The following is a 144,179-nucleotide window of genomic DNA, read 5'->3' as shown; positions in this document are numbered from 1 at the left end:
TGCTGATTCCAGTATCTATATCTGCAGCTGGCTGTGGCCTGTGTGCTTTATGGGGGAGGCTTGAAGGCCTGGTTCAGCAAGACCAAATAAAAGGCACTCAGGCAGAGAAGGTGGGCTCAGTGGCATCTTAAGTACCTAAGATTGCATCCCAGGGGTCCCAAATCAACACTATCTCAATCAACAGTGTTGCCAACCCTTAAGATAAAAGACTCAGAATAACTTGTTCTTTCCTTAAGACTCCTGGATCCATTGATTACAAAAGAATCTCAGATTTCAGGTCTCAAATATATTTCTAGCCCTCATTGTTTTGGAGAAAAGCTTGAAAACATGAAATCTAACAGCTACAAAGATTAAACAACAAATTAAGGACCTCCAAATTGGTTACTGTTTTTAAATATGATTATTTAAGCCCATTTCATGATTTTGACACACAAATCATGAGCTTTCAACACCTGGGTTTGATAACAACTGAACTCACAAGCTATGGCTCCTAAAACTCTCAAAGACTCTTCCCACAAGGCATGAAAGACCAGATTTCGCATTCCCAATTACTGATTTCCACAGCAACGAATAAGTAGAAAAGATGTTTCTGATGATTTTCTCCTTCCCACAAACCATAATCAAGAAGCAAAAAGGAGCACAAACCTGACCTAATCACATCCTTTTCATGACAGCTTTTTAAAAAGTCTTGGATTCCCCACTGATGCTGGGGATACTCAAAAGTGTAGCAGGCTCCTGACTTCTCTCCTAAGCCAATAGCCCAACGTGCTAAAGACAAAATCTAGGAGCACTCACTTCTTTGTCATCTATTAAAAATTTGCCTGAACAAGGACTGAAGAACTGGGAATAATGTCATTAGCCCATGATACCAGTGGATTGACATACTAAATTCCTATTGAATTCAATGATGCCAACACTTCAAATGTTTTTGAAGTGTAGGGTTAAGTTAAGAAAAATGTTTTTGAAGTGTAGGGTTAAGTCTTGAACTTTGTTCATTTATTCATGTGAGTTCATTCCTACCCATGTGAACGCAATTGGATCCAGTATTTTTGGGAAATGTATCTTTTTCCCCTACATGATTTTATTAATTCTAATAGTTAAATTAGTAAATAAAATGGGTCTAAAGGTGTATATTCATTCTGTTTACATATCTAACCTATAGTTAGAAAGTCAATAGCCTTTTGGAATTTGGTTGAATAAAACACAGCTGTAAAATTACACTATGACAACCTGTTTATCAGGAGTAATCAGCCACCATATTGTTGAATGCAGCACTTTAAAGACTAACAAAATGATTTATTCCATGCTGATCTTTCATGGGACAAACCCACTTTATCAGATCAATCTCATTTCCAATACCGACTGATATTTATGAGAACAGAGGACCAATAAAGTTGCAATAAACACTGACAAACCAAACAGGACTGAAGGAGGGGGATACGGGGAGAGAGGAAGTTTTAATCTGAATGCAAGAGCATTAAAATGCCATTATCAATATACATGCGAGTAAAATGAATTCTAAACCATATTAAAGACCTGGTCTTAGGAATGAGTCTTTTCTGACAAGAAAATTTTAAGACAGTGACTGGTATGATGGCTACAGAAATTACTCTGCAGTTGACAAATACTACATCTCATTTGGCTACTCAGACTGAGAGCAATCAGTTTCATCCAACTGCTCTAGAAAGTTATGGTGGTCTAGAAATGCAAACTTGGAAAGCACAAAAAGTTTAGGTAGGCCCACAGTTGCACAAAACTCTTAATGGATTAGCAATTAGTCATCCCCACTAGCTCTGTGAAGTAGATGGGCAAATAGTATTAGTACTTTTCAGAGGGGGAAAATGAGGCAGAAAACCAAAGTGATTTTCACAAGCCCATTTAGTAAGTTATTAGCAGGGCCAGGATTCAAAAATCTCCTAATTTTGCACTTAGTCTTCCAGACCATTGTCTGCCACACTGATGTCATGAAAATAAAATGACCAGTGGTTCAGAAAAAAATTCTTTTCTGGAGAATTTGCTCTTGTTGCATCTCCTTTCCTGAAGTTAAAGCATGCCTTGGGACATGAAGGATTTTCTGTCACTGGAAAGTAATTATACAACTAATTATACAGGTAATTACTAACACAGAGGCTCTCCACATGTCCATCCTACAAACCACATGTAGACAAAAATCATCTCACTGTGGATTTCCTGTCCTTCATGAAGATTTTCCTGGTGCTCATCACAATCAAGTATTTTGAGACCTGGAAACAGCAGGTTGGGGGTGGTTTAGAGAGAGGCAATCTGTTGTTCATAGTTGGGAATCACTATCATAATATGATAGCCTGTTTACTAGTATCTGATCATGAAAGATAGTGGTTACTTGCATGAATGCCCTAAATTTTCAGCAAGCCTCCTTAACTATGCACATGTGTAAAAGAGGTAATTCTGTCCAAAGACAGCCCATTTACACATGCAGCTAAGGCAAATGACCATAAAGTTATTTGAGCTACATCTGCAAATGCAAATTTCTGCACATAGTTAATAATGTCCGCTGAAAAATTAGTTATATAAACACCATTTCACAATAGCTATGATGACTTGTTTCAGTTTCTGCTTATATGTCCGAACAAAAGGAGGCACTTTATGCCCTTAATCCTTATGCATTTCCCCTGTCTGTTCATATATTCATTTTGGAACCTGAAGCACAAAGTTTACTTACCAGTAATCTGGTGTCTCATGTTCTTCCCTTCCCCCCTACACTCCAACAGCCTTGAGTATCAGTGTTATGGTACCAATCAGGAACCAGCAGTCAACATTTACCACTCAACAGCAGTGTTTAGACACTCATCTCTCTTTCTTTCCTCCAGAGAAAAAGACTAGACTGAGAATAAGCAACAAACTCCAAACAAAAGTCCCTATGGGGTTTAAGTTGGAAGCAGAGCAAGCTGAGGAAAACAGAATTTCTGTGATTAATCATCCACAGTATATAGCTCTCCTCTACCTGGCAACAGCTTGGACTGTCAGTACAAACAGCAGATACTCCATAAGGAGGATTGACTTCAGCTGGGTCTATACTTGATGCAGAAGATTGAATGCTTACATTCGATCTTCCAGGGTTTCGCTACACACATGCCCAAAATGGCACATTCCGGGGTCAATGTCAACCCTGGAACTCCTTGCAGGCTGCAAGGATTAAGGAATGCCGACAGGAGGAGTGCTCCCATTGGCATTCTTCATTGAGGGCAAGGACGAATATCAATGGTTGCAGAATTGATTTTTGGTATGCAATTGGTACACTACTTGGAGGAAATTGTGCTCCCCCACACCCAGCCATGTCAGGAGGCACCTAAAACATGTCTTGAGACAGCCAAAGCCACAATTGACCTGGTTCCATGCCTGGTTGAGGTGTGTATTAAACAGGTCCAGGTGGCCAGTGTGTGGCCTCATAAGTGAGGGCATGAGTGGGTAGGCCATGTCCCCCACCATGCACAATGGCATGTCCATGTCTCTGACCACCAGCTCCCAGCAGGGAACATAGGTGCCCACCTCCATCCTCCAGCACAGGCCAGAGATGCAGAACACCCACGCATCATGTGCCCAGCACAACCACCCAACATATATGTCCAGGAACCAGGACATGCAGCACAAGACAGTAGTATCCCTTGCAGCTGATGTAGCATGCCACGTTGTGTTCCGGGGCACAGATGGGGATGTGGGTTCCGTCAATCATCCCAAAGCAGTTTGGGAACCCCAGGACAATAAAGCCAGCCATGACCACATCCAGGTCTGCAATGCAGACAACCTTCTGGAGCAGGAGTGTGTTGATACTATCGCTACCTGCAAGTGGAGGAGACCAAACAAGCATGTGAGGAACTGAGCAAGGGTGTCTCTGGGCCCCAGCAGAATCCCCTGCCCTCTCCCATCCCCCCAGGCCCACCAGGTGCCCCCCCTTGCAAGACTGTCCCCCCCGGAAGTGGGTCTGAGATTAGGACTGCACGGTCCCCCACGGATGAGGCTTCTCCCCCTCCCCAACCCCACCCCTCGCACCCCCCAACCCTGCTCCCTGAGGGTCCCCCTTGGGCAGGACTCCCCCTCCCCCCTGCAGTGTCTGCAGCCCAAGAGTCCCTTACTTGCATGAGGATGGCCCCAAAAGTAGACTTGCCCACACCAAACTGGTTCCCAACAGAGCAGTAGCTGTCCAGAGTGGCAAGCTTCCAGAGGTCAATGGCGACTTGCTTCTCCAGGGGTTGACAGGCCACATCTGGGTGTCCTGTCTGCAAAGGGCAGGGGCAAGCCAGGCACAGAGCTCAAGAAAGGTGTCTTTCCTCATTCAGAAGTTCTGGAGCAACTGCTGGTCATCCTATTGCCCCATGACCAGTCAGTCCCACGAGGAGGCATTGGTGGTGTACCTCCAGACCCTCCTGATCAGCCAAGGGCATGAGTGCAGGTGGGTCTCTGGGGCACCGAGGGCATGCTCCTTGGTCCTGGTATCAAGTGGGTCTCCCCAGCAGAGGTGGTGGATGGCTGTGATCAGAATGAACTGCAACTCAAGCAGCTGTGAGTGGGTCCAGTGCAAGCCCGGGGGCTGCTCTGGCACTATGGCTATCTGAAGAGCACAAACTCTGTCACAGAAAGTGTGTGAGCCCTGCAGTAGCTATGCTGTCATTTGTGGAGGTAGGCAAGTCTCAGCATGGGCAGGAAACATGGGGGGAGACCCTTTAAGGGCAGGCCCAGCTGGGGCTCCCAGAAGGGATTGCTGGCCATGAGACCCTATGTGATGAGGTTCTGGGATCCATTTGTCGACAGAGTGGCTGGGCTGTCTCCTGTTCTCTGTTGACACAATGGATTGCTTTTTTGATCTTCTTTTCTGTGTGGATGCCTTCGGTAGACAGAAGTTTTGTCGGAAGATCTCTTCCAACAGTACCTGCTGCCTACACATCACTCTAGCATAAACATAGCCATCAAGTCCAGCTGCAAATAGCAGATGAATGTGGGGAGAGAACCAGGTGACCTCCTTATAAACACAGGCAAATAATGCAAGCATTTGAGTCTGACATAATGTAGAGAAGCAAGATTTAACACATTTTGAGCATGGCCAGTAGCAATAATGTGTTCTTGAGATAGCTTTTTTCTTAAAATCTTAGCTACAGGTGTCATGTTATCACACACAAGGATCTCAGCTTTAATATTCTTAGCTCACATTAATTAGCATTTGTTTTATGCTCAAAGCACCTTCCAAAATATTTTTTTTAATTCTTATTACTGGGTCTCTGACTGTTCTTGTTATCCCTATACAGGGCATTTCGAAGGAGATATCTTGGCTCCTCCATGAGGAACCTATGTCTACTCTGAGATATCTGACAACTTTAATTTTCATATTCCTTATCACTCAACTTACAAGGAACTAATGTTTTAAGCCAGCTCAGGATCAACATTATTATCATTTATTGAAAGGGTTTGCTGTATATTAGTCTCCTTATTGCATATTAACTGAATATTACTATGGTGTTGTGTTATTTCTACTTAGTGTGTAATAGAAATCATAATAATGTGCATAGGTAATTACATCACACTCATGATAAATGACCTCTTGCTATTAGTATTATTCTGCTATGAATTATAAACTGTTTTTGAATAATATTCCATTGAATACACATTTCAGGTGCTAAGTTATCCTCTTAAAACTTGTCTTCTTTTCATTTGTTTAAAGATGTGAAATTATTTCAGACCTTATAGCATTTGCCTGGTTGCTGTGGAACTCACTTTCTTACAGTTTCCCTCATTTATGTATATATCAGTTGATGTGTCTGCACTAGTTATTTGTGGCAGTATGTGTGAAAGGAATGATCAGAAATTACTGTTTTGAGGTGACAGTGGAGATGCTGCTAATTCACTCTCACATGATTAATTGTGAAACCGGAAGTAATTGCTGTGCACTGGGCGAGAATATTAAACACTAGTGATTGGATATACCCTCTGTCATTCAAACTAACAGCATATTCAACTAGAAGAAAAACACAGACTCTGTGACACAGCAAATTTCAGCTGAAACATCAAATTTTTAGCCATCATTTCTTTTGTGGTTTTTGTTCCTTTCTAGAATAAGCATTTGTGATTTTATTTAGGCTGCATCTTTAAGTATCCTGTGCTCTTTTCTTTCCTTTTTTGTTTGTGTTTTTTTAACTTTTTGAAAAATCACAAAATATCTTTTTACATTTTATTGTATGTCTGTAAATCATTGTTTTTTGAGTTGTATATCACATAATTACCCACTATGGAAGTGGTTGAAAACAGAATGTTATTTTTAAAAGTCTGTATTATCCAAAGAGACTAGGAGCAACAGTATGTGAATTAAGCATGTGAGTAAAAGAGCTCACTTTACTACCACACAATCTGCAGTATGTCTTCTCATTGATTATAACTTCCTGTTGAAGCATTCAGTTTAAAAAGTGTAGATGGACCCAACATATACAGGACCTTGTGCTCATTGACATTAAGACTTTCTTTTACAATGCTCCAGCAGTCACATTCACTTGAAAGACCCTTTAAACTGTCAGAGTGGTGGATAGGGGCCTGAATGTAAATGAGAATCAGGCCCATGACATTACTTGTGCCTTATATCTAGCAGATTTAGTCAATTTTAAAATTCAGTGAAACTACTGTTAAAATTACTTTGTAGAGTCTATAAGTATTAAAAGACAATATCTATCCTTAATATTTTTCCACTGAATTGAAGTCTACATGATAAGTTAGTTTGCCAAAGGACCCAATACCACCCTTTTATGCACAACTAGCAGAATTTTATCCTGCAAGTTCTCCCACTCCATTCACTAAAATACTGCTCAGGTAAATAGGAGTAACAGAATTTGTCCTGTTACACTATAATTGGCAGAAATTTCTGGGACCATCTACTGAAAAAAATGTAGAGCTTAAAATGGTTTGCAGATATGTGGGTGTTCCTTTATAAAGGGAGTGATAGAGTATATGTATGCATACGTATGTGTTGGACAGACTTCAAACACTCTTTGACAAACAATGAATGGACACAAAACAGACATCAAAAAACTCCTAACTCACAAACCTGTCAGCCAGCACTTTAATGGAGTGGGCCATTCTGTTAATAATCTGAAAGTCTGTGTTTTACTGAAAGGAACTTTAATGATCATTTACAGAGAGACTGCTCAGAACTCTCATTTATATTCAAATTTGACACTAACACATGGTTCGAACCAGGACAGCAATTACCTGGCCCATTATAAGGACTCTTTTACATATTTTGTTTTATCTAACTCTTGACTTCCCCACCTCAAACCTCCCCTCCTGCCACCCCTCTGCTCTTCTGATTTGCCAACCTTGATAACAATTTTTCTGATTTGTCAATCTTGATAATTTTTGGACCTCTGTATTCATGTATTGAGTCTGTTCTGGTAAGGCTATGATCTGAAGAAGTGGGTCTGTCCCATGAAAACTCATCACCTAATAAATAATTTTGTTAGTCTTTAAAGTGCTACTTGACTGCTTTTTTGTCTTGATAAAGGGACAGAGAGAAAAAAATAATTAAGCTATTATTCCCCTGTTTTAGTTATTCCTATTTCAGATGTATCAGTAGGTGTTCCATGCTGTTTTGGACAAACAGTAACTGGACAACATTAACTGTCAAAGAACAAAATGAGGGTAGCATTCAAATTCACTAAAATAAACTTAGAAAGGTGTATATGTCCAAGTAGCCCATATACAGGTATCAGGGAGTTCTTATGATCAATATGTTCCTATATGAGTACACAGCTGCAGGCACAAACTGGCTTTTAGAGTATATTTCCTCTATATGTTTATACAGGATGTAGCACAATGGGGCCCAATTATATATCAGTAAATCTGTAATGTACATATTTTTCTTTTTACTTAAGTACAGTTAGTTTAGTGAAAACTGGAAGAAAGATGAAGCTCTGGGGTAGCACAATATGTTGTTTTTGTGGGTTTAACTAGGACTCTGGTAGTTTTTCTCCTTAAAACCTTTAATTCTAAAAGTGACAAGTAACTAGAGTGGATGCCCAGGCCACGGCAGTTATAGGTCCTTGGCCCAAATTAATATTTCCTGTTTTTAATATTTTATCATTCAATCTCTTAACCTTCCTCTCTGTCAGTATCCCTTATAACCTCACAACACAGTTAATATGACAACAAAATTTAATGTGGTTTTCTCACTATCACGTATGTCTCATTTACTCCTTAGTGTGGGAAGTGAGGTTCACAGAGTAATGGACTCATTGAATTTTGTCCCAATAATTGTGAAAGGGAGAAAACAGATAACACCAGCTTTAAGAGTGAGGGATCCAGCTAGAGTTACATCATCTGGCGGCTAAGGCCTCCAGTTACTTTTTGGTGTCCTACCCAATAGAGGGTTGTACAACCACATTGAACATCTGCCAGCAAGAGAGCTGTCCTTGGTGCTAATGGCTCCCCCAAATATTCCTTCAGCAGTTCCCACCTAGGAATGCGTGCTTGATTGCTAATCCATGTATGGGTTAAACAGGGTTAAACTATAAATCTCTTTCTCCTTCAACACTATCACTGCTGCTTCCACTGACTCCTCTCTTTTTCATCTTTCAGTATTTTGGGCAGCAATACACAAATAAAATTATTTGCTTTCATGGCCTTGCTTTCAACATACCAGACCCAGTTGTATATTTTAAAATATACACAGAAACATTCGCAGCTGCCATGTGCCAACCCACAATTGTTGAATTTTTAAAAATAAAACTTTTGAAGAAAATTTCTTCCTGAAACAATTACTCTGGGATTCCAGAAAGGGGTCACAAGCCTTGTTCAACTTTTTCAGGACAACTCCCATCTACCTCATTATATTTCATTCTGATTACATTATTTAAGTTTATCTTTATCACCCTCAATTGATAAGCATGAAGCTTTTGCCAAGGTACTATATGTTTTATTGGTTGAGGTAAAGCCAAGAACTGCGTAAACATCTTGTCACATGAAAGCGAATCCTCCATATTCTCCAGCACCCATACCCGGAAGGTACAAAGTCTGGCTTTTAAAAATGGATGATTTGAAAGGGGAGGTGGAGACATTATTTCTATTACAGTTCTACCTAGAGCAGTGGTTTTCAACCAGTGTGGCCATACACTCATATGCCATGAAATGTCATTAATTTCCCCTTGCTCTGGCTCTTTGCTCACCGTCTAAGACATAGTATTATGGGGTGGATTTGAAACATGACTGCATTTGATCCTTGTTTAGCCTGTTGTGTGCACTACGATGTTGCAAACCTCTCAAGACCATAACCATAGGCAATGTAAGCAAATGTGCCATTTACCAGCAATAATTTCAGCTGGAAAAGGGGGGCGGTATGCTGTGGAACTGTTCGTCTCACTGGAGTGTGCCCTGTGACTGAAAAGGTTGGGAACCACTGGCCTGCAGGTTCCCCACCAACACTAGAGCCACTTTGCCATGGGACACAATACCAAGGCATACTTCGGAGACAGAGCATGAGGACTAACCAGACAAGTGGGAGGGAGTGAAGCGAAGGACAGATGCTGGTCATTTGGCCTATGAGTGAAATGCACTCAGCACCTTGCCCTGACAGGGAGGCTGCCATCAGCAAATCACACAGCGCTGGGCAGGGGAGAGCGGCCTGAGCATCCGCCCTCCCCCAGCGGGGACTGGGAGGCGGTAGAAGGGGGACCCCACAGCCCCAGCGTACGGGCCCTAAGCACGGGGCCGCCCCACTTGCCGCAGCGCGGGCGGCGCGGCACCCTTCTTCCGCGGCTCCCAGAGCGCTCCACGACCAACCGCCCGCCAGTCCCCGGCGCGCGGGCGGGCTGCGGGCCGCCGGCCCCGCTTTAGGGGTGAGGCAGCCGGGGCACAGGCCGCTGAAGGGACTGGCCGGCCTCCCTGCGCCCCTCTCTGCGGCGAGGAGGCCCGAGCGGAGCGGAGACGCCCGGGGGGCGGGCTCTCCAGGAGCTGCTTCCCGCCCCCCCGCACGGAGCTGCCGGGATCTAGGCCGGCCTGGAGAACGGCGGGAGACCGCCGCCCCCCGCCCACTCTGGAAGCAAACGCGGGAGAGGCGGGAGGTTCCTCCCTCGGAATCTCCGGCGGCCAACGGCCTTCAGAGCGACAAGCGCGCATGCGCCCGGGGACCGGCTCTCGCTCCCCAGCTGTTCCTCGCCGGGCGGTTGCTTGCCCGGCTGCGTGACGTCAGCGGCTGGGCAAGTCAGAACACGCTCCGCGAGGAGGCGGGGGCTGTGCACCAGCTGGGGCAAGAAAACAAGCCCTGGGCGGGCCGCGCTCCCAGCCCGGCGGCGGCGCTCCCCTCTGCTGCGGCGGGGGCAGGAAAGCCCGGGGAGCTGCCCAGAGCCGGCGTCGCAGCTGTCCCGGGGAGCGCCGCTGCCCTTGGAGGCGCAGAAGGAGGCGCGGCGCTCTGATGGATTAGGAGACCGGGACCTGCCCGGGGAGAAGCGCGAGACGGGGGCCCCGGGCGCTGGCGCTGATTGATGCGAGATCCAGCAGCGAGGCCGAGGCATGGGCCAGCCCTTGGCCGACGCGCTGGCCAGCGCCGCTGCCCGCGGCGATTTGGAGAGGGTGAGGGAGCTGCTGGACCAGAGGGCGGACCCCAATGCGGTCAATAGCTGCGGCAGGACACCGATCCAGGTATAGGGGCCAGCGAGCGGGTTCCTCGGGAGCCAGGCAAGGAGCCGCGCAACCCACAGGGAGGTGGTGGTGGTGGTGCGAGGAGGGAAACCCGAAAGACTTCAGCGCTGAGCGCTCCACACGCTCCGCTTGTTCTGAGAGCAGCGCCTCGGACCCAGCCCTGGAAACGCCTGGCCGCCCTTCCTCCGCTCTCAGCGCGCAACAGCTCTCACCTGCGCGCAGCCTCGGCCACTCACAGCGCGGGCTGGCTGCGGGGAGGTGGCCGAGTGCGGATCCCAAAGCGTCACCTCACTGCAGCTCTGCAGAAAGTCGGCCGAGCCCCTCGCACTGTGGCTTGCGCTGGGTACTGCTCTGGCCCTCGCTGGTCCTGCAGGCCGTTCATCCCCCCGACAGCGTGTGCCATAAGCACCCCTTCCACGGACAGCCTGACGCTGGCGCTCTGCGTAACAGTGACAGCCGATCAAAATCCAAAGGGAAGCCCTGCCCCGGCCTGCCGTGCATACAAACTATTATCAAAATGCTGAAATGGCGGCTCCCCACTCGGCGTCCGCAGAAATATGCGTAAGGAACAAAGTACTGAGTCACACAATTTCACTTTCCAGATATGTTTTGGACATAGTAAGATGCTCAAAGGACCTAGGCTTCCAGATGGCTAGTTACAGCTCGAGAGATAGAAATACATGCCCGATTTAACATTGATGCTGTAGTAGTTCCTGATCCTTTCTGGGATTATTTTCTCCTGCACGCAAAGCCCCCACTGTATTCCATGTGGGAGTTTTACATGAGGGAGGGCAATGCAAAGGTTTGTCCGAAGAAGTATAAATAAGCACCTAAACAATAAAGACGAAATGATCGAAGAAAGCGAGTTAATTTCACTTACGCTGAAACCCGAGAGTGGTATTAAAAACACGACGATCCCCTTTGAAAACAGTTTTAGTTTTAATAACGTATTGTTTTTGTCTAACTGTAATTGTGACATGATGACTCAAACCCACCGAGTACTTTATGGTCTCTAACTTCAGTAATTGGTATATCTGTGCCTAAATTTCACTTTTGGAAAGGGGGTGCTCTTTCATTTTAAATCTGCTCCTGGAAGTCGTGATCATATTTTCGCCCGAGATCAAATAACTTAACGATATAAACAGAAACACTAGATTAATCAGAAAAAATGGATATGCATTAGATTGGGTTATTTATAACATATATAGTGAAGTACAGACATTAAAATCTTCCATGTCCTGAAGGATTACTAAAAACTATTAAAGTACATTCTAAATCTTTACTTAGGGTCAGTTGTTTATTTAACCAACTTCTGAGTATATTTTCCCGTAAAACTGGAATGACCACAATTTTATTACATCTACAGTTTACTAAAAAAAAAGGGAGTAATTTGTGCGTTTGGTGAGGCTCCTTCAATAGAAAATGTGCTGCATCTTTTAATGTGCTGCATTTAAAAGTGAAACCCAATTTTACAAACAGAAATTTCTAGTGTGGTTATAAATTTCTCTCAAACAGAAATGTTGGTGTCTTCGTGGCCACTGGACTAAATTAAATCTGTATTTTAGATCCCTTCAAATGAAGTGTGTGTCATACACACACACACACACACACAGAGGACTTGTGTTCTAGTCCACAGCTGCGTAAATGCTAGTGAATTATGCACTACTTTGAAGTGCCGTTTGAGGGAGGATTGCCAGCAATGTGAGCAGTTAATTATATTTAAAGTAAAATTCAATATTTTCATATAGAGGGAAAGATTTTAATCTACATTATACAGAATCTACCCGGAAAAAAGCAGCTTGGGGTATACTTAGCGTGTTACCGTTGCTAATTCGGGTGTTTTATGAATTAATTTTCACTTTGAATGTTGTTTTTTTTCAGCATGAGCAGCATCTTTGCCTTTAGGGGAATTGTACCGGAATTACTGAGGGATCCCACTATTTGGGTCCACTCAAGGCCCTCAGTTTTAGGAAAGTTTCAGAGTTCAGTGCAGGTTAAATGGGCAGTAAAATGTCCCTGTGTAAGCACTCCCACACTAAATGCATTTTTGGTCTAGTGAGTTCCCCAAGTACATCGTGCGAGCAGGTCATTAAGAGGGGACTATTACAGTATGGCGTCTAATATATGCCTGATATAAAGCAGATATTTACACTGCGGGTGGGGGGGTGGCAGGGAAGGAAACCCTCAAGATTTGACTTTCTGGCCGTTTCAAGCAAGGTGCCGCGTCTTTCTCCGGCAGCCCCTGTGCCTTCAGAGCCTAGCAAGCCATGGACTCGGATCAACGCTCTGTTACCCCCTTTTCCAAATGCCCTGCTGTAGGTTCGGGTTTGACCCGCTTCCCATGTACTTGAGTGGAAGCTGGATCGGGCTCGGGCTCGGGCTGACGCCCACAGTTGTTCAGTGCCCGGCCTTAGTTCCAGAGACTCCAATCCCGCAGATCTCTCCCCCCGCCCGGGGTTGCTCACCCCGCCATGGTGGTCTTGCCCGGCTAAAGACTCGGCGACTGACGGCTTCTCTCCTCTGCCCCCTCCCCTCCCCTCCCCGCCCCAGGTCATGATGCTGGGAAGCACCCAGGTGGCGGAGCTGCTGCTGCAGAGAGGCGCGGAGCCGAACCGCCCGGACCCGAGCACCGGCTCCCTCCCCGTGCACGACGCGGCGCGAGAAGGTTTCCTGGACACCCTCGTGGCGCTGCACAGGGGCGGGGCTCGCGTGGACCTGCGGGACAAACGGGGCCGCCTGCCCCTGGAGCTCGCTGAAGCCGGCGGACACCAGCGCGTGGTGCGCTACCTGCGAGCCCAGCCTGGAAGCAATAGGGCTCCGCCCTAGGGCGGGGGCGGGGAGTCCACGCAATGCACTGAAGTTCAGGCACCAGGTTTGTCCACAGCAGCCAGGTACCATCCTCCGGGATAGCTGGGAGCCGCCTTGTTGGGGGTCCCACATCGGGCTGGACGGGAGAGGGAGGCACCAGTGGCTGAGTGTGACCGTCACTCAGTAGGTTCATGCCATGTTGTTCATCTTTAATCCAAGGGTTCACGTGAAGTGGTGTGTTTTCCTCCCAAACCATAACTTAAGGTCCCTTTCTCTTCAGGGTATGAAGTATTCTAAATATGCCACTTGGAAATGTTCTCTGAAATGCACTAAAGGCGAATATGCCTTTTTCTTTGGACACTTGTGTATATTAGCTTTTACTTGGAAAAATAAAAGCAAGCGTTCAAGCACTACTAGAAAAGAAACCAGGAAGATAAATTTTCCACTTAAATGAATAAAGCATTAATAGTATGACAGGGAAAAAATCTTTGTGTTTCTCAGAGTGCAGTTTTCTTTCCCAGATCTGGAATACAAACTGATGCTTCCTAGTGCCTGGCTTTTCCAGGAGATACAGCCAGGATACAAGTCAGACATTTTTGGAAATCGGAAACCAAAGAGAATCTTAGAATTTCAGATCCCTAGCGCCAGATTCAGCTCCGATTTTTGTCAGTGGTTGACTTTGATTCTAGGAGAGGCTGTAACAGGCCCACGGTGGTAGCGTGATTGGAAGGGGGTTATTCAATTTAACTATGTTTTAGAGAATTATGGGTACTTCTATTTGCATTTTAGATACATATTTTAACAATTTAAAGTAAACCATACCCTCGGGTAAAATCATGCAAGATGCTAAATCTCCAAATATAGAAATCAAATATTTACAACGTGTCCCACAAAGATTAAGAAAATCTAGCTCAGTATCCGCTCTTCTGACCATGGCGGGTACCAGATGCTTGAGGGAATGAACAGAGCAACTAAGAGGTGATCCATCCCTTTCAGTGCCCACTTCAGAAAGTCAGAGAGCTAAAGACACCCGAAAATGGAGCTGCATCCTTGAATAGGTTAACTTCCTAGCCATTGATGAACCTATCCTCCATGAAGGTATCTTAACTATTGTTGGAACCCAGTTACTTTTGATCTTAACATCCCCAATTAATGAGTTCCATAGGGAGCCTTGTATGCAGAATCACTTAGTTATATTTCTTTAACCCTTCTGCAATTTTTTTTCATTGCAAAAATCCAGGGGCCACCCATTATGTGAAAGGGTAAATGACATTTTCCTAACAATTGTCTCCACCCATCCATGCTTGTATAGTCTTCGGAGATGCTCTTTAAGACAACTGTCCCAGTCTCTCTAATCTCTTCTCAGACGGAAGCTGTTCCATAGCCCTTATAATTTTTGTTGCCCTGCTCTGGTTATTTTTCCAATTCTATTTTTATGAAAATGGGATGGCCTCAACTGCATGCACTATGCTGCCCTGACACTGAAAATCCAAAATAGTTCTATATCTTTCCCAGTACTCCTTGCATCTTCATTTCTCTTACCATTTGCTTTTTAAAATAGCTATCAATATTCAAAGACATATATTCAGAACTAACTGTTTCTGTGTATTCATTCACAATCAGTTGAGGGGAATCTACCATTAAAATTGAAAGAACCCTCAAATACATCTTAGGGAGATGTGACACTTTAAAAACCACTTTAAAATGAAGGCATTATGAAAGGACTATTCATCAAAGCAACTTCGAGCTTTTCATGATGTGTTCAAAGGAATAATTTCTCTGCAGGAAAAAAGCTGTAGAGCAGAATTCAAAAATTAGAAAAGAAACTAATGAAGGTGTGGGGGAGCCATATGATATTTACTATTTTCTTATCTATCCCTTCCCTAATAATTTCTCACATCCCACTAGCTTTTTTGAGTTCTGCTTTACAGGCAGCAGATGTTTTCACAGAACTATCCACAATGACTCCAAGATCTCGAAGTGGTAACACCTGATTTAACTGGGATTACATTTTTTAATGTACACTAGTCTGCACTTATCAATACTGAATTTTATCTGTCATTTTGTTGTTCAATCACCCCATTTTGAGAGATCACATTGTAACTCTTTAGGCTCAGCTTTGAAGTATCTTACATAAATTTGTAATCCTTTGTAACTTTGCCACCCTTTTTCCACACGGCTCTACAACGTGCAGTGCCACAACAAGTAGCAGAGAGAGAGTTTACATACTATCAAAACAAAAAAAAGCATTCAAGTAGCAATTTAAAGACTAACAAAATAATTCAGTAGGTGAGCTTTCGTGGGACAGACCCACTTCTTCAGACCTGCACAGTGCATGCAGTTGAGACCACCCCTTTTTCATGAAAATAGAATTGGGGAAAAAAACCAGACCTGGTCTGGTTTTGCCACAACGAGGAAATTCTTAACGATACTAGTTTCTAAGACTCCTATGCTGCCCTGACACTGAAACTCCAAAATAGTTCTATATCTTTCCCAAAATTCTTTGCATCTTCATTTCTCTTATAATTTCCTTTAAAAATAGCTATCACTATTCAAAAACAAATATTCACAAATAACTGTTTCTATGTATTCATTCACAATCAGTTGAAGAAAGTTTACCACTAAAATGGAAAGAACCCTCAAATACATTTTAGGGACACGTGACATTTAAAAAAAAACAACCCACTTTAAAATGAACGCCTTATGAAAGGACTATTCATGAAAGCAACTTCGAGCTTTTCGTGATCTGTTGAAAGGAATAATTTCTCTGCAGGAAAAAAAGTTGTAGCGCAGGCTTCAAAAATTAGAAAAGGCGCCCGTAAATTAACACAAACTCCAGATGTTTTATAGTTTTTATTTTGGCTCTGTATAGTCAAAAGCCCTTACGATTACGAGAGGAGGTTTTTATTACAGATTTTAAATGTTGTGGAAATCGAACAGAGCTGGTAGTACACGAAGCGACAAAAGCTCAAGATAAATAATTTCCTTCTGTACTTCGAGACTGAATGCCCTTGGTCCTATCAGACATCCTGTGTCAACGGCTCATTACAGAATGAAATTCACCCAGGAAAGTCAGGTAGCAGGAATCGTATATCCAACGAGATCAGAGGACGGTTTCAGTGGCATGAAAGGACCTGCGGCAGCCCCTCTGACAGGGCTGAATGTCAAACTGTTCTCCGTACAGACTTGCCCTCCCCATGTTATTTATAGTCTAACAAATAACGGAGTAATTCCTGTCCCTTTCTTACGCACCGAACCCCATTGATATCCAAGGCGTTAGGCAGGCAAATTAGAGGGCAGGAACAGGTCCCCTCTTTGGCTTGCTGCTGTCACAACCCCGCCACTTCAAATTAATCTCCTGACCGGCAAAGACGCGAGAGCGCAGGCGGCCGCGCACTTCCGAGGGAGTTAGTGGGGCACCGCAGCTTTCCAGGGAGCCTCAGCCCCGACATTCCCTCACTTTGCAAGGGACTGAGTGAGCTCCGCGCTGCGCGCCCAGGGGTCCCCCCCGGAGAGCCCTTCCGCGCTGGTTGCGGCGTGGGGGCCACGCTATGCTCGCCGATGCGAGTGGGAGCTGCCCCGTGAGCTCCTGGGTGGACGAGTAGACAGGGCTGCGGATGGGGGCTCAAATTTGGTAACCCCCCTTCTTCTCCAGCGTCCCCTCCCCCGCAGCGCTCAGGCACAGCCGCCGCTCGCTTTAGTCCGGGGACTGCAACCGCCGCCGCCGATTTCCCCCGTCGCTCCCTTCGAGCCTCTGCCCAAGTCCGCCGCTGAGCGGGAGGAACCCGGGGCCCCGGGAGCTGGTCCTGCAGCGCGAACTCACCCGAGTCATCTTCCGTTCTACGGGCCTGCACAGCGCTCGCCGCCCGGGATGGCGCGTCAGTGATGCCCGGGGCCTGTGCTGGCTCGCGGCAGCGGGTGCCAGTGACCCGACCCTGTCACTAGCTGTTGAACCCTCTGGATTGACTCCAGGGCAGCAGCCCTGGCTGAAGAGGGGCGGGAGTAGCTCGCCCAGGCTCTTCCCTCGAACGCAATTGCAGGTTGTGGACGCTGCCGAGTCAGCCGAGAGGTGCCGTTTGGGGGAAGAACACCATTTGAAGTGATTTCCGATAACTTACCGAGAACAATGGCCTTGTGTACGTCCCCAGAGCAAAGGACACCCCCCCCCCAGCACTCCTGGCAACTCTTGTTAACGATCCAAGGGGCTTTTTTCGCTCCTGCCCGTAGCGCATTTTCCACGCAGCGGGCATCAGGCAGCAGGTCTGGGGCTATGATGTTGAATTACTTAATCTGCATTTTAATGCTGTGAGAAGTTGTTAGCAACCCCCCTCTCCACTGTTATTAAATGCCTGTTTGCGCTTACTGTTCTCCTCCAGGCCTTGGGTGCAATTTTAGGAGCTTTTCGCAGACTACTGGTGACTTTTGCCCGTAAAAACAGGGCCGGCAGGTTTGTAAAAATGCTGGTGGTGCCCTGAAGGGGTCCAAGTCTTTCCCCCGCAACCTGCCCAAGACTCTGGGAGGGAGTTGGGGGTGGGGGGAGAGGCAGGCTCTGGGAAGGAGAGAGGGTGCTGGGTGCAGGCAGTGAGTAGGGGCAAGGGGTTGGGGTGCAGGGTGGGAAGACGTTGGGGTGCAGGGGGGTCAGGGTGCAGGTTCTGGGACAGTTTGGATGCTGGTGCAGGCTCTGGGCTGAGGTAGCGTGTTAGAGCGCAGGAGGGGGTGCAGCGTTCAGGTCCCAGGAGGGAGCTTGGTTGCAGAAGGTGGTGGGTCTAGGGTGTGGGATGGGGGTTGGGTACCGGTGAAGGCTCTGGATTGGGGCAGAGGATTGGCTTGCAGGCTCTGGGAGGGAGTTTGCAGGCAGGAGGGGGGTCAGGGAGAGGGGATGGGGGTGTATTGCTTACCTGGCTCTCTTCCTCCAGTGGTAGCTCAGAGGAGGATCTCCACACGCTGCTCTCGGCAGACACCACCGCCACAGAGGCACTGAGGGCGGAGAGGGGGAGGGCAGTGCACAGAGACAACTCTCCCCCCAAACAGGGGGTGCAGGGCCAGGCCGGCAGCCCAAGGGAGCAAGCAGGCAGGAAACCGCACTGGCCCCACTGTGCTGCCGGTGGGGGCCCTGGGGCCTTTTAAATCACCCCGGGGGTGGAACATGGAGCTGGGGATGCACCGGGGCAGTGGGGGACAGACCCAACCCCAAATTTTGCAGGAGCTGGGCCCACGGGAGCCCGGGCACCATGGCCCGTGCAACTCGCTGCCCTGAGCCCAGACGTCTCTGCAAATGCGTAATCCTGTGTTCACTCTGTGGACACGTGAGTCATCCCCGCTTCACCGGGCCTGTTCGCAGCCCTAGAAACAAAAACACCCTCCCAGCAGGGCCGCGGGGGCTCCGAATCTAAGTCCTCCCCGCCCCCGCCCTTCTCCCCCCGGGACCTGCTGCCCTTGCGGGGTCTCTGTGACCTTTGCCCACCCGACCGCTCACGCTGCTTCCCTGGGGGCCAGGGAGGTGCAGAGGGTGCACCACAAACCGAGCCGTGTGCTCCAGGGACACTGTCCCGGAGCAGCTCCTTCGCCCTCCCGCTGCCGGCCCACGCCAGGATCCCACAGCTGCGGCTGCCCCGGAGCGCCCGAGGCCAGCACCTGAGCCAGGCGTGAGCCCATTTTGTACCTCTGCTCAAATGGCGCTCAGAAGGGAGCGGGTTCTCCTTCCGATCAGCTGGGCGGCGTAGGAAGGACAGGAAGACAAGCACCTTCCCCCTACAGCGCACAACCCGCCAGGAGTCAGTCTGCCCAGAGACCAGGCGTTAGGGAAACATACACCCACGCACACACACACACAGACCAGGCTTTAGGAAACCAAGCCATAAAGGGACGGACACACACACACACACACACACACACACACACACACACACACACACACACCCCGGCTTTAGGAAACCGAGGCATAAAAGGACGGACACGGACACACACACACCAGGCTTTAAGAAACCAAGCCATAAAGGGACACACCCACACACCCACCCCGGCTTTAGGAAACCGAGGCATAAAAGGACACACTCACTCACTCACACACACACACACACACACACAGACCATGGTTTAGGTAACCAAGCCATAAAGAGACACACACACACACACACACACACACACACACACACACCGGCTTTAGGAAACCGAGGCATAAAAGGACGGACACACACACGCACACACCCACACCGGCTTTAGGAAACCGAGGCATAAAAGGACACACACACACACACACACACACACACACACACAGACCAGGGTTTAGGTAACCAAGCCATAAAGGGACACACACACACACCGGCTTTAGGAAATCGAGGCATAAAAGGACACACACACAGACCAGGGTTTAGGTAACCAAGGTACAAAATGACACACACACACACACACACACACACACTTCGCCAGGCCCTGCGAACGAGAGAGAAACGAGCCCAGATCAGCCCCCTGTTGTCTAAGGTATCCGCTTAATTTGTTTTCTCCGGAGAGGGGAATTAACGCGTCGGTTCAAGCCCTGCCCCCGCCCCGGGAAATGGAGCGCCCAGCGCCGTTCCCCTGGCGCGCCCCGCCCCTCGCGCCCAGCGTCCCGCGAGGCTGTCGCCTTCTGACACTTCACGAATAATCCGCCCTCTACGCCCTGGCCCCTGGGGAGCGAAGCGAAAACAAAACGCGCCCAGGCCCCCGCCGCTCCCGGGGGAGAGGGCGGCACGAAGCCGCCCGCGGCAGCCAAACGGCCTTGGCTTTGCCAAGCGCGGCCGCTAAATTAGTCGCCCCCCTCCCCCAGCCACGCTGCGGGAGCAGGCGGTGTGGGGGCCGTTGCGCGGCGAGCGCCCCTCTGCTGCACGGACCCGGGGCCGCTCTGCTGGCCCGGCGCACCCGGCAACGGCTCCGCGTCTCCGCCAGGGGCCTATGTGACAAGCCCGGACAATAGCTGTCCTCTTAAAGCCACACGGGCCGCTATTCGGGCTTGCCTCCGCCCCGTCCCCTACCTGCTCCAGGGAGCCCGTTCTGCGCGGCGGCGCAACCTCCGCGCCGGCCCCGGGGGACCCTCCCCGCTGGGGGGGGAGGGTGGGGAGGAGGAGAAGCAGCGCCTCCCCCAAAAGATCCGATTAAAACCACTCACGCCCGGGAGGAAAAGCGAATAATGTCGTAAGAGGCTTTATTTAAAAACTTGCCCGCGATTGGCTGGCCGGCCTGCGGCGTGGGTTTGCGCTCGGCAGAGGAGCCGCCGCCGCCGGCTGCAGCCCGGAGAGCAGCCGTGCCCGGGCTGGTAGCAAGAGGGCGCCCCCCCCCCGCCCCGCCCCGTGCTGCCCCCGGCGGAACTGCCCTCCTGCTCGGATCCGCACGGGGGAGGGGGAGAGGAAGCCGCGCCGAAATGAATGGAGAGCGATGGGGCCGGTGCAATGCCCCGGAATGGCCTGTAGGGGCGGCTCGAGCGAAGGCGCTTCGGGGAGGGAGGGTGGATTTCCCGCTCCTTGTGCCCTGCGTGGAGGATGTCGCAGAAGCCCCAGTGCTTTCTGGTCAGTTACTAACCTGAGCCCCGCGGGGGGCTAGCTCCAAAGCTGCGCGCGGGCAGGGCGCTCCAGCCAGCATGGGCATTAAAATCAAATGCACCATCCGCTGTAAGCGCCCGAGAAACCTCCCACGCGTCAGGGCTGTTTTGCTCAAGATAATCCAGGGTTTATTGAAGGCTTATCCAAGATCCAGGCCCCTTCGCCTTTCCCTCGTGCTGATTTTGAGGAAGCGCCGCGGCGGGCGAGCTGAGCCTGGCCTGCCCCCTGAGAGCAGGTAGGAACCAACCTCCGAGAGGGGTGGGAATGGCTGTTGCCACTCTTAGATTGAGGGTGAATTCTGGCCCCAGTAGGGTCAATGACGAGATTGCCCTCCAGCTCAGTGGAGACGGGCAAAACAAGACACAGGCACCCCCAGAGTAACCTGGAACTGCAGACAGGAATTTACATGTTGACACTCCTGCTAATAAACAATTGTGGATGACGAATAATAAAACTCCTGGGTCATTTCTCAGTATCCTCGCTGATTTCAGCAATTGTTGCTGACAGGCTGCTGCTACGGGGTTACTCTTGTGTTTCAGGGCGCACTATTTTGGCAACCTTTTATTGTATTTAATCTGCAGTAGCAGATTTTTAAACTTGATACCAAGTCACACTCCAAAACTGTCCACAATTTATTGCTGCGATATTATGGTAGCTTGTATCTAATGTTTAGAAACGCCAGGTTTTTAGTGTAATAAAACTGCACCTACAGTCTCTGTTAAGACTTGCAAGGGGTGGCACACGTTCTCATGGGGTGGCACCAAAAAAGATTATTTCGGAGAGAGAAAATGGCCGATTATATACAGTGCACTGTGTTATGAATAGCCAGACAAGAAAATCAGCACGTTTGTCTTTTCACTTTGCTTTGTTAATGGTGAAATCTGTTTGCCTGGGTTTATAGTGATTAATTACTGCACAGGCATCCAAAACGAAGGTCATTTTGATTAGCAGTTCATAAAGTATTAACATGCACACCGAAAGGATCCTGAGGGGCTCGCTCAGGCAAAATTAAAGCCCTTCAGGGGCAGTTTTGCCTGGATTGGGTTCAAAACTGCCTCTTACACCGTTTGTTGGGCCTTGTACAGTGCAATTTAGGCCTTATTATAATTTTGGAATGCACAGTCAGCATAAAGTAGCCGATCTTTCTGGGGATTATCTCGTGATTGCAGACTGTGCAGCCATGTTAGCCGAGGAAAGTACACGAATTCTGTAGCATAACAGGCAGTGCCAACACCAGTATTACCGGCCATAAAAGACAGAAAATCACACGGTTAAAAATCCAACCGAGAGGAGCCCCGGATTGTGTACACTGTCTGTATAAAATAACCTGGTTTTTGCAGTAAATAATTCTGTGCTTCTGGTGGAATTCTGAACGCTGGTTAGGCCAGTGTACAGGGAAGGTTTTGATCAAAAGTAATTATGCATTGTGCGGGTAATTATCTTTAAGTATCCGTGTTTAACCTGTATGTGGGGCCTAGTAACTTCGCTCACAGCTATCCTAAACGTTAACAAACATAGCCTCGTCAATATCGGGTCTGTCACTCACCTAAAAGCCTAAATACCAAAACACGGGACAGACCCTGAACATATTTCCTGCCTTTAAGTAAATTCACTGAAGCGAGGGGCTGCCTAGCCATGTTTTACACTCTTTTTCTGCCCTCCAAAGACCGATTGTACAAAATTTAATTCAAACCTGTTAAAAAGCAAATCCGTGCTAAAAAGGGCACTAAATATTCAAAACCTGATTTTTTTTTTTCCTCTTGGAAGGGCCAAGTTATTTTGTGATTGAGGCTATAACATTGGGAATAGCAGAGCTGTTCTACACAATAGTATGCTATTAAAATGAATAACGATAAGCGTGGAAAATATGAAAGCTACTCTGGAAAAAGAAACTCAGTTAAGGGTTCGGATTGGAAGCAGATACACTCCCAGCTCTTGCTGAGGGGACCGGGGAAGAGAAGAAGTGCCCGCAGTGGGTGTGTGCGGTCTGGAGGGCAGAAAGGGACCCATGCATTTGAAAATCTTGCAGCTGCGCTGATATCTACCCTTTCCCTCTTTGAATGAGAAAGAAACTAGAAAGCGACAATACTAATGCATAAGCTAATGTAACTGTTTTCCCACAAAGTGGGAAAATCAGGGAGAAAAAAAAGAAAGCGTACACCTATTGAAAAGAAACATCACACGGCCCAACTCTTCCCGACCCAAGCTGACCCGAAATTTACAAAGCTGCGGGTTACATTTTGCACCAATCTTGCCTGTATGGATGTAAGTGGAAATTAGGCAGGAAGTGACTTTTTTCTGTATGCACTCGTGTAAGGATTTGTGTTCAAATTTAGGACTTTTCCCCCCCCCCCCCATTTGGCACATAGGTAGTTTGTTGATGCAAAGCACAACTATATTATAAAATGCTGATAGGAAACCTCTCATTCTGATCAATCGCCAGCCAGCCTGCGTTTCTAAAATAGCTTCGTCTTTCAAGTAAACCCCATCTTTCAAGAAAAACTACTGTATTTTTAAAATAAATAATAATAATAAATAATAATAAAGAAAATTAGCATCCAATGCTGTAAATTAAATTATTAGTAAAATATAGAGACCATTATCTGGCGTTGATTAAACCACAGAATCAGATTACAAGTTTTTTTGCCCCCTTGGTTATGTCACCTACCGTTTATGCGGCCCAGGACAAGTCACCAACAAATAAAACAAACACTCCCGCCCTCATTTTGCCTCAGTTTCCCTATTTCTACCTCTACATTCGAGGTTTCCCGAACGTGGTAAGACTTAATTTAATTATATATTTATACATCACTCTGAAACAGATATCCAGCACGCCTCATCCAACAATTGCCACTCATCTGCTTACATTGTATTCTTATTAGAGAACTGGCAACGTCCTCCATTTTATGGTTCTTTGTATTACAATTAGTCAATCTAATTCCATGCAGTTAATTCATCCTGACCCTTGCTTATTACTTTCTTCACTACAGTTATAAAATCATTACCGATCCACTTTAACAGCTGAAAAGAGTAAAGAGAAAAATACTAGTTATGCATTGTTAACGGGGGCCCACGTTTCCCCGACTTAGTGTCATCTCTTGCTACCAAAGAAAATAAATTTGCATCACTTTGCTGGTAAGTAAAGACACTTTAAATATTAAAATAGATTGTTTTCTGCTACAACAAACCCTGAGGTTAAAAGTTTAGGGTGTAACCAAAATAGTTTAACTTTGTATAATGGCAGCTTTCAGCATTAATCAAAATGAGTGTTCCACTGCAGCTGGAGAGAGGCAGACATACTAAATCCTTAGGCCAGTTAATTAGGGTTGCTAAATTGTGTATTGTGGAATAAACAGTTTTCTACAGAAAGTAAGCTGTCGTTCCCAGGTGGTATTCTCTTTTCATCCTTTCCGCTTCAAAAATCATTTTCCGGTTGTAAATAGCTGCAGTAGCTAAGTCAGTCAAATGCAATTCTGTGGTCCTCATTTGTTCAGCGATATTGCGGCACTCTCAGTTATTATTTTGTGAGACTTGCTGCTAAATGTGTGCTGCTTGACTGAAACCGCCCAAGGGGTTCTAGGATCTGGATTTCTGGAGGAAAGCTTGGATGGAGGGAGGGGATGCAGAAGGGAAGGGGGGATAGTTTTGAGGTGGTGGGTAGGAAAGGTTGAAAACTGATGATACGGAAAAAAAAATCTTATTGGTAGGGTTCTTGGAGCCTTTGGTCAGAGGTCTTGTTTGATGCTGACCCTGAGATTTTGTGCCTTGTCTCCATAAAATAACGCTTCTCCCCTTCTGACTGGGCCATATCTATTCAGGCCCCCGAGTGCTGTAGCCATGTATTTTTGTATAAAGGCTCTCGCGCTGATTTCCTTTATATTAAAGTGCTAGCTCGATGCATTTTCCAGGCCTTTCAAATAAACCAGCATTTGTGCCCCCCGCTCCCCCTCCAGTATGGATGACAAATTTGGACCTATAACAAAGACGCCAGAAGGATCAAATTAAACTTGCATTGCATGTGAACATGGTGAGACTTGGAGCTCTTCCCTCCCCGCCTGAGATGCTGGGCGCAGACAAGGAAATAGAAACCCATTTCCAACATATACTTTTTTTTTGCCTACCACCTCCTGGGACCCTTTTTTTGCCGTGTACGTACCTACCAGGGCTGCCACCACGGTTCCTGTGCTAATTCCCTTTGTTTGTCCCGCAAATGCACCCTGCTCCGTACACAGCATCTTCTAACTCACCCGCTCGGAAACCTGTGTATCGCTGAATTGGGTAACCGGGCAGCTCACGTGTTTTAAGGGATTTGCTGCCGCGAAGCAAAAGGGTTCTTCGGAAATCTGCACAGCTGCTTTTCCCTCAGCATTTCTCCAGCAAGCTCGCCATTTTCTACTGCAAACAGACACGATTCAGGAACTAAACTTCAGACGTTTACTTCTGTAATTTTATCTAGAACGCATCCAGAGCTTCTCACCGCCGGGGCCGGGCACTGAGTCCGAGCAGCTGCAGTTTCATTTTGATTAGCCTCATTTTTCCCTTAGAAAAACGAATTGCATCGTTGTCCTCTATGCTCAGGAAGCTGGACAATGAAACGCGAGCATCAGACTGCGCACAGGTGGGGGAGTTATGGCCTGACACGCTGGACACAATCCAAGGCTTTTCTTCGGCGCGTCTTTCCTATTGGGAAAAAAAACCCACAGTAGTGCCACTGGGTTTCAAAGCAGGGATGCGGCCAAATTTCTCCCCTTTACTTCCCCCCCCCCCAAACCACCTCCCCCCCCACTTACTAGGACTATAAACTAAGACCACGCCCCTGCAAATGCTTTTTCACTTGAATAATCTGATGCTGGTATACAGCACCAATAGTTCAATATGGCGTTTTTACGGGCTCCAAGTCTTATTCAGCCCCCTCGCCCGCCCCCATTAAACCCAGCAGTTATTTGACTCGGTATATGACTCAGGCAGCAGACGCTTTGTATTAAGGTAAATCTGTTTCACACACGCTGGTGACCATTGCAACCTTTTAGGTGGGGAGTTCAAAAAGGTTAAATTCGAAATCTCTGCTGGAACTTCACAATCTTGTCACCTGTTCTCATTATTCTCGGGGCAAAATAATAATGTGAAAGCTCCGTGGTTTTGTGTTGAGTGTTACTAATTTAGAACTTGGTAAGATGGGGGGCTGCAATTTTGTAACGTTGGAGTGCTGTTCCTGGGGATAGAGGACATCACAGGGAGGTCATTCTGTGAACTAGTTTTCCAATGGTGAACTTCGGCCCCCGGACAGGTACTGCACATAGCCTGTGACCCACAAGGAACAAGGGCTTGGGAGGCGCCTAGGCCTCTTGATGGGGGGCAGGGTAGGTGTCTTACACTTTCCAGATGCAGTGAAATAAGGTAGGCCTCGCACAACCAGACAGCAGCATTTCTACATCTTCTGGGACCCTTTTTTGCCAAAAAGGAGAACTCCCTCTTCATTTCCATATTTGCTCTCTGCCCTCCTGCTGGTTTTTCTCTCTGCTGTAACTGGACAAGAGCTAAGTTTTGCAGTTATTATCAATACTGTCCTCAGTATATCCCGGACGGCTTGACTCACTCACTATCACTTCCCTCCTTGATGAACAGCCACCAGCCCCGAAGTTAACTTTGAACAGCACAGGAGTCTTCTTCTAGCACCTGCAATTCCTCATGATAAGGGAAATGCATTGAGCACACAAAATACACCAACCTTCGCAACCCTTCATAGCAGCTGTCATCAGGCCTCAGGCTGCCTACAGAGTTTACAGCTGGGGGTTACAGAGGAACTAGTTCTAGGGATGTGATGTGAGCTTAATCCGTAGTCCCTTGGAGGCAGTGGGAAAAGTCCAATTGACTTCATCTTACGTTAGCTCCCTCCTAAATTATAAAGTTGTGGACAAATATTTCTGGTTGGGAAAGACCAGAAGTTGTATACAGTAAACCCTTTCATATCCGGCAGCCCGGGCTGGGAGGTTGCCGGATATTCCAGTCTTCTGGATAATAGAGAGGTGTACCTAACCATTCATAACACTAAAGAAAAACAAGATTAGATATTAAGACACAAACAAAAAATGTATGCAGAGTACTTTATTTAACAACCACAGCAGGATTGTACACTGTCAGCTTCTACTGTATGTACTGTATTTATTTGTATTTACTTTCACTGTACTGTACTTATGGGAAAAGGAGCTAAAATTTCCTTCTGGTTAAAATGCCTTCTGATGGAATGCCAGATATGAAAGTTTACCGTGTATAAAGAACAGGGTTGTTTCAGAGGAAACACACATCCTCTTGTACACTTAATGGGCAAGCTCCAGCTTAGTTTTGTAGTCAGTGCTTCACTCCTTTACACATTAGTGCATGTAAGCAAGGAGGAAGGGTGTGTGTGTGTGTGTGTGTATTATAGATATAAAATCTCCAGCTCACTCTTGTTTCGATTGTTGGCTTTTCTAAGCAGGGAACATAGATTTGTGTTTTATACTGCCTAACACAACAGGGACTTGATTCATGAAAGGGCCCCTCTGCACTACTGCAGTCTGGTTGTCATGTACAAAAAAACAAAACAATGTTGACAAAATGGTATTTGGATTGCAAAACCAAGTCTGAAAAAGCTTAACAATTAATCTAACAAAAATCACCATAGTATGGACTATGAGTACTGTACACTGTCAATTTTTACTGTATTTGCTGTAGTTATTTGTATTTACTTTCCCTGTACTGTAAGTAACTAACGTTTGCTTATGGGTACGATGCGGGTTATTTGTGTGTTCCGGATGACAGAATGCCGGATAAGGAAGAGTTTCCCTATAACTGTGATTTCCTCTTTGTGTGAGTGTGAGAGAGTGCGAGCCTATGGAGAAGGACATCCCAAGGTGTGGTTGGAGGCTGAAGGTGAGGGGAGGCGGCATGGCAATGAATAATAGCTAATGAAAATACATGGATTTGATGTGACCCAGCCACCGCTCCCAGCTCCCTCCTGGTGCGATGTTAAATGCGAAGCTGGGATTTGTGCCTGGTGGAAATAAAACCCGCAGCAGGGCAATGTGATGGGCAGGGGCAACCTATAGCTCCCTCTCTGCAGCGTTTGCAAAGGCTACATGCAACGCGGGCTCCGCGGGACAGTCAAATGGAAACAGGGCGCGGCGGGACCGGCGGGTCGGAGGCGGGGGTGCCTCACCAGCGGGCTGTTCGTCAAAACGGGAAAGGGCGCTCCGCAGGGCAGTGCCGAAGCGCGCCCTTGGCCCGACGGAGGACCCATTTTCCACCCCCACCCCAAAACAAAGCCCAGGCCCCGATCCTGCCGTGCCCTGTGCAGGGGCCGACCCCTGCGCCCTCGGGAACCTCTGGGAGTCAACGAAAGACACCCTGAGCTCAGCGGAACTCCGAGGCCAGACACCAAGCGACCGGCTCCGGGCGGTCACCCCCTGGGGCATGGCGCGCCGTCCGGGCGCAGTGATGCGTCCCGGCCCCTCCAGGGCACGATGGGCAGCCGCAAGCGGACAAGAGCCCGTCGGAGCGCTCCTGGGAGCGGGGCTCCTCCCGGGGGGAAGCTCGAGACCCGCTCCTGAGCCCCGGCCCAGCCCCGGGAGCGCCGCGCGCCGGCTCCTGCTCCGCCCCACGCCTAGCGGCGGCCCAAAGGGGCGCTCAGCCCGGTTGGCACTTGGCCTCTGACAGCCCGCGGGTGCGCTCCGGGGGAACGCCAGGGCGGCCCCCGCCGGGCTCCGCAGCCCAGCCGAGCGGCCTCTGCGGGGTCAGGAGAGGGGAACGTAACCCGCTGTTTCGTCCCCTCCTGTCCTAGGCCCGCGTGGAGCACCGCAGTCTGGCGGCGCGGCCGTGGAAGCAGGGAGCCCCGCACCCACGCTGTCCCCGGATGGGCCGCTGGGGAGGACAACCGTGCGCTGGAGAAGGTCAGAGCAGGGCTGCGGGGGTGCGCATCCTAGCGGGGCTCCCTGGAGCTCGGTGGGATCGCTGGGGTCTGCTGAATGACCCGGGGCGGGGGAGCTGCCCACGCAGCGCTATAGCCGGGGCTGCGGCTCAAACCAAGGTCGTAGGTAACGGCGCGGCGCGGCAATGCTTCCCCCCCCTCCGGCGCTTGTTGCACCGGATCCCCGCGTATAGCGCTCGCCTCGTGCCCGCAGCCCCGACTCCGCTTTTACTCCGGGGGGGGCATCCCCACCCCCTCACGTCTGGCCACTAAACCCGCCAGCTCCGACCGGCGCACGGCGGGGCTTGTCTGCGGGGCAGAGCCGTCGCGTCAGCCGCCCCGCGTGTCGCAGCCGTGCTGGGGGACGCGGCGCGGGTGAGGACGGGCCCGTCTGCCCGGGTGCAGCAGTGCCTGGCTCGTTGCTCGCTGGCCTTGCGCTCTGGGGGGCTGCTGGGGGGCTGCTGGGGGGCTCGCCCGGGGCCCGCAGGAAGCTGCGAGGGACTCTAGCGGCTCCGATCTTGGTGGTTATGGACCCGGTGGGGGGGGGTCCCCTAAGCGGCTCGTGGTCCCGGCCACGCCTGTGCGAGGGGTGTTCAGTCCCCTCCCGCCCCGGGCCGCAGCTCCTGCCGCCCGTCCTGCAGGCAGCCCCCGAGAACGGCCCCGCTGGGCGGCGGCTGAGGCAGCCGAGGCTTCCCCGGGCCCCGGAGTGCCCGGCCGAGGCCCAGGCCCCTGGGTGCACCAGCCCCGGCTTAGCGGGCAGCCGCAACCGCGTGGGCAGGCGCCGGGCAGCCCAGGGGTGAGCACGGTCCCCGCCCGCGCGGCTGGCCCAGGCTCGCTGCAGGTGGCGGGCGAGGGGACGCGGGGGCTTCCTAGCCCCTCCGCAAGCCGGGCGGGGGGTGGCGCTCGGCTTGGCCGGGGGGAGCGCGCCCGGGGAAGGGAGGCGCGGCGGGGCGGGATCGGGTTTCAGGCGTGCGGCGCCTCCGGCCGGGGCGGGGCCTGTGACAATGCGCAGGGAAGCGGTGTCTGGGGACGGGGACGGGGGCGGGGGGAGGTGGGGCAACGCGGCGAGAGGCCCAGCGGAGCTCGGGCGAGCGACCATGCAGGCTGCCGCTGGCGAGATGGACCTGCTGGCCAACGCCGCGGCACGGGGCGACGCGCAGACTGTGCGGCTGCTGCTGGAGGCGGGGCTGGACCCCAACGGGGTGAATTCCTTCGGCAGGACCCCCCTGCAGGTACAGGGCAGAGGGCGCCGGGCTCAGCTCCCCTCCCAGCCTGCAGCCTGCAGCCGCCCCGGGGGCTTCTCTTCCACCGGGTTAAGCCGGGGGGGGGGGGTCGCTCCCGCTCCTGCGCCGGCCCTGGGGGACACCCGAGCGGGGCGAGCCCCCCATTTATTCCCCCTCCCTCCGCTTCTCCCCAGTTCCCAATTATCAGCCCAGCTCCTGCCACTTCCAAAGCTCCGTTCCCACCCCACCGAGCCAAACGGGCCGGGTGTGGACAGCGAAGCGAAAAGCTGCTTCGTGGGCAGGGATACCGCCAGCAAGGGCCTTAAATTGCTATTTCTGGAACAGTCCGCCTGGATTTATCCGTCCTAGCCCCCCTCTCTCTGTGCTTAACAAGGCTAGAGGGAGGAAAATGAAGAGCGTTTCGATCAAGTTTACATAACTGGGTGCTAAGCCACTTAAAATGTCATTTTAATTCTTTTTCTTCCCATTACACACTCTTTCCAAGTGGAGTTAGGCACTGATGAAATAAAATCTAAATGCTAGTTAACATTGCACTTAATCCAGCATAAATGGACTCTGGATTCCTGCCATTTTCTGAATGATCGATGGGGAAGGAATTATATTTCTATAGAGTACAGTACAGCTGGGGAGGAAACTAAAAGCGTTGGGAGAAATTGATTTTGTTTTAAAAATCAAGTTTCAAAGCTCAGAGTAAAGGGCAGGGTAATTTTGCACAGTTTTTCTGAAACAGATATGGCAGAGAGGGGAGCTTTTACTGTGGGTGTAGACGGAATGCCATTTGCTAGCTGGGCCCCTTCCAAAATGGCTGGCTTTCAGTTACAAAACTTCTGGCTGTACTCAGTTCAAATATCTATGAGGGGTTTACAGTCCGTTTTCTCCTTTCACAAATTATACTCAGTTTCTCTTGCGCACAGCGATTAATAAAGTGTCCGATTTTCATGCTTTGGAAGTGAATTTCACTGCGAATTTGAAGGATGGGTTTGTTAATAGCTACAGACTATCTTGTTTGATGAGCATATAAAGCCCAATACCAATAAACATATTTTAAATACTTACCTGTGACCTACACTGCAGCATTAAAAACGATATTCCAATGGCCATCGTAAAAGCAAATCCAAAACCAGATGGCGTCGCCTGTGCGCGCCTTCCCGTTGCTCATGGAAGTAGCCCATTTATCCGATTATTATTGTAAAGTTCTTTTTATTATGAATTAGTTTTTAGCGCCTCTCCCGATCGTTCCTCTTTCAGTCTCATGCAAACAAAGGTCACGCCTGCATCAACGAACTCGAAACAGGCGAGAGGGGCTTTTCTTTTTAAACGGTATAAAACCGAAGGCAGGCAAGAAAGCGTCCCTCCTCCTTAAGCACAGGTGTTTAGTACAGAGCTCCTGGGGGCGTTTGGTGAACCCTTTCAGTTCTAACCTTTTCATCGGCTCCGGGCAAATACTCGCATCATGCACAGTGATGTGAATCAAAGCAGGCAGCCCTGGAGCGCCTTAAAGACGGCCGGTTTTATTTAGTGCGCGGTGAGCTTTCGTGGGAGGACCCAGTGAAATGTGAACAGGAAGGAGGGGTCCCTCCGTTCTGCTCCAGATCTAACGGAGTAGGTCTTTCCCCCCCAGAGCTCCTCCATCACCCAACGTGTCAGTCTACAAGGCGCTCCAGGACTGCCTGCTCTGGTTGGCCAAGACCCAGACTAGCACCGCCACCCCGCTGAGACTATTTCCTGTGTGACGGGTATCAGAGAGGCAGCCGAGTTAGTCGATACCGTCAAAAACAACAAGAAGTCCTGGGGCACCTTCCCCACTAACAGATATTTTGGAGCATAAGCTTTCGTGGGCACTTTGCCCAGGAACGCTTAGGCTCCACAATCTTAGCCCAGGACAGTGGTTCTTAGCCTTTTGGGCAGCCTGCACCCCTTTGGTTCTCAAAATATGTTCTCGCATCCCTAATCAAGACTCAAATATGTTCTCGCACCCCTTGTCCAAAAATCAAAAGGGGACATGGGGGTGGGATTTACACTTTAAAATGCATATTAAATATATGTAAAATAGTACACGGTACACTGTAGTTTGTAGCGAGATAATTTCCCCGCAATTAAGTGAAAAACGTGAAAATAAATGTGTTTGTATATTGCGGAAATCGTTACAAATATATAATGTTAATAAATACACAGCTCTGATGAAACAAAGTAGCTGTACTTACGTGCCTGTGCTTAATCTGTGTTGTCCATGATTTACCTTCCAAAAAAAAGCCTGGCATGTCTGGCACCCCCAGAAAGGGCGCCCCCCCCGGGGGATGCGTGCACCCCAGGTTAAGAACCACTGCTCCAGCAGGTACCACAGGACTCGTTGTCTTTCCATGTAGGTCAGGGCTATGCACCGTTTGCACGAAGCTCATTATACCAAACCTTAGCAACCCTCCCATTGAAGCCAAGGCAGTTCCCTCATGGAGCTACACGGGACCAGGCTGCCCCATGAACATTCACCTGGGTGTAATCCCAAAGTCAAACGACCGGCACGGGGTCTCCCTCACCCCCGTGTAAATTCGGAGTAACTCCGAGAGCGCGGCGTGGGATAAAAGTCCCATTAGAGCCAACGAGAGTCTTGCAAAAAAAGAGCAAAACGGAGCCCTGAAGCGAGCGAGACTAACTGACGGCTTCTCTCCTCTGCCCCCTCCCCTCCCCGCCCCAGGTCATGATGCTGGGAAGCACCCAGGTGGCGGAGCTGCTGCTGCAGAGAGGCGCGGACCCGAACCGCCCGGACCCGAGCACCGGCTCCCTCCCCGTGCACGACGCGGCGCGAGAAGGTTTCCTGGACACCCTCGTGGCGCTGCACAGCGGCGGGGCTGCCCTGGACCTGCGAGACAAATGGGGCCGCCTCCCCCTGGAGCTCGCTGAAGCCGGCGGGCACCAGCGCGTGGTCCGCTACCTGCGAGCCCAGCCTGGGAGCGATGGGGCTTCGCCCTAGGGCGGGGGCTCAACTCCCCGCGGGGCCACAGCGCTGCCTAGCTCAGCCCACCGCACCGGCTGATCTGCTTCCCGCTGAAGTCAATGGGACTTCGACCGGGCCTGGGTTTCTCCGGCAGCCGGTGACCCCTCCCCCAGGGCCGGGCAGCTGCTCCCTCCTCGCACCGCAAGCGGGCTGGGATTGGGGGGGAGGGTCAGGGGCTGTAGCAGAAAAACAACCCTGTTCTGGTGGGTTTCGCTCCGGCGTGCAGCGCTTTTTTTTAAAATTTCTTTAAAAAATAAATAAATAAATAAACCCCACCAAACAAAAAGCCTGAATAGTCCAAGGCCACAATGAGTGTGACTCGGAGCGGGCCCTTAATGAAACGGGCCAACCCATCCCTTGTGTAAGCCCTGTTTTGAGACCAGCGCACACGTCTCACAAGGCACCGCACATATTAAAGGGGGAGTCAACTACCCAAGGTCTGGAGATCACATCCGGTTTGCAAGTTAGACAGGAGGTGTTCGGTGTTGGCTTTTCCAGGTTCACCAACAACATGGAAAATAATCGGGAGGGTTATTTTTGTTTTACACAGTTTGCAATCAGAGCATCCGGCGCCACACTGAAGTCCTTAAAGAGAGGCATTTGGCATGGCAGGCGCAGGTTGCAGATACCAGTAGAGGTGTAACCCACTTCTGAAGGCACAGACCCAGCTAGAGAGCGGATAGTGGCAGGCAAGAGCCAGAAAGATCTCAGCAAACTGAGTGACTGGGCAGCAAAATGGCAAAGGAAATTTAATGTGGGTAAGTGTAAGGCAATGCACATTGGGAAAAATAACCCCAATTATACATACCATATGTGGGGGCAAATTTAGCTACAACAGATCAGGAAAGGGATCTTGGAATTACATTGGATAGTTCTCTGAAAACACCCACGCAGTGTGTGGGGGGGTAGTCAGTAAAGCAAATAGGATGTTAGGAATAATTAAAAAAGGGATAGAAAATAAGACAAAGAATATCTTACTTCCCCTATATAAAACTATGGTACGCCCACATCTTGAGTACTGCGTGCAGATGTGGTCTCCTCACCTCAAACAAGATATACTGGCATTAGAAAAGGTTCAGAAAAGGGCAAGTAAAATGATCAAGGGTTTGGAAAGGGTCCTATATGAGGAGAGGCTAGAGAGACTGGGACTTTTCAGTCTAGAAAAGAGGAGACTGAGGGGCGATATGATAGAGGTATATAAAATCATGAATGGTGTGGAGAAAGTGAATGCAGAAAAGTTATTTACTTGTTCCCATAATATAAGAACTAGAGGACACCAAATGAAATTAATGGGTAGCAGGTTCAAAACTAATAAAAGAAAGTTTTTCTTCACACAGCACACAGTCAACCTGTGGAACTCCTTGCCGGAGGACGCTGTGAAGGCCAGGACTCTAACAGAGTTTAAAAAAGAGCTCGATAAGTATTTGGAGGTCAGGTCTGTACATGGCTATTAGCAAGGGGTAAGGTATGGTGTCTAGCCTTTTGTCAAAGGCGGGAGATGGATAGCAGGAGACAAATCACTTGATCATTCTCTTGGGTTCACCTCCTCTGGGGCACCTGGCACTGGCCACTGTTGGCACACAGGATACTGGGCTAGATGGACCTTTGGTCTGACCCAGTATGGCCGTTCTTATGTTATGTAGGTTTTCCTATAACAAGTTAAACCCCGGGGAAATCAGTTATTCTGCCAGCTACAGTGAACTTGCTGTGAGATTTCACCATGCAGGGGTTGGTAAGATGGCAGGCTACGTAAGAGGCAGGCACACAGAATGCCCCCAGGTTGGACTTGCAGGCAGCCTGCTTTTTCCTCCAGAGAGTGTGTCATCGGGGAATTACACAGCCCCTTACGTAGCCCAGCAGGGTAGAGTACCTTCCCAGGAGGTAGTCAGGACCGTGAGCCCAATCTAACCCCCACAGTATCAATGGAAAGGAGCCCATAAGCCCAGAGGCCAGTGGTTCTCAACCTTTTTATAAAGTATCCCTTTTAAAAAAATCGTAAGTACTCCCAGACTTCTCTGGCATACACCTAAGTGGACACCTACCACCGACTGAGAAACACGTAAATACTCCGAGTGCTATTCAGCCTTTCCAGATTACCGTACCCTTTGCAGGAGTCAGATTTGTTTTCCCCACCACCAAGTTACACCTCACTTAAACACTACTCGCTTACAAGACAGAGAAAAATATCACAGAAGAAGACTACTGAAAAAACTCGCTGCCTTTCTGCCATCTTATTACAAATAAATGAATTGGAATAAAAACATCGTATTTACATTTCAGCGTCAGGCACATGATGCAATAGAAACAAGTTGTCAAGTATCAGAGGGGTAGCCGTGTTAGTCTGGATCTGTAGAGCAACGAAGGGTCCTGTGGCACCTTATAGACTAACAGAAAAGTTTAGAGCATGAGCTTTCGTGAGTTAACTCCAGCATCTGAAGAAGTGAGTCTGTGCTCACGAAAGCTCATGCTCTAAACTTTTCTGTTAGTCTATAAGGTGCCACAGGACCCTTCGTTGCTCTATAGAAACAAGTTGTTGTCTGAAAGAGCTTACCCATGGAGAGCCGCTGTCTCCAATCAGACCAAAGAGAGACGCTCCTACTTACACACACGACCTTCAGAGAGCGGTTGGTTTACAGCTGTTCTAAAGAGGGGACTGAACTTGGAGGACCTTGTGTCTGTTTTGTAGATTTAAAAACTCAGATGATAAAACACCAGAGAATGTGCTAAAGCACCTGCCCAGTCCTCCTTCTCTACCCCCTCCAGACTCAACACAGCGGGGAAAACGCGGTAGGTAACTTCGGTTCTTGTGATTTCTGGGAATGGTGCTAGAGCCTCCTCATAACACGATTCTAAATACTTCCGCCGACTTGCTGGTTTCTCTCCTGAGCTTAGCCGGAGAACGATGCTAGAACAAACAGCAACGACTTCTTCCTAACAGCGCTGCAATGGGCAGCTTTGCATTCCGCTAGTAGGGCTAGATTCGAATTAGCTCCCTTGAGGCACGCGCGGGAGGGCTTTTCCCGTCTGATTTTTTATTTTCGAGGTACACGCCGGAAAATAACGAGCCCCCCCCAGCAGGGAGACTCGGAAAGTACCCGCAGATTCACAGAACACTTACAAATCGCGAACGTTACGACGTGAGCGCGTCCGCCTCGAAACGCATCCCGGTTACGAGCGCAAGAGGCGCTTTGCCAGTAGTTGCAACAGAGCCAGGATCGGGACCGCAAGGAGGGCGCTTTGGTTTTTAAAAGTCGCCAGTGGACAATGGATGCAAACAACAAGGGCGTTCAATAGAGCGGCAGGAGAGCGCCTAAACCTTTGTGATCGTTGATAGCTGCGAAAGGCAATGAATGGATGACCAGGGCATAAACACGGCTGGCTGTGTATTGCCTCCGCTTGTCCACCACTTGTGCGTTCCTGGGAAAACGCTGGCATCCTTCACGGAGGAAAGATTCAAGCGATCTGAATCGAAAGTCACACTTATTTCACACTTGCAGTAGCGTCCCAGCCGGGCTGCCCGCAAAATGTCAGGAATACAAAGGAATGATTTTTTTTTGAGCTCGCTGATGATTCAGAACAAATTTTGGAGTTTAAACAGAAATCGGCCCAATCCAATGACACTCTGTCGCGCGCCATGTGTCTTGCTGTAACCTAAGAAAGGGGACATTGCATGTGTTTGGAACAGGTCGGCAGAAAACGGATAAAATGTCAAACTGAACAAAACTCATTTGGGCACGTTTATTTTAAAAACCCGCTCGAGAGTAGGAAGGGCGTTATCCTGGGGATTTACTAGATGTCTAATGCTTGCATCGTTAAGTTAGGGATCTATATAAGATGCATGCAACAGTTTATAACTACGTCTCTTTTATTCTGGGAGGAATGAAGTGGGGCCAAACTCAGCAGTTGTCTTGCTTCTGTTTGAACTAACGGAGCGAATTATGCCAGCCAGGCAAGAGTGCAAAGTGAAAGTGAGCTCCTCACCCCGGAAAAGGAGGCTCCACTTGCAATTCTAGGTGGTGAGTAGGTGGCGTTAGGCGGTTTGGGATCCATTTCTGAGAAACTTAATTTCAGTTTTCGACAACAAATAAAAAAAAAAAAAGCAAAGGTAGGCGACTCCCCACTGGTAACTGGAGAGCTCAGGCTGCGGTGGAGGCTTTACGAACTCCACCGGACAAAACACAGCAGCAGAAATGGAGCATTTTAAAGACTAACAAAAGGATCGATTCGGTGATGAGCTTTCGCTCCTGATGAAGGATCTGATCAAGTGGGTCTGTCCCACGAAAGATCGTCGCCCAATAAAGCATTTTGTTGGTCTTTAAAGCGCTCCATTTCCGCTGCTGTGTTTGGCTGGAGTGCAGACTAACACGGCCACCTCTCTGTGACCGGCCACCCGCCAAGGCAAGGCGCCTTCAGCTTCCGCAGTGCGAGCTCGGGCAAGACCTTTATGGGCATCCTTAAATTCCCACATCAAGAAAATCCCAGAAACATGTTGGATACTGGAGCCCTATTTAACTCCTGCAGGTCCTTCCCTCCCCACCGTCCAGCGGCGGCTTCAACCCGGGATCCTATGGAGAAGAGCCTAAGAGGGGAGGTTGTTACTTTAAGAGAGTCTCGGCTGGAAGGGACTGCTCCCACAACCTGCTGGCGCCCTACCATTCCCCTTACCCCCGCCCGCGCCTATTAAAGTTAACGGCGTTGGGGGCGTTCCGCAGGGCTAGACTCTGCCCTCCTTTCCCCACGTGCTCCATTAAGCGTATCGGTGCACGGGAACAGCCAATGCAATTCTGGTCCCTCGCTGCGCCGAGCTAAGCCAACCTCCGCCCCCAGCCTTCCCTCGCGGGACACACCCAGCGCACGCCTCCGAACGTGCTGTCATGCGCCCGTTCCCTGCAGCGCACTGGTCGCCAAACGCAGTAGACCCCTATGGGCGGGAGACAGGGACGCCGATGGCTGAGGGCGGGGGTGGCGCTGCCTCGGAAGCTGCCCTGGGGCTGGCCGGGCGCGCGCCCTGCGCTCGCTGCAAGCGTGGGGCCCACCCGGAGCGGTAGGTTCTGCGACCGGTGCGGCAAACGCGCGGGGAGCGCAAACCTCGGCCGCAGCGGAGTCTGTGGCAAAGCGCCCGTTGACTTCTACAGCCAGGCCCTCCTATGCGAGCCCGGTGAGAACCACAGGCGGGCTCCTCCGCGGGGTGGAGAAATTCCCCGCGTTGAGGTGCAAGCTCCGTACACGTCTCCTCACAGCAGCCCTAGAGGTCGGGGTGGGGAGAGGTCTCCCGCTGCTTGCCATAGGTAATGGGCTAGTCTGTGCTTGCCGGGAACGGCCCTTAGAGGGGCTGAGTCGAACCGGAGGCGAGGAAGAGCAGGCGAAGGACGCGGGAAGGAGTTCCGCCTTGGCTCTGCTTGGCACCAGGCACAACGTGGCCAGAGATGGCGGGGTGCTCCACCACGTGCGCAGGCCCTCGCGACGCAGAGCGGAGAGGACGCCTCGCCCCAGCAGGGCTCAATACCAGGGCAGAAGTTACACAAGCGGTGGAGGAGGCGGTGGCGGAGGGCTCTTCAGCTGCCGCCGTTGCACTCTCCGCGGGCTAGGCCTGCAGCGCGCCTGGCGCTTGGGCCCTGCACAGTTGTAGCTGCAGCCTGGCCAGGGATTCAAAGCGCGCCGAGGTGGTGGTTGATCGGCGCTGGCCCCTCCCTGGGGAAGGCGGCGGTCGAGTGAATGCCGCTCGCCCGGATGGGGACGGGGACTTCAATGCCACACAATTGTCCTAGTGCCTCCTGGCTGCTTGGAGGGTGTCGTGCAGGCTCACTCCGTAGTTTTGCCCAGAAGGGCCCTAGTTTGGTCTTCCTGATATTGGTCAAAACATTCATTCCCAGAAAATGGGCTGGTTTACTTTCTCGCTCTCACCCTCCCGGCAAAGGGGAAGCATAGGAGCTTTTGTTCTGGTCTCTGCATCTGAGCTAGAAGTTCCCTACCAAGGTAGACTGGTGAGCAAGCAGTCCCTAGCAGCCAAAGGCCTGGAGCCTGTGTAATGGCTCCAAGGCAGATTCAAACCTAGAACCCCTGGAGCTTAGTGCAGGTATCTTTAGAGCCTAAGCTAAAGGCCAGCTCTAGCTCAACTGATGCTGTAGAGAACATATTCTCTCTCTCTGAAATGGTCTAGCTACCCCTACCTAGGACAGTTAACCACACATAGGTGGCTGGGTTACACCAGCAGCAGGAAGAGGAGGAGGAGAAGGGTGTCCCCTCTGCAGTTACTCTGCACTGTCGGGAATATAATCAAATACAAGGTGCCGGTAGTTGCTGCTAACCTAAACTGGATTCTGGCACCCACATGCATTTATTTCAGTGTGCAAAAGTAATCCACTGGTTCCTTTCTTCCTTCCTCCAGTGATCTTACCTCTTGAAAAGAAGGTGCCCAGGGGTACATTCAGTGAGCTAAGCTACTTGAACATTTAAATGAATAGAAGCCAGGACAGCCCACTGCATCAGACTCTATTAATGCTTCTGGGTGGGATTTGGCTTCTCCATGCCAAGCAGGTGAAATGCTGCGTTCATTTTGCTGTGAACCAGCTGAAGCGCATGGTTTGCTCTACCTAGAATAGCTAACTGGGTAAGCAGTTTACGCTAGGAGGTGAGTGACAGCATCTAAGCAGAATCAGACTGGTTTTAAAGACACTCTGTTTACTATGGGGAGCTCCAGGATCAGCCATCCAATGGAGAACAAGTACCTGAACCCACCCTGATCTACAACAGCTCTCTGATGGTCACACTGGAGGTAGGAGGCTACAGGTTAGGGGAATAATTTTGACCTCTGTCCCCTTATTTTGTCTGATCATAGCTCTCCTGGTTAGTCCTTGCTTTTGGGGCTGTGCAGATCATGCCCAAGACAGAACACTTCCATTTAAAGAGGCCAGGTATTGGATTTAACTAGAGCTGAACAGTATTGTCAAAGAAATTGTTCATGGTTTTTTGTACTACTTGACTTGAGAAAGACATTGGCAACTAGAACTCGAGAGGTCATCGAGTCAGTCCTCTGCCCTCATGGCAGGACCAAGCACCATCTAGATTAGTGGTGTGCAACCTTTTTCCCCACCTATACGACCCCCATGTTTTATCTGTGTTGTGACCCCCACTTTCCTGTGTGGCCCTTCTTGCCCCTAAACCACCCCTAGGCTTAACCCCCCTCAGCACAGCCCTTCCCACCCCCCAGCTGCCCTAGGCTTGACTCTGCCCCCAGCCAGCTCCCCCCCACCCAGTCAGGCACCCCCCCACTGGGGGAATTACAACTGAGTGCCTCCCAGGCTGAAACCATCACTGTGCCAGCGGCCCTGGGCCCGAGCCACCCTGGTGGCCCCCAGCAAGACAATCACAACCCCTAAGGGTGTTGCAACCCTTGGGTTGTGCACCACTGGCCTAGACCACCCCGACAGATGTCTAACACCTCCCTAGGCAGTTTATTCCAGTGTTTAACCACCTTGATTGGACTTTAACCAAAACTGAGCAATGCTGCTTCCTAGGATGCCTAAGATTTTGAAATTGGGGCCATGCCCAGCTCACTAGGCAAGGGCAGCAGTTCCAGACCTCCCCAAAGAGCTTGTGTAAATATATACCGATATTGGTGGGGAGAGAGGGAAGGGACCGTGGTAGGGGGTGTCAATCTCTCTCTTTTGGCTAACCATTAAAGACTGAGTCAGCTTTTCAGAACATGCAGGCTTCTCAGCAGAGGTGGACATTTGATGCTTATGTCTCGCTATGAAAATCAGTTTCTCCCCTCCCCCACAGTAGCAATGAAGATTGACAGGGCTGGAAATAACCACCATATCACATGAGAATCCAGTTCTCTCTCCCCGACTCCGCATCTGTTCCAGCTTTCAGTGAAGTACAGGAGATTCTGTTGATCACAGTGAGAGCTGGACTGGAGTCCATGGGCTGCATCCAGACCCCAGCTTGTCTGGATCTGGACCCCGAGGCTCAGGGATCCCCTCCATGGCATCTGTCCTGCAGCCAGGTGGAAGGTGTGGAGCCCTAAGCCTCAGAGGCCAGATCAGGACAACTGTGGTCCAGATGCAGATCACGGTATCTGCTGGGGCCAGGAAGTGGCTCCAGGCTCTGCTGCCACTCCCTGCTGTTTCCCCAGTGGGGGAAGGGAACAGGGAGCAGCAGAGGCCTTGGCAGCCTGCTTGGAGGCTTCCTACTGCTGCTCTGATTGGCTGGAATTCTGGCCAGCGCTGTGGAGGGCACAGCTTGGAAACTGGGTGCAGAACCATGTGCGTCTGGGCATGCTGCAAAGTGCACCCCGTTGCCCAGACCCCACACCCCCAGGCAGCTCCTGTGACCCCTCCCATTCAGGCCCTGCACCCTCCTGCAACATTCCTCTTTCCTAGATCCACACCCCCAGCTTGTTCCTGCACCCCCTCCGACCCAGAGCCCCACCCCTTTCCTACATCCTCCTCTGGCCCAGATCCCTCACTCCCTAGCCCGCTCCTGTGCCCCAATCCAGCCCAGATCATCCATCCCCAGTCTGCTCCTGCACCATCCCTTCTGCCTAGGCCACACAGCCCTGGCCCTCATACAGTTGAGGACATCAGTGAGGTTTGTTGCTCACTTCTGTGACCGCCTGACTTGTCTATGGGTCAGTGGCCCCCAAACCTCAAAAAGGCTCCCCACCCTTGTCTAGAGGCATGGGCACTGTTTCAGCAGAGCACAGAGACATGTAATTAGCTGTGTCAGAGGCATGGTGATGTACTGCACATACATCATTCTAGGTTTGTCTGTTTGAAGTAGAGCATTGTGTACAGAGTGATCCCTGGCAACTGAGCAAGATCAAGCTGGCACTCGCCTGATGTGGCAGCCTGTTTGTAGCTGTAGGTACACCTGTTTTGTAGAATAAGAGCTCAGACTTGTAGCATCCTTCAGGGGAGGGCTTTTTGTATTTCTTTCTCTTGAAATTTAGTATTTGGGTAGACTAACAACTTTGTTCCTGGTCCATGATTTGTTCATACGTGCTGTTTATTGCAAGCTGTGTTCACAATTTTCAAAGCAGGCATTCAAATCCATAGTGATGGAAGTTGAGTGGAAGGTGGTGCACCTCAACACTGAAGTAGCCTAGATTAGCATTTGACAATTTTTAGTGATTTTTTTTTTTGTTTGCTTTTGTTAAAAGCTCTCAGGCAGGGGCAGTTGGATTCTTGATATAATAGTGAGTGAGCTACTCAGATGCATACAGGAGAGAGTAGCTGGACCCTCGGACAGGAAGTGCCCGTATGGTAAAGCTGAAGAACAAAACTGTACCTCAGGAACACAGAAGAGGAGAGGAACAAACAAAGAAACAGAACAGAAGGGCAGGCAGCACGGGGAGAAGAGGGAAAAGGAACAGATACAGGATGATGAGAATTCAATAGACACACAAGACAAGACTGGTTCTGTTAGGGGTGACAATACATCCAATTAATTCCTTGTCCCCAACTGACAAACACGCACTCCCCTCCTGAACTTCACTCTTTTTCCTAAGGAGACCAGCTAATTTTATTCTAAAGCAGCCAGCAAAATAAGTACGGTCACAAAATTTTGTAAAAAATTAGCTAGAACCAAAAGTTAAAAAAACAAACATAAGGAACGGGCATTATTGAAAGAGCTCACTGATCAGCTGGTTTCACAGAACCTGCCTCTCCTTCTCCCACCTCCCATCTTTCCGTCTGTTTTCTGTAGGGCTCTAACAGAATGCAGCTTTAGACCTGGGAAGGTTCCTCAGGTTCCAAAGTTGCAGTGGGCTTCATTTTGCCAGGGAAATTGTAGCAGGGGGAAGAGACCAAAATCATAGGGATCTTTTTATCCCAAAAGGGTCTGTCTGTGCCATCCTCAATTATTGCATAGGTAGGTCAAAGCTTCCTGTCTCTCTCTGATAGCAAGTTACACCCAGTAACTTAAAGGCTTTAATTATTTCCTCCTGTCCAGTGTTCTTTACATGAAACATTACAACATTTTTCCATTACAAGTTTAATAAGTAGTTGGTCCGGCTCTGAAGAGAATTTAAAAACTGAACTGTCATTTTTCTCATTGAAACTGATCACTTGTATTCACTCCTTTTGTATTTTCTATAAATATTTTAGCAATTACATATGCTGGCAGGAACACATAATAATGTAACAAACAATACATGTGAAATCTGGTTTGTGCATCCAGTCAAAACAGCTTGATTTAAAATATTAAACAATTATTTTCTGATTGGATGCAAGTAAAGAATATTTGAAAGAAAATGATTATCAAACAATGTGCAAATCAGAGAACGGTTGGGTGGGGGAAAAGGGAGAAATGCCACTTTTTATGTCACCCAATCTTGCTTTACTAATTAAAAAGTGAATAGTTCCACCAGTCAAAATTTGGGGACTTTCACTAGAGACTACCTAAAGAATAATTTGCAAGACTTCTGGGTTAATACAGATTTTTTTATTTTCCTAATGTGGGTTGACTGCTTTACATTTTAAGGGGTTTATTTTTCAGGCTCATCTCTTGTGTCTCTGTCATTTACCTGTGGAAAGTGAATGGCGATACTACTAAATAAAAGGAGTGAATGGCTTATGTTAATCCTGTGCAAGACGAAAGACACATACAACTTCAAGGCAATGCAGAATAAGGACCCCAGGAATTGCTTTTAAAAAAAAATAAGTTCTTGGATTTTCTCAACTTTATTTCCATGTTGGTTTCTCTCTCCCATGTTGTCCCGGCCTTAAGGTGTCCCAAAAGGCATCTGGATTTCTAAGTTCAACTGAAATAAATAGGCATTAAGAGCAGTATTATGTCTATTTCCGTTTGTGGTTGGAAGAAATTTATGTGCACCAAGGCACACACAGATGTGCGCCACCAACAGAAACACATTGCTGGCTATGGGCACTTTGGTAATCAACTGGATGGCACCTGAATCTCTCCTGGGCAGCTGTCCAAGTTCTGAGCTTACAGGGAAAGCACCTTAGGCAACTAAATACCTTTGAGAGTATCTAGATATTTTAGAAAAACAAATTGTAAGTAATTAAGCTAGTACCCACTGACCCTGCTGTACGTTATTCACAAACAAGGTTTAGCAGAGATCATCTAAGATGTGTATTGGTATTGGTTTTGGTTCTGAGGTGCATTGCAAGCCAGAAAAGCAACTCCACTACCATGTAAGTATGTTTCAGTTCACATGTGCGATCACTTGGGTGCCCACCCATCTCTAAATGCCCTCCAGAATCACCTCATACACATCCTGGTGGCCCAGAGCAGAGGAATAAAAGCACCCCTGCCTTAGTTTCCCCAGTGGCCTTTCAGATAATTTAGGGATACTGTCTTGTAGTGAACAGTGCCCCTCAGGGGCCTAATGTACTTAAACAAACGTGCCAGAAAGTTTTTGCTCCCAGTACTTTGCTGGATTATTAGTCTGTCCTACCTGAGTCCATCCATTTCCAGCTAGGCCCATTGCCACTGAAGCCTTCTCAGACCAGGACACTCTCCTCCCATCACCTGGGTTCCATCTTATGGCTTCTGCAGAAGTCCAACTGCTGCAGCTCTTTGGAGTGGTACATAGTATTGAAAAACCTTGATTTCTTGCTGCTGCTGTGTGTTAAGCTCCTAGACTATCACCACTCACAGCCCACACAGAACTTGGTCTCATCCTCCTCCAGAGCACCTCTTCTAGTAAGCTTTCAAACCAGCTTCCTGCAGAACACTCTTTTCAGGTGTTCAGGGCTAGCCACTGAAGCCCCTATAATACTTTATGAGGCCCAGCTGTTCCATGAGTACTTAACTGTTGCCCAGGCATCCAGGTATTAATTACTTAAAAGCAAATCTGAGTTGGCTCATTCTTCTTTAGTGGCACTTCTCACAGGTATATTGGCCCCTGACAGGCCAGACTGTGATGAATGACTCTTGAGGTTATTACTATTTGTTCCTTAGTTATGGGAAAAGAGGGTGTGTTAGTTCACATTTTAACAGGCAAGTGCATACTGTAGAATGTCAGAGTTCAGGAAGCATCAGGAATGGAGATTGTTTGTAACTCTATTACTGACTAACGTATTACAGGTCTTTTAAGAATTTACAGCTGAACATTGGCTTAATACAGGTTTGAAACTTTACCATGGGAAAGAAAAATACTGCTTTTTATTTAGTTATTTTCAGTACCTTAACTGCTATTGTGTTTGCTGCAGGGGGAGGGGGGGGAGAGAGTTCCCCCCCCCCCCCCCCCATCTCTGCTGCTGCCTGATTGTCTACTTCTGGTTCCACATGAGGAATGTGGTTGACTAGTCAGTTTGTAATTTTGGTGCTCGTAACTCTAAGGAGCCATTGTGTTATACATGACCTTCTTCGCTAGTAGCTTCTGGATGGAAAGGGTATAGCAACTCCAAAGAGGTGGTTTTTCCTAAAGAGAGCTGAAGGCTATTGATGCGATAAGGCCACTGTCAGCTTTTCTACCCTGTCATGACTATTAACAGCTGTACTGTTTTGTGAGTCCAAATTTATATTAAAAATCCTCTGAGAACTACCCTGCTTAGTTTGCAGTTTGTTTTTGAGAACAGATGGTGAATTTCATGTTTGAATGAGTCAGGCAAGGCTGCAACTATAGAGGAAGTGCTGTCCAAAAAGTGTGCACAGAAATTAAAGTCACATTTTCAAACTTGCCTAAATATATATGGTGTTGACAACATACAACCAGTTTCCTGTTGCAAGCAGTAAGCAAAGTTTTATAATAGTTTTTATAGTCTCATTAGTTTTATAATAGATGAGGCCGCCACAAACATGCCCTATGCTGCGAAATGTTAGGTTCCAGTCTCTCGCATTGTCCCATTTCAGTCATCACCATAATGATGGTGGGTGGGAGGAAGCAACAGTTAGCCACAGTTTCTGTCTTAAGGGCCTCCTGAATGATGTAGATTGGTGGATTGGTGCTTATTATTATTTTATTTTTAACATTGGAGAGACTGCCCCAGGGTTACATTCACATGATTTTATTAAATGCCACTACTGGATTAAAGGAAAACTGGGGAGCTGGCTTTCAAGCACACACCCACAAACACTCTTACACTCCCACACTCATACCCTTACACAGATGAACACATGCAGGTGAAGACCACAGAGGAAGCCCAGGCATGGTGGGTCCAGTGTGCCTGCCTGCAGTCATGAATCCAGGGCCATGAGTTGATTGTATGACCTCTGTGTCAGCTTGCTCTCTTTGTTCGCGTAGCACTCGAGCAGTCAGTGCCATCCATCCCGGGGAGAGGGGAAGGTATCCAGTTTGCCTCCTACCTCTCCCCGCCCCCCACAGCGGACACTCACTCCTGCAGAGGGGTGATGGCAAACAGAAAGCAGGGGAAAAAGAGAGAGCCTGTAGATCTCTTTCAGTCCAACAGCAAGTGTCCTGTCCGATTGTCCCAGGATGCTGTATGGCCATGAGTCATCACCACTATCCCAGGACTGTGCATGACCGAGGCCATGTCTACACTTAGAGAAAACTTTGAAATAGACATGCTAATGGCCATTTTGAAGAATACTAATGAGGCGCTGAAATGCATATTCAGCACCTCCTTAGCATGCCGCCCGCTGCTGCACTTCGAAATTGTCGCTTTTAGCTCCCGTGTGGTTCGTCCAGACAGGAATGAGGGGATTTCGAAGTTGGCAGGGGCCTTTCGAAAAGGACCCCTCTCTGGACGAGCCACGCGGGAGCAAAAAGTGGCAATTTTGAAGTGCCACGGCCAGCGGCATGTTAGTGAGGTGCTGAATATGCATTTCAGCACCTCATTAGTATTCTTCAAAATGGCCATTAGCATGGCCATTTTGAAGTTTTTGCTAAGTGTAGACATGGCCCATGAGTCATCAGCTAACAGCAGGTGGGACACTGATCTTCTCTTGATGGGGCTTCTTTCTCTGTCTGGGGTGGATTCTTTTTCTGGGCTCAGCTCCTATTATTCTCTGGCCATCCAGGTGCTGGTGGAAGTTCATTGTCCAGACAGGCTAGCTTCAGGGACTGATTCCATTACACATACACCCACACTCACACTTTCCTCACTCACATAAAAAAGCTTACCTCTGAAGGAAAGAAATTTCTTTTACAGAAGGACTAGCCAAGATTTCTAACAAGACTTACGGTATTTATAAACAATTTCTTATTAACTTAATCTTCTTCCATCTCTTGGTGGTCACTCGATAATGAGTAGGATGTCTTCAAGTCACCCTCCCAATTGTGAGTCCATTGATGGCTGATCAGTCCAATTCTGCAGCAGCAGATCTTATCACAAAAGAGGCAGGCGTTAGTAGCTGTTGAGGGGTGTGGGGCAGTTTTTGATGCTCTTTTCTTCTCTGCCTGTCCTCATCTGCATTGTGGCGGGACCTCTCAAATTGTACCACCGCCTCACGGATTACTGTTTTCCACTGGGGACAGTCTTGGGTAGGATTCTCCCAAGTGTTGACACCGATGCTGTACTTCATGTGTGCCTTCAGCCTGTCCTTATATGGCTTTCTGCTGCCCCCAATGCTCCCCATCTTTTCCACTGACTTCAATAGAAGGTGCATGAGATTGTCCCATCGGTGCAGATTGGTGGAGCACCTTGGTCTTTTTGAGGCTGAGATTCTCGTATGTTTCAGTGAAGGCACTTAAGGTGGTCTGAAGGGCTGTGGGGGAAAGCGCAACAACCATATTGTCATCCGTGTACTGGAGCTCCATGATCAAGGTTGTGGAGGTCTTGCTTTTAGCTTTAAGTCTCCTGAGATTGTCTATAGAATGAACAGGAAGCTGTCCAATTTTCACAGCATCTGGATGCTTGCCGTCAATTAGGTGAAGGGTCATGGTGATGAAGATACAGAACAGTAACGGGGCAATGACATAGCCTTGCTTGACTCCTGGTTCAACCTCAAAGGGGTCGCTTTGGGATCCGCTATTGCTCAAGACTGTGGCAGTCATGTTGTGAAACAGCCTTAAAATGCTAATGATTTTTTTGGACAGCTGATCTTTGAGAGGATGGTCCACAGGATGCTATGATTGACTGAGTTGAATGCTTTGGTCAGGTTGATGAAACTCACATATAAGGCTTGGTTGTGTTCACAACATTTTTCTTGCAGTTGCCGGGCAGTGAAGATCATGTCCACTGCTCTTTGGAATTGTTGGAAGCCACGCTGGGATCCTGGGATAATTTCTTCTGAGAGTGGCAGGAGTCGGTTTGCAAGGATTCGAGCTAAGATTTTGCCTGCTGTTGCCAGGAGGGAGATGCCACAATAGTTTTCATGGTCTGACTTGTCTCCCTTCTTGCAAAGACTGATGATCAGTGTGCCTCTGAACTCCCATGGTATCTGCTTCCTATCCCGGATCTTGAGAATCAGGAGGTAGACCTGTTTGTGGAGCTCTGGCCCACCTTTTTGAAGACATTGGTCGGGATTCCATCTAGTCCGGTTGCCTTGTTTCACTTCACTGCTTTGATGGCAGCTTGGACCTCACTCAAGGTAGGAAGTGTTGCAAGATGGTCTCTAGGAAGTTGATGGGGGATACTTAATACAGACTTAGCAGCTGGTACAAAACAGCACTTACGAAACAAAATATAACTATATAGATCAAAGCTACATGTGCAAAACACAGCTACTGTTACAAAGCTAACAAAAGGTTACAGGCCCTAAAACCAGCAATGACTGAAATTTACAGAACTTACATGTGAATTGTACTGGACTAAGCAGAGACTTTCTACCACATTTATGACCACTGGGAGCAATCTGGTTTGCGTAGAAAAACTGTTTTCCAAACTAGCACCACCACCAGAACATCACAGTGTTATCAAAGCTGTATTATTTTTAGTATTTATGTCAATGCATGAGTTTGAATGTCTTCACTAGGCATGTGAAATTTATGGCAAGTCCATGCCACCTGGACCTATGCTAAGGAGGACCTAAATTCTTTCATTGACCTAGCTGCGTGTACATTGGAGCTAGGTTTCCAAACTGTGTTGCAGAGGGCCTAACATTTTTTTTCACAGGCATAAGCAACATAACTAGGTCTCTCTAATTTTTAATTGTAGACCAGGCCTAAAAGCACACTGACAGTGAAACAAGTTGGGGCGGAAGCAGGAAGCAAAGGAATTTCACATTCAGTCTCATCCTTCTCACCTCCACCACCAACAGGCCTGCCAATGATGGTCAATCAAGCCCAGTATACGCTACCATTGCTACTGTGGTAGTGCTATACTACTGCTGTAGTGTAAATGTTTCCTGCAATGATGGCAGAGAATTTTCCATTGACATGCTCAATCGACCCTTCAGAGGTGGTTACTAAGTAGATGGCAGAATTCTCGTATCAATGTAGCAGCATTTATGCCAAGGACTATGTCAGCCCATGGTGCTCAGGGTACAATTTTTTTCATAGTTGAGAGCAACATGATCAAACTTATTTTTAAGTGTAATCACGGGTTAAATCTGACATACTGAATTATTCATGGGAAATTCCACTTCCACACCTCCGGCCATCCAGACTCACAAGTTGGGCTTGAATAATTCACATGTGGTAAGATGTCAGCCTGATTTATTTGGGTTAACACTCATAAATAAAACCACCATGTTATTTGGCTTTCCAGTGCCAAAATAGGTGCTCATGAAACAGCAGGTATACTCGGAAGGCTCCAATTTGTGTAATGTATGTTTGTCTTTACTTCTCTTCCTTCAGCTTACAGTTCATGCCCTAAGAAGATAAGGCTTAATTTGGTGGCTGTACAGTGCAATATCCTTTAGCTTATGAAGGACGTATTATTATGTTCTGTAAAGTTGTACTGTGTACGAACAGTAGGTTAATTAAGACTCCTACATTCAAACTCCGCTGGAAATCTACGTTAGCTGACTAAATAGGGGAGAGGGAGTATCGTAACTAGCAAATTTAATCTGCCTGTGATGTTATGGAGAGGGGATACAATTCAGAAGATAAAATTAGGTAGATGCTGAATTGGAACAAATCAGTCAGGCCTGTTACAGTGGAACCTAAGCTCAGGTTCTCCACACACACCCATATTTAATTCTTGGCCTTTTTCATTTGTTAAGTAAAACATGACGTGTTCAAGGTGCAACAGGTGAGTTTATTAACAGGAACACAGGTGTACAACAAGGACCCCCAACTTAACTAACAGGCTCAAGTGTCAACTGATGGAATATAGCTTAAAGCCAGAGCTAGAGCCCTCAAAAGCTCTTAGATACACTACAGACCACAACAGGAATAATGAAAGTAACCACACTACTGTGTGTCATTTGCAGAACGTAAGCAGCCCCCTGAAGGCAAGCTGGAGTCAGGACAACAGGACCCTGGTTGTGGCAAGAAGGATCTTTTGAAATGAAGGGGTCATTTTGAAAGGTTCCTGGCCACACAGGCGGCTTGTGTTTCAAAACTGCCACTTTTGAAGCATGTGTGGCCACCATTATGCTAACAAGGTGCTGCATATTCATAGCAGTGCATCATTAGCATCTGCTGAAGTGGCTGTTTACCATGCCCCTCTGAAAGGAGGGAGTAAAGTGGTCATATCCCTGAAGAAGTAACAGTTGAGCTTCTTCATTTGAGGCAAGCCACTTTGTGCTGTTGGAGGAATGTAACCTATAAACTTGGTATGATATTGTTAAATAAGGTCTTTGCAAATCACCATGGAAGGGTAATAGACAACATAAAAAGTACAGATGGGCTAAGAATGGAATCCAAGAATCAGGCTCCCCCTCCCCCGAACTTTGAGAAAGCTTGGATAGGAATGTCATGACCTGGAGCGTCTGTTACATCACCACAGTGAGTGTGTTCTCAGTGGGAAGAGTGAGGGGGATTTTGGAATTGAAGCAGTTACCTGCTGAGAGGGTCTTTCTTTTGTGTGGCCAGTGGGGGGAGAGAGATGTTCTAAGCCTTAACCAGGCTTGGAAGATTTTGGTAAATATCCAGGCCTCAAAGAAATCTGGGCATACAGATGCAATCAGGTTATTGTTTATTTTGGGTTTGGTGCGGGACTTCTCAAACTGGCTGAGGTACCGCCCTGTACACTGTAATAACTTTTAAACTGAATCCGAGAGAAGTAACTCTGTGCTTTAATTTACCCTTTTTTAGTTGTTCTGTAATACCTGGCAACCAAGTATGCTTTATCACCTATAGCTTTTTGGTTTTGTTGATCACCTTTTTCAAAGTAATGACGTGATTCCTTTGGTCCCCTGTACTTATCAGTGTCAGTCTGTATCATTGATTCCTTTATCGTAGAGAAGGGCCTGTGTGTGCATGCCTAAGACTGAAGGGTCAGCTATCAGAGATTGGATTTTAGTTTTTGTTTTCAAGCTCTCTCTCCTAACGGAGAGTGAAGAGCATGGGGTTATCCGAGAGGGAGACATCCCAAGTGTGTGGGTTCTAAAAAGGGGTTTTCTCACGTGTGTGGAAGCAGCTACGTACTAAGGTGAGGGACTCTCTGACCTTGGGAAGCTTTTAAGCAGAAGCGTATAGAAACAAGGTATTTTTTAAGGTCTCTTGTGGGCCCCCACCTTCTGTACTTGGTGTATCAGAATGGGGATCAGCCTCGACAACAATGTATTTAAAACTAGTCTGCAAAGCACATTAAGATCCCTCCAAAGGAAAACTCCAATAAAAATGTGAAAGTGTTATGCCCTTTGACTGTGGCACTATGCAGGTCCGTAGGCGTACGTCTGCTGTGTGTCCACTGCTTCCATTCTGAGCGTATGGAACTAGATGAATAGTTGCTTTTCTGGATCAGGGTAGTGTGAGCTGGATAAGAAGTGATTCTGAGTGGTATCATTAAGTAAGTTGTGGGGCTACATGAAATCTGCTACTTTCAGTTTGCAAAGCTTTCCAAACCCAGGCCAGCTGGCTTGACTTGGGTTCATACCGCAGATTTGTGAGGCACTCTGGCCCAAGGAGTATACAATCTAAGTAAGCAAGACAGACCAGGCCAGACAACTAAACAGGAGAAATGGAGTAGTAGCATTCCCTTTTACAGATGGGGAAAAAGAGAGAAAGGTATTAAATTACTTGCCCAAGGATCACGCCAGGAATACATGAGTGAGGAATTGAACCCAAAGTCTACCACATGCTAGTCCACAGCCTTAATGATACAATCAGCCTTCCTTTCTAATTCCATAAATTAATTTTGAGACAAGCATGTTTCATGCGCTCCTGCCTAAGGTGGCAGTATGAGGTATTCCTCAATATTAAGTGTTTTGAAGTGCATGAAATTACTATTACCAGTCAGAAAAAGAATTCAGGTCTCCTAGTTTACAGTTTAGTGCACCTTCATTTGGCTAAAGAGGCTTTGTTGGAGTAGCAGAAGCAGCACATCTTGTCTTACACTGAAGGGTGGTTGGTAGGACCCGTGCTAGCTGTTTCCCATTTAAGCCAGTTCTGGGTGGCTGCTTCAACACCGTGAGGTAGGATCACTGAACCTAGGACGTATGGGCACTGCCCAGGGCCAGTGAGAAGGTTCAGAGACTGTAGGCACAAACCTCTAATTTTTGCACATGTGCAAATACAAACCAGAGAAAATATCTTAATCAGATGTAGCCAGACTTCTGTAAGGACAACAAAACCCTTTCTGATTATCCCTCTATCAAGTTTCAAGTTCTATCTCCAAACTTCTGAGATGGTAGAGCTTTACAAAACTGGTCAGACAATATGTAGAATTGGCAGAGCCACCTGTTTTTCACTAGCTTTTTCTCAAAATGTCAGGATCCTGTTTTGAATCAGTGTGTATGTGTGAGGCCCTCTTCTAAGGCAGACACCAAACATGGAAAATTTCAGTCCAAACTCTTTGACTTGCCAAGTGGTACACTGAGAAGAATGTGAGTTTAAAACAGAAGTTTTAGGCAACCTTTAGATAGTGCTGAGGGGCACTGATAAGGCACTCTTTTATTTTTTGGTGACTGACTTAAAAAAAATCTTCCCAAAGAGGAAGATTATTTTTAATGATAATTTAACAAAAAAACATTTTAAGGTGTCATATTCTACATTCATATTCAGTTCTACGTATTTTCCCTTCCTTTGATGCTCATAATTATCTCAGGCAGGACAATTAACATCTCCCTCCCATCCCCCACCCATGTATTTGTCAGTTCTTTACTGCAATTTGTTTTGGTCCTCTGTACTTATCAATGTCAGTCTGTATCGGATGCAATTGATCTGATGAAGTAGGTCTGTCCCACGAAAGCTCATCACCCAATAAATCATTTTGTTAGTCTTTAAAGTGCTACATTTCTGCTGTTATTGTTTTGTACAGACTAACACAGCAACCTTTCAGTTGTTGTTAATGTGTGTTTTCTCTGTAGAACTGGAGTATTAACTTCACAACTCCAACAGCTGTACTAGACCAGATCACTGAAACATGTAACCCATGTTTCTGTCAGCTGGTATATACAGAATGCAACAGAAGAGGTTTTAGAAATGAAGTTAAGGAATGGATTTAAATGGTGCAGGGGGGCCTGTGAGGGCTCCTTTTTTTGGTGCATTGCAGCATCTATGAAGAGCCTTTACTAACACAAAACACTTTTGTGTTACTGGCAAATTTCATCATTAGACATTCACTTTCTTTCCAAAGGCCCAAGTGTGGTTCCACCTGCAGAGTCATCAAACTGGGTTCAATGTCTGCATGAAAATGAGCACACTTCTGAGGATCTACCCTTTAGAATTATTTTTACTTCACTCATTTTACATTCATGCCAGGCCTTCAGCACAACCACCAGGACTGTCTGTCTTAATTTTTATGGAAGATGTTGTGCTTAAAACATCTCTGTGGACATAATCACCCCCGTGAGTCAGGGACAGCATGCTTTTGGCGGGACAGATCTCTGAGGAAAAATCTCCTCAGACACATGAAGCCTCAAATTGTCATAGCCTGCCAGTTAGCAGCACTTCAACGGTCACTTTTTGATCATTAGCTCCCCCGGCAACCTGAAAATATCCATATTCATGAATCATGATTTGCATGCAGTGCTCTGATTGGGTGGGTCTGGAGAGTTTCCAGAACCTTCCACCCAAGTGAGGACCTGTTAGAAGACTGTGCCTGCATGCTAATTCCTTCATAAATATTCATGAGGACGTTCTATAAAAGCAGGGCTCACAGCCCATTCTGCAGCCCTTGACGGGAAGGTGTGGTTCCCCGGAACTTCCGCCAGTCGCCAGGCTAGCCTGAAAAGGTGAAGAAAGAGCTGAATGCCTCACAGAAGTGCAAGATTGCCCAGCACCTGCGCTCCTGGCAAGCAGCAAGCAGGGTCTCTGAGGGGAAGCCGCTGCCAGCTGTCGAACTGGCCTGCACTTGTGCAGGTACTGCGCGGCTGGTACGGTGAAACCCAGGGCCCGCCAACATACATACTGGACCTGACCAACTTATCATATGTGACCTTTGCACCGGATGGGACATACCGAACAGGACAAGAATCTCCATTCACAGGCCTGTGCTTGGCCCAGAGCCACAGCTATCACACTTCACGCCAGTCAGTGGCATCGGGACCCTCAGTGGGGGAGCGAGGCTGATCACCTCGCTGTGTCCCTGCCTGGCAGGGTAGCGGTAGTACCCGGGGGCCTGACCCCAAGGCCGGGCCTTGCTGGCGTCTGGCTGGACTAAATCTAGAAAAAGAGGCATTTAATAAGCCTGTCCATTTTACAACTGTTATTAGTGTATTTAATTGTTAGTTATAGAGATAAGATTTTTTTTAAAACGGTATTTTAATGACATTTAATTAGTTTATTTATCAGAACTGTTAGTATTATTATAATTGTTAAAAGAAGATAGGATACAACTGTTAAATTATCTTAAATGTTAGTTGTTAACAATATTCAACCACAAAGGAATTAGTAGTCACTTACCAGCCACACATAAATGCACTAAGGTGAAGGCATGGCCTCCCTTTTTCCTTGATATATTTTTGGGTCCAATAGAGAGGAAAATCCTCCTTCAGGACCATAATTGATATACGGATCGGGCTAGCAACCTGATCCCAGTAGGGTGAGAGGGGTAGTGTCCTCTCCCCCTCCTTTGGATAAGAAAAGGGTACACATATATTTAATATTTATCTATTTATCATACTTTAACTTTCTTTAACTATCACGCCACTTTAGTGTCGTCATGAACACCGTGGCTCTCATCCAAGTAAGTGGATACTGTTAAGCAAACTAGTGCAATACCATTCTATTTGCTTTTCAATTAATAAATCTATTGTAAGTGTTTTCGAAGAAAAAAGCCTGCTCGTCTGTCTCGTTGTCCCTCCTGGCTCCTGCTTGTTGGGGGGGGCGGGGTTCAGTGGGGACCACGTCAACCGAGTGTGCACCCCGTCATAAGTCCGCGGGGGTGGGTCCTGGGACCTTAGGTGAGGAGGGCCTAGCACTACTGTAGTATTTGCAGTCCTGCTAGAGAGCCTCCCTCTGTATTCCATCAGAAGACTTTACTAAAAATGATGTCCATGTGGTTGCCTTAATCTAGCTCACTCTTTCAAAGAATTCTGGTTTATAGTAATGACTGATGCAAAAAGTAGAACTAAAATCTTTTGACATCTATATTTTTCTCCTAACCATAGTGATCTTGAGAGCTTACACATGTAGCTTACTTGCTTTTATACTGTAAGCCTCTTTGGGTAGGGATTTTTTTTTGTTCTGTTTATAAAAGCACCCAACGCAATGGAATCCTGGCCCATCTTCAGATTCTTTGTTGCTACTACAATAGCAATTAAAATCTTTTATTCTCTTCTTACAGAGCTTCATTTTTTTCTAAACAACTGGTGATAATTTGCCCTTTTCAGTTCCAATCTTCTCACCTGGTATGGTTTATGTTTTCATCTGTTTGGACTTTCTGAAGTGTCTTCAAGATCTAAACTCATGTACTCCATTGCTTAACTATTCAAGATTTTGCTTAGTAGAGTATATTCTCTTCAGATCTTCAACCCTCACTTACAGTGCTTGTGAATTATTGCATTAGTTTAATGCTTATCCAGTATTTTTGCCATTCAAACCGCTACACTCAATTATCTGAATAATGTCCCATACAATAAAACAAAGCCGTTCCTACACAATTCATAGAAGCAGGAAGTTACATTTGGTTTATTTGATGAGCAGCAGCAGATTATATTCTTGAAGGCAAATTGTATTCATTCTGCATCAGCAGTGGAAGATGTAGAGTGCACAAATATACGTTAGATACAGCCAACAGGGAGTACATTCATCACTTAGTTGTAAATCAGAATTAAAACTAAAGAAACAGAACTGTGTAGACAAATAAATATCCCTGGTGTGCAGAACAGATAGACAGTGGTATAAGCCAAGATGTGCTAAACTGATCACTTCTGTTTTAGTTTAATTTAAGGTACAAGCCAACCCTCATGAAGAACACGGAAGTTCAGTGACTTCAGTGGGTACTGGGATCAGACCTTTGCATATCCTTCCTCCTTAAACTCAAGCAGCTCAGCTAAAATTGAGAAACATAATTTTATAAAATGTCATTCGTCTAATTTAAAAAAAAAATGAAATCCAGACTTCAATTTTGCAGGAACATTTATATACCTGTATATATCTGTGCCTGAAATCAATTGCAGGCACAAATACAAATGTTTGTCTTCTGGATTGCTCATGCAAACATTTAAAATGGTGACATTTGTACTCAGAGTTTTGCCACTGCAAAACATCCAGCACAATTATTTATGGTAAAACAATACAACAACAAAAGTGGATATGGTTTTAAAATACAGGCTTAAGATGTCAAAGTCACAAATCATATAAAAGATATTTTTTCATAAGAGAACAGTGAAAATTCACACAGGCAAATATATATAAAAAATTACAAAAAATACTGCAGTGTATTTTGTTAAGTAACAAATAGTCCTTCAATTATACTTCTGTGATTAGCTAGTTTGCGCTCAGGAAAAGGAGGTACCAAAACAATTAATAGTTCTGTCTCTTTAACTTTTTAAATGATTTATTTTTTTAAACTGATCAATAACAGGATACAAGCTAATTCCTTTCCTTCTCTTGCCTTCTTCCAGGTCATGAATGAACAGCTATTTCTTAGTAAAGGATGAAAGAAGCACTTCTCTTTCTCATCTGAAGTTTGTAAACAAGCACAGAAGTACTAGGATCCTAATTATGATAATTTGTTATGGAATGTTTATCCCATTTCCTACCAGTTCATACCATCTGTACATTCCAAGACTATTGGCAAGTTCTTCAGCAGTCTTTAGCATGATATTTTACTGGCAGGCAACAAATAGACCAGCACAAAATTTATTGTATTCGTTCTTGCTAACCTCAAATTCCCCAAAACACTGCAACTGCTAGATGTTTGAGAGTGATCCTCTTTTCTTCTGAGCATCCAAACTTCAGAGCCCATCCGTTCTTTCAGTGTTTTGGTAACATGACTGAGCACTGCACAGTACACTGAAATACAAAATCACAACAGCTGAATACATCTTTTCCCAATATATACACTTTTAAATTGTCAAGCACTCTCAACAAAGACCCATCTTGAGTAATTTTTCTTTTTAAAAAGTAGCATGTTACTCAGAACAACTGGCATTATAAAAATCTATAATAAGTAAACTTAACTCTGAAAATTACAAAAATGCTTTAAAGGGAAAAAAGTGAATTTTTGCACGTTCCTTCCACTTTTATAACCCCCCACCCAATCAGAAACCTGAAAGTAACAAGGAACTATTGTTTTCCTTAAGGCAGTGTGCAGGGAATGCAATGCTCATGACACCAAGGGACTGGTTTGGGCTACGATGTGCATCGCAGTCTGACATGCTGAGCGCACACAACTGCCACTGAGCTTAATGGAAGAAGATTAGCTCTTCTGGATGAACCTGATACTGCACCGAGCCCTGCATGGAATCCCACTTCTCAGGTGTAATTTTAACCATGCAGACCTACTTCAGACAACTCCCATGAGTATAGTTACTCATGTACACATGAACTTTTGTTGGATCAGCACTTCAGTGTACAGTGAATACATGTGTCAGGGTACAACTAAACTCATGTACAGTGAATACATGTGTCACGGTACAACTAAACGCATGTGTACATGTTAACTGTGATCTTGAAATTCTGATCTCTCCCCCTCGTTAGCCAACATGTTAAAATACATTTGCTGTGTTTACATTAAGCCTTTGAAATAATTAAAATATCTAGACAACTACATTTTAAAAAATGTATCCAAAAGTCAATATATGTATGTGTGCGTGCAACTCACTGCTGAATCAAAGCCACTGTCTATATGTCCTCTAAGACACAGATCAGCCTTAACATGAAATTCCTTTTCTAGCCCAGCACTGAACCGCTCTCAAGCCAAGTATGTTGGTTGTGCTGTATTACACTTTGGTATCGGTTCCAAATGACAACACTGTTGTCTAGTTGAAACTCTAGTAATCATAAGAAACTGAGTTTTTTTCCTCTTTCCATTATTTTCACTATTCAAAAGATAGTGGAAATACACTCAAGATAGAACAGCATAGTAACAAATTCAGATTATCTCATACATATGCTAAATAAGGAGCAAGTCTACAAGTATATCAGTAAAAGGGTTATTCATGAGGATCAGCTGAGCTTTCATTTGCTACCTAGGACTTTATCTAGTTTACTTAGCTTAGTTTTTAAAAGTAGTACTACACAAGATATGGTTTCAAATTCAATGAATCTCCTTTATGCCAGTGGGGGCGAACCTGTAACAGTCCAAAAGCTGAAAAGCACCCATGAGGCAGGTGTATTAATAATATTTAGTGTACAACACTGTGTATTTTATAATATTAAATTATACAACTTTAATGTCTATTAATTCTTCAAAACTTTACAGTAATTATTGGAAAAAAATTTTTTTATCTCAGTGGGACTTCTGGCAACCCTTGTTGTCAACAAACCTGTTTAGAAGTAATTCCTTCATGTATGTCAGTTACAACAGATCGATACCTTGAGTTTACCCATTTCAGTGTTGAAAAAACTGGCTCTTTTGTTTAAACCGGTTTTCCTGGCCTCCAGAGGAGTCCCACATGTATCCCACAATGCTCCGCAGTTGTCTGGGAACTGTGGGATAGGTTCCCACAATGCACTGCTGCAACAGTTGATCCTTGGCGATTTAGTGTGACAGCACGAACTCAAATTTGTGAGGACGTGAAGATACTCAAATTCAAATTTATAAAACCCAGCATTACAAATGTGAATATCATAAATTCAAATTTATCTCAGCATGTAGACATAGCCTGAGATTGCTTGTTAAGTGTACTGAACACTTAAGTCTGTGTTTCTATTTGGCTTTTCAACATTTTGAGTCTGTATGTTTGGAGTTCAGTACCTGGCCAATGTTAGCATGGTGTGTGGTGAAGTTGCGCTGTAGACTGGAAGACAGCGTCCCAGTGAAGTGTGACATATCAAACAGTGGTTTACTATTGTGCTCAGAAAAAGAAAAATTGAATTTTCCAATCCACTGTGAAAGTTTTGTTTTCTTCCTCATATGTTCTCTTGCACTTACATTTTCCTTCCATGCTTAAGGAAGACTGCATGAACTTTAAAAAAGAAAGTCAGCCATTGCTACGAGTCTTGGCACCAGGACAGAAACGGGCATTGGACAACGCTGTTTCTATAGAGTGAGCATATATAGTGCATGTACATGGCAGGCACACTTCCTTCTACATACACACTGCAGGAACACCCCACCCCTCCAAATGCAGGTGTACAGTCATTGGGGGCACAATCCCACCCTGCACACACACTCCTGCAACCCTCACTCTCTAACCCTACACCTGTCACCACCTCCAAACACACAGTAGATATACCCCCAGCCCAATATGGAGAACCTCCTGGCCCCCCCACACCCACACCATGGAAACACACTCAGCTCTCACACAATCCCATTACCAGTTCTCTGACAAACGTACGTACTCCACAAGCGCACTCAGTTCTTACACACATCTCTAGGCTCAGACAAACCAGCAGTTCCCACCCATACACACACCCCCAGCTCCCACACACACATACACTATCTGGGCATATAAGGAAACATCCTCAGCTCCCCATACCACACACCCTCCATGAGAGAAGTGCCCCCCAGCACACTGCAGGCCTGTGAGGAAGGGGGGTCAGCAGGCACAGCACAGCAAGTCTAAGGGGGGGCTGCAAAGGTTAGGGTAGTCATCCCTCTAACATCCACTTCTGCGTGGACTGAATTTTCTTTTGGGTGGGTTGAAATTTCTTCTGTGCACCACCAGTACAAACCAACCATCAAACCCCTGCCTCCCCCACATCACCAACCTTTTCTTTAAATAGAGCTCTGAGGTCAAAGGAGGCGGGGGGCACGACCCTGGGGCAGGGAGGAGGTAATGGGGGCAGAGGCAAGGCTAGGCAGGGGCAAGAAATGGTTACAGTGGGGGCTGATGTGCTCCAGGAGCCCAGCTTCCCCAGAGAGGGGGCAGGGGCTGATGCGTGCTGGGAGCCGAGCCTATATCTGAATATATCACTTCCTGTTTCCATTCCTCCTTCCAAATTACCCTTCCTCCTGTGTGTGTGGGGTGGGGGGGGGAGGAGCGGGGGTGTGTTACCAGCTTTGAGAGCTGCATTAAGCAGATGTGCTGTGGCTTTCAGAGAGCCGCATTTGGTTTGAGAGATGCCTGTTGGCCTGCTGCTAGTTTATGCAACTGCTTCTGTTTGGGCTTACATGTTAGTTAACATCTTTGGTATTTCCTAGCTGGTGATACAAACCCAATGACATCAGAATGTCCTGTTCTGGAAGCATATGGGGCATTCTATCCTATCCATTCTTTAAAGAAGCAGCTTTCGTACAACTGCTATGCCTTCAGAGAGGAAATGAGAGGTGGTGGTGTTACTAGAGTGACCAGCCATCCCGGACTTGGTGGGATGGTCCTGTATTTGGGACGCCAAAAAGGCATCCCAACTTATTTTTTAAAAGGGACTCACTGTCCCGTATTTGGGCCATCAACCCTGTTGACCTTTTCTGCCAGGAGCTGCACAGGTGCAGCTGCTGGTGGGAGTTACTTCCCCAACCCTTGGGGAAGCAGGGGGAGTGCTGGCAGCTGCGGCTTCCCCGAGGGTCTGGGGCAGGGCAGGGTGTAGCCAACTTGGTGCCCCCCCATATCTCCTTGGCCCATATTTGGGACAGGGAAATATGGTCGCCCTACATGTTACTAATAGGGGTTGAACCCAATCTCATGCTTTCCAGAATTGCTGTTTATGGAAGCAGACTTTTAACAGCCATCCATCAGCATTCAGCTGCTGAAGTATGGAAGTGGTGATGGTTCTTTTACCTATGGGGCAGAGACCCAGAATACCAGCTGGGATCCTGCTTGTGCTACCCCATTGAGTTCAAGCAACAAGAGAGGACAGGGTCAGACAACATAATATTTAATCACAAAATAATTACTGATGTTTAAAGCAGGGCAAACATGAATTTATAAAGGTGAAAGCTTTGCCCATTTCCAAAGTAGGAGAGGGGATTTTTAAAATGTATATTTCAACTACAAAATAGAGTTTTTCTGTCCCTAGTCCATCCCATAATTGCTTCTCTCTCTACCTACAAACAATCAAGCCCAATCCCAAATCATATTTACCATCACTCAGTGCCTCAAAAATCCTAATCCTCCTCAGCAAAACCTAACAAACCATCCAACCCTCATACTTTCCTACAGCGTGCCCCAGCCTGCCATAATTTTTAATTCTCCTAGATTTTTTCCAGGACCCCCAACCCATCAGCTCTTCCATTATTCACGTCAGCCCTCGGGAATGGGACTCCCTGCTCTGGACCTTTATAGTACAATTAAATGGATAGTCTACATCAGCTGACGTAAGCCAGCCATGGGCATTGAATTGCCATGGAGACATACCCAAGGTGGCCCCATCACACAGCAAGACATGACGTTTTCAAGTTCACAGTTACTCGTGGGTTGAAAGGTCAGTGGATCATTTTTAATTACAAATCCAAAATACATTCAGCTTTTTTTTTTTTTTTTTTTTAAGATGGAGTCTGTTTCCTGGATGATTATTTCTGTGGATTAGGATAGGGGAAGAAGGTTAATTTTCCCCTCCTGTACTTGCATCAAGCCCTCCCAAAGACTGTAGGATGGTGAAGAGAACCAGCTGGCCTCCCACAAGCTTGTTGGGAGGCAGCGGCAGCATAGGAAGGAACTGTTCTCTCAGAAGACAGAAAAAGATAGGGAGATAATGAGGCTTATCAAGGCTGGAGCAAGAAGCTGCGTCTACACGTGCACGCTACTTCGAAGTAGCGGCACCAACTTCGAAATAGCGCCCGTCGCGTCTACACGCGTCGGGCGCTATTTCGAAGTTAACTTCGACGTTAGGCGGCGAGACGTCGAAGTCGCTAACCTCATGAGGAGATAGGAATAGCGCCCTACTTCGACGTTCAACGTCGAAGTAGGGTCCGTGTAGACGATCCGCGTCCCGCAACGTCGAAATTGCTGGGTCCTCCATGGCGGCCATCAGCTGGGGGGTTGAGAGATGCTCTCTCTCCAGCCCCTGCGGGGCTCTATGGTCACCGTGGGCAGCAGCCCTTAGCCCAGGGCTTCTGGCTGCTTCTGCGGCAGCTGGGGATCTATGCTGCAGGCACAGGGTCTGCAACCAGTTGTCAGCTCTGTGTATCTTGTGTTGTTTAGTGCAACTGTGTCTGAGAGGGGCCCTTTAAGGGAGCGGCTGGCTGTTGAGTCCACCCTGTGACCTTGTCTGCAGCTGTGCCTGGCATCCCTATTTCGATGTGTGCTACTTTGACGTGTAGACGTTCCCTTGCTGCGCCTATTTCGATGTTGGGCTGAGCAACGTCGAAGTTGAACATCGACGTTGCCGGCCCTGGAGGACGTGTAGACGTTATTCATCGAAATAGACTATTTTGATGTCGCAACATCGAAATAAGCTATTTCGATGTTGGCTGCACGTGTAGACGTAGCCAGAGAGAGGTAAACCCCCAGGGATCTCTCTTGGTCTCGGACTGCCACCAGGAGAACCTACGCTATCAGTAAGCTTAAGCTGTAAATTGACTAAACATGCATGCTTGAGTTTTGCCTGAGACAGCATGACTTTGAAAACACCCAAAACATGCGAAAAGATGAGCTGTGAATCTTCACTAACTGGACCATATGAAAAACACAAGATTTTAAAATATTTTTGTTGGAATGTCAAATTTCTAGTACTGAGAGAGTGCAGGGATATCAGTGCTCAGGGACTGGTCTCGTTTATTGTTCCCAGGCCTCTCTCCCTAACACAGCCTCCTTCTCCAATACAGCCCTTCAGACTGCCACGCACCCTTAGCTAACCTCTGTTGTTTGCCCTTCACAGCCCCACTCAGCCCTGTGACACCAGAAAGTAAGGGAGCCAAGAGGAGGTGGGAAGTGCCTGTGCATGAGGAAGGCACACAAAGGAACAGACAAGAGATCAACATTTAAGCATCTGAACAAAGATTCTCTGCCTTAGGCAAAGGAATAAAGTAACTTGGAGGAAAATGAGATGCTGAATTTGCATAAGGCAACCTTGAATATTTCTAAGGGTTTATTCCCTCTCACCCTAGCAACCCCCTTTGGGCATCTAGTGCCACAGCAGTCCGACAGCGAATAGAATTCTGAACATCTACTTCAGTTATCTTCATGTTACCCAACGACCAATTTTCCTTCTGCACATTCACAAGTGCAAGGTGGAGTCATTAGGTTTAATCCTCTCCTTTTGGCTTACTATTATTTTGAGCTGTTGTCTGGGTAGAGATATAGCAGATTTGTACCTTTCCTTTTTATAGGAGAACCCAGTGCTTTTCTTCCTAGAAAAAAGGTGCCAGAACTCAAGTCTGATGATTCCTGTAGGGGTTAGGGAATTAATTCAAAATAACAGTCTTAAAACACTTTTTTGGTGGAAAGTGATTCAGTGGAACCAAACATCCCACACTGACATGTAAAAACCGCCTAAAATATGTAACTATTTTACCCCAAAACACTGGCATTGGAGGACAAAAAATTATAAAACTCACCCCAGCAGACGATTATAAAGACTTTCCAAATGTGCTTCATTTGTTCAGTACCTTTTGTCTCAACTCTGTTGTTTGCTCTGCTCAGCTGTTGCAGAATGTTGTCTCCGGACATAGCCATGACTAGACATACTTTATTGGATCAAACTGAGTCAGAGGGAGCCTAACAATCCTGATAATAGCAGTGTCAACACAGTGGTAATAGACAATTAAGATCTTGATGGAGTCACTATAAGATTCCTTTGCAAAAAGCCTCTTTCACATTCTGATGAAAAGCTAGGAATACTGTTCAGAGAACTTTTTAATGGTATTAATTTTCCGGGATTTTTTTTTGTCAACCAGATATTCTCGAAATCCACTATCTGTCTTTCATTGAATCGAAGCCTTTTGGACAAGTTTCTAATTTCTCTCTCACCCAATGTCAAATGACTTCTTCTACATCTTCTGGCTCCCATTTAGAATCTAGAATGCAGGCCCATTTCAGTAAATATACTTCATCATAATCTGGCAGTCTCTCTCTATGGACATCTTCAGGTTTTCGTAAAAAGCATTTGGACAGGTGGGAGGTTCTTTTTTTTTTTTTTTTTTTGGTGGAGAGCAACACCTTTGAAGTTGAGACTCTTTGCAGCAGCAGTAGCATTTCTGCAGTATGATCCGGGACTTGTCTTCCACTCTTCAGGTAGTTGAACAATATGCTCTATTTTTCTGTTGGTTCTGTATAAGTCCATGTCACATTCTTATAAAGGTAGGCTTACAACAGATAGTTCCTAGAGTGCATTACACATCAGTGCTAAATCCAGTATAAATTCCACTGAAGTAATTTTCCTGTGTAAACCTTCGTATATGTACTTCTCTTTCTTGTTTCTGCTGGAATTGTTTTTAGCTTTAAAAAAAAAAATTAAGCAGGAAAGCATCAGTTTTCCCACACCACAGAAACTGACCTGAAGTTGGAAGCTACCCACCTAGTGCTTAAAATTCGTTCAGTTGTCAACAATTTCAGTTCCAGCAACGCTGCACATACATGTAGTCCTCTAGTGTTTTTGGGTGATGTATGGTACAGTTTGTCAATAAAGGATTAGAACCTCTTGATTCCTGAGACAGCTTGTACAGCATCACTTACTGATAATTCTAACCTGTGGGCTCACACACTTACATACAATTACAATTACCTTTCTTTTATCAATTTCTTAACTCCGGAACAATTTCCTAACATCACAGCTGCACCATCACAAGTAACAGAAAGTAAATGTCTCCCTCAAATATCCCCTGTCATTCCAAGACATTCGAGATGTTGAGACAATGATGAAAAATCTGATGAAGCGGGTCTTTGCCCATGAAAGATTATGCTCCAAAATATCTGTTAGTCTGTCAGGTGCCACAGGATTTCTCATTGTTTTTAAAGGGACAGACTAACCTGGCTACCCCCTGATACTTGTAAAAATTGAATTTTCTGTTAACAACTTCTAGCTCTATTAAATCAAGGAATAAATTTACTGGTGCACTCATTCCACAATCTGGAATGAAAACTCGTATGTATCGCATCAATGTAGATTTCTTACTCAGAGTAGTAGATTCATCAATGATTAAGGAGATCCTGCTATTAGAACTCTCAATCTTTTAAACTAAGTTATTTCTCATGTCATTGGCTATGTGATTGACAATGTTGATGCAGGCATTAGTGGAGTGAAGTATGTGATCCGTGTCGATACCATGTTGATTAAAGAAGTTGCATATTAATATCATCTTCAAAATTATTGAAGGGCTAATCTTTTTGTGCCATGTTATATGCCATACGAAATACCATGGATGTTCTCTCTTTTTCATGAGATAGCCATTTCATACAAACATTCTCTAGTGTTTCCTTGAACTGTCTCTGTGGTCAAATAATTTATTTCACAAAGACATTAATTGTTGTTTTTGTGATTGGCCATATGTTGGGATTTCATAATTGGCCCACTCTTCGGATAAATTCATTCCCTTTTTTTCCTCGATTGCAAGTGTTCCAACATTTTGGCACAGGATGCAATCAAGTTTCTGGGTTTTTTTTTTTGCAGCTAATCAGTCATATTTTGACTGAAATAATTTATTTGTTTTGAATTCTAGCAGCTAGGCCAATTACTCATATTCCGCTCTTCAACTTTGCCACAGGAATACGTAGATGCGAAGGAGTTTTATGATCTTCAGTCTCAGTTTCTTCTTCAAACTTCTGGTTTTGAGGTTTGGGTGATGACAAATAATTCATGATGTTGTTCATATTTGCAGCTACAGCCTTCCGAGGCACAGAAATAAATCAAACCACCAAACAAATCACACAGATTCCGAACACTGGTGAATGGTACTATTTGGTTTTGTACATAAACATTGGCACTGCATTGTTCTAAGATTAATTTAAAATGCACTGTATTCAAAAACAACTGTTACTATTAATCTCCTTACAGATCGAATGCAAATAGTTACCATCTAAAAAACTTCTACACACTCACAAAATAATTATAAGCACAACACAGATCACTACAGAAGGAAAACTTGCAAATATGTGTCAAATCAGCACTGCACTTGGCTCAAAGTTCAACAGCATCTACTGCAGTTCCCTTTCAAAAAACTTGTGCGATGAGCCGAACTACAGATTCTTAGGCAGGGTGCCCACCGAAGTGACACGGCGTGTGATCTGACAAGTGACACATACAGTTCTAAAAATGTAAACAAATGTGGCGGTGCCCACTGGATTAGCAGGGCACCAAAGTGACAGCTAGCATTTGTTTACATTGGTTTTATTTAAAAACAGATGTCACTTGCCAGATCAGGGATCAGATCAGACGCCACGTCAGTTCAGTGGGCGACCTTCCTTAGGGAAGTGAAAGATGGAACAAGATGGTAAAACTGCTTGTTTAACTGGAAAAATGAATGTTTTCTAAGGGGGTGTTAAAGACAAAGCCAACCCAGTCATCACCCCAACCCAGTTAGTCGCACGCCTGCTGCTGAACAGTGGTCATAAATCTTTACGCTCACTTTACACACATTTATGAAAGCTGAAACTCATTTGTTCTGTGGTGCGTTAGCAACTATTTTTGTATTTGTCAATCCTTTGTTCAAAGGACGTTTATCAAAGGCCTAATGGGAGTTTACTCAGGTGAGAGTAATTTAGCTAAACTGCCCAGGTAGTACTTGTGAGCCCTTTGTTACCTAGATAATGACGCTCAAGAGGTCATAAAGAGAAGTTACTCACCGTAGTAACGATGGTTCTTCGAGATGTGTCCCCGTGGGTGCTCTACAATAGGTGTCGGGCTCGCCCGGCACCGCAGATCGGAAACTCTCCAGCAGTTTCTCCTGGATCGCGCATGCGCCGGCGCGCGCCGCTCCCTTGCACGTCCCTGGTCATGTGCGCAATCCGGTCCCCGCCAGTTCCTTGACCAACCGCCTCGGATGCTCCTGAAAAACACTAAACAGAGATCCGAAGCGGGGAGGATGGGCAGGAGGTGGAGCACCCACGGGGACACATCTCAAAGAACCATCGTTACTACAGTGAGTAACTTCTCTTTCTTCTACGAGTGTCCCTGTGGGTACTCCACAATAGGTGACTACCCAGCAGTAACCCAAGTAAGGAGGTGGGTAATCGGTTTATGTGCAGCTTGCCCCCGAAAGGACTGCTGTCGACAGACGGGTGTCCTCTTGGTATACCCAATGTAGGGCATAATGTTTGGCGAAGGTGTCATAGGATGACCAGGTCGCCGCTCTACAGATGTCTTTTAACGCGATGCCCTTGAAAAAGGCTGTTGACGCCGCCACCGCCCTGGTGGAGTGAGCCCTAGGCGGGGCCAGCAAAGGAGCCTTTTGAAGTTCGTAGCACATTTTTATACAGGACACAATGTGCTTCGAGATTCTCTGTGAAGAGAGACCCTCTCCTTTTGACCTGGGAGCGAGAGAAACTAGAAGTCTGTCCGTTTTCTGGAAGGACTTAGTTCTGTCTATGTAGAAGGCCAACGCCCTCCTCACGTCCAGGAGATGTAGGCGTGCCTCCTTGCTGGAGCTGTGAGGCTTCGGGTAAAACGAGGGTAAAACTATGGGTTCGTTAAGGTGGAACTCTGAAGAAACTTTCGGAACAAAGGCTGGGTGCAGCTGTAAAGTTACCGCCTTCTTTGAGAATACTGTGCAGGGCGGCGTTGCCATAACTGCTACGAGCTCACTCACCCTGCAAGCTGACGTAATTGCAAGGAGGAAGGTTGTTTTTATCGTAAGGAGACGTAGGGGAACTGTGGCTAATGGTTCAAAAGGTGGACCTGTTAGCATGCTGAGCACCAAGTCCAAGCTCCACGATGGTGGAAGCAGTTTCCGAGGGGGGTACAGGTTCACCAGCCCCTTCAGGAACCTGGTAACAATAGGATGGGCAAATACCGTGGGCCCCTCCTCTGCATGCCGAAAAGCAGATATAGCGGCGAGGTGGACTTTTAGCGAGGATAGGGAAAGTCCGCCCCTCTTGAGGTCCAATAAGTATTCTAGTATTACAGGTATAGGAACATCAAGGGGAGCTAACTGCCTGGCAGAACACCATGCAGTGAATCGAGTCCATTTCTGCTTGTAGGTCTTCGTGGTGGAGGTCCTTCGGCTATTTTCCAGGACTTGTTGTACTCCCTCCGTACATGTGCTTTCTAGGGAGCTGAGCCATGGATTAGCCATGCTTGTAGGCGCAGACCTTGGGGGTGTGGGTGCACTATGGACCCCTGGGCCTGCGTGAGTAGGTCTGGCGCCACCGGAAGGGGGAGCGGTGGGCGGTCCTACATGCGCAGAAGCAAGGGGAACCATTGCTGTCGATCCCACGTTGGGACTACTAGAATCACGCGGGCTCTCTCCCTTCTGGCTTTCTGCAAGACCTTGTGGATGAGCACTGTGGGGGGAAATGCGTAAAGTAGGGGGCCCTTCCATGAAATCGCGAATGCGTCCCCCAGGGACCCCCGCCCCAATCCTGCCCTGGAGCAGTACTGGGGGCACTTCTTGTTGTGCTGAGTGGCAAACAGGTCGATCTGGGGAAACCCCCATGTGTGAAAGATCGGTCGTAGCAGATCGGAGCGGATCTGCCATTCGTGCGTGAGTGCGAAGTACCTGCTCAGCTGGTCTGCTTTCACGTTGTGAGCGCCCGGCAAATACGAGGCTTTCAACATTATATTGTTGGTGATGCACCAGTTCCACAGTCGGACTGCTTCCACACATAGGGCACGGGATCGGGCTCCTCCTTGTTGATTTATATAAAACATGGTGGAGGTATTGTCTGTATTGATCCCGACTACTTTGCCCTGTATGTGGTCTCGAAAGTGTTTGCAGGCGTTGAACACTGCCCTGAGCTCCAGTATATTTATGTGCAGTGACTGTTCCGCAGGGGACCGTAGTCCTTGCGTCACCTTGTCGCCGATGTGCGCTCCCCACCCTATGTGGGAAGCGTCAGTAGTAAGAAAAATAGAGATTTGTGGTTGGTGAAAGGGTACCCCTGTTAGCAGGTTCTTGGGGTTTACCCACCACTGCAGGGATCTGCGCACCTCTGTCGTGGGCAACACCACCCTGTGGACAGTGTGGGATGCTGGCTTGTAGACGCTCGCCAGCCAATGTTGTAGGTTGCGCATATGCAATCTGGCATTCTGCACCACAAACGTTGCCGCCGCCATGTGGCCTAGCAGCTGCAAGCACGTTAAGACCGGCACTGTGGGACTGTATGTAATGACTTGCACCAGCGAACTGATGGCGCGAAAGCGGGCGTCGGGTAGATACACCCTTGCTGTAATAGAGTTTCTGCGTGCCCCTATAAACTCTATGTCTTGTGTGGGGTCGGTCTTTGACTTTGCGAGGTTGATGACTAGGCCCAGCGAAGAAAACGTGTCTGCTGTTACGTGTATCATGCGTAGGACCTCTGCCTTCGAGGCCCCTTTCAATAGGCAGTCATCCAGGTATGGGAATATAAATACCCCCTGTCTGTGCAGGTAGGCTGACACCACTGCCAGGGTTTTGGTAAAGACTCTGGGGGCCGAGGAGAGGCCGAACGGAAGAACCTTGTACTGGAAATGCTCCTTGCCGACCATAAAACGGAGGAAGCGCCTGTGTGCCGGGTGGATCGTTATATGAAAGTAAGCATCTTGTAAGTCGAGGGCTGCAAACCAATCTCCATCGTCCAGTGCCGTGAGTATGGAGACAACTGTGATCATCCAAAAACGTTGTTTGCGCAAGTACCGGTTGAGGCCCCGAAGATCTAAGATGGGCCTCCAGCCTCCTGTTTTCTTCTCTGTGAGGAAGTAGCGTGAATAAAAGCCTTTCCCCTGGAATTGCTCTGGCACTCTTTCCACCGCCCCTATGAACATAAGATGGTCCACCTCCTGTTTGAGTCTCGCCTCGTGGGAAGCGTCCCTGAGGTGGGGCCTGGGTGGAGGTTTCAGCGGTGGGAGCGACTGGAAGGGGATCGCGTAACCCGTGGCTATGATCTCCAGTACCCATTTGTCTGCGGTGATCTCTTGCCATTGGGGGTGGAATGGTCGGAGGCGATGATGGAACATTAGCTGGGAATGGCATTGTGCGATGGTAGTGATAGCGCAGCCCTCGACCTGCCCGTCAAGCTTGTTGCCTTTGGGCCTGCCCCGAGGATGTGTGGCTTTGTTGAGGACGTCACCTGGGAGTTCCATCCTGTTGCTGCTGTTGATGTTGCCCTTGGTCGTAGCCCCATTGGTACTGAGCACGCTGTGGTTGGTACAGGTATCGTCTTTGCTGAGGGTAATACTTTTTCTTCCTATATGGAGGGGTATAAATACCCAGGGTTCTAAGTGTAGCTCTGGAGTCCTTACTGGAGTGGAGGACCGAGTCAGTTGAGTCTGCAAACAACTTCTGTGTGTCAAAGGGAAGATCCACAATCTTCGCCTGCAGATCCCTCAGGATACCCGATGTCTGGAGCCAGGATTCTCTACGCATGACCACTGCTGTAGCCGTTGAGCATGCCGCCATGTCCGCCACGTCCAGGGCGATCTGGACTCCCGTCCTCGAAGCCGCATAGCCCTCTTGCACAATCGCCTTTAACACCGGCTTCTTATCTTCCGGAAGTGAATCCATGAGAGAAGTAAGCCTGGAGTAATTATCAAAATTATGGTTCGCTAAATGTGCTGCATAGTTTGCCATTCTCAATAGCAGGGTGGAGGAGGAATATACCTTCCTGCCAAACAGCTCTAGCTTCTTGGCATCTTTGTCTGAACCCCCCAATTTGTACTGAGAAGTCTTTGATCTCTGCTGAGACGATTCTACCACCAGTGAGTTTGGTTGTGGGTGACTAAAGAGGAACTCCATGCCCTTCGCCGGGACAAAGTACTTCTTATCCGCTCTCTTGTTCATAGGTGGAGCGGAGGCCGGGGTCTGCCATATGGTAGTGGCTGACTCCATAATGGCTTCGTCGAGCGGGATAGCGACTTTGGATGAAGCCGGGGGTCTCAAATTTTTCAGGAGTTTGTGATGTTTCTCCTGTACCTCTACCGTTTGGATGCCTTGCGTGAAAGCCACCCTTTTAAACAGCTCCTGAAACTGTTTGAGGTCGTCTGGGGGAGCAACGTCCCCAGGGGCCGTAGCCTCGTCAGGGGAGGACGAGGAGGAACCACTAGGGTAAACCTCCCTCAAACTCTTAGGTTCTTGCGGACGATGGTACACCTGCTCACTGGAGGCTTGCAAAGGAAAGTCTCAGGGTTCTACAATTAACTCCCCTTGAGATAGCTGTGTTTCCATCCCCAGCCGGGAGTGTCCACGGGGGTACTGGATGGCTGGGGGGGACCTGCCCCTAGGTGTATGCCTGGGGTGTCTGTGTCCAGCATGATAAGAACGACTATGGCAGCACGGGCACGGGGATGGAGACCTGGACCACTCTCGGGGTGCGTACCCCCGATGTCTGGGAGAGCGAGATCTCCGCGACGATTCAGATAACGGTGAAGCTGGTTTGTGATAGTACTCCAAGGGATCCAATCCCAGAAAGGGCAAAGGTGGCCCAAGCCATGGTGACGTTGGTTGGAGGAACGGAGAAGGAGGCTCTGGATAGGCCGGTGGAGACCCAGATCTTCTGGGTGGCGTGTGCAGCATAAGGGGAGGGCTTGTTGATAGCAGCATTGCAGCCCTGTCTGGAGAAGGGCTGCAGTGCCGGGTTTTTGCTCTCGCCTTTCCCCTCCCCTGCGGGGCTGGCACCGCCCCGTCCCGTGCTGGGGATCTTGGCCCCGCTGTCGGCGCCGCGCTCAGCCCGCTCAGTTGCGGTGCCGTGCGGATAATGTCCTCCAGTGCCTGCAGGCTCCGTGCCTGTTGGCCCTGCACCGCTGGCGCTGCAGGGGTCGGTGCCGCCTGTGGCAGTGCCGCCGGTTCCGGCGCTTGCCTGGCCGCCGCTCTGAGTGCTGCGCGTGCCGGCTGTTTGGTAATCGGAGGCTCAGCCTCTGCCACATGCACTGCTGCGCTGCCGCTTGTTTGAGTATGTGGCTGGGGGCTGTGTGCTCTGCCCGTCCCGCTCGCTGAGACCGCCGGCAGGGATCGGGCTGGAGAGAGCTTCCTCCGTTTCTGCACCGAGGGGGTGAGGGAAGCCGCCTTCCTTTTGTGGAGCCCAGGGGGTCCCTCTGGTTGAGGCCTCTCCGGCAAGTCAGGCTGGAGAGCCTTATCAAACAGGAGCATTTTCAGCCGCATTTATCTGTCTTTCCTGGCCCTGGCTGTGAGCTTAGCATAGTGGGAACACTTCTGGGTAACGTGCGATTCCCCCAGGCACCGAATGCATTCGCTATGCCCATTGGAGGCCGGCATAGCTTCACGGCAGGACTCACACTTTTTAAAGCCTGAAGAGGACATCGCGGTGAGTCTTTTTGCTGTTAATAGGGCACTTAGCACTTAATTCACGCCTGTTTACCCGTCACGGACACCAGCCTGCAGTGGCGGGAGGCCTACTGGCCTTCACGTCCACACGTCTTCTCTGCTCCTCTCTCTCTTTTTATTATTATTTTTTTTTAATACTCTCTTGCTTTCTCTCTTTTCTTTTTTTTTTGAAAAGAAAAACAACAATTTACCCGTAAAACCTCTATCTAATTCCGTCTGCAGCCGATGGCGGTTGAGAAGGAACTGGCGGGGACCGGATCGCACACGTGGCTGGGGATGCACAAGGGAGCGGCGCGCGCCAGCGCATGCGCGATCCAGGAGAAACTGCTGGAAAGTTTCCAATCTGCGGCGCCGGGTGAGCCCGACACCTATTGTGGAGCACCCACGGGGACACTTGTAGAAGAACACCCCTTTGAGCAAGCAAGCTTAGCCAATCAATGTAGATCTAAAACTTGGCACTCATTTGCTTACTTTTCTTGTGCGGAGCCAAAACTGTGCCTTGTAATTGTTTTTTTTTTTTAAATTCTGTCTGACCCAGCCAGGCAGTTGTGGCAGTAATTCTGAGTGCTAGGTACCCAGCGGACAAATATTAATTTCAGTGGGCCAACCTCAAAAGGTCCAAGGCACTTAATTCACAAGCATTAAGCACAATTCAGAAGGAAACGTCCATTGCAGACTGGGAAATAGGTAGAATTTTATTTTTGTGGTAATTATTTATTCTTTACTGGGCCCATTTAAACCTGCGCCTCACTTTTTATGACATTCTCACATTAAGTCTTAACATGTCGAAAATGCTAATATGAGAAAACTACAGAGGTCTGAAATGAATAAGCCCTTCCCACCTGTGTTATAATCAAATTCCAAACACCTCCTCTCCAACCCACAGCGCGTGGATGTCATTAGCAAGGCTGCTGTCACTGCTTCAGCTGCAGCTACTGAATAATTGTTCCTCTCTGGCAGGCTAGCTATACCAACCACCTTCTATGGCATTCGGGCCTGCCTGTGGACAGGCCATCGAAACCTGCCCACTTTTAAATCACAGTTCCGCTGTGTGCCTTTACTTTTTGGCATGTAACAAGAAATACAACTTGTTTTCTTGTCAGGGCTGAAAGAGGGTGAAAAAATAATAATGCTAAAATGGGGAAGTAGGTGCTGGCATGCTGTTCCGGTGTGTTTCACCAGAAAAAAAAAAAGCACTGGGAGTACCCCAGCTTTAATACATACACTACAGATGTCCACTGATCATCTACTTTTGGAAATGCTTCTTGTAAAATTGGAGGTCAGATATAAAGCTTGTCAAACACTAACAAGCCTTTCTCCTTGGTGACTCCCTTTGTTGAATCGCCATTTCTTAAAATGGTGTTTTGAAAAGCAGTACCATGGGACATACACTAACACAGCACACACTCCTCTGTCTCTGACATGAATCTTCCTTCTGCCCCACACCCAAACAAACAAACAAACCAGATAAAATATTGCACTTACTTTCATGTTATGCAGGGTTTCTGTCCAGTCCATGGAACCTATCTGAGGTATAGCTGTAAGAAGTAGGCTTGTTGCCTTGTTAGCATTTTCTTTCAGAGTCTTTAAAACCTTATCCACTGAAACCTTAGGAATACAACAAAAAATGATTTTCTCAAACTTGTTTGTAAAACAGATAAAGTCATACAGAACTCAATTCCTAATTAAGCAGCACCCTACCACGTCATCCCCATACAACTGTTGTAGCTCATACCAAAAATACATGAATAAAAACAAAACAAAAAAGAATGCTCTATGCCTTTGAAATTGACATGACAGCACAGAACAGAACTTTTAGAAGAATAACACTTTTGTTTTTTCTGTTCTGTTTTGCAACTGGGGAGTGATTCTGAAAAGCCCTTACTCAAGAAGCCTCAACGAAACTCTTCACCAGAGAAAGGATTCAAAGATGGTGTGGGAATGGTGACTGCTGTGGTGCGATGGTGCTCCCCCACACCCCAGTGCTCCCAGCACTCCCCCTGGCCTAAGCCACGCCCAGGGCCCCGGCTCCAACACTGCCAGCAGTCCCCCACACCCAGGCTGGCTCTCCAGCGCTGCCAGTGCCCCCAGCCCCAGCTGGCTTCGCAGCCCAATGCTCTCAGCACTGCCTTGGCCTCAGCCCCACCAGGGCCCCCAGCTCTGGTGCACCCCTGCACCCTGGCCAGCTCCCCACCCTAGCCCCTACCAGTGCTCCCCCAGCCTGAGCCCTGCCAGGGTCCCTGACCCCAGAGCTGCCAGCACTGCCCTACACCCTGGCAGGGCCCTGGGGCCCGGAGTGGAACCTGAGGCTTGGCCTGGCCTGGGAGGCCTGGCACAGCGACTTCAACCCTGGCTCCATCCACTGGTGGCAGCTCCAGTGAGTCAGGTGGAATATATGGGGGTGGTGTGGGCTGTGGGTTTCTGGCTTTAGGGATGGGGAGGACATTGATTTAGAGCTGGGAGGAGGCCAGGGGTACCTGGTTCTCGGGGAGGGCATTGATTTAGAGCTGGGAAGGGTGCTGAGGGAGCCTGGCTCTGGAGGAAGGGGAGGGAATTCATGTAGAGCTGGGGGGGGTTGGGGGGGCTTGGGGGTGGGCTGAAGCCTGGAGGTGGGGCAGGGGGTATCGGGTGTGGGTTGGGGGTTGAGTTCTGGCACCTTTTTTCTATGAAAAAAGTACTGGTTATTTCTAAGATATACAAGATAGATATTTTAAGGCCAGAGGGGACCAGTGTGTCCCTCTAGCCTGACTTCCAGCACAAAACAGGCCACCAGAGTTCACCAGTTGTAGTTCTGTATCAAGCCTGGTAACTACTGGTTCAACAGGATGATCTCTTAACAAAAGGCTTTCAAATAGAAAAATTCCAAACTGGAAATGGGACATTTTTTAAAAACAGCAAACATCATTCAACCTTGCAATCGCTTGATTCTCCATCACTTATAGTGCATACATTGAGTGTCAGTTTTCTGCATATATTATTTTTAAAGTACACTTGCTTTGTGGCCAAAACTAAAATGCACCCCCGAAAGAGAGGAAATATTTCCTATAAATATATATATAAAAAAACAGAGTCAGCAATTTTTGAGGCTGTTTTGGCCACATTTTAACTCATATTTTACACACACACACACACACTCTCTCTCTCTCTCTCTCTCTCTCTCTGTCTCCATTTTTTCAAGTCTTGCAGTTGCTACTGCCACTTTCTCTGACAACTAAGGCTATGTCTACACTAGGCTAAGAAAGTCGACCGCAGATATGCTATGCTACAGCAAGTGCATATCTAAAATAGACGCATCTGCGCTCGGCTAACTTGGCTGTCTATACAGGGGAGGGCTGACATGAGAGTTTTCTCCTGTTCACCTCTCTCACTCCAGGTGTCTTGCAAAGAATATAGGGGTCAGCTGTGACCACTGAGAGGTCGATTTCACACCTCTCTACTAGATGCATGAAACTGCACCCCAGTGGATTGATCCTGAGTAGGCTGATCTTCCAAGGTAGTGCAGACCTGCCCTAAGGAACAACTTAGTGGTTGTTCCTGAATATATCACACAAGGAAAGCGGTACAAGAACTAAAAAGATGTGTGTGGGCTTTTTTTTTTGTTTTTGTTTTTTTGTGGAGCACTAAAGACACTGAAGACAAACTCAGTTACAGCAAAATGACATCACATAAGGCTTTATACACATACCCTGATTCACACAATAAGAGGTGACGTGTTATTCATGAGTTGAAAACTTTATAGAAGGAAAAAGTAGGGATATTGGGCTTTGTTTTTTTCTAAGGACTTGACTACACTGCCACTCATCTGGGCTGTATCTTTCTCACTTCATGAAGGAGGTTTACATACAGCACTGGGAGAGCTCTTCTAGGGCTGGGGCTGTGGCCGCATCGCTGTGTTACCAAGTGCTGCTGGGGCTATGCTTTAAATTTACAAGTGTAGACAAAACCTAACGCTTGACTGATTTCAGAACAGCTCCAACGATTTGAGTGTAGTGAATCAGGATACAGACAAGTAAGAGCAAAATTTGTCTGGAATAAAAGGTCCAATTGTGATTCTAACGAGAGCTGCATAACTTTACACGCCCACACTGCGTATAGCTTGTCGTAATCTAAACAATAAGACCAAACTAAACAGAAGCGGCACTCACAGCTTCTTCATGCTCCTTCCAGCAGTCATAATCCGTTGCCATAGCAATACTTGCATAGCAGATTCCAGCTTCTCTTGCAAGAACCACCTCAGGTACTGTGGTCATGTTGATGACATCAGCCCCCCAGTTGCGAAACATCAAGCTTTCTGCCCGAGAACTGAAACGTGGTCCCTCAACGGTGATCACTGTCCCCTTTGAGTGGCACTTGATCCCATGCTTCTTGGCAATCTCCATAAGAACCTTCAAAAATATTATCACAGAAATCGCAAATTATTAATCTGCAAAGAGGCCCAGATAAATTATTTTTTCTATTTTTTGTCTTGGAAACATTGATGTGGTTGTATCAGTTATGACTGTGTGCGTGTAGAACTGCCCTTTTATTATTTTTGCTGTACGAAGCAAAGGACTAACCTGAGTCACTGAGAAATACTATTTTTGTTAATTATACAGATGCAATTTGATTTACAATGATCCAAAATGGTAATAAGAGCTAACAGCTTAGCACTGATATTTGAATATATTACATGCTCTGGACGGACTGCCACCTGCATAGTACTTTATTGTTTTGTCTGCCTTGGAACAGAGACTAATAGCATGATGACTAAGTGAGCTGAAAGATTTTTAGAAGACTAATCTGACCGTAACTTCTGTGCTCTTTACATACACGTCATTTGCCACTTGCTTCTGGATCACAGAACCACTTAGTCCACAGCATTACAAACCACAAGGGATGTCCAAATAAGTTTTAAATATTTGATTTTTGTTATTAAATTCACAGACCTCTCTGGTTTTGGTGCAAAATGGTTCAGCCATTGGAATATGACATACTCCCGGAAGACTGGAGTAACACCCATCGTAAAAAGTGCTATGCCTTTTGATAGTCCTGAAAAAAGAGAAGGGCATATTTAAAGAGAGAAGCATCAGGAAATTCACGGATGCTGAGTGACTGTCAACTGATCGAGTAAGAACATGAAAATACCATGTAACTAAACATCTCCGACACACCTGTTGAACCCTCATATACATCTTTTGAAACTGTGGTAGAAGGGAATAAAGTTGTAGTTCTAGCAGTGTATTATCAGTTCATTGTAGAACATCAAGTTTAGTTAAATGGATTTCAGTGTAAGTTACTTCTATAAAAAGATAGTTTTCAGTTCCTAACAAATTCCAGTTTGAACTACTCAAATTAAAAACAAAATAAAAAGGCCAGTCACCTTACACTGAATGAATGAGCACTTAATGGGAAAACATTCACAAATTCATCCACAGAAATACTGAAATTAAACATCCTCATCTCAAAAGAATTATATCCACTTCCACAGTTTGAAACTAAAAGACAATGTTTCTGATCTGAAAATATGATTTTCCCCTCCAATCCCTAGATGGGAATCTGCTTCACTGTATGAAAGTAACAAAACAAATATGCAGCTCAGCACATCACAATGCAGAATGTCACTGAGTAACGCTGCATACTTTTTCCATTTTCCATGTGTCAGAATTGTGACTTGGACAATTGTGTTGAGTCAGCTACTTTGATTAATTGGGCGGTACAAATCCTCTGAAAACAACCCTCTAAGAGAGTATTTCTGAAATTATTATCATGGATCACTGGTGTTCCATGAACAACTTGCAGGCGTGTCACTAGCATGATGCTTTTTTAATATCATATGCTGACCATGTATATTTTCTGTTATTAAAACCAGATACAATGTTACTTTTTCATTGCTATATATACCTGATTAAATTACTTCATTTTTTTGCTGTTTTTTAATCTAACAATTTTTTGAAGAAAATTTGCATGTTTGTTTCGCATATAAATACTATTGTTTGATGTTCCATGGTCTCAAAATGTTTAAGAAACACTGCTGTAAGAGTCATTCCCTGCTAAGTAAGAGGAAAAAAGACAGCTGTGCTGTCATTTGACTTGAAATAACTTCACATTAAGTAATGTTTTGGTCTTCCTGTTGTTTCAGTAGATTTTTTCCACAGTTCTAACACTTTAGACTAGTGGTTCTCCCACTGGGGGTTGGGACCCCAAAGTGGGCCACACAACCCCATTTTAATGGGGTCACCAGGGCTGGCTCAGACTTGTTAGGACCCAGGGCCAAAGTCTGAGCTTCACCATCTAGGACTGAAGCCAAAGCCCCTGAACTTGTCTTTGGCCTCCCACCAGGAATGGTGCAGCTCGGGCTTTGGCCTTGACATATGGGCTTAGGATTTGGTCCTCACTCATTGGGTCATTTAATACATTTTTCTTGTCAAAACAGGGTCACGACATAATGAAATTTGAGAACCCGATTTAGACAAGTCATGGCAGTCATGCAGAACCTGCCCAAAATTTAACGTGTATTGAAGTTACTGCACGGCATGGAGAAGAATGACCCAAACTGGTGTAGTGGGAGTTGTCTCCATGCATATGAAGGCTGAATTGACTCTATACAAAAAAACTAAGTACAGTAATCCCTCAAGATATGCGCAATTGAAATGTGCATATCTCATGTTTACACAAGAGGTGTGTATGTGTGGGAGTGCTGGGGGGGGGTGGCGGGAAGACCTTGCGGCCCCACAGCTGGAAGCCAGCTGTGCAGTGCCCTGCCGACAGAGCCAGCCACAGGGTCCCTGGCTGGGGGGCAGGGACCGCCACTTTCCCATGGCTGGGAAATGGCTAGGCTCCCAGCCCAGCCCCCAGTGGCAGTCCCAGATAAGGCTGCCACTTGGTTCCCCTCTCCTTCTGCTTGCAGGACCCGGGAAACTAACCAGCCATGAGCCGCAAGCCCGGGGAGACTGGAGTCAAATGGCAGCCTGGTTCCCATCTCCCCGATGCTTGAAGGACCCAGGAAACTGACCAGCTCATGCCTGGTCAGCTTCCCTTGTCGCACCAGTGCAGGGGAGCCAGGAACCAGGCAGAGGCTTGGTTCCAGTCTCCCCTGGGCTTGCAGGACTGGGAAACTGACCTGTTCTTGGCAGATCAGCTTCCTGGTTTCCAAAAGGGACAGGGAGCTGGGAACCAAGTGAAAGCCTGGTTACCAGCTCTGCTCCCCTGTGCTGGCACGACCTGGGAAACTGAGAAGTCATGAGGTGATCAGTTTCCCTGTCCCACAAGCAGCGAGGAGATTGGAACCAGGCTGCCCCCCTGGTTCCTGGCTCCCCACCACTCTGGGAGCAAGAAAACTGACCAGCCCACCTGGCTCTTGCAAGCCCAGAGAAGCTAGGAACCAGGCAGCAGCCTGCTTTCCACCTCCCCTTGACTTGAGCAAAAATTTGTGTTACAGGGGGTGGTGCAGGAATGCAACCCCTGTGTCACTTGAGGGTTTACTGCATATGTGATTGCAATGGTGTAACTGTTAGTCTAGAAAAATGAGGTGTGAGGTTGCACATGAGCATAAATGTGAGACTGTAAATTCTGTCAGAATGTCTCTATTCTCAAGACACAGCAGACACAACAACATGCAGGTATCTGCTGCTGGCCATTGCAGCAGCAATGCACCGCCAAAGGTACTATGCACAAAGGACCTGTCCCCCTACTGGAGTTTAATAATACTACCTTGCAAGGCTCAGAAGGGTTAGGTGCGTTAGTCCTGTAGCTCCTTTGAGACTAACGCATTTATTAGGTCATAAGCTTTCATGTGTAAAACCCACTCCTCCGCCTCCCATCTGAGGTGCTGAAGGAACTTCACAAACATTAAGGTCATTTGAAATCATTTCAAGTCAAAGGACTCCTGAACATAAAGTCAAATGACAGCATGCATAATCCCTGCGAAGCAGGGATTTACCCCACTGAAGAGATCCAGAAATGGAGGCACAAGAAGCTGAAGTCACTGTCTTATGTTCAAACATTGACTCGGTGGCAGAGTGAGCAGTGGAACAAGGGTGCCCGAGTTCCCAATAATGATTCTTTCATTCAGAGAGTTCAGGGAGAGGAGCTATTGTGTTTGGTGTCCAAATCCCCTAGAAAAGGGGTACGTTTTAATCATGGAAGTCACAGTTTCTGTGGCTTTACCAGACCTTTGTGGCTTCTTTGGCTTCATCAGTCAGTGGCTGCAGATGGGGCGGAGGCTATGTGCCCACTCATGGCTGGGCTATGTATTTTGAAGTTACTGAGAGTATTCCACTCTGGCAGTATGCATGTGCATGCTTGCACAACTGGGGGAGCTGAGGCGGGGGAGGGCGCTCTACATGGATTGTGGGAAGAGGAGGGGAGGGGGCTATTATGTTTTGTTTTGCTTTTTCCCCACTTTTGGGGAAGGGGGTTGAAAGAAAGAAAAAAGGGGGAATTTTTTCATAATGCTATCTTTGAAAAAAATAAAGTCTGTAAGGAAGGGTGTTTCCTTATCTGTATTCTTAAATCTAGTCAGGAAGGGTGCCTGCAACTTTACACACATGGTTAAGTCCCACTGAAGTGAATGGGATTCAAGCATATCCAGACAATTGAGAGTGTATGTTCCTAAACAGGGATGGATTTAACCAAATACTGCCATGCTTTTCTGAGTCAAAAGAATAATTTTGATTGTACCGTATTGACTCCCCGCTGCTTCACTAACACTGTTTTTTCTTTTTTTTTTAAGTAGGGTTTTGTTTTGATTTGTTTTTAATGAAAGCACCAAAGTCACATTTGTGAACAATACAGGATCTGCAAGCAGAAGATTTTCTGCAAAAGCTTGTAAAGATTTAATTGAGAACGAAAGCTTCACACAAGGTTTCTCCTCCTTCAGAAATCCCTTTCTGCATAAATCCCTTCTCTTTTTCAGGGGCTCTGTCAGGGTTATAAGTATTTGTTGTGTATAATTTCTCTTTTGCACAGCTTGATGGCTAGGCATTTTGTTTTAAAGAGAAGGATTGCTGATAATTCTGGGAAATCACTCAGAAATGCTGACCCTTCTTAAGCAGGTAAAGGGCCAAATTCTGAAGTCATTCCATGGGAAAAACTTCTTTTGCAAATATAAGATTTTAAAATAAATAAGGGTTAATTAAATCAAGGCTTGGTTCATACTGCATGCTCCCCTTCTTACCAGTTTTCTATTTATATTTTAGCATCAAGTTTTTATTAAGTGGTGATGTCATTTAAGTTTTGGTTTATGTTAAGAGGCAAAACCAATAGCTGAATAGTTTGTTGGTTTTTTACTTGTCTTTAAACACTTGCATGAACAATTGTGCATGAAGAAAACTCTGCATTAATATTTTTTGTAAAAGCCTCTCCTTCAAGTTACCTGTAAACTTTCCCAAAAATATTTTAAATACCATCTTCCAGGCACATGGTTTACACTAACGCATATTTGGAGAAAAAAAGATTTTAAAGTTTAAAAAGAAGTACTATTCTCTTGAATATGGAACCATTCAACAGCACAACAGATTAGCAATTTAAATTTATAAACTAAACTGTATACACTTATGAAATGTGTCGAAACAGTAATATAATTTTCCTTTTATGGAATAAAGCAGGGTTGCAGCTAAATACAGCTAGTTTAAGATCACATATGGGTTTGTGATTTCCCTATGGAAAGTATCAGCTAATGGATTATTTAGACTAGGAGGAAATGGAAAGAGAGATAATCCACTTCATGCTTGATATTAGTTTAGACATTATTAACCAGTCACTTTTACTAAAATGGATCCTGAGCAACTCCCAGACTGCACTGTCTTGCTTAGGCATATATGAACTCTATTCTGCTCCTAGCTGTGGTACATTGGAGTTTCCAACATAGATTCAACTACATGGGAGCTGTTACACCTGGGTATAGATTATGACTGTGAGCATATTTTCCAATTCCATGCATCATAATTCCCCCCTTCCCCAACAATTTCCCCACTGTTCCAAGGAGGTGGTATACTGTGTTGTGTTTAATGTCTGGTGCGTGTGGGTGTGCATGTGTGCAGGTGAAGGGAAAGAGTCAAGGTTCTATCCACCTCTTGCTCTCTGCACAACGAGGTGAGAGGAGTAGGGAAAGAAATGTGGTTATCTCTACGCCTCCTTCTCTGCCTACCCTGCTACCTAGGACGATGTGGGTAGCTGTTGAAAGGGCATGCCTATGGCTTCTTCCTCCCTTGTGCAGACATGATCCCTAAACTACAGTTTGGCCCTGTTAACATTATGGCTGACATATACTTCTGTCAATGGTTCCTTGCCTGTATTACAGCATTTAATTATGTACTCTTAAGGTGTCTCTCTCTTTTTGAAATATACATTTCTTTTTTCATTCTAACTGTTCTCTTGCTCTAAGAAAGAATCCTAAAGGAACAACTGATATTCTCTTTGCTATGTGGATGCAATTAGTTAGCAGAAGCAGTTTGCTGAGTTTTATGAATTATCCAAATAACTGCTAGCTAGCATTACTCCCAAAGCACTGGCACCTTGTGATTGTTTCATAACTTTACACTACCTTGATTTTTGGCATGTTCCTTTCTGCAGCTCAAGAGATTATTACATGGTGCACTGACAGACTTATAGGACACCAAGATTTCAAGTTATGACTAGAAAGTTGTAACTGCTGCAGAAATTGCCAGACAGTCTGGAATTACATGTAAGCAAACAACAAATGGTTCCAGGAAGGGATAGTCATTATGCAGTAGTGCAATGGTTCCCAACCTTTTCAGCAAGAACGCACACCTCAGTGAGACAGATAATTCCACGGCACACCCACTTTTTTCAGCTGAATGGATGGCTCATAAATGCCATGTTTACAGCAAACTCTATTTTATCCAGTATTTGTTCAACTGGAACTCCCAAATAACCAACACAAACATGAGGCTGCTTCCTGTCCTGAGAGCACATCTGAGCACGAGTAACACCCCGCCCTGCCCCACCTGCTCAGTGCTTACCCTGCGTCCCTTCCAGCTGGTCTTGGGGCTGGAGTGCTGGTGGGTCTCTGCTCTCTGCTGGCTCCTGGCCCCAGGGCTACTGGGGTTCCCTGGCTGCAGCTGGCTCCCTGGGGCTGGAGCTGCAGGCTCTCAGACCCAGGGCTGCCAGTGGAGCTCTGCTCCTTGGCAGAGTTCCCCTGGCCCCAGGACTGCTGCAGTCCCTCCCACCCCAGAGTTACCCTGGCCTGGGACTGACAGGCTCCCCCAGACCTAAGCAGGTTCCCAGGCCTGGAACTACTGGCACAGCTCCATGCCCCTGCCTGCTCTCAGACCCAGGGTTGCTAGGCTCCCAGCCTTGAGACTGCTGGCACAGCTATGTGCCCTGTGGAGTTCCCCCAGCCTCAAGGCTGCCAGAGTTTCCCTGGCCCCAGCTGGCTCCCCCAAGGCTGGAGCTGCCACTGAGTTGCAGTGGCTGCGACTGCTGGCAGGGCTGCGTGCCCCAGCCTGCTCCCAGCCACAGGGCTGTTGGGGTCCCCGTGCTGGGAAACCCAACACTGCTCTCTATTATCCGGTATTTTTGATCATCTGGCAACCTCCTAGTCCCAAGGTTGCCAGATATGAAAGAGTTTCCTTTACTTACATTCACGATGATCACAGTCTTAATAGAGAGGTTTGTAACATAGTCGTGAACACAATGCGGTAAGCAAGGATCAAATGCATTAATGTTTCATAATCTGTTCAACGCCATGCTAGGGATGCTGAGTAAACAAGTAACCACTGAAAGCTGGCTCCACTCCATGACAGCCAGTTGGAGCCAGGATGCTGCATTTAAACCACCTCCCAGCTACGACAAGCTCCTGCTCTCCCTCCCACCTGCCAGATCACGGATTGGAGGCAGGCTCCTCGCTAGCTCGTTTGGACTAGGAAGCAGCATTTCAGCTGCCTCCCAGCACGAATGGGGTCATGGTGGTTCTGCAAAAAGCCACCGTGAGGGGAAATTAATAAAATTTCACAGCACACTTGGGCAGTTCTCGTGGCACGCTGGTTGAAAACCATGGCAATAGTGGCTCCCTGTTACCCATGAGAAATGTACCTTATACTTCTCTTTTCTCCAGAATCAAATCTACCGATTAACTTTTGAATTTTTGTCCTGAATCTTCTGCAGAGCCAGTGCAGCTGTGGTAGGGGTGGTGGGCGAGACAGAGTCCATGGGGCCTATCCAGCCCATGGGCTGCCTCAGGCACAGACACACTTCTGCTCTCTATATTACTCTGCTCTGGATGCTTGGAGGGAGGGGGAGGTTTTGCAAGGTTTTAACTCCTTGCAAAATATCTCAGCTCTCATTGGCTGGTTTATGCATTCTGGCCAATAGGAGCGCAGAGATTTTGATCGGTGGGAGCAAAGCCAAAGCCCCACCCTCTCCTCTGGCATCTGGAGCAGAAAGCCACATGGAGCAGGAAGCAGTTCAGTGTGGTCTGGGGCTGCAGCAGGCAGAGAGTCTGTCCTAGGGCTCTGCAAGGCTGCTGTCCGGGAAAGTCTCCTGGCCAGAGCCTGCCTCTGGCACCCCAACCCCTCCCTGCCCCTCAACCCCCTCACCCCAACCTCTGCCCCTCCTCCTGCACCCATATTCCCCTTGAAGGCCCTGCTCCCCAAACCCCCGTCTCAGGGTCACAACTCCCCAAGCTCCAGGTCACAACACAAACCCCTGCACTCCAGATCCCTCCCGCAATTCACACCTCCCTCCCACTGCCAGAGGTCCCAACCCAAACCCCTGCACCCCGGTCTCCTGCCACGTGTCACAACCACCGCCTTCACCCAAAATCCTGGCCAGATCCCACACCCCCTTCCTGGACCACAATCCCTTGTCCTAAGCTCCCTTCTGCACCCAACCTCCATGCCTGGGAGCGGTACGGCCCTTGACCACCTTCCAAATTCTTGGAGGGGTGTCCCATAAAAATATATTGCCCACCCCTGAGCTAAAGTCAACTAGACTGTATTCCAGTGTTTATCCATACTAAGACTGGCTAAACAGTGATGTAGTTAATAACTACATTCTTATTGTGGAATCTTTGAACTTATGCTAGTGCAAGACCCAAGAAAGAACAAGGTTTGACTTTAGATCTAGTCTGCAGTGAAGAGATTGACTTGACGAGAGTGAAACTGACTTCACTTGCATACAATGCTCAAGTAACTAAGCTTTTTGGGAGTGAAGTGTTTGGAGGCGTTCATGTCTGGGTGAAATATAACCCCTCAAATTACCTTCTGCGAAGCAGACAGCATCATAAATCCTCTCAACTGCTAGTCCATTCCACTTGCAGGGAGTGGGAAGGTTACAGAATTCATACAATCACGGATCCATGGCTTCCGTTTCTGGCCTAAGAGAGTGAAAATTTACCCTGCTGGGCCTGTCCACTCCCTTTACTGCACCTTACCACTGGACTTGAGTGGCACAGCAGGCTATCCACAGAATTAATATACTCTGGATGTAATATACCTTGGCTCTGGCAAAGCTTTTGATACAGTCTCCCACTGCATTCTTGCCAGCAAGTTAAAGTAGAATGGATTGGATAAATGGACCGTAAGGTGCATAGAAAGCTGGCTAGATCGCCCGGCCAAATGGGTAGTGATCAATGGCTCTATGTCTGGTTGGTGGGTGATAACAAGTGGAGTAGCCCAAGGGTCGGTTTGGAGGCCAGTTTTGTTCAACGTCTTCATTAATGACCTGGATGAGGAATGGAATGCACCATCAGCAAATCTGCAGATGACACTAAACTAGGAGAGGCTGATACACTGGAGGGTAAGCAGGGTCCAGGGAGACCTAGACAAATTGGAGGACTGGGCCAAGAGAAATCTGATGAGGTTGATCAAAGACAAGTGAAGAGTCCTGCACTTAAGATGGAGGAATCCCAAGCACCGCTACATGCTGGGAACTGACTGGCTAAACAGCAGATCTGCAGAAAAAGACCCGGGAGTTACAGCGGATGAGAAGCTAGATATGAGCCACCAGTGTCTCCTTGCAGCTAAGAAGGCTAACAGCATGCTGGGATGTGTTAGTCAGAGCATTGCCAGCAAATCTAGGGAAGTGATTATTCCCCTCTATTTGCACTGGTGAGGCTGCAACTGGAGTACTGCATCCAATTCTGCCTTCACTCCCCCACCTCCCCAAATGACAGAAAAGATGCGAATGCACTGGGGAGAGTCCAGGGAAGGGTGACAGAAATGATTAGGGGGCTGGACCACATGAGTTATCAGAGGGATTTGGGCTCATTTAATCTACAGAAGAGGAGAGTGGGGGGGGGATTTGACTACTTGAAGGGGGATTCCGGAGAGGACATTCTCTGAGATGACAGAATGAGGAGCAGTGGTCTCAAGTTGTGGTGGAGAGGATCTAGGCTAGATATTAGACAAAACTGTCACTAGGAGAGTGGTGAAGCTCTGGGTTACCTAGGGAGGTGGTAGAAGCTTCTTCCTTGAGAGTCTAAGTATTGGCTTGACAAAGCTCTGACTGGAATGATTTAGCTGGGACTGGTCCTCCTTTCAGCTGGGGGTTGGACGTGATGACCCCGAGAGCTCTTCCCTATGATTCTGTAATTCTACTCTGAGCGAACCTGATATAGAATCACCGAGACACAAGAAAAATGGACCCCAACAATGTTATTTCACAGTCACTCTTCAAAGTGAAACTGTAAATAGGCAGACTGGCTGAGAGAAGTAGCCTTTGCTAACATTTGTATTTTGCATGGAAACTTACATTTTCTTACATGACTAGGAAGGTGATTTTTTTTGGTAGTCTTTCATTATCACTAGAGCCATACCAGCGGTCAAAATCTGACTAAAATCTAAAACCACTTCACAGTGCACCCAGTGCCATTATGTCCACCCCACATTCCCCTTTCTTCCTCTACACAGCATTGCCAGTTACAAAATAGTAAAAGCAGAAGTCATTATGAAAGCTAATCACAATCCTCAGGGATTCTTCCCCCTCTTTTTTGTGACGCCTTGGCAATGTCTTCAAGGGCATTAAAAAAAAACCCCCATAGACAAGAAGCTCCTGTGTTGTAACTGTCTTCTTGTAGTTCATTTCAGAGGTACATGTGATACAGAGCTCGGCGAACAAAACTAACAAATGCAGGAGCAGGCTTTAATGCGGTAACACCCCCTCTCAAAAGCCTTCTTTGTATACGTTCACCGTGGAGCCTTCCAGTGCAAACCGATAACTGAGTGCATCCTCACAGTTTTTACAGTACTTCTGGGAGCAATGCAGCAGGCTTTCACAAAAAACAGCTTGGGGCATCAGACTTACTTCTGCCATAAGCAATGTCTGCTGAAAGGGTGACTGTAGTGATCACAGTCTACAACTTGGTCTGAGGCTCAGCTGGGATTTTTGGACAGAAGCATGGAAGACATCAGAGATTGATTTCACAGCTTTTAAAAAACAAAACAGCTTCTGTAACTGCACACATTCAAATAATTACCCACAGTAATATTTTTAAAGCCCAGATGTCTTTGTGTATGTACATATACGTATATAAAATTTACATACAAAAAGGCACTTTAATAGAATGTTACTTAGGTTGCAAAGTCAAAAACTTGAAAGTTAAGAAAATGCTAAATTTATAGTTGCCTTTGCAACTTTAATTCTGCACCCCTCTTGCACTTGCAGCCTGAGCACTGCACGATACTGCGTTCCTGAGGGAAATACAGTGCATGATGATTTAATTAAACTACCCTCCTTGAAGAAGTGCAGGCAACAGAAAATTTAGCAATTGCTAGCGTCCAATTGTAAGAGAGAGAGAGCCGCGTTAGTCTATATTCTATCAAAACAAAAAAGCAGTCCAGTATCACTTTTTAAAAACTAACAAAATAATTTATTAGGTGATGAACTTTTGTGGGACAGACCCACTTCTTTAGGGTCTGTCCCACGAAAGCTCATCACCTAATAAATTAATTTGTTAGTCTTTAAAGTGCTAATAGTCTCCTTTTTTGTTTTGATAACTTTCAATTGTTTTTCTTTCTATGTAGTCTTTGTAACTAATTTCATTAGGTTTGGTTTTTTTTTGTTTTTGAAAATGAACAAAGATAAAAACGAAATTCTATTATGTACAATTATAATATCCTCCCTCTTGAGCTACAGGATGAATTATATTAACTGGCCGCAGAAGGAGGCTGTTATCCAGAGAAGGAGGTATGTTGCTGGCAACAAGTTCTGGGGGTACTCAGGTAGACATCGTTCTGGTATTCTCTTCCCTAGACGGTGGGAGGGACAGCTGCTGCAGCTAAGTTAGACACACTTTCTGCACTTTGGAAACCCAGATCGTGACTGTAACTATGTACAAGACAAAAGGTCATACTGGGATCCTGTAAAGAGAAGTAATGCAGGAAGCCTAGGTAGGAATGAGACAATCACTGTGCTGTTATTTGTACTAACAACTGAAAGTAATGTATTACTTATATAGCGACTAAAGTGTGCTAGGTGCTTTACAAAACAAGTCAAGCCTCTCAGGAGCTTGTACTGTCTTGTTTTTAGGCATGACAGAATAAAAGAGAGTACTGAATAATAGAGAAGAGGACAGGAGAAACAGCATATGGATTACAATAAAGATAACGATTATTTGGATGTGTTAGGTGAACATTGTGATGGTATTCACATTTTTGTGCAGGCATTCAAGATAGAAGGAAGAGATAGGACTGACATTAAAAGGCCTGCAGAACAAGTGATATTTAGGGATGCCCTATGGGTTAAGACTAATACAGCTGTCCCGTACAGATCAGGAAGAAAATGGAGGAGGACTGAAATGACAATTCGTAAGCGTGGGGGAAAAACGACACCAATGAAAGAAGGCTGGAGGACAAGAAAAGGCCGAGTACTCAAGAGTAGGAAGGGAGTTGGGACAGATAAAATGTGCAAGTGAAGACTGAAGAAGCAGGTGCAGCTGGGGAAGCAGGTATTTGCAGAGGCCAGGGGAATGGGAGCTGTTACAAGTGACAGTAAGCTGAAGGCAGCAACCTGCACCCACACTGCAGGAAGTTCAAAGGAGGGGACCAATCACATGACTTGTGGTAAGTGTGAGAGAGTTGGCAGCACTGCATTCAGAGAAAAACGCACACAACTGAGCTTCAGCACGACCTGCATATACAGGAAACAATTGTTCCAAAAAGGCTCCTCACAGGAGTTCAGTCACTTAGACATGCTCCACATTCAAAAGCACGCTGTTTTCAGTTTTCCAAGAAACAGCTCATTAAACAAACACACACACTTAGTGAGACGTTACAATTTAAAATTCATGACGCTGCAGAAAACAAGCCTAGACATGCTGCATGCAGACTCACCAGGCAGTGTAAACTGCCAGAAGGCAGACTAAGAGAATGAGGAAATTTCCCACATGACTACTCTATCCTGGCACGGGATGTAACACACAAACATGCAGAACGATCACAAAATGCCAGCATTACATTCACATATTTTCTAAAAAGGCATAAGCACACTATTTTCAATCTCTCATGTGCCAACTCTCTCATTCCCCCCACCCCTTGTAGAAACTGGGATGGATAATCAACAAAGCAGTTTGCAGTAAGAGACTCTTAAGGAAGCAGAGTACATAGTCCACCTACATAAGGATTCTTGGGAAACCAGAAATGTTACTGACAACACTTCTTTTAAAAACACTCCATGGATTCGGTCCACACTCTTTCTCTGACCTTTGTGTCTACTTCCCTCCCCAGTCTCCCTCCATTTGACTGTACTCGTCTCTCTGTTACACAGTCTCACCACTGCACTGCTTCTGGAAAAGGCTTTTCCAACGTAGCTCCTCTCTACAGCAGCCCTTTTGCATCTTCGCATCTTAATTTGGATGTCTGCTGAGTTTTTTTTTAGCACATGCTTGAGTTTTTTGTGTGACAGGATATACTCCTGTATCCACACACTGCTTGAATGGTATTTGTACTAAATATACCTTGTTAGGTATCATTTAAAATCTAGTCTCAGAGGGGGTAACTGTGTTAGTTTACAGCTTCACGAGTAACAAGCCGCACCTGTAGCATCTTAGAGACTAACGAATGTCTTAGGTCATGAGCTTTCCAGGGTCAGACCCACTTCTTCAGATGACAAATGGAATAGAAAATAAATTCCAGGGCTTATATAGAGGGGAGTGAGGGAAGACCAAAAAAAAAAGAGGTTACCTGTCCCTAGTAGGACCAGCTGATGAAGCAAATGAACTAGGATGTATCCTATTCCTACAAATATGGAAGGTGGAAAAATTACCTTTGTAATGCATCAGATCGTAGAGATCTCTCTGCTGGTAATTTCCCCACCTTTGATATTTGAAGGAATGGGACACACGCTACTTCATTTGCTTCAATGAATGGTCCTACTAATGACAGGTAACCTCTTTCCCCCATCCCCATCCCTCTCTATATAACATGCAAAACAACCGCTCCATTTTTGGGTGTGCAGGTGTTATTCAGCGTGGGAAGGAGGAGAACTGGAGGAAAATTTGTGAAACTCCAATAATCAAATTTTCTTCTCTGACAACCAAGCAAAAATTTTAGACCCAGACTGTCCATGAACAAGATACTGCTAAAAAAACAAAACAAAAACAAAACAAACAAACAAAACCTCCCTAATTTCTCTCAACAGATTCTTGTTCAATCATAAGTGAGGCAGAATTTTGAACCCTTATTCTTGAGCACAACCAATTCAGCTGGACAAAACTGGCAGTCGATCTCCAGAAAGGCCAAGAGCTTTAAAAAAACAAGACAAAAGAAAACAAAAAAACCACAAACACACGCAAAAAAAACTTTCCAAAATTCCTTCCACTTTTAAAAGTGTTTAGAATTCCACAGACAATTCAAATAGGCCTACTTTCTGTTCCAATCAAAATTCAGCAAAGCTCACATCTTTACCAAGTTAAAACAGTTTATAAAGATGGAATTATTATTGCTTTTGTTATTATTTTAGTGATAAGGACATAAACTAAGTTTACTACCCCAAATGTAATTTTGAAGACTTTCTGAAAAAAACTTAGTACTAACACTCTCCCAGACACACTATCATGTTCATATGCACAACTACTAAGGACTCTTCTATGGAGGTTTGTAAAAGACCCCCACAGAAGTCAATCAAAGCTATGGATGCTTCACAACTCTGAAAATCAGCTCTTGCTTATTCAGGCACCTAAATATGATATGGGTGCCTAAATTTAGGCACCTGACTTTGAAAACGACGGCCGTGGTTCCTTACTTTTCTTTCTCAAGAAGAGCTGTAGACTTGGTTGTAACTGTATGCATGTTTAAGAAACATTAACTCAGTACAGATGTAGATATTCAAAGTAAAACCCTGGATCCCTTTACCTGTACACTTAGGGTTCAGAACATTGTGATGTGGGCCCACCTCTGATACAGATATTGCTCTCCAAGATCAGGGCTCGAGTTAGAGACAGGGACTGATAACGAGAGATCGGTTAACTTCAGCTGTTATAGCCTGTAACTTTGCTCCCTTTACACACAATGAAGCATGTAAACAGCTACCCCATGATACAGCCAAAATAAGTGTGCAGGTCTCCGCAGGGCGCATGGAGCACCCCCATCTCCCATGGCACCTGTTGTACAAAGACACACAGACACACACACACTAGCCTCAGGTGCTGGCCACTTAAGCAAGGGAGCCCGACTAAGACTCTGCCACTGGGCTGCTGGCTGGGATCCGCCTAGGTAGGGAAAGTGCCTCCCAACCAGAGCTTGCACTCCAACCCCCTGCCACAGCTCACCACCCGCGCCTGTCCCAGATCACAAGCCAAAGCCTGTGCACCCCTTCCTACACCCTTCCGCTAGTCAAAGTCCCCCTGCATTCTTCACCTCCCCCCACCCAAGTCAGAATCCTTTCCTGCTCCAAGTCCTCCGCCCACACCTTGCCCCTCTTCTTGCATCCCAATCCCCTAACCCACGGCACTGCCCTTCCCATTCACTGAAATTCCTTCCCACACTCTGCTGCACCCAAACCTCCCTCCCTCTATCCAATCTCTGTCCCAAACCCTGTAACACCTCCACAGATACCTTAGAAACGTGTGGCTCTTGACCACTTACCAAATTTTAGAGTGGACCCCCTCATCAAAAAATATCGCCTACCACTATCCCAGGTGCTTGTACAACACCTACCACAATGATTTTGTTCGTGTCACTAGGTGATACCATAACATGTATAATCAACTCACCAATCATAGAATCATGGAATACTCGGACTGGAAGGGACCTCAAGAGGCCATCGAGTCCAGCCCCCTGCCCTAATGGCAGGACCAAGTACTGTCTAAACCATCCCTGATAGACATCTATCTAACCTGTTCTTAAATATCTCCAGCGATGGAGATTCCACAACCTCCCTTGGCAATTTATTCCACTGTTTGACCACCCTGACAGTTAGGAACTTTTTCCTAATGTCCAACCTAAACCTCCCTTGCTGCAGTTTAAGTCCATTGCCTCTTGTTCTATCCTCAGAGGCCAAGAAGAACAAGTTTTCTCCCTCCCCCTTATGACACCCTTATAGATACCTGAAAACTGCTATCATGTTGCCTCTCTATCTTCTCTTTTCCAAAGTAAACAAGCCCAATTCTTTCAGCCTTTCTTCATAGGTCACATTCTCTAGACCTTTAATCGTTCTTGTCGCTCTCTTCTGGACCCTCTCTAATTTCTCCACATCTTTCTTGAACTGCAATGCCCAGAACTGGACACAATACTCCAGCTGAGGCCTAACCAGCGCAGAGTAGAGCGGAAGAATGACTTCGCGTGTCTTGTTCACAACACACCTGTTCATGCATCCCAGAATCATGTTTGCTTTTTTTGCAACAGCATGACACTGTTGACTCACATTTAGCTTCTGGTCCACTATAACCCCAAGATCCCTTTCTGCTGTAGTCATTCCTAGACAGTCTCTTCCCACTCTGTATGTGTGAAACTGATTGTTCCTTCCCAAGTGGAGCACTTTGCATTTGTCCTTATTAAACTTCATCCTATTACCTCAGTCCATTTCTCCAGTTTATCCAGATCATTTTGAATTATGACCCTATCCTCCAAAGCAGTTGCAATCCCTCCCAGCTTGACATCATCTGCAAACACAATAACCGTACTTTCTATGCCAATAGCTAAATCGTTGATGAAGATATTGAACAGAACTGGTCCTAAAACAGACCCTTGCGGAACCCCACCTGTTATACTTTTCCAGCAGGATTGAGAACCATTAAGAACTACTGTCTGAGTATGGTTATCCAGCCAGTTATGCACCTACCTTATAGTAGCTTCATCTAATTATCAAAGCAAAAAGCAGTCAAGTAGCACTTTAAAGACTAGCAAAATGGTTTATTAGGTGAGTTTTCGTGGGACAGACCCACTTTTTCAGACCATAGCCAGACCAGAACAGCATACTGGTCTGGCTATGGTCTGAAGAAGTGGGTCTGTCCCACAAAAGCTCACCTAATAAACCATTTTGCTAGTCTTTAAAGTGCTACTTGACTGCTTTTTGTTTTGATAGTGTATAGACTAGCACGGCTTCCTTTTTGTTACTATTCATCTAATTGTGTTTGACTAGTTTTCTCGTAAGAATATCATGCGAGAATGTATCAAATACTTTACTAAAGTCTAGGTATACCACATCTACTACTTCTCCCCATCCACAAGGCTCGTCATCCAATCAAAGAAAGCTATCAGATTGGTTTGACATGATTTGTTCTTCACCAATCCATGCTGGCTGTTCCCTATCACCTTACCACCTTCCAAGTGCTTGCAGATGAGTTCTTTAATTACCTGCTCCATTATCTTTCCTGGCACAGAAGTTAAGCTGACTGGCCTGAAGTTTCCTGGGTTATTCTTATTCCGCTTTTTATAGATGGGCACTATATTTGCCCTTTTCCAGTCTTCTGGAATCTCTCCTGTCTCCCATAATTTTCCAAAGATAATAGATAAAGGCTCAGATACCTCCTCTATCAGCTCCTTGAGTATTCTAAGATGCATTTAATCAGGCCCTGGTGACTTGCAGACATCTAATTTTTCTAAGTGATTTTTAACTTGTCCTTTTTGTATTTCGACTTCTAACCCTACCCCTTTCCCACCAGCATTCACTATGTTGGGCATTCCTTCATCAGACCTCTCTCAGTGAAGACCGAAATAAAGAAGTCATTAAAGCATCTCTGCCATTTCCAAGTTTCCCTGTTACAGTTTCTCCCTCCTCACTGAGCAATGGCCCTACCCTGTCCCTGGTCTTCCTCTTGTTTCTAATGTTTTTATACAAAGGCTTCTTGTTTCCCTTTCAGCCTGTAGCTAGTTTGAGCTCATTTTGTGCCTTAGCCTTTCTAATCTTGCTCCTGCATTCTTGTGTTGTTTGCCTATATTCATCCTTTGTAATTTGTCCTTGTTCCCATTTTTATATGATTCCTTTTTTATTTTGAGATCATGCAAGATCTCCTGGTTAAGCCAAGGCGGTCTTTTGCCATATTTTCTATCTTTCCTACGCAGTGGGATAGCTTGCTTTTGGGCCCTTAATAATGTCCCTTTGAAAAACTGCCAGCTCTCCTCAGCTGTTTTTCCCATCAGTTTTGCTTCCCATGGGACCTTACCTACCAGGTCTCTGAGTTTACCAAAATCTGCCCTCCTGAAATCCATGGTCTCTATTTTGCTGGTTTCCCTTCTACCCTTCCTTAGAATTGTGAACTCTATGATTTCATGATCACTTTCACCCAAGCTGCCTTCCACTTTCAAGTTCTCTACCAATTCCTCCCTATTTGTTAAAATCAAATCTAGAACAGCTTTCCCCCGGTAGCTTTTTCAACCTTTTGGAATAAAAAATTGTCCCCAGTGCAATCCAAGAACTTACTGGATAGTCTGTGCCCCGCTGAATTAGTCTCCCAACATATATTTGGATAGTTGAAGTCCCCCATCACCACCAAATCCGGGGCCCTGCATGACTTTGTTAGTTGTTTAAAAAAAGCCTCATCCACCTCTTCCACCTGGGTAGGCGGCCTATAGTCGACTCCTAGCAGGACATTACCCTTGTTTTTTACCCGTTAGTCTAACCCAGAGACTCTCAACACGTCCATCTCCTACATCCATCTCCACCTCAGTCCAAGTGTGTACATTTTTAATATATAAGGCAATACCTCCCCCCTTTCTTCCCTATCTCTCCTTCCTAAGCAGGCTGTACCCTTCAATACCAACATACCAATCATATGTATTATCCCACCAAGTTTCCGTGATGCCAACAATGTCATAGTTGTATTTATTTATTAGCACTTCCAGTTCTTCCTGTTTATTACCCATACTTCTTACATTTGTATATAGGCATCTCAGACATTGGATTTGATCTTGCCTCCCTGTTTTGCCCTGACCCTCTATTTACTCTGACACTGTTGCCCATGCTCCCTCCTATTTTTGACCCATCTCCCAGGTTTCCATGTTCTCCACCTACCTGTGGGCTTTACTCCCCTGCCCCCGTCGAAGCTAGTTTAAAGCCCTCCTCACTAGGTTAGCCAGTCTGTGTCCAAATACGGTCTTTCCCCTCCTCGAAAGGTGAATGCCATCTCTGCCCAGCAGTGCTTCCTGGAATAGCATCCCGTGGTCGAGGAAGCCAAAGTCTTCCTAGTGACACCATCTTCGAAACCAGGCATTCACCTCTCGGATGCACCCCTCTTTGCCTGGGCCCCTACTACTGACAGGCAGGATTGAGGAGAATAGCACCTGTGCCCCAAACTCTCTCACCCGTGCCCCCAGAGCCCTGAAGTCACTCTTGACCTGCTCAGCGTCACACCTCGCAGTATCATGAGTGCCCACATGGATGAGAAGCATGGGATAGTAGTCAGAGGGCCGGATAATCCTCGACAATGCCTCTGAAACATCTTGGATAGGGCCCCCGGCAGGCAGCATACCTCCCGAGATGAAATGTCAGGGCGACAGATGGGCACCTCCATCCTCCTCAGAAGACAGTCCCCGACCACTACTACTCTACGTTTCCTCCTCACAGTGGTGGCAGCAGATTTCCCAGCCTTGGGGGATACGAGGCTTCTCCTCTGCTGCATGGGGTGATTCTTTGTCTCCTGTATCAAGTACAGTGTAATGGTTTCCTAGTACCACGGTGGGAGGGTTCTGAGCAGGGATGGAACACTGCCTACTGCCAGAAGTATCAAGCTGCCAGCGTCCACCCTGATCTATCTTCTCCTCCACCAGTGGTTTATCAGCTGTCCTGTGTACTGGGACAGTTACCTCAGCTGTCTCCACATGAATACTATCCAGGAACTGCTCGTGGAGTCGGATACTTCTCAACCTGGCTACCTCCTCCTGTAGCTCTCCCACATGCTGCCTGACAGATTCCACCAGCAGACACCATTCACACTGGATGGTCCCCCCAGCCTGGATATCAGTGAGTGGGAATTGCAAGCCACAGTCCCTGCAAAGCCACACCAGCATCTGGGTAGAGTCATCCATGGTCAGGCAGTCTGTCTGGCAACAGGCACAGGTGGAGGAGACAGTAGTGGCGTTGGCACAGGTGTTGCGGATCTTCCTAACCATCGTAGGCCTCCCTCTGTCAAACTCCCTCCCAAACTCCCTCTTAAACTTCCCTGTCTGCAGCTCCCCTGTCCGCTTCGCTCCTGTGGTCACCCTTGCCTCTGGCTTTTAAAGCCTACTGGCCTGGGTCAGCCCCCCAGCCCCCGTGAGTCACACGGGGAAGGCTGATCAAGGCAATCAAGTGAACAAAGGTCAGGCACACAGTCCCAACTGCCAAAGAAACTGAAACTGAAACTCCCCCACCTGAAATCAAAATGGCAGTTCAAATTCAAACAGTTAAGCACATTCACTCACCCCAAAAGCCAGTGCTCTCACCTGGGAGCTTCTCAGTGGCAGGATCACTTGCTCTCCCTCTTAAAAGATCATTAAAATACCAAGACCATTTCTTCTATGGAATGAAGTCAAAAGCCCTTACCCCAACTCATAAAAAAGACAGGTTACTCACCGTAGTAACGGTGGTTCTTCGAGATGTGTCCCCGTGGGTGCTCCACAATAGGTGTCGGGCTCGCCCGGCGCCGCAGATCGGATCTTCCAAGCAGTTTCTGCCGGACCGCACATGCGCCAGCGCATGCCGCTCCCTTGCGCGCTCCTGGCCACGTGCGCGATCCGGTCCCTGCCAGTTCCTTAACCAACCGCCTTGGATGCTCCTGCAAAACACTAAACAGAGATCCGAAGCGGGGAGGATGGGCAGGTAGTGGAGCACCCACGGGGACACATCTCGAAGAACCACCGTTACTACGGTGAGTAACCTGTCTTCCTTCTTCGAGTGTCCCCGTGGGTGCTCCACAATAGGTGACTACCCAGCAGTAACCCAAGATAGGAGGTGGGTAATCGGATTATGTGCAGCTTGTCCCCGAGAGGACCGCTGTCGAGAAACAGGTATCCTCTTGGAATACCCTGTGAAGGGCGTAATGTTTGGCGAAGGTGTCAAAGGATGACCAGGTCGCTGCTCTGCAAATGTCTTTTAGCGCAACGCCCTTGAAGAAGGCTGTTGATGCTGCCACCGCCCTAGTGGAATGAGCCCTGGGAGTGGCCAGTAAAGGAGTCTTTTTGAGTTCGTAGCACATTTTTATGCAGCATACGATGTGCTTCGAGATTCTCTGCGAAGAGAGACCTTCTCCTTTCGATTTGGGAGCGAGAGAGACTAGGAGTCTATCCGTTTTCCGGAAGGACTTGGTCCTGTCTACATAGAAGGCTAGCGCCCTCCTCACGTCCAGGAGGTGTAGGCGCGCCTCTTTGTTAGAGTTATGAGGCTTTGGATAAAACGAGGGTAAAACAATAGGTTCGTTAATGTGAAACTCAGAAGAAACCTTGGGAACAAAGGCTGGATGCAGCCGTATGGTTACTGCCTCCTTGGAAAAAATAGTGCAGGGTGGCATTGCCATCACTGCCGCAAGCTCGCTCACCCTGCGAGCTGACGTAATTGCGAGAAGAAAGGTCGTCTTTATCGTAAGGAGGCGGAGGGAAACCGTGGCCAAGGGCTCGAATGGTGGTCCCGTTAGCACGTTAAGCACCAGGTCCAAGTTCCATAAAGGTGGAAGCGGTTTCCGAGGGGGGTATAGGTTTACCAACCCTTTGAGGAACCTGGTAACCATGGGATGGGCGAACACCGTGTGCCCTTCCTCCTCGTGTCTGAACGCCGAAATGGCGGCAAGGTGGACCTTTAACGAGGATAGTGAGAGTCCTCCTCTCTTGAGGTCCAGTAAATACTCTAATATTACAGGTATAGGCACAGCAAGGGGGGCCAGCTTTTGGTAGAACACCAAGCCGTGAAGCGAGTCCATTTCTGTTTGTAGGTCTTCCTGGTGGAAGTCCTCCTGCTACTTTCTAGGACTTGCTGCACTTCCTCTGTGCATGTGCTCTCTAGGGAGCTGAGCCATGGATTAACCACGCTTGGAGTCGCAGGCCTTGGGGGTGCGGATGCACTATGGACCCCTGGGCTTGCGTGAGCAGACCCGACGCCACTGGAAGAGGCATCGGTGGACGGTCCGACATGCGCAGGGGTAGGGGGAACCATTGCTGTCAATCCCACGTTGGGACTATCAGGATCATTTGGGCTCCTTCCCTCCTGGCTTTCTGCAAGACTTTGTGAATCAGCGCTGTGGGAGGAAAAGCGTAAAGCAGGGGGCCCCTCCACGAGATCGCGAACGCGTCCCCCAGGGACCCCCGTCCCAGTCCTGCCCTGGAGCAGAATTGTGGGCACTTCTTGTTGTGCTGAGTGGCAAACAGGTCTATCTGGGGAAAACCCCATGCGTGGAAAATCGGTCGTAGCAGATCGGGACGGATCTGCCACTCGTGCGTGAGTGCAAAACGCCTGCTCAGCTGGTCTGCCTTCACATTGTGAGCGCCTGGTAAGTACGAGGCTTTCAAGATTATATTGTTGGCGATGCACCAGTTCCATAACCGGACTGCTTCTGCACATAAGGCACGGGACCGAGCTCCTCCTTGCCAGTTTATATAAAACATGGTGGAGGTATTGTCTGTACTGATCCCGACAACTTTGCCTTGTATATGGTCTCGAAAGTGTCTGCAGGCGTTGAACACTGCTCTGAGCTCCAGTATATTTATGTGCAGTGACTGCTCCGTGGATGACCACAGTCCTTGAGTCACCTCTTCGCCCATGTGTGCTCCCCACCCTATGACGGAGGCATCTGTAGTAAGAAAAACCGATATTTGTGGTTGGTGGAAGGGTACCCCTATTAGCAAGTTCTTGGGGTTTACCCACCATTGCAGGGATTTGCGCACCTCTGCTGTGGGCGACACCACCCTGTGAACGGTGTGTGCTGCCGGTTTGTATACGCTCGCCAGCCAGTGCTGCATGCTGCGCATGTGTAACCTGGCGTTCTGTACTACGAACGTCGCCGCTGCCATGTGGCCCAGCAGCTGTAAGCACATCAGGACCGGCACTGTAGGGCTGAAGGTGATGACCTGCACGAGGGAGCCGATGGCCCGAAAGCGAGTCTCTGGTAGATATACTCTCGCTGTAATAGAATTTATGCGTGCCCCTATGAACTCTATGTCCTGTGTGGGGTCTATCTTTGATTTTGCCAGATTGATAACCAGGCCGAGCGAAGAGAACGTGCCTGCTGTGACGCGTATCATGCGTAGTACCTCCTCCTTTGAAGCCCCTTTGAGTAGGCAGTCGTCCAGATATGGGAATATAAATACCCCCTGTCTGTGCAGGTAGGCTGACACCACTGCCAAGGTCTTGGTGAAGACTCTGGGGGCCGAGGAGAGGCCAAACGGTAAGACCTTGTATTGAAAATGTTCTTTGCCTACCATGAACCAGAGGAATCGCCGGTGAGCCGGATGGATAGTTATGTGAAAATACGCGTCTTGTAAATCGAGGGCTGCGAACCAATCTCCATCATCCAGTGCCATAAGGATGGAGGCGATTGTGATCATCCGAAAGCGTTGCTTGCGCAGGTACCGGTTGAGGCCCCGAAGATCTAAGATGGGCCTCCAGCCTCCTGTCTTTTTCTCCGTGAGGAAGTACCTCGAGTAGAACCCTTTTCCTTGCAGTTGCTCCGGCACTCTTTCCACTGCCCCTATGAGGATGAGATGGTCTACCTCCTGCTTGAGCCTCGCTACATGGGAGGCCTCTTGGAGGTGGGGCCTGGGTGGAGGTCGTGGCGGTGGGAGCGACTGGAAGGGGATGGCGTACCCCGTGGCTATGATCTCCAGTACCCATTTGTCTGTGGTGATCCTTTGCCACTGGTCGTAGAATGGTCGGAGGCGATGGTGGAATAGCCGCTTCGGATGACCTTGTGCGATGGTAGTGATGGCGCAGCCCTGGATCTGTGTGTCAAACTTGTGGCCTTTGGCCCTGCCCCGAGGACGCACAGCTCTGTTGGGAACGTCGCCTGGGAGTTCTGTACTGCTGGTGCTGTTGATGTCGCCCTTGCTCGTAACCCCTGTGGTACTGGGGACGCTGTTGCTGGTACTGGTACCATCTTTGTTGAGGGTAGTACTTTTTCTTTCTGTATGGAGGGGTGTAAATCCCCAGGGTCCTAAGTGTGGCTCTTGAATCTTTACTGGAATGAAGGACCAAGTCAGTTGATTCAGCAAACAGCTTCTGCGAGTCGAAGGGAAGATCGACTATCTTTGCCTGCAGATCCCTCGGTATACCCAAAGTCTGGAGCCAGGACTCCCTTCGCATCACCACTGCCGTAGCTGTGGAATGTGCTGCTGTGTCCGCAACATCCAGGGCGATCTGAACTCCCGTCCTCGAGGCCGCGTAGCCTTCTTGCACGATGGCCTTGAGCACCGGTTTCTTGTCCTCTGGAAGCGAGTCCATAAGGGAGGTTAACCTAGTGTAGTTGTCGAAATTATGGTTCGCTAAATGCGCTGCGTAATTTGCCATTCGCAACAGTAGAGTGGAGGAGGAGTAGACCTTTCTGCTGAACAGCTCTAGCTTCTTGGCATCTTTGTCTGTTCCCCCTGTCTTGAATTGAGATGTCTTTGATCTTTGTTGCGACGACTCCACCACCAAGGAATTTGGTTGTGGGTGGCTGAACAGGAACTCCATGCCCTTCGCCGGTACGAAGTATTTCTTATCCGCTCTCTTGTGGACAGGCGGAATAGTTGCAGGGGTCTGCCATATCATAGTGGCGGACTCCAAGATTGCTTCATCAAGCGGTATTGCTATTTTGGAGGAGGCCGGAGGTCTGAGATTTTTGAGGAGCTTATGGTGTTTCTCTTGCACCTCTGCTGTCTGGATGCCTTGCGTGAAGGCCACCCTCTTAAACAGCTCTTGAAACTGTTTGAGATCGTCCGGAGGATGGAAGTCCCCCGGGGCCGTAGCCTCGTCCGGGGAGGATAGCGAGGAACCACTGGGGTACGCCTCTCTGGACCCTTCCGGTTCCTGTTGGTGATGGTACACCCTCTCACTAGAGGCTTGCAAGGGAAAATCTCGGGGTTCCATAACCAGTCCCCCCTGAGATACTTGAGTCTCTGTCCCCGTTCGCGATTGCCCTCGGGGATACGAGATCGTCTGTGGGGATCCTTCCCTGGTAGATTGCCGGTGGTGTCTATGCCCCGTGTGATAGGGGCGACCATGGCAGTATCGGCACTGTTCTTGGGAAGGTGACCTAGACCACTCCCTTGGTGCGTACCCTCTGCGTCTGGGGGAGCGAGATTGTCGAGAGATCTGGGACACTGGAGAGAGCGATTTTGGATAGTATTCCAGCGGCTCAAACCCCAGGAAAGGTGAAGGTGGTCCCAGCCAGGGCGAGGCTGGTTGTAAAAATGGAGACGGGGGCTCCGGGTAGGCTAGGGGGGACCCCTGCCTTCTGGTTGGAGTCTGCAGCATAAGCGGAGGGCTGAAAGAAAGCAACTCCGCAGCCCTGTCTGGAGAGGGGCTGCGGTGCCTCGTTTTGTGTGCAGCCTTCCCCCTCCCTTGAGGAGGTAACTCTGCCCCCTGGCGTGTAGGGGATCTCGGCCCTGTCCACGCCGTGCTCGGCACGCTCATGGGCGGTGCCGCACGGGCGGGGTCCTCCGGTGCCTGCGGGCTGTATGCCTGTGCGCTCTGCACCGCCGGTTCCCCGGGGGTCGGTGCCACTGCTTGCGGTGCCGCCGGTACCGGCGCTTGTTTAGCTGCCGCCCTGCCTGCGGTGCGGGGCGGCTGTTTGATTATCGGAGGCTGAGCCGCTTCCACATGGCTCTCCGTGCCGCCGCCGATCAGCTGTTGCTGCGGCTGGGGGCTGCGCGTTCCTCCCGTCCCGCTCGCTGTTGCTGCCGGCAGGGATCGGGCTGGGGAGGCTTTCCTCCATTTTTGCGCTGATGGGGTGAGGGAGGCGGCTTTCCTTTTATGGGCCCCGGAGGGTCCCTCCTGCTGCGGCCGCTCCGGCACATCTGGCTGGAGGGCCTTGTCGAAGAGCAGCATTTTAAGCCGCATCTCCCTGTCCTTCCTTGCTCTGGCTGTTAGTTTTGCACAGAAGGAGCATTTCTGCATGACATGGGACTCCCCCAGGCACCTTATGCAGAGACTGTGCCCATCAGACGCTGGCATTGCCTCTCGGCAGGACTCACATTTCTTAAATCCTGAAGAGGACATTGTTGGTGAATCTTTCAGTTGTTAATGGGTACTTAGCACCTTCTCTGTGCTGTTTTTCCCCTTCTCCGATAGCCTACCGCGGCAGGAGTGCTGATGGCCCTAGGCTCCTGGCCTCCGGTGTTCCGCTTGTTACTGGGACTGGACTGAATGCCGTCCCGCTTGTTTTTTTGTTTTTTTTTTTGAAAAATAACAACTGGCTAACTTGCAGTAGCCTAAGAACTTGAAAAGTTTAAAGAAAAAACAGTTAAAACCATTGAATACGCTAACTTGGCCTTAGCCTAGTTCGGATTCCGTCTGTAGCCGATGGCGGTTAAGAGGAACTGGCGGGGACCGGATCGCGCACGTGGCCAGGAGCGTGCAAGGGAGCGGCGCGTGCCGGCACATGCGCGGTTCGGCAGAAACTGCTTGGAAGATCCGATCTGCGGCGCCGGGCGAGCCCGACACCTATTGTGGAGCACCCACGGGGATACTCGAAGAAGAATGTCCTGTTTTGCCTCCCATTCTGAGGACTGTGACTTCACAACAAGACAGCTGTAAATGTTATTAACTATTAGCATCAGCAGCAGCAAGGAGCCCCTGTCATGGACCAGGACCCCGTTTTGCCAGGTGCTGTACAAATACATAACAAAAGACATCCCTTGTCCTAATGAATTCACAATCTAAGTTAAAAGCAAACGTGACTGGGATGGCTTTATTTTAAGAAACATCATGTTTCGCTCCTTTACCTGTCAATGAATTGGTCAATCATAACGATATCTCCAGGCTGTATTTCTTCTCTTAATGAGCCACAGGCAGTAGTTACTAAAATATGGGTACAACCCTCTTCTTTCAACGCCCAGATGTTGGCACGGAAGTTGACATTTGTTGGCATAATAGCATGATGTCTCCCATGCCTGCAAAGACAGAAAGTGAAAATAAAACAAAATACAACAAACAGAAACAAACAATTCCAACCTAACCAGGGTTACATCTATACCACAAGATAAATTTGAATTTATTAAAATCGATTTTGTAACTGAGTTTTAGAAATTTGAATTTGCATACCCTCACCTCTCCACATAGTCAACTTATTGCTGCCACACTCGATTGCCAAACATCAACTGTTGCAGCAGTGCATTGTGGGAACCTTATTCCCTTAGCATTCTGTGTATTTTTGCTGGTGTATCATGGAAAAAAAATGTGCACAAGTGGTTGTGGGTATGTGATGTCATCTTCCCACATTGAATTGCCCTCATTCCCCTCCCATGAAAAGCAAACAGCCATTTTTCCAGGAGGAAGGAAGGAAGGAAAAGTAGGGCATCAACAAAGATCGCCAAATTAACTGAAATCTCTTGCTTCTATAACTGAATTCCTTTTTATAACCGTAGCTGTAACTGAATGACCAAAGACTTTACAAAAAGCAGGTGTTTGAAGCTTCTCAACTTGCCCTCCAGCCACTGTCCCCCTCCTCTGATTACATATGATCCCTAAAAAATAGTACAGGAACAATGTAAAGCTTGAAGAAAGAGTAGGATAGTAAAGGTTTTGGAAAGGGAGATTTTGCAAGGCAGGGTTTTTGGCTTCCCAGTCCATTATGCAGCATCTGTGACCTGGGATCACCCAGCAGTCTGTCTTCTCAACTGGCCCTCCACCCACTCTTCCCTGTGTTAAGGGGGCCAAGCTTGAAGAAAGAGGATAGAAAAGGTTAGGAAAAAGATGTTGGGCTTTCCACGACACTACAAAGAGCTGTCCAACACGAGGGGATGGGGCTCCCCAGATTTCAACAAGGGGTGGTGCTCAGGTGGGGGGACCTGATTGACCATTAGGGTGCCAGACCCCCTCATCCCACGGGGAGTACTGGGTGGATCAGATGATAAAGAGCCAGTTGTGATGGCCCCCCGGTGGCTGCAAGCCCCCCAAAATATATATTTTTGGAGGGTGTAGGGTCTGTGGCTCGAGAGCCAGTTGAGATGGTCCTCCCGGGAATATGCACGCCCCTGCAGCTCTTAGCCACCGGGGGAGACTTCCCTCCATTGGCAGCAAGCCCCCAAAAATATTTCTTGGGGGTGAGGGGTCCCTGGCTTGAGGGCCAGTTGAAGCGGTCCCACTGGGCGACAGAAAGCCCCTGAAAACCTTAGCTGCTGGGGCAACTGCCACCAACCGAAAATCTTTCCGGCCCTTGGAGGCCTCACTGCGCGAAAGCCAGGACATGGTGCTGTCTGTCAGCACGGTCTGCACTGAACAGCAGGCACATCTTTTTATTGGGTCAGGGGATAGCCACATGATGTGGTTGGCTGTGGGAAAGACCCTGACTGCCTGGCGCCTGTGTGTGTGTGGGGGCGGGGCGGTGGCTGCTGCACAAATATAAACTGCAGAAAAGAAGTTTCTCAGCCTCTCATTCGAGCACGAGCCCCCCAACAACCTAACTGCCACATGGCGGAGGGGGGCGGTGGCTGGTGCCGGCGCAGAAAAAAAAGGGCTCAGCTTGCAGAGGTGGAGACAGAACTATGAACTCCGTGTCGCGGCTGTTTTTAATGTGCAGCTGCGCTCACAGTGCTGATTGCAAAGGAAGAAAGAAGCTTCTCAGACAAGCCTAACCCCACAGCCACAGGCTTCCTGGTGCCGAATTCAAATTTCTGAGCTTCCTGTTACCTAATTCCTGCACACGTGGAAAGCAGGAGAGATGGAAGTGGCCAAAGCAGAGCACTGTGGGATACATAGGGGACGCCCCTGGAGGCCAAGGAATTTGATTCAAATACATGGTGCTTCTACACTAGCCTTCATTCAATCTTTTAAATTTGAACTTGACACTACTCCCAGCCGCTATTGACGATGTTATGGTATCAACATTAGTGCTCCGTAAGTTGAGCTAATGGTATTTATAGTGAAGACAGTGATATAATACCGAGCTAACTGCCTTAAATTTGAACTTATCTTACAGTGTAGATGTAGCCCAGGAGTCTAGGAAATATAAATTTGCCTACCAAAGCTATAAATGGAACCTTATGCTATTGCCCATTCTGAGGATTTTATCAGGAGCTTTGGAATACTTGGTGTATTTCTTAAAGTTCCTGCTCTTGGAGTCATGCGGATATGAGAGGTTCAGCTTTCAGTTTTTAGCTCTCCTGGTTATACAGAAAATCTTGAAACGTGACCTGAGTGCACCCTAGTGGTAAGAAACCACAGAAGGTAAATAAAAAAGTACCTACAATTTATTATTTAAAGAAAAAAACTTAGATTTTTGAATACTTGAAGCTGACAGTACTGAACTTACCATATACTGGCCTTCATTTATAAGACTAATTAGTGCACAAGACTTCCCCCACCACCCTCCTCTCCCCCCACAAAATTGTGTCTGTAGGTTCCGTTTACTTGGCCCACATAATTACTTATGGTATTATGTGCCAGCACCGTTATAGCAACAGTGGCACTGTGACACTGTGGTATTCCCTTTCTCATCCCTCTCTAGCATCAGGTATGCTTAATTTTATAAATATAAAGGTTACTTTTCTGTCCACATTACAACCACCGTGGAGGATCTGAAATCCAAGCTCTTACAGCTTCTCTGTTATAAATGGAGATAAGTAGTAAAGATAAGATTCTACACTCAGAATAAAACCAGCAATGTCTAATGACAGAAGGGGCAGAAGAGCACGCAGTTTGCCCTTCCATCCCCAGCTCTCAGAGTCAGTAGTACGATAAAAAAGTTACAAAGGGAGAGAAGGAAAATTTTAGTAAAAGGCAAAAGATTTGAAGAGAAACCACAGATATAACACCCCATCCTCCTTGAAAATCAGCACGAGCATGTTATTTCCTCCATTCCCATCTTTTCAAATTATGGCAGGGAAGACTTTCAATCTTTCCTTCTTTCTTAGGAAGATGATTCAATACTGCCCCTTGGGCTAAGTCTACACTAAAATCTTACATCTGGGTTTGACAAACTAGTGTCTAACATGACTTACCCAGCCTCTCCAGAATGGTGGTAATTTTTAGACCACCACACAAGAGTCAAACACACTATGTTAAAAAGATATTCAATATCGCTGTCCACGTCATGTCAGACAATCAAGTTCCATGCTGACTGAGGTATATGGGGGAGTCATTGTCTAACGGTGTCTACCCGATATCAAGATAAGGCTGTTAAGATTTTTTCTGGTGGCCCTCCACCCCGGACCACAGTTAAGAGGACCTATAAAAGCTCTTATCTGGATGGAGGTCACAGGACCTGCAGAATCGCATGAACATTGCAAACAATGTAACAGTAGCACAGAATTTATTACACTTAATAATGGATTTTACAATCAAATATCTAGAGTGATTACATTCAGATTAATTCACTTTGATTAGTTTCATAAAACCAATATACATACAAATATACCTAGGCTAGCACCATACTCACACTCCATCTCATACTGATCACTCAAGGAGTTGAAGAATCAGCCTCACTCAGAAGATGGTAAGACACGAGACAGTGTTAGATCAGAGAAAAACTTTTAATGAAAACACTCGTAATAAAATAAAAATGCACAGAGTTAACTAAACCCCATCCTCCAAGATTTCCAGAAAGACAAAGATGAACCCCAGGTGTTATAGGCTGCCTGACGTCTACAGCCAAAGACAAAAGTTAGACTTCTGCACCCTAAGATTTTGAAGGTACGCACACCCGATTGGAGGAATGGAACTAACACCTCCCTTTGAATGTGCATAAGATCTCACACGGCAGCCTCATTAACAACCTCCAAAAACTGGCATTGGGGCAAGATACTACTTAGCAGCCTCAGTGACCTTGGCCTTCACTTTGCTATGAACAAGATGGTTGAGCTGATGAGGCCATAACATCTTGGCCCCATAAGATCAAAACAAACAAACAAACAAACAAAAAAATGCTGTTAACTAGCTAAACTAAAGTCTGGGAACACAGATACACTCCTCCTCATCTATATCTCTCTGGAACTGTCCAAATGCCCACACCTACCTAGTTCAAGCTAATGTTATACAGAGTATGATCCCTGCAGGCCTCTTACATTACTGCTAAAATGTTATAACAGTGACAGGTGAAGAAAATAGCAAATAATATATAATACAGGCTTAAGCTACAAGAATAAGATATGTAAAATAGACGAGCATATCCTTATAGGCTACAATGCAGCACCCCAAACATCACAAATTGCTGGGGGGGAGGGGGATGCTTCTCTGTTTAGATGCTCATTAGACATGCATAAAGTGATTTTCCCCTTCAACCATTTAAAAAATAACCATATGCCCCACAAAAAGTAGCAATGGCACAACTCCTTAACAACTATTTATATTTAAAGTTTCAATCTTCACACAGGTCATCATTACTAGATGTAATTAGATTAAAAAATATCTATCAAGAGTGCTTACTAAACTCAAACATAGCTTGGTAAAATTTTCTCAAAATTTCCACCCCCACTTCTCTGCAACCTGTTAAATAATCCCAGAAATCATTTGGAGAAATGATTGTTTGAACAGTTGGTTATAATTTTTGAGTGTTTGAACACCCAAAATTTTTGAACACTCATAATTTCTGAGTGTTTGAGTGTGAGCGTTTGAACAGCTGGTTATAATTTTTGTTTTACTGTATTTGAAAAACCCAGTACATTTTTACCGTGTCTTAATCTCTATTGGGCAGCACCATAGTAAGAGATTTTTCTACTGCATCTGCTTTAGTTTTTAATCGGAAAGAGTACAGTGCACATATTTGGCACTGAGAAGTGCATTGGATCATTGTAAGATCAATTATGCTTGGAAGCACTAGTTGAAGACAAACAGCTGTACCATCCACATAAATTTCCAGGCTGTAAGAGAATTGTAACATGGAGGTTGAAGGTTGGCGGTTGAAACAGAACTAGGTTTGTGAACGCATGGAGCATTCTACAAGTGTTCCACATGCCATACAGACCAACTTTAAATTCCTGATTCTTCCCCAACTGAAGTCAATGGAAGTTCTGCCATTTACACATTCAGACTTAACTTTGCCAGTCAAAAGAAGTAGTTAGTCCATCTGACAGACAGGAAAAGGAAATATCTAAGACAAACTACTTTAACATGTACAAAATAATTTTTTAGGTGATGAGCTTTCATGGGACAGACCCACTTCCTCAGATCATAGCCATATCAGAACAGACTCAATATTTAAGGCACAGAGAACCAAAAATAGTAATCAAGGTTGACAAATCAGAAAAATATTATCAAGGTGAGCAAATCAGAGAGCAGAGGGGCAGAAGGGGGCGGGAGGAGGAATCAAGAATTAGATAAATATTGAGTCTGTTCTGGTATGGCTATGGTCTGAAGAAGTGGGTCTGTCCCATGAAAGCTCATCACCTAATAAATTATTTTGTTAGTCTTTAAAGTGCTACTGGACTGTTCTTCTGTCTTGATAGTATATAGACTAGCACGGCTATCTCTCTGTTACTATTTTAAGACATAAGTAACAAAAAAAATCCTTTGAAAAGCTCTTTACCTTGCTAGAAGCACACAGTCAACATTCTTTATCTTTCCCAAAATCAAAGCATCTGATGGCTGTAAAAGAAAAACAATAGTCACAACATGTCAGCATGATCAGAATAATTTACTGATATTTATGCATGATCAATATCACTATGAAAACCAATAAAACTTTACGGCTGTAGCTTGTCATTTTCTCCCACACATTCTAACTGCAATATAATGTGACAGATTACTAAAAACAAGTCTGGAAATATGCAAATTTGACACCTTCACAATGGGTAAGAATAGGGACTGGGAATGGCTCTCTCATTACAGTAAGTAATTTTACGCTTTAGCTATTCTCACTTTATTGTCCATATGTACCCTGATTGAATTAGCTCTGATGTAACACTCCCATCTCTAATATTGTTAGTCTTTAAGGTATCGCTGGATTCCTTATTGTTTTTGCTGAACCAGACTAACATTACTACCTCTAAAAAACAGTCTGGAACTGGAAGGCTGTGTTTTGTAATCACACTGTCTCAATGTATTAATACCAACAGTAATGTTCAAAGTCCAGCCACATATTTCATACAGCTGTTCAAACAGGTTACATAAGAACAGGTTAGACAAACATCTATCAGGCATGGTCTAAGAACACTTAACCCTGTGACAGCAGAGAGTTATACTAGATCAGGGGTCTGACACCTGCAGCTTCGTAGCCACATGTGGCTCTTTAAGGATTTCTCTGTGGCTCCTGATGCTACAATTACAAAGGAAAAATAAACCACACACACACAAAACAAAATAAAAACTCCTCCTGATTATATTTGATAAACGGTGAGTGTCCTGCAGTAAACATGTGTCGCATTACAAATCATTCTGTGTGCACTATTCTTAAAATAGGGTCACAAAAGGTATGGTTTCATGTTATTTATTAAGGACCATCTCAGATTCATGTGCATTGCAGCTTTTGAATTACTGTTTTTTACTGATAAAAAAAAAAAAAAAGGCTCTTCTTGCTTTTTTTTGGTTGCTGACCCCTGGCCTAGATGAATCTGTAAGGTCCCTTTTTTGCCTTTAATTCAGATGATAAATATTTATGTCCATGCTAACTTTGTTTTCTTTTTTTTCATAGCATTCTATGGAAAATGGGGTTACCCTCTAACTGGAACCTAAATTATATTAATTGATTTTTTTCATTTTAAAAATATTAGCAGAAGTATTCACAGGAGACTTGTTAATTTGATTCATGATTAAAAAACACAAGATATGCAAGCCACATTATAAATAGTACTTTCTTTTCTTACAGCACTATTAGAGAGTTTTGCAACAACTGATCATTCATGCAGTGTTGAAACATTGTAGATAAGCGTCACCTGAACGTGACTGGTTCATAGACAAAAGAAAAGATGTTTGAAGTATCACATACAATAGTTTCCTTTTTGTACATGTTTACTTTAAGTTTCAACAATCTTAAGAATTTTTCGACTCATTGTAAACCAACAGCTAATCTTGTGTAGAGGAAATGTCACGTTATTTATTTTGGTTTTGCTATTTTAGCCTTGAATCAAGGCAGTGTCTTAAGTGAAAGCATTTAGTTCTATACGAAATTCTTCTTTTAGTTTTGGGAACAGGGTGGGGACGATGATGACGGGTAACAAGTGAAGTGAATAATGTTGTGCCCCTCCCCACTACTCGTACAGATTTCACAGGGGTTGGGAAATTCAAATATCGATCTCTAATTCAGCTTTGCCCCTTACCTTATTACTTTCCCACCATTGTTAACTGTGACTGCCCACACATACTCTATTATTCCCCCCACCAGCTCTTACACTCACAAAGTCTTCTTCAAAACCCTTTTGGTTGCAGTTGGGGGTTTTCCCTCCACACTTGGACCCTACAGAGTAGTGCTGAATCCCATGAAAAAGATATAAAGGTTCAGGTTTCCACAGACGTTCCTCCCCATAAAATAACTGTTGTTGCTACATGTCATACGCCTCATGAACTCTACTTGCATAAGTTACTATACATAACAGCAAAAATTATACAGACAGTTGTTTTGGACAGTGCTCAGCCTCCTGTTTTGCAGATATTATGGAAGACTTGAGCTTAATTTCTAGTTTTTACGCACCACCTACTTGAAGTCACTTTCTCTACCTCAACTGCCCACCTGTAATACGGAAATAACATCCCTTTTCTTTCATCCTTTGTCTGTCTGATCTATTTAAATTGCATGCTCTTTGGGGCTCTGGGGCAGTGCCTCTTACTATATGCTGGCACTCCAGGTATACACAGATCACTGAACAAACAGATGCTTGTACAGATGTGCAATCTTCTCTCCAGCTGCTTCTGCTGGGTAAGAGGGCTAGTGTGACATAAGGCCTGTGAAAGCCCAGAAGCTGCTGGTAGAGAACTCCTCCCTGCACAGGAACAGCACAAGATGACCGTAAGATTGTCTCCCAGTGATCCCCTTGGAAATCCTGGAGGGCGGAAAAGGAGGGGACTGTACCAGAGTGGGGTCACAGTATGTAATACTGCCGATATTTTAAGTAGTGGTGAGGCCCACAGGCTGCCAGGTAAGGCTGCTATATTTTAGAGAGGCCCCCCATGGCTGTGTAAGTTATTCCATATGGTATGGAGCAGTCTTTGGAAATGTGTAAACAAAGCTTAAAACCACTGTATCACAACCCTGGACTGAGTTCTCCATTGGGTGTCTAATATCATCATGTTTAAAGAACAGCAGATACAGGGAAGCAAAGGGTGTATTTTTTTCTACATTTGGTTGTCAGTGTAACATCTCGCTTCTCACACTCATTGTAAGTGACTGTGATACATGTACAAACTCCACATGGGGCCCAAAGGAATTAAAGGACGACATTGGGCTGAGGTAGTCCTCTCTCTCTCAACTGGCAGAGCTTCTTCCAACTACAGAGGAGGCTCAAAAGTGAGCAACTCAGCTCAGAAAGGGTTGGTACAGAGGAAAACAGACTTACCCTTCTGGACAAAGCTGTTGAAGAAGCCTCCCTGTGGGGAAGAGGGATGTATGCTGAGCTGAGTTGGGGCTGAATGTTTATTTGCCTTTTCTATGGATACCTTTAGTTGTACTTGGGGCTGCTGGGAGGGAGGAAAGGGGGGATCTAGAAAAGGTAACGGAGGGGACACCAAGGTGCCAGACCCTTATTCAATCCTATAAGTCTGGGTCAGCACCTGATGGAGTGGGAAAGCACAGGCTACCCTACCAGCTTCTTCTGTGAAGGTGGGACATAAACCTCATGGCAAGGATAGTAAAACACAAGACAATGCTAAGACCATACAAGGGTGAGGAACTAGACTGGAAAAGTGTTCTGGGTGTGGTGAGGCTGGATGTTAGGTAAACTATTACCCGACCCACAGACCGACCCTCAGCAATGCATTGTGAGTAGTGCCTCCTTTGCAGGTCCATTACACTAGGGATCTTAGGCTGAAAAACATACCACAAAGCACACAAGTCTCTTTAAAAATTATTCAGACCTTGCCATACGGAGTATCCACATATTTTTCTGTTCTTCCTTCCAAGATGTCAGGATCATCCAGGCCAGTTCCACCGATAATTCCAATCTTACAAACAAACAAAAGTACGTATTAGAGCTCTAGAGCTTTCTTTGCATTTCAAGTCTGACAGTGACATTAATTCTTGACTTCTCAGCAACTACACAATTTATCATTTACCTCACCTCTACCTGAGACAGGCCCAGAACCATGCACCCCAACAGTACAAATCATACCTACAGTTCAAGTTCCCCATAAAGACTTGCAAATATAGTTTTACCATGTCACTTTAGGCCACACTGCATTTAATTTTTCCAAGTACAAATGCTTGATGACTCCCCAGTTCAGACAGATGCCAAATTCAAAAAGTTAGTAAACAGCACAAAGAGCCACTGACCAATCACTTATCCACAATGTGAAAGTAAATATTAGTGTTAACTAATGCCAAAAGAGATCAGCACAACATAGGCAGTAACAAGGCTGCACCACAAATAGTACATTAATACGAGATTACTGTACACCTTTTCTGCAACGGGAAAAACACGGAGAGAGAGTCAGTAACTCTGACCACTGGGGACATACTGATCCCTAAAAATGCAACACCTGAACTGATTGATATCATTAATCCTGATTGCCATTAAGGTATAGCTCATAAGCATCTTCCTCTCTCAATAACAGCTTCTTCTAAATGTATGGGGAAGAGACAATAAGGAAAGTATGTTGGCAACTACAGGTTGAACCTCTCTAATCCAGAACACTCATCTGGCAACATCCATAATCCAGCATGATTTTAAATAGCTGGATGACAACTTGCCATGGGTGTGGCCAAGTTTCTCGTGATCCCCCAAAGTTTGTTTCCAGCCACCAGTCCTGGTTCTCAGTGTTCTGTGCTTTTATTTAGCTGTAATTTACCCTTGAATGGCTACTAAGAGCCCAGTAAGCAGTGGAAGTGTTGGTAATGCTGCTAGGCAATATTTCCCTCCTGTGGTCTGGCAAAGTCTCTCATCTGGCACTGGTCAGGTCCCACGAATGCTGGACAGGAGAAGTTCAACCTCTAGTACATTTGCCTGACATGAAGCTACTAACTGAGAAGCTGCTAGCTTTCAAGCCATGTAGCCTTCTTTAAAAACATATTACCTAATTGACTAAAGCCACAGTTCAGCAAAATGCTCAGTCAAACCTGCACAGTGCTCCACAACCTTTTATTTGAGGCTGAATTGTGTAAGTTGAAATAATGAGCACACAAACTCTTACCACGGATGGAGGCTGTCAAAACCCAGAAGCTTGCCTTGCTTGCCTGCAATACGTCCATTCAATTTCTCTTTGCTGGGAACACACAAGATCCCTAATCACCATTTCAAATGTTGCTGGGATTTATTTGGAGAAACCACAGCAGTAGAGGGAACTATGCTTCTGCACTAATTTGTACTAGTTTAAAGGTGATCTTCAAACAAAGATGTATTTCAATAACTGTTCCTGGGTGAATAAGGAGGCAGAGAGACCATTAAAGTGAGAGGTGGTTAAAAAATAGCCAAAAGAATGTTTTTCCTTTGGAAAATATCAATTGCTCATAATGCTACATGGAGTGTTGATTTAGACAAAAATTTAATTTAGAAAAAAACGGAAACCAAGCATTTTGATAAGGTTGGCACACGCCATTTCAAAATTATAGAAATGTTTTGGTATTTTTATATGTATTTTTTCTTGTTGTAAAATGTTATAAAAATTATATTACAAATCACCAGTTGGAATACCAGAAATGAGCAAATCGAATATCAATGTCCAATTTCAAGTCACCATTTTGTATACTGGCCTTTAAAACCTAATCAAAAGATATAAAATATTAAAATTAAAATATATAAGTCATAACAGAAACAAACGGCTCAAAACAAAACATTTTCAGGCAATGTTTTGTGGGAAATTTTCTTTCCAATTCAGAATGAAAATTTTCAAAATGCAGGAACTTACACAGAAAAGGAATTCCGGTTTTTGACCGCCTCAGTTACCCCAATGAATTGTGCATCCTTCTTAGCTTAAGGAGCTATCGTCCAACTACCCCACTGTACCTAAAGAGACAGCTTATTTTACAAGTTACTCAATCTTACTTACTCAGAAGAATGCTGGAAAGTGACCGGAGGACACTCCCACTATACTCAGAACCCACTCTGGCACTGGGTAACTATCCTTACTTTGGGGTTCAGAATATTCTTTTTAACTCTGCAACCTTCAACCTTCAAAGAGTAGTACTTTATAATACATAAAATGTAACAATATGGTTTAGCAGGGTAAATAAAAAAATCAATTATTTAAATAAATGATTTTTTTCCCTAAAATCAATTAAATACATTTTATTATTTAAAAATAACAGTTCACAGGCTGCATAAAGTTGTTTTAGCTGCCTGAGTCCCAGCTGGCAAGGTGTTCGTCAATTTCCCCACCACAGGGACTCTCTGCAGAGGAGAAATTGATGACATTTTCAGGGCACTCTCCCACAGTTCTCAGGGCACATCAGTGTGTTAAAACACACTGGTTGAAAAACCAGGGTTGTAGTATATAAACATATTTTCCCTTTTGGCACCACCTTGTGCTATATGGGTGTTACTGCACGCAAACAACTAAATATAACCTAAAAAGGAAGATTAGGGAAAAAAAAATAAACCACAAGAATTGCTTATAATTTTGTAATAAGAATGGAGATTTTTCTTTTATTGACAGATCACAAATATTTGACAAATGCTGTTTTGTTCATGAGAACGCTCACATGCCCTGAATGCTACGGTTATTTGCCTGCAAACCTGCATCTGGAGTCTTATGGAGTATTTATCACTCAAGATTCTCCTATTCCAAAGTTCTGGAGTAAAACCAACATCTACATGGCAATCACAGGTGGGATTTAGAGGTAATGTAGATTCACTAATCTAGCATTAATCTAACTCTGAGCTCAGCAATAATTTCAATGGAGGGCTTCTCCAAGAATCTGTAAGTGGTTAGGGACCACACTATACTGTGATATCAATGGACGGAAGGGACTGGGAGGGAGTCTGGATAAAATCTGTATTTTTCCCACGCGTGATCCAACTAGTACACTAAAAATAGCAGAGATGAGAGTGGCATGGACTTCTGCAGGGGTGCCGGAATAATTTGTGTATTGGGGGTGCCGAAAGTCATTGAGCCACACTGTAAATCCTCATAAAATGGAAATTACTTCAAGCCAGGGAGTGCCCCACCCTGCCCTCATCCCCAGTTCCAGGGCCTGCAGACTAGCAATGTAAAAACATATTGGTATCCCTGTATCGGTTTATACAGCCTGCACTGAAGTCAGCACTGTTGCATCTTCAGTGCTACTTTTAGCTCTGCTAGCTGTTATGCCTAGGGGAAGTCCATCCCACCTCAAAACGCAGAATTTGCACAGAATTTCATATTTCCCCTGTAAAATTGGGATTGCAAAATTATTGGTGGACACTGGGATACAGCAACTTGCTGTGAGCAGAGTGACCATCCCAGTGGGAATTCAAGACTCTGCACATTTTGCTGGCCTGCTTGATCCTCATCTGCCTTGGATGGGAGATGGCCTGGGAGTCCCAGCTCTGCCAAAGTGTGTGTGATTAAGTGCATCACATCCCCTGGTGGGACAGTAAGGCAGCTGTGGAGAGTAAAGGTCCTGGGAGAGGAGGGGGCAGGTGTCTGGGCTTAGGGGTGTCCTGTCGCTGGGCCCCAGAAGATGCTGGCATCTGGACTCTGAAGAGTGCCCCACATCTGAGGTCTTGGAGGGAGTGTGAGCTCTGGAGTTGTCCTCCAGCTTGGCTGTGGGGTGTGTGTGTGTTGGAACTGGGATGTGCTGCACAGCTGGGCTTGGGGGTCCAAACAACGCCCCCGCAGCACACCCCCGAGTGTTCATAACTCCTTATTCCTCAGAAATCTTTTGCTGTCTGTCTTGCTGACATGTATTTCAAAATAAATATATTACCAAAATAACTGAAACTGGAGTGACTATGTTGAGTTATTCTGACAAATCAAATATGCGGACTGTAGGTTTTTTGGCAAAAAATCCCCCCAGAAGTATAGCTATATTAAAGCTAGTGGAAGTATGACTACATAAGCTGTAACTATGCCACTGACTGCAGCATAGACATATTCTTTGGGGACCAACCACAAACCATGATCTAAACACAGGCTGAAAATTGTTCACATATAAAGTTCAGCAAACTCATACAAATCAGGACAGAAATTGTGAAAGATTTTTTATTTTTCTTTGAAATTCTAAAAAATAAAATAAAATGAAAAAGGGCTGTGCAAATCAGTGTTTCTTAAACTATGTTCCGCAGAACACTGGTGTTCCATGAACAACTCACAGATGTGCCACGAGCATCTCACATAGTTTCTGATATTGTACTCTAATGGTGAATGTTTTCTTGTTACTAAAACCAGATACAATGTTACTTCTTCACTGAAGTAATTTTATCAGGTATCATTGAATTTTATTTTTGCCGTATATATTGCTGTATCCCCTTCTTTGTCTCACAATTTTTTAAATAAAATTTTCATAGGTGTTCCATATAAAAACATTATTGATGATATTCTGTGGTCTCAAAATGTTTAAGAAAACTGATGTTAACAATCAAGTTGTTTTTGTTGGGAACTACATATCTGACAACACAACTGCAGCCCAGAATTTAAGACTGAATAGGATTTTCACAGCAAATGCTTTTCAACCTGAATTGTTCTATCCAGTAAAATGACAAACTTGGAAATTAAAGAGAATAATGCAAACTGAAGATATTGGGTTCTTCACTATATTATCAGCTGGCTGATGCAACTGGTGGATGCCTGCAAACCTTGGGCTACCTCCTCAGTTTTCACTACTAATTTTTGTTTATCTAGGGAATAGGGTAATGCCTCTGATTTAGCAACATGGGATGGAGAAGATGGTTTGTGATTCCCTGGCTGGGAATCCACAATATAGCCAAATTGCTTTTGTTCCCCTGACTTAATTCTCACTCTTTCCCACATGCCAAAACACAATTGATGTGACATTTTCAATTTTTTCTGCTTTACAAGTTACAGCAAACTTTGGATTCAGTTGTTAAAGTTCTAATAGCACAAATCACAGATGGGATAGAATTTGAACACACTCCCTTTGTACTATAAAGCTGACAATTTAAACTCACAGGTAGGTGTCAAAGAAACTATGGTATCATGCCCTCAGAGGAACTGGAGCTACCACCAGAGCCCACAGACAGCTTTCCTCTCTGGCAAAACCAGCAGTCCAGGGGGGTCTTGTATCATATTGCAGGAACAAGAAGGTGTTATTGGCCAGGATGACAGTGGGGATTAAACTGGTGAGCACTGCTGGGAGTAAAGGATGCCCTCCAACCTACCCTGCAGCATTGGGGGAATATGAGAATTGGTAGGGATTTTAGGGGTGGTTGCAGATGCAACAATAGAAATTGGCAAGTAAGAGGACAGCCCAGTGCAATGTGAGAGGGAATGAATCACAGAGGCATAGTCCAGCACCCTTACCTTCCCTTTGACAACAACTGAAGCCACTGCAGGGAGCAGGGGACAAAATGAGAAGCACTCAGCTGTGGGGATGGCTGATTCAGAGTCATCAATGCAAATTCACTGCAGGCAGAGGAGGAGCTCACTCAAAGCTTAGGGAAATCACTATCCCTTTCTGTCGAGACACACCCACTCACATTGTTGCTCAATGTACAGATATTCCTGTGAGGAAAGCTAAACCCATCCCTGGCTATGGAAGGCTAACATCTACCTCAGTATCCCAAATTAGCCTCTCTTTTCTTTCAAGATGGAAAATTGCTTGTCTACATACAGATCTTAAGAACTGTGGGAGATAAAAAAAAGCTTTTTCTTGTATTTATGGTTTCCCAGTTCTTACATAGGATGGTGAAGGCCAAAGCATACCAGCTTTGTTTACAGTGCCACTGCTGAACTTCTGTAATTAATGTCTTCTACAGCAGTGCCAAGAAATCCCACTGTGCAGGTATAGTGCAAGCATAAAACAGAAGTTACCTCCTGCCCCAAAGAGTTTACCACTGTAACAGCTAAATTAACGCTGAGTATTAACAGAACCAGAGAAGCAGCTGTGTTAGTCTGTATTCTAACAAAACAAACCATCATTCATGTAGCACCTTAAAGACTAACAAAATAATTTATTAGGTGATGAGCTTTCATGGGACAGACCCATTTCCTGAGTTCTGGAGATATGATATGCCAGTTCCAGTACAGCACTATCTCCAGATCTGAAGAAGCAGGTCTGCCCCACAAAAGCTCATCACCTAATAAATGTGCTACATGACTGCTTGTTTGTTTTGTCAGTACTGACAGAGTCAGTATCACATGAGTGGGAGGACAGTGGACTTTGGCAAAAGAGCTCCCATGGGGAGCCGAGGTGGGACTATCTGTGAAGTTAGGTGTGACACATAGATTCTGTACAGATGACTGTTAGGCTAGATCTATGCTAGCGTAGAAAGCTGATCTCTGAGATGTGTAGCTAGAATCAATGTGTAAGCATAGTAGAATCAACGTAGCAGAATCAACTTTCTCACCGAGTGCAGATCGAAGCTCTTCAGGCTCGCACTGACATTCCTTGCCTCACACAACAGCTCAGAGTACCAGGGTTGACACCTGAGCCCAGAAAGATCAGTTTTGCTGCGCCTTAATTCATGCAGCAAAAATCAAAAACTCCAGAAGATCAAGGCAAGCACAGTCGATCATCAGGTAAGTGCAGATCAGCCTTTAACCTCTCACAGCTCGAATTCAGCAAGATCCATTTGCAGGATCTTTTACTTTTTCTTCCAGAAAGTTGGGTAGGTGAAGAGAGGGTTTTAACACAAATCTGCACTGTCATGTAGCTACTGTATCACAAATGCAGTCAGGGCAGCAAGGGAGAAAGCAAATCCCCAAACAGCCAGTTAACAAACCAATATAACCGGCAAACACAGAATATTTTTCTACAGAAAACAAAACCCTAACACAGTTAAGAATTATGCCTCTTTTATCCACCATCCAACCAAAGTCTCCAGACAGGTTAAGGTTCAACCCCGGATTTTGAGTGCAGTACCAGCCTATGGCTACGTCTACATTAGAGAGTTCCGTAGACAAAATTCATGGGGCATCTACACACAAAAGCATTTTGCAACAGAAGCTGTCAGCACAAAAGCTGTGTAGACGCTCCAGGAGACGTATCTGTCAACAGAACGGATCAAAAGATCCATCCACTTCTATGTGGGAGGAGGGATAGCTCAGTAGCTTGAGCATTGACTTGCTAAACCCAGGATTGTGAGCTCAGTCCTTGAGGGGGCCATTTAGGGATCTGGGGAAAATTAAATAAAAGGGGGGGGCATGGTTCTTGGTTCTGCCAAAAGGGCAGTGAACTGGATGACCTCCCAAGGCCCCTTCTAGTTCTATGAAATGTGTATCTCCATACAGTATTTTTATACTATGTGTAGACATGATCTGTCAACAGAAGTTCTGTTGAAACATCTCTTCTAACAGTAACTGCCATAGACAGAGGCTTCTAGTGTAGATGTAGTCATATAACTTTCCTTTCAAGAGTTGGATTCTTAGCCACCCCAGCATCAGGGCAGCGTGGCCATCCTCAGCTGCTGTTAATTATCACTGCTCCAGTATTTGGCTGAAGCAGGACCCAGCAGTCCTTGTTAACTCACGAACGCAGCCACACCATGAGCGCACTGCGCCCACTAGGGGGTGCTCGGCCACACACGGACCAGGGCCCTGCCGAAAGGAGGACGCTGCAGCCGAGCATCCCAGCAAGGGAGCAGCGCCGCACCCCGAGCCCATGTGGCCGCGCAGGCAGGAGCCCGCCACACGCACCCGGCAGCACAGGCGCCTCCCAATGAGCCACGTGCGCACCCGCGGCGGCTACCGGAGAATGGGGCTCCCGGGGGTCAGAGCTGAGCGGCGGGAGCCAGGGCGCCTCTTACCTTCACGGCCACGGCGGCGGCTGCAGCCATGTTTGCTGCAGGAAGGAAGAGGCGGGCCCAGCGCCGCTCGGCTCTCCCAGGCCGGGCGGGCTGCAGTGGGCGGAACTCCCACCGCCCCGCTCCTTTGGCGGCTGCGCACCGTGCCGAAGGGAGCCTCGCCCCTAGCCCGCGCTACCTCGCAGGCAGCAGCTCCTGGCCCGGCAGGGGGCGGTGCCTAGCCCTGCAGCCTGGCTGCACATCGCGGCGCCGGCGCCGGCGCCAAGCCACGCGGGCTGGTCAGAGCCCCAAGCGCGCCTCTGGCAGGGCTTCCTCTAGGGGGCACGGCCGCATGTGTGCGGCTGCAGCAAATCGCCCTCTGGGCGCTGCTGCCTGCGGGAATGTGCCCTGCCTGCCCAAGCCGGCGGGCGGGTGCGGGGTTACCAGACCCTGGTGCGCAGAAGTGAGCCGGGCCGGCCCCAGAGCAGTTTAAAAAACAAACGGGGGTTTCACGGGGAGGTCATTTGGGTTCTTCTTTTCAAGGGTTTGTGTTTTCAAGCCTGCCTTCAGGTCGATGAGGGCTGGAAACTTACAAAGCAACCCTCCCCCCCACCGCAAATCACCGAGCTCCTCAGCCTAATACCTACATATCTGAAGACTAGTGACTGTGAGTTGGCAGCACTGCAATTCCCAAACAAGCCTGTTAACTGAGAGGGGAAAAACAGGAAACAGTTACCTGCCATTATTCAAGACTGACCTGTTCCTTGCCTGGAAGATGTGTGAGGAAAGGAAGCCCTGTTTCATTTTCGGTGGACAGATTCTGGAGAGATTTTCACAGAATTACTATAACCACTGCAGCGTGCAGAACAAGCCAAAGAGATGCATAAAAATGCTCACAAGAAAAAGTAGAACTGGAGCAACAACAAGAAGTCTTGTGTCACCTTATAGACCAACAGATATTTTGGAGCATAAGCTTTTGTGGGCAAAGACCCACTTCATCAGATGCATGAGATGGGGAGGGGTTCAGCGGGGGTATTTAAAGAGTGGGGTCCCAATAAAAGGGAGGGCCAGAGCTGACAAAGTCTATTCACTCAAGGTGGAAATGGCCCATTATCAGCAGTATATATCAAAAGAGGAAAAAAACAAGTCAGATCAGACAGGGAGATGTGGCCCGTTGTCAGAGTCTAATGTGGAGATGTTAACAGCCCCACTCATGCATCTGATGAAGCAGGTCTTTGTTTTAGATAGACATTTTTGTAAACATGCAAATCAGATTGTTTTAGATAGATATGCAACAATATAATGTACACATAAGAGTGGCCATACCTGGGTCAGACCAGAGGTCCATCTAGTCCAGTACCCTTTCTTCTGACAGTGGTCAATGCCAGGCGCCCAAGAGGGAATGAACAAGACAAGGACTTAACAAGTGATGCTTCCCCTGTCTCTGATTCCCAGCTTCTGACAAACAGAGACGAGGGATACTAAAGGCTAATAGCCATTGATGGATCTATCCTTCATGAACTTATCTGTTGTTCACCTCTTGGCCTTCACAACGTCCTATGGCTAGGAGTTCCTACACAATTTGTTCTTTCATATAGTCTCAAAAACTGCATGAGTATATTGTAAGCAGTAGATAGGAGTATAAACACAAATGTATGTTTAGATGAGCTCACTTTTATACTATAAAAGCTTATAGATCTATAAGCTGACAGCCCACCGCAGAATGCAAGTAACCAGTGCTGCACTGCCAGCCTCTTCTTCTTACCTCTCTCTCCCACTATTTGGTGTGTCAAGGTGGCAGGCTCATGGCATCAGGCCAGAGCCCCAGCTGCAGATAACCCTTCTCCACAGTAGAGAAAAATGAATGTAAAAAACAACAGCAGCAGCAACAACAACAAAACCCAACCAACCAAAAAAAAAAAAAACCAAAAAACAAAACGTTTTGGCTCCCTGGATCCTGGTGCCATTTTGTGTCAGGCCTGTCCCCTGTTGAGGGTGAAGATGGTCTTTAACCTGCACCATCTGCTAAGGCGCCATTATGACAGCTGGGTACGATTGACATACAAAGTACTAAACCAATGCTCATTCTGGGACATTCATATACTACAATGATTCTTCCTTCCTCATCCCTTTTACAGTAGGATCTGGACAACAAATGTAAATAAATCAGTCATCTTCCTCCCCCTCAGTCCTTTCACACCTCAAGTTAGCTATGTGTCTTAAAGATGATAATGTTTTAAAGTTATGATTTTGTTAATCAAAAAGAACTATAGATGACACTAAATGCATAGCTACAGAACATGTGATATGACTGAACTTAAAAGTGACCTGCTAAATATATACATTTGTATAGTTAAAACAAAGTTTTCTGTAGCTATGAATCCACTGTCTCTAAAATTAAGAAGGAAGATAAGGGAAACCGATAAATGATTATTATTTACAGGATCCAAATAGCAGAAATGGCACTAAAAACAATCTCTTTACTAAGCAGGAAGATCTGTTCACTGAAGTTCAAGTGAGATATAAAAAAGTCAACAAGTGCCAACTAAAAGTGCACCAGAAGCAGGGCTGTCTTGTAAGCAAAAATAAACAATGTTTCTCTTATCTTCAGCTCTAAGGATGAAATTCTGACTCCATTGAAGTCAATGGGAAAACTGTGGTGGGGAAAAACATTTTCACAAGGAAATATATCTCCAGTTCAAGATAACAAGTGTTTAAAACTATTTTCTCACTTTTTCTCAAAAAGTTAACTACTATAGATATATAAATATGCATATAAACTATATGTAGATGGTAATCATTATCCTGCAGGTGGCAGCAGATTTGCATGATATTAAACTGCTGTATGAGTGACTGAGAGAAAGAAACTGGACAGTTTATTATACCAATATGTGGAAAGAACTAACCCTAGAAGCATAAGTTAGCAATCAGTATAAAAGTCAGTCACTTCACATTAACTGTAGACAGTTGAGGCAGTAACTGTACCTTTCTCTATGTCTGTACACCGCTATGGGCTGCTACGGTTCAGATAAAAGGAGGGTTCCCAGATACAATGTAGTTTATAGGAGATAAATGGCTTCAGAGAAAAGGATCCAGTTTTTAACTTCAAGTGCTCATCACTAGGGCTACATCCATACGAGAGAACTTACCCGGCAAAAATGGACTTTTGCCAGGAAAAATTATTGGTCATCTACATGCAAAATGTGCTTTGTCAACAGTGTATTGACAAAACCCAGCACATCCACCAGCAGCATTATACCTCTCCCTGTTCAGATACAATGCCTCTCTGGACTCTGTTCTGTCAACAAAACAGCTGTGTAGATGCTCCAGGGCCCTTTTGTCAACAGACAGGGCTTCCTGTTCACAAGGCAGCCTTGTTCGCAGACCTTCCAGTCAGCCATTCTGTTAAGAGAATGCCGGGAAGTCTGGCTGCTTTTATATGTAGGCGCAATCTGTCAGCAGAAGTTTTGCCAGGAAATCCCTTCCAACAGTGATTTCTGTCGACAGAGGCTTCTTGTATAGATGTCACCTAGATGTAAGAGGAGAGCTCTTTCAGACTCCGCTTACATTCATTTGTACTGTGTCCTGAGGTGTTAAAATCCATTTCAGATCTATGCCACAGTTTCAAGGAATAGCTTTCCACTGGTCTCTGGATGACATAAAATGGAGAAACTGTTAATTTGATCCAATTTGTAAGCACCAACTAAAGATGTTGAGTGTAACACTGTCTTCGGTTGTGAGATAGTTCAAGGAGTAACCCTGAATCTAACACATTCCTGGAAACACATGCTGGCCCTGAGATGGCCCTGTGTAAAAAATTTCTTTACTTCCTATTTAGTTTTAGGACACAGGGGCTTTCAAAGTCAGAAGGGTCTTTTCAAAAGACCCCTGTCTACATGGGTGGTGTGCGTTCCAAAATCGCGCGTGGCTGCCATTATGCTAATGAGGCACTGCATATTCATGTCTGCACCTCATTAGCATCTTCCAAACTGCCTCATTAACATGCTCCCTCTAAAAGGAGGGGGCATGTGTAGACACAGCCCAACAGACCAGAGATGCAATGCTCACATGTGCCAGTTGCACTTGGTCATTAATTAGTAGTCTTCCATCCAGTTACTAGACTCACGGCATGTATCCTGTACAGTGCTGCAGCTGAGAATTAAACCCAGGCCCCCTTAAAAACCCTTTTAACAAAGGTGGCAGGGGGGCGGGGGAAAGGAAAGAAGAACTCCCTTCTGATCAAGACAGTAACTTGTCTTAGATGGCAGGTGATCTTCATCTACCTTCCAGCATGGTATTCCCTTTTGTCTTTGATCTTTGTTAGAGATTTTTAAGTGCACAATAGATATTGCTAAACTTTTCGTTTTAGTAAAAACTGGATTATATTTATGTTGTCTGGATTTTAGATCATCTGAAATGTGTTAAAATGAAAATTAACTGCGTCAGATAAAGTTAAACTTCAATACAGTAGTCATACTGCATTTGGTAACTGAAAGAAATCGAATTTTTCTCATTCAAATTCAAAGTGGCTATATCTACACTACAGAGATCTTTCAAAAAGAAGTTCTTCCAGAAGATCTATTCTGAAAAATCATCTCTTGAAAGAGCTCATCCACACACAAAAAAGCATATCGAAAGATCGATCCCCTCTTTCAATAGAATGGGTCAGGGATCGAAAAATCTGGTGCCGTGAGGCTTGCTCTTTTGAAAAAAGGGCCCATGGAGTATCTACACATGCTTTTTTTGAAAGAAGCTTTCAAAAGGAGGTGCTCTTCCTGATCCAGGAGTGGAAGATGGCTTCTGGAAAAAGATCTGCATTCTTTCGATTTTGGATCAAAAGAGCGCATTTTGTTTGTGGCTGGATTTTCTGAAAGAACTTGCTAGTGTAGATGCAGTCAGTGTGTGTTAGATTTACCTTTGTTCTTTATTGAATGGCATCTAGTTATGAATCATTTGGTCAAAATGCTTGGGGTAGAATTACTAGTGTTCAATTATTCAAAGAAAAAAATACCACAGATGTAGTGAAAGGGGATGCTGTAATCCTCATGAATGTCAGACTATGAACAGAAGGTGGCGAGGCAGTTCTCCAAGCACCATATTCTACAGGCCTCTTTCCTTTGACCCCATTGAGGAATACTGAAAGAAACTACACCATCTGCGCAAGAAACTCCATGCTTCAGTTCAGGACCAAATCCACACAGACACACCCACAGAGCCCCAACCAGGAGTATTCTATCTGTTACCCAAGATCTGTAAACCTGGAAACCCCGGACATGGTATCATTTCAGGTATTGGCATCTTTACAGCAGGATTATCTTGCTATGTTGACTCTTTCCTCGAAGCCTATGCTACCAGCACTCCCAGCTATCTCCAAGACACTCTGACTTCTTGCGAAAACTACAGAACATCCACAATCTTCCTAAATACACCATCCTTGACATCATGAACATAGAAGCTTTTTACACCAATATTCCACATGAGGATGGACTACAAGCTTTCAGGAACACCATCCCCAGTGATGTCACGGCACATCTGCTGGCTGAGCTAGGTGATTTTGTCGTCACCCACAACTATTTCTCATTTGAGGCAATTTATACCTACAAGTCAGCGGCGTTGCTATGGTGCATGGCCCCACAATATGCCAACATATTTTTATGGCTGACCTAGAGCAATGTTTCCTCAGCTCCTGTTCCCTAGCATCGCTCCTCTACTTAAGCTACATTGATGATACCTTCATCATATGGACCCATGGTAAGGAGACCACTGAGGAATTCCAGAGATTTCTACAATTTGCACCCCACCATCAATCTCAGCCTTGAGCATGCCATACAAGAGATCCATTTCCTGGACACTACCGTACAAATCAACAATGGTCAAATTAATGCCATTCAATATTTATTTATTCAAAGCAACATTTATCATATTACTAAATAAGTTATAATTCCACTTCAATTTTTATTTCTGACATCACAGAAGCCCTTGAAACAAAATTTCCCAAAGAGAGCTCTTTGCTTTTTTATATTGTAAATGATGGAATGTAATCAATTTATCTGAATCATCATCATCGTCATCATCAAGAGGTTTTCAATGAAATTTCATGTCAGTTTCACAAAAATGAAGAAGTACAGAATGCTTTTTTTTTTTCTCTACTTCTCCCCAATGTTTAAGGATCAGGGGGTGGTTAGGGTTAGTTTGGCAAATGACCAACATTTTCATTATTTGAATTATAATTTCATGATGCATACAAGCCTTTCACTTTCACCAAGCTGCCTTACTCCTCTCTGGCAGTGCAAAAAGGCATTAAAGTAGGAATAAATATGCACACCTATTTTAAAGCCCTTTATGCTTTGAAGTGCAAGAGGACTAGTGTGAATTATAGGATAGGCTTACAGTGAGTGAGTAAGTGGGTGTACAGTACATACCCAATATGTTGCTTGGATCATTAAAAATTGGGCCTTGTAGGGGGGGTCTCAAACTGGCAGGGGGGACTCCAATACTGAGCCCTCCACACTCACTAACCATGTTTCCTATCTTGGCCATGCACATCAGTGTGTGTGGTACCATACAGCTATACGGTTGTATATGTAAATGTCTGTGGGAACAAAGATTAACCTCTGCTCACAAACGGGCTAATCCACTACATTGCAAAACAGGTTTTGCGGTGTGGCCTGAGTGCAGCCTAAGGAGGCAAGAACTCCTGAGTTCTAATCTCATTTGTGGCATGGACTTCATGGGTTGTGGGTGAAACTGCCACTTGGGGTGGCAGTGGCTCCCTTGGCCAGGCCTCACCTTGCCTCCTGCTCCACCTAGCCCACCGTCTCCCTCTTATCTCCCTTCCCTCCTCCTCTCTGCTCATCCCCATCCCTGCTCACTGCATGCTTGTTCCCTTCCAGCCACATCCCTGAACCTAAGCAAACTATATTTCAAAAAGAAAACCCTACACTTTCCGCAATTTCTTCCTCAATCAGGAGCATGTTTTCTTCTGTGTGCCAGACAGTGTTTGTGAAGACTGGACCTATAGCAGTTACTTATTTAAAAACACTAAACTTGGGAGTAAAAATGTCAGTCACAGGTTTTTTTATGTACCTTGATAGCTGACATGCAGGCAGCCTGTAAGCATCCTGACCCTCTCATTGATCCTAGGGAACACGTAACTGTAAACAACAGTTAAAGCTAATTGAGAAATCTCTGTCCTTTCTTCACACAATAAAACAAGATGTTAGGCTGCAGGTGTCATGGTGCCAGCTGGCATTTTCACCCTGACAGGAAGCAAATGGCTGGGATCAGACCGTAAAAGCTTCCACCACATTTCCACTTCTTAACACAAACAAGCCTGAGGGTTTCTTATGTTTATTGTTTCAGCAGCAGAAGCAGCAGCAGCAGCAGCAACAGCAGTGAGCACAGGGCAATAAAAACTGGTGAGGAACATGGATCCCGGTAGTAAAACAAAGGCTGGCTGCTGCTTTAACAACAAAAATGCCCATTCAGCTCACAGAACCAAGATGGTAAAAAGTCCCAATAAGGCAGCATGATGGTGCCAGCTTTATGAACCAGACTGGCAGACCCAATATCACCAGGAATGAAGGAACTAAATCCCCAGCTCCTTTCTTACCAGGCAAATGTCATCTCCCACCTACAGAAAAGAGTAGAAACCTGTGCTACCAATAACTTTTCTCCTCCCCTGCCTCTCATCTCTCCTCCTTTTGTTTGTCCTTACCTCCATAATCCTCTCCCCACAGGCTCCCTCCACTGACTCACTCCGCCGCCCGGAGCCAAGCACTCCCCCTGCCTTGCCCATTGCAGAATCTGATCAAGTAGAAGAGCCTGATTGTTCCAGACCTGACCATGGGGCCAGGCCTGGTGGAGCCCTGCTCTGCCTGCCAGTGCTCCTTCTGGCAAGCTGCTCCAGCATCACACAGTGGGAGGTGGAATCATCCCATAAAACCCCAAACCGAAATTCTCTGATCATCCAGGAGCAGTGCCTACTCCATGAATGAAGCAGGAAGGTTTTGGAATTATAAAAAGTACTTTGCAAAATGGTGCTTCTAAGCATTTTCCATCTGATGACCTCAAAGCACATAACAAAACCAATGAATTTATTATGCAAACTCCTGTGCAGCAGGCAAGTATTATTATCCCCATTTTGCAGATGAAGAAACTGAGGCACAGACTAATCAAGTCCCCTATCCACTGTCTTTTTAAATCAGTGGAGAGACTCCCCTTGAGATTAAGCCTTGAATGACAGGTCCAACATAATACTGGAAGTCTGTGACATGTGGGAAATTAAGAAAATCCCAGACCTTCACATTTCAAGCAGTGGGGAGCACATGTCACTGGCTGTGGACATCACCCTGAAGCCCCCATGTGCCCTAGTACAAGGATTTGGCAGTGAGGCTGGCCCTTCCCCTCTGTGACAGACATACCAGGTGTGGGTGGGTAGGCCCGCTCCAGCATAACCCAAGTGCGGGGGGGGGGGGCGGGACCCAGGTGAGGTGCAGCATGAGTGTGGACAACTCAGTGGGAGATTTGCATGGGCAGGGACTCATTGGGGAGTTCTTGGTACTGGGTCAATGGGACTTTGATTGGGCTCAGTGAAGGGGGCTGGATGTGAGGAGTTGGGGCTTGGTGGGGGCACAGCTGTTGTGGAAGTGGGAATCAGTAGAGTCAGGGGCCAGATGTAGCTTGCTGGGGCTCACTGGACTGAAGGTCTGAGTGTGAGGGGTGCATCAGATGTATCCAGGCACAGGGGAGTAGAACCTGCCAGGGTGAGGATTTGATGGGCCTGGTTAACCGGGGAGCCCCAGCTGCTTATGAGGGGACACTGCATGCTGGACTCCCGCTTCACCTCTGTGACTACTTTGTCCCCTTTTCTTCTCCATCCCCCTCCCGTTATTCCATTCCCCACTCCTTCCCCACTACCTCTTCCCCCCAGCTCCTCACCCCTCTTCCCTCCTTTCCTCCACATCTGCCCCTGCTACTCAGCTGCACCACTGGCACAGAAAACAGGAATGCTCCCAGGCAGGCACACAGAAGGGGAGGCACAACTCTCACTAGGACTCAGCAGCAGGCTGCATTCATCTGTGGAGGCAATGGAGCCCCAGATGCAGCCTCCAAGCTGGGCAGCTCTGCCTTTTCAGAGATGGGGGAAGGAGGTGTGTGCCCACTCATGCCTCCCTGTGGGAAAATCCCTCGTCCAGACCATGGAAAAAAAAAAAAAAGCTGCACGCTTGGTCCCCTCCACCCTGATTTCCCTGTGGTAGCGGGAAAGCTGACACGATGAAATTTGAGCTAGTTTCTGGCCCATGCAGGTTGCAGGGCAGGCTGACAAGGAGGCTATCTGCCTACCCAGCCTTCCCAGCTGCCCCAGAACCTGCATAAACCATATTAAGAACATCAGAGGCATCCAACCAGGCAGGGGTTTCAGCGGCATATTCGTGGCACCTGTGCGGGAAGGCAGTGCCTCCCTTAGCCCATAATTGACTTTCCTGGAGGCCTTGGGCCACAAACTCTCCCCCTCAGTTTCTCTGTCAAATGGTGATGAGGATTATAACATTGACTTGTTTCAGAGGGGTATGCAGATTAGTTACCAAAGATTTGTAAAATGCTTTGAAGATGAAAAGCACTAATCAACAGCTAAGCATTATTACCTTTATCAAAAGATGCTGCAGAGCTGTAACTGTCCCAGTTACACACCTCAGGACTATGGATTGTTTATGCAAGAAGCATTACATCAAATATTTAAGAAAAAGACAGAATCAAGTCAAACTGACGACTCCAACATTGACTCGTGCAGATTGTGATGTTCAGAGTCTCCTACCTTGGACTGTTTAATAACTTTGGGCATTTGCTGTTCCCTTCATGAAGAAATTACATTCAGACTGATAGGACTTAGGCACATGTGCTAAAGAAAAAACAGATTCCATTTATTCTTGTAGCACCGAAGATAGGGGAGCAAAAAGAAAATACAGATGGGTTTATTGTGTATCCTGTTATGAATAAACCTGTGCATGTAAGGTAGTTGTTAGCTCCTTGTCTTCATCTGTGTGCAAGAAACAATTGCTATTGCTCAATGAGTGCTGTGACCAGACACTCTTGAATTACACTGCAAACCAGCATTTGCAACACCAGCAAATTCCTGGAGGCAGACTGTCCCCATCCTTCTCCTGGACAATGCAAGCTCATATAAAGTCTTCCATTTTATTAATCGAAAATGATATGCACAAAACCATGATCATCTTGACCTGGGGGCTGGGTGCAGGGTCTGGACTGGGACAGGGGATTGGGACACTGGAGAGAGTTGTGGGAGGAAGGGGTGCAGGTCCCTGGCTGTGAGGGATTTTGGATTCAGAACAGGGTGAGGGGTGCAGGTCTAGAGTTTAGGTGCAGAGGAGGTCTGGGATGCGAGCTCTGGTATGGTGCCTAGGTGCTGGGTGTAGGCTGTGGGCTGGGGCAGGGAGTAGAGGAGGGAAGGTGAGGCTCTTGAAGGGATTTTGGAGCATGAAGGATTTGGGAAGTGGGGGCAGCTGGAGGTGCTCTCTGGCAGCATCTCCAAGGTGGGGGCAGAGTATCTCACTGCTCCTGTTGACATGGCAAGGAATCTGTTTCTGAGCTTGTTTCATTTAAATTAAGATGGTTAAGAGCACCACTTCTCTTCTGTAAAGTGCCAAAGCTGTATTAAGTCAACGCTCAGTTGTAAACTTTTAAGAGAATAACCACGACTTTTTGTACCGAGTTAACACATTTCAGAGTTATGGACAACTTCCATTCCCGAGGTGTTATAATGCCGAAGTTCTACTGCAGAATAGTAATATATATCAGTAATTTTACTGTGGTCGGAATCCTTTAGTCTTCTAAGTCCCTATTCAGGTGGAACTCTCATGAGTTGAGTGATGAAAGGCTAGGTTGGGACTTTAGCCATAGCCCTGAGAAAGATGTGATGCATAAGCTGCACCACCTCAGGAGGGAGCAGCACTGTGACTCAGAGACACCTTTCTGAGTCACCTTGCCGCCCCTGCTTCCTTCACGCTCCAGGGGATACTTATGGACTGCTGGCCTATAGCAGCCACTAATTATTACACCCTCATGCCTCCCCACCCCTTGCCCCTGCTGCATGCTGACTAAGCTCTCCTGGCCAGCAAATAGAAGACTGGGGCCAAGACTCCACCTATTCCCTGTTCCTGCCTGCTTGTTCCCGAGTGGGCACACATCCCCCCTTTCTCCTATGTGCGTAAACCCCCCTGGAAAGTCTAACTCCCTTGTGTGGGCATGTTGTGCAAGTCACAGTTTAGCTCTTAACGAGGATGATCTCAGAACAGGGCCATATACTATCTGAAAGGTAAATTTTTGTTGTCTTCTCTCCATCAGCCTCTTCCAAGATGAGAAACCAGATATCTTGGACAGGAAGGCGAAAACTGAAAAGTAGCTTAATGACCATTTAGTTATTATTCCAAAATATTTTAGGTGAACTGAAGAGGCACTTAAAGGGTTATGCCTTGAACTTTAATGAATGTCTTCGCTCCTTTGCAGTATCGACACGTTAGTTAACTAGCTAATGGAAAACAAATTTGTTTCTATTTTTATGAAAACAAAAAAGACAACACTAACTCCCCATCTTAGGCTATATCTACACTTACTGGGAAGGTCGACAGCTGATACGCAATGATCGGTATGCCAGTTCTGTACCAAAAATCGATTTTGCTGCCTTCGACTTCTGTAGCTGTCTTCACAGCACAAGGTTGATGGGAGTACTCCTCTCATCGACCTTCCTTAATCCCCACAGCTTGCGAGGAGTTCTGGGGTCGAGATTGACCCCAGAACGCGATGTTTCACACATGCACAAAATGGCGTCCCAGAAGATCGAACCTAAGAGGTCGATCTTCTGGCATTAGTGTAGATGTAGCCTTAGTAAGAAAGTTTTGGGGGAAATGCTGATAACAAATAACTGACACTCCTGCTAGTATAACAAATTTATCTACCAAAGACACTTACAATAGTATTGGAGAGCCACACAATATTTTTGATGCATTATTCCCCACACCACCGATGAATTTTCAGGAAGTGCTATGTCCCCATTTAATAAGCGAGTAACCAAGGCACAGAAAGTAAGTGATTTGTTCAGTGACATAAGCTGTGTATGGCAGAACAGGCACTCCAGGTATGGCTATATTTAGGGGCAGTGGGTTGATGCACCGTGATCGATCTTCTGGAGATTGATTTTGCTGTGTGTGCGAAGACACAGGAAAATTGATCTCTCTGGGCTCAGCTGTTGACCCTGATATTCCACACTGTTGTGTGGAGTAAGGGATGTCGGCGTCAGCTTGAAGAGTCACGATCTACATGAGGGAACAAAGTCGATCCTGATATGTTGATTCTAGATATGTAAATGGTGTAGCTAGAATTGCGTATCTGGGATCGACTTTGTTCCCTGGTGTAGACCAGGCCTCAGTTCAAGTCTCTTAAGTCGCAAGTTAATCCAAAGCACTGAACTGTCCTCCCTCTATACAAACAAACAAACAAGCAACCCCCACATTGAGTAAAATGTATATCTGCAAAACTTAAAAAGCCTTATAAAATCCAGAGGGCCCGACTCCAGTGGCATGCAGAGGACTTAAATGGGGCTTCTGAGGGAATGTAAGGCAGGGATGTACAGAAGAATTTATTTTACTATATAATTATTTATATACTTGTGAGAGAAGACGACTGCTCTCTTGCTAATTTTGACTTAGATATTGTCATACTACTGGTTATTTCCATTTTATTGGCTAGTCTGTAGTTACTCTGTGACAGGCAATTCTGCATATTATTTAGCATGAGCCTTCAGGCTCTATGGCTGTTTCTACGGCATGCTAATAAACAGCCCAAAATATGCTAATGAGGCACAGATGCAAATTCCATGTGCCTCATTAGCATAAGGTCACATGATTTGTCTTCTGGACTCCAAAATGCCATGTAGAAGCGCAGCCCCTGGGGGGTCTTGCTGAAGGAAGTCCTTCTTCCGGAGGCCCCTTCTTCCTGAATGGGCCTCCGGAAGAAGGACTTCCACTCGGAAGACCCCCCCACGGGCTGTGCTTCTATATGGTGTTTTGGAGTCCGGAAGAGCATCTTCCGGACTCCAAATCACGTGACCTTATGCTAATAAGGCCCGGGGAATTTGCATCTGCACCTCATTAGCATATTTCGGGCTGTTTCTTAGCATGCCACTTTCGGAGAAAGTGGCATGTGTAGAAACAGCCTATGTCTGATTGGCAGCCAGTATCAAGCAGGGTACTCCAAAGGTTGGTTCTGGCATTGGTTTTGTTTGATATCTATATTAATGATCTAGATGAGGGGACGGATTTGGCTTTGATGGGGTGCGATCAAAGAAGACCCCTTAGGGTGTTCCCTGGTGTGCTGATTCTGTCACTGACACCCACCTTTTTGTACTCTGGGAACTCCCCCAACACCCTGTCCTGCTTAGCCAGATCCTCTGGTTCCCCCAGCCAAGGCACAGAGTTGGAGTTACTGCCCCCTGCAGCGCAGCACAGACACTGTTTAACCACAGGTCTCGCTGGAAGCAGTTTAGGGCACAGCACTCAGGGAATCAACCCCCAGAAGGGATCAAAACCCCAAATTAGGTAAGTCCACTTTATCAATGACAAGTAGATATGTCCAATGGTCACTCTCCCAAGGTGATAGCAATTTATATTGCGTTTGATTGTAAACAAAAGAGTATTTATTAAGCAAACCAGTAGGATTTAAGCAGTTATAAATAATGACCAGCAGAGCTAAAAGAGTTACCAAATCAAATCACAGAGAACACACATGGCTAATTCTGTTCCCTTAAAGAGCTAGTTACTTGTGAAATCTTACCCAAAACAGTTGCTTTTATATCAGGTGAAAACTTCAGGTCAGACATAATCTTGTCCTGACTTAGGTCTTTAGTAAAGTCCTCTGTTTGCTTTAGGGTGTGTCAGGCAATCTCCAGGGCAGGTTTAAGACCAAGATGTAGCTTAAACAGGCTTCCCCGCTCGGCTGGAATTCTTCATTTAAGCACACCCCCTCCCCTGGCATGCAAAGAAAAAAAGACAAAACCCTGGAGTCCAAACTGGAGGCCTGTGCCAGGTGGCATGGCCACATGTCTTTCTAAACCAACTACCTCCCAGGCCTACAGGACAAAGAAAGAAATGTACAAGCCATCAGGTTGATTGCACAGTCATTTGGGTAGATAACCTTGTCCTCTGGGTTGTTCCAGGCGCTCCAGTAGTGGCTGTCATTAGCATCTTTTTAAAACTATAAATGGATATACACTTCACAGTATATATAAATGGATATACACAGCAGGGGGCTGGACTCGATGGCCTCTCGAGGTCCCTTCCAGTCCTACTCTTCTATGATTCTGTGATTGATTCTATATTTCCAGCTTCATATAGAAGAAAGAGACATGTACAAAATACATATTCAGCAGGTTATAACATTAAAATTATAGGTTACACAACACACTTTGTTCAAAGCATTTCTGAGTCATACATATATTCATAACCCATTTTCCAATAAAGGGAGCGGGGTGGGGGGGAAGAGAGTTTGTCACATGGGCCTAAAGAAATCAGATGTGGTTCAACAAGGACAAGTGAAGAGTCCTGCACTTAGGATAGAAGACTCCCAAGCACTGCTACAGGTTGAGAACTGACTAGGGAAGCAGCATTTCTTCAGAAAGGACCTGGGGATTACAGAAAATGAGAAGCTGGATATGAGCCAACAGTGTGCTCTTGTAGCCAAGAAGGCTAATGGCACACTGGGGTACATTAGTAGAAACACTACCAGCAGATCTAGGGAAGAGATTATTCCCCTTTATTCAGCACCAGTGAGGCCACATATGGAATACCGTGTCCAGTTCTGGGCCCCCCATCACAGAAAGCATGTGGACACACTGGAGAGAGACCAGCTGAGGGCAACAAAAATGATTATGGGGCTGGAGCATGACTTATGAGGAGAGGCTGAGAACTATGGGCTTATTTTGTCTACAGAAGAGAAGAGCAAGGGGGGATTTGACAGCAGCTTTCAACTACCGGAAGGAGGGATTCAAAAGCAGATGAAGAGAGGCTGTTCTCAGATGACAGGAACAAGGAGCAAAGGTGTCAAGTTATAGTGTGGGAGGTGTAGGTTGGATATTAAAGAAAACTATGGATATTAAGGAAAACTATTTCACTAGAAGGGTGGTGAAGTACTGGAATGGGTTACCTAGAGAGGTGGTAGAATCTGCTTCCCTGGAGGTCTTTGTGTCCCAGCTTGACAAAGCCCTGGCTGGAATAATTTAGTTGGGATTGGTCCTGTTTTCAGCAGGGAGCTGGACTCGATGACCTCCTGAGGTCTCTTCCAGCCCTATGGTTCTATGGACTGAAAGCAAAAAAATCTAAATAAAAATAAAAGAGATGTCCTGAGTCTCTCATACTTCTGACTTTTTCAGCAAAAACAGGTTTCAGAGGTGAGTGTATTTTCCTGAATCTAAATGTTTTATTTAGACTAGATAAAAAGAGCAGAAATCAAAGGCACTGACAGCCACTGAGCCCCAGGGGCAAGGTGATGGGGCGGGCGGCTTGTTTCCGTGGAAGGGCGGGGTAAGAGTGAAAGGGGTGTGGCCAAAGGCAGTCAGCCTTCAGTGCCACCCAGCCTGTGGTGCTGGAGCCCCCTCACTCCCTCACAGGCATGCACAGCCAGACCACAGCTGCTGCAGCATTTCAAAAGGGCCTGGGGGCAACTGCCCCACTTGTCCTTCCCTTTGCCCTCCTGGGCCTGGCAGCAACTCATACTTTTTGTTCTAAATAATGAGAAAAAGTGTATGCTAGGGCCAAAATTAGAAGAGTGATAAGTAACAGGAATTCCAATAGCCACAATCAGGCACACTGTTAAAATAATCTACTCAACTTATTCATAAATGATCTGGGAAAAGAGGTAAACTGTAAGATGGCAAAGTTTGCAGGCGACACTAACCTGCTCAAGATAGTAAGACCAAAGCAGACTGTAAAGAACTTCAAAAGAATCTCAGAAAACTGAGTGATTGGGCAACAAAAGGGCAAATAAAATTTAATGTGGATAAATGGGAAGTAATGCGCATTGGAAAAAATAACCCCAACTATACATACAGTATGATGGAGCTAATTTAACTACCACTAATCAGGAAAGAGATCTGGAGTCATCATGGATAGTTCTGTGAAAACATCCATGCAGTGTGCAGTGGCAGTCAACAAAGCAAACAGGATGTTAGGAATCATTACAAAAGGGCTAGAGAATAAGACAGAGAATATCTTATTGCCCTTATCTAAAACCATGGTATGCCCACATCTTGAATACTGCATACAGATGTGGTCTCCTCATTTCAAAAAAGATATACTGGCATTAGAAAAGGTTCAAAAAAGGGCAATTAAAATGATTAGGGGTTTGGAATGGGTCCCATATGAAGAGTGATTAAAGAGACTAGGAATTTTCATCTTAGAAAAGTGGAGACTGAGATGGGGATGTGATAGAGTGGTATGGAGAAAGTGAACAAGGAAAAATTATTTACTTGTCCCCATAATATCGGACCTGGAGGACACCAAATGAAATTAATGGGCAGCTGGTTTAAAACAAATAAAAGGAAGTGCTTCTTCACACAGCACACAGTCAACCTGTGGAACTCCTTACCAGAGGAAGCTGTGAAGGATAGGACTATAACAGGGTTTAAAAAAGAGCTAGATAAATTCATGGAGATTAGGTTAATTAATGACTATTAGCCAGAATGGGTAGGAATTGTGTCCCTAGCCTCTGTTTGTCAGAGGCTGGAGATAGGTGGCAGGAGAGTGATCACTTGATCGTTACCTGTTTGGTCCACTCCTTCTGGGGCACCTGGTATTGGCTACTGTCGGCAGACAGGATACTGGACTAGATGATCCAGTATGGCTGTTCTTATGATCCCTTGTGCATTGTCTCTGGTACAGACTGCCTTCTTCCACAAAAAGAAACAAGTGGATTTTAGTAGCAGTTGGTCAAGGATTCCATCATGTTTGCAAAGACAAGGAAGGAATGTTTACATATCTTTTCCCAGGGGTTTCTTTGGGTATTGTCTGCACTATATCCATGGATGGAAAAGAGTGAGGTGGGTCCAAATGCTCTCTGCCCCATAAGTACCAGAAATTGGTTGTGATCACCAAACTCCAGAACACAATTCTTATTTAATACACAAGAGAAACACAAATCTCCAACCTCACAAAAGACACTAGCACAATTACTCATGGAGGAAATATCTTCCACAATCCAGAAATAAATGTAACCGTTCAAATTTGAGAAGGAAAGACAATAATTAGAGAGAAAGTTTCAATTTAATAATCAAACTTCTCTCTGAAAATACTGAGGTCAATTTATGCCAGGACTGATGGTTTGGCCCTTCTTCGGTTTTTACTGCAAACCCTTAGTATAAATAGGGAAAGCTGCTGTTTTTGTTAATATTATGATAATGTCTAAAGTCTCAAAACTAGATCAAGTCCCCCTCATGCTAGGCGTTGTACACATAATTAAACCCCTAAAGAGCAAAGCATGGAGGGAGACGCTGAGGCCCAGAGCAAAGCAATTTGCCTAAGGTCACTCAGCAGTATACCGAACGACATAGGAAGAGTCTCCTGACTCCCAGGCCAGTGACCAATCTACTAGACCACACTGCCATTTATACCTATGTAGTTTACTCTGGTTTCAAGCAGAGAATAATTGCACAGGTATAAATCAAAATTCACAGTGCTTTGACATGGGCTTGCCCTCATGCAGCTTAACTAATGGTTGAAATACTTGGTGTAGAGCTCTGTTAATTAACTATGTTATAAAGTTTATTAATTTTGGCCCAGAAAAGCAATAAATTCATATTTATCCAGCACATAATCTGGACTGTTGAGGGGACAGCTGTGTCTCCTCGACATTCCAACATGGGGTGCCCTTTGCACTGCTTCACTGTGAGAGTAACCACTCCTGGTCTGCTCATACACAGCATCAAACATGTACATTACTCCCAGCATTTTCAGCCCTGCACTTCTAAATTATAGTACAGAGTGACACCAGCAAATTCCCAGTGTCAGAAATGTGCATCTTGTTCTGCCCTTTACCCTGCTGGTCAATACAAGCTCATAGAATGTCCCTCATTTCATTAACAAATTCAGTTATCTCAAATGGAGTTTCTCAAACATGTTAATCCAAACATACAGTTAAGATAAAATAATAAAGTAAGTTTATTAACTACAGAAAGACAGATCTAAAGTGATTACAAGTTATGAAGCATAAAAGTCAGAACTGGTTACACAGAAATAAAAGATGAAACACAAACTAATACCTAATTTAGCAAGCTAAGTGAATTCAAAGCAGAAAAGTTTCTCTCACCAGGTGAAAGCCCTCTGAGCCAGGATACCTCTCCCAAATCAATGAAGCTTCGTCTTTCAAGTATTGATGATGCCATGGTTAAAGGTGAGGAGGAAAAGGTGATTTGTGTCCTCTGGTCTTCATGATTATTTCTTTTAATCCTCACTGAGAATCATTTCCAGACGGGGTTCAGGAGACATGGAAACTTTCACCTATTTTTTGACAACATGTACATTTCTCACTCAGACCCTTTTGCCTGACAAAGAAAGCCTGCTTAATCAGATTACAGTCCCTCTGATTTTCTGACAACTGGTTGACGCGCCAGCTAGTCTTTTGTCTCTGTGGAACTATTTTGAAGCTGCTTCCTGAGGTTTGGAATAAACCTTATGTAACAGACTTGTATAGTTTTACATACAATGCTGCCACCCGTAATTTACCAGGATAATTACATTCATCAGATTATGAGCTTTCAAATGATACCTCGCAAGGTAAACTACATACTAAATGTATCCTAATTTTGTATAAAGGATGAATATGGAAGTACAGATTGTCACAACATGTTTGTCTGATTAAGAGGATTTTCAGGCAACAGCTGGAATTAGAGAAAAAGTAACACATACCCATGACTTTCTCCAGGTTTAATCAGTAGCTCTATGGCTGGAATGGGGCTAGTCTTTTACATCTCTAAAAACACAGTTAAAGTGGAGCGTTTAAGTAGCTCTTTTAGCAGGTTCTACAACATAACACTGAGCAACAACCATTTCTATTAAATTATCACTTTCTGCTCTTTAGCTTTTGTTCAGGAACATTTTTGATTGTGGCATGGGCTGTTTTTTTTTCTCTGTAGATGATCATACTTGCAGGGTAGGAAAATTTGTACAACTGGTTTGTCTTGTTACTAACATGCACAATGAAAATCATTTAGGTTTAACAAACTATAGCTTTCTGTCAAAAGCTATTATATGCATAAAAAGACTGCAGCCAGAATGGAACTTTGAACAGCACGGAGTGGCTCTCTTAAAGAAAACCACAGAGCTCAAGGAAACACTGTATTGCACACACATATTGTGACTACACTAGGGGTCTCTGAACCAGGTCTGTGGTTTGATTTTGTGGTGGATAAATAGCATTTTTGGTATTGGTAAAACAGCCTTCACCATAATTTATGGAACTAGCCAAGAACTGGAAAGGCAAAATCCGGGGGCAGAGAGATTATGCCATTCGTAGGGGAAAAAAAATCCACTATTTGCTGAACGAAGAAGACTGAGTTTTATCATTATCATTTTCATGTGTGCTCTGCAGCTTATTTAGAAAGTACTTACAAATCTTCCCATTGGCGCAGGAGTCTTAAATTCGATTTGCCTTAGGGACACTCCTTATATTCGTCCAGTGAGCCAGTGGGCACCCCCTCTGGCAGGGCTCCAGGGGGAGGGCAGAGATTTCCCATGTGCTCCCGACACGCACTTGCTGCCTCCAGGGGCTTCTGCCACCACCACCAACAGCACAGCAGGGCAAGAGTGGCTTCTGGCTGTTGGTTCCATGCCATTCCCAGCATGTCCCTGTGGCCTGGGAGAGGTGTGCGCAGAGCCATCCTGCCCACAGGTGTAAGCTGTGAAACTATTAACACAGTTTGATGCCAACTCTCCTGATTTGATCACAAACCTCCTAATACTGGGGGCTGTTTTTTTTCCTTGAAAGATGCAGACACATTATTAGAATTAAGCCAGATCATGTAACTTCACTACATGACATCTCATGCACCTCTATCAACTGCGATTGCTCTGACTTACTCGACTATACTTGATGATTGCTGCACAGTACTAGAAGAGAATCCTAGCTGCCTTTTTCTTTTAAAGGAAGACTTTAGGTCTCCTGGATTGCGAAGAAAAGCCAGACAACATGCCCTGAGGTCAGCCTAAGACCTGAAACCACCAGCTGCCAAATATAAAGATCCCCAAGTGTGTTTTTATCTGTGATTTCAAGAACACACTCTCTGTGTGGGGGGGTAGGAGGGCTGATTCATGAGCTTTGAACTCTTGAATAGTGTCACTCCTATGTCCAGTTCAGACATAGACCAGGATCCTAAAAAAGACATGAGACTTGAGTCCTCAGCCTGATTCCCCCATGTCCTCATGCAGGGAATCCATCTTCCCCACTAACATCTGTGTCCTCCTGCTGAGATCCCCCACCAAGGGCAACTGAAAGAGAAATCCACCCACCCTGCCAGCTGCAGAAGTACATCAGGTTGGGCAGCTACCTGGCCAATGAGGTTTGCTTTGCAGCAGAGGCAGCCAGCACAGCTTCCTGGACTGAGCGGTGCCCTCTGCAGCCAGGACTATAATCATGCTGGGGGTCTGGGTGCTGCTGGGAGCCATGTGTATGTGTCCCCACTCCCTACCCACCCTGCTTCCTTCCCCTGCTCTGGCAGCCATGATTAAATAACTTGTTCAAAGCATTTTGCAGTCCAGATTGGGGAGGTGCTCAGCCCATATAAGGCCTGCGGGTTTGGGAGTTTGAGACCCCTGGGCTAGTGGTTTTTCTAAGAGGCTGCTTTTGTGCAGCAATGTAGATGAGGTGCTCACGCTGGGATAGACTGTATGCCCAATGACTCATCAAGATTTTTGGAAGGTAGTTTGAGTGGGTGAAAAAATGTGTCCAACTCACAGAAGAACAAATAGGTGTGTGGGCGGATATGCAGGGCAAAATCCTGTCCTGTGTTGGGTGGGCACACAAATGAATGACACGGCTTTCTGTATACTGCTGCTACAAAGTAGGATGGGGACGGGTGGGGTGATGACGCATACCTCTCAAAAATTTCAAGAGTGGCATTTCAGAAGCACTCAGCAAACACCTATTGGCATTGATGGGAGCAGAACAAGGACAACACAAAGCATTTCTGTAAATCTGATCATAATTTAATATTTTAATTTCCTCACTCTGTGTTGTAACCTGTATGTTCTTTTAAAGTGTGTATTTATCTATCTATGTATGAAACAAGGTAAGACGTAACTACTGGAAAAAGGACTAGAATGTCCAGCTACCACATAGAGATTTATTCTTATTTATACCTCTTGTCTTTAGCTGCTATTATTTTATCTGAGGAACTGTACTTCCTTGCTGAATTTCAGTTACAGGAAAATAAAAATACAAAATATATCCAAATGCCATCACAAAATGTTTTTCTGATGTAGTATTTCCAGTAGCCCATAGCATGTCTGCTGAAATAAGAAAATTAGAAGACAAAACAAAAATAGAGATGTCTTGTGATCTGTATGGTCACATCTGACTACCCAGACTTCTATTATCCTTAATAAAATTCTCTAGCTGTAGCTAAGAAGTGGGAGGTGTTTGTTTATAAATAAAATAATAATTCATATTTAATCCTTGTATAATAGGCTCTTGTAATCAGAAGATTGTAAAGATGAACTTGCACATTCTCTACTTTACTGCCTTGCACCTTAATTATTTAGGCTCTGATCAGCAAAGCACCTAAGTGTGTGTTTAACTTTGTGGGTAGTCCCCCTGAAGTAAATGGAACTATTCATGTGCTTGAAGTTAAATGTGTACTTAACTATTTTGCTGGAGCAGATTCTCGTCCGTCAACTCCTTTCCCTCAGTGGAAGCACCTGACATTTGCTTGGCACAGGTTCAAATGGCTAGACAAGGCACAAGGCACCAATCCGGGCTAGAGTTTTAACCTTACCTCTCATTTTCCACATTTAGCTGTTTCTAAATCACAATCTAAAGATGCAGTTCTAACTTTTGTATGGCAAACACAAGTGACCTGAGAAAGGGCAGGTATCGACAGGCTTCAGCAACCCAGCCTCTACCATCAGTCTCTCTTTACATGTCTTACACCTTGTCTTTCTCCTTTGGTTCTGTCCTTTTGCTCTTCTCCTCCTATGGTCTTCCTTCACACCCTCTCTTCTATTATTTCTGTATTGTTCCCTAGCTTATGAGTTTCTGTGTCCTCCCCTCAATCCCTGCCCAAGACTATATCTGCACTGCAATGTTTTGGCAACAAAATGAATGGGATTTGCATCAGACACTAATTATGCAAAAGGCCCAATTGCTTACACATAAGGGAGCCCCTTTGAACATTTGCCCCATACTTGTTTTGTTGTTGTTGTTTTTTTTAAATGATGACGCCTTATGAAGAACACTGATTAGATGCCTCCCAAAGGAGGGCGTTCTGCAGCTCTGCTTGGGAAAATGCATGGCTGCCATTCAGAGCATTCTGAGCTCTAGCTGCTACAGATTTTAAACATTTGAGACACCTGCTGAACCTCGTGAAGATGCATCATGAGCATTTAGTCCCAGGAGGGGACACCAACCAGTATGTTCAACACTGAAAGGT

The 144,179-nt window shown here is 46.2% G+C and overlaps 3 protein-coding genes and 1 long non-coding RNA gene across 4 annotated transcripts; 2 read left to right on the top strand and 2 right to left on the bottom strand.

Moving 5' to 3' along the window:
• Positions 1-10,163: 10,163 nt before the first annotated feature.
• On the top strand, positions 10,164-18,322 carry LOC142013506 (cyclin-dependent kinase inhibitor 2A-like). Its single transcript, XM_074994980.1, has 3 exons — positions 10,164-10,650; positions 13,201-13,522; positions 17,114-18,322. The coding sequence occupies exons 1-2, from the start codon at positions 10,522-10,524 to the stop codon at positions 13,474-13,476; spliced, it is 405 nt and encodes a 134-aa protein (XP_074851081.1). The 5' UTR covers positions 10,164-10,521; the 3' UTR covers positions 13,477-13,522; positions 17,114-18,322.
• LOC142013507 (uncharacterized) lies at positions 17,377-20,735 on the bottom strand. The gene is made up of 4 exons (XR_012645664.1): positions 20,655-20,735; positions 19,121-19,890; positions 18,357-18,435; positions 17,377-17,508 (listed from the first exon to the last, which is right to left on the bottom strand). It is a non-coding gene; the product is annotated as an uncharacterized LOC142013507 (long non-coding RNA).
• Positions 20,736-30,045: 9,310 nt separating this feature from the next.
• CDKN2B (cyclin dependent kinase inhibitor 2B) lies at positions 30,046-33,462 on the top strand. Its single transcript, XM_074994979.1, has 2 exons — positions 30,046-30,206; positions 32,911-33,462. Exons 1-2 carry the CDS (start codon positions 30,072-30,074, stop codon positions 33,184-33,186), a joined length of 411 nt encoding a protein of 136 aa, XP_074851080.1. The 5' UTR covers positions 30,046-30,071; the 3' UTR covers positions 33,187-33,462.
• Positions 33,463-56,241: 22,779 nt separating this feature from the next.
• MTAP (methylthioadenosine phosphorylase) lies at positions 56,242-121,642 on the bottom strand. Its single transcript, XM_074994115.1, has 8 exons — positions 121,496-121,642; positions 113,514-113,600; positions 110,035-110,093; positions 104,297-104,464; positions 77,960-78,062; positions 77,180-77,419; positions 74,520-74,642; positions 56,242-57,592 (listed from the first exon to the last, which is right to left on the bottom strand). Exons 1-8 carry the CDS (start codon positions 121,523-121,525, stop codon positions 57,554-57,556), a joined length of 849 nt encoding a protein of 282 aa, XP_074850216.1. The 5' UTR covers positions 121,526-121,642; the 3' UTR covers positions 56,242-57,553.
• Between the last annotated feature and the right edge of the window lie 22,537 nt (positions 121,643-144,179).

Source organism: Carettochelys insculpta, chromosome 5 (genome assembly GCF_033958435.1).
Source record: "Carettochelys insculpta isolate YL-2023 chromosome 5, ASM3395843v1, whole genome shotgun sequence".
Classification (NCBI taxonomy): Eukaryota; Metazoa; Chordata; order Testudines; family Carettochelyidae; genus Carettochelys; species Carettochelys insculpta.
The sequence above is the reverse complement of the archived record's forward strand: the minus strand, read 5'-3'. Positions and strand labels throughout refer to the sequence as shown.

Coding starts and splice junctions, on each gene's coding strand:
- LOC142013506 (XM_074994980.1), top strand. CDS start 10,522: ATGGGCCAGCCCTTGGCCGACGCGCTGGCCAGCGCCGCTGCCCGCGGC. Junction 10,651..13,200: donor GCGGCAGGACACCGATCCAG/GTATAGGGGCCA, acceptor TCCCCGCCCCAG/GTCATGATGCTGGGAAGCAC.
- CDKN2B (XM_074994979.1), top strand. CDS start 30,072: ATGCAGGCTGCCGCTGGCGAGATGGACCTGCTGGCCAACGCCGCGGCA. Junction 30,207..32,910: donor TCGGCAGGACCCCCCTGCAG/GTACAGGGCAGA, acceptor TCCCCGCCCCAG/GTCATGATGCTGGGAAGCAC.
- MTAP (XM_074994115.1), bottom strand. CDS start 121,525: ATGGCTGCAGCCGCCGCCGTGGCCGTGAAG. Junction 104,465..110,034: donor GACTGTGTGCTTCTAGCAAG/GTAAAGAGCTTT, acceptor CTGTCTTTGCAG/GCATGGGAGACATCATGCTA. Junction 78,063..104,296: donor ATTGACCAATTCATTGACAG/GTAAAGGAGCGA, acceptor CTCTTTTTTCAG/GACTATCAAAAGGCATAGCA.